The following is a 143,811-nucleotide window of genomic DNA, read 5'->3' on the forward strand; positions in this document are numbered from 1 at the left end:
GATACATGGATGGATGGGCGGGCGGGTGGATGGATGGATGGATGGATGGTACCGACGGATGGATAGATAGGTGGATTCCTTGCTCTGGGTCCTCATCCAGCTGGGCACACGGGAGCGATCCGTGGGCAGAGCCGGCCTTCCGCAAGGCCGGGATGTCCTGCCGCCCCGTTGGGGCAACTCGAGGGAAGGCTGAGTGGTCCCGCCTGCTGCTCCCGCGCTCCGGAAATCCGCCCACTCGGTGTTCCCGCCCCGGGCTGGTTCCCAAGCCCCGTCCACCGAAACGCCAGTCACCGCGGGGGAGTTCGGGCTGCGAGAGCCGCGCTGCGGGTAGCGGAGTTCGCGGCCGAGCCCCGGAGACCGGCCGTGGGAGGGGGCGGCGTGGGCAGGAGGCGGACCGTGCGCGAGGCCGGGGAGGGAAGGCCAGACGCCCACGGCGTCGTCAGCCGCACGGCTTCCCCGCTCTGACCCTCCTCCTTCCGCGCTTCCCGATCCAGCCGAAGCTCTTCGGCGTCCCCAAGGAGCGAGGACCCAAGAAGCAGCAGAGCCCAGGGGCAGCGTCCGAGCGGACCCCCCGGAAGGCCCGCGCGGTCGCCTGAGCCCCGCCGCTGACCGCCAGGCGTGTGCCCTCTACCCCACGGAGCAGCGGGGCGCCCACGCCCGCCCTGGAGGAGGAGACGCCCGGCCTGGGCCCGGCCAGGCTCCCGCGGCTCGTGGCACGTGCAGACTTGGGGCAAGCGGGGGACGATCTCGTGTTCTTGGGAGGCACAGAGCGCGTGGAAGGAGAAGAGACACAGTATTCTCCTTTCTCGGTGTTTTTTGTTAGTTTCTGGTGACAGGCCACGGGAAGACGAGGAGACAGAGGGTGTGAGCTCCGGGAAAGGTCACCGTGCTGGGAATCACTGCGAGGGGCTGATGCCAGCCCGCGGCTCGGAGCTTGGCTGCCAGCTGGGAAACAGAAGTCCGATCTGTGAGCGGCTGGGGACGCGCGAGCCAGAGCTGCAGCCCCTGACTTCGCTCCCTTCATCTCCTCCCGTCCCCGAGCCTAATCTCTGCCCTCCCGGCTCTGCGGGAGCTGGCACCCTCACGTTCCGGAGACCCACCCTTAATGAAATGCTTTCTGCGCCTCTTCTTACATTTATTACGCGTCTGCCCCCGCCCCCCACCCCAGGCCGCAGCTGTGTGGCTTCAGTAACAGCCAAGTAATCTCTTCCTGAAGCACTTGCTACTCGCTGCTTCAAAAAAAAATCAATATACCTGCGTTGGCAATTTTCTGCAGTGTGGTCAGTGTAACAAAGTCAAGTTTGAAAGATGACAATGTTGCAAGAAAATCGCCTCTTCAAATGTTCTCCTCAGCATCCTCCTGGTTGTCAGGTCCTGCCTCCTCCTCGGCTGAGGGAGAAAGCCGAGAGGAGCTGGCCTTGAACCCTTTAAGGAGAGAGTCAAACTGGGGTGCTCGGGGGTGCCAGCGGTGGAAACTCAGCTTGAGCTAGCCAAGGTGAAGGGGGCGGCAGGGAGGGGCAGGGCTGGCCAGGGGGGCGGGCGGGGGTCTGGGCAGAGGCAAGGGGGCCCTTCTTGCTCCCAGCCGCACCCCTCCCTTTAGGAGGGTGGTGGGGTGGAGCTGGAGGAAGAGGCTCTCGCTGTTTCGGAAAGGTGTCTGAGCTCGGGGTCGAGAAGGACGAGCTGGGACAAACGACCGCCTTCCGGTCCCGTGGCACCTGCTCGGCACGAAGGGACAGCTTGCAGAAGAGCCGCCTAAACAGTGTGTCCGGGTCCCCACCCCCCGCCCGAAGGGGCTTCCGGCCCTCACGTCGCTCCCTGGGGCCACGCGGTCACTCGTCCTCCCTGGAACACTTCCCCTCCCTCTAGGACGACCCGAGTCCTGTGCCACCCGCCGCACTGACCTCTCCCCTTGGCTGGCCGGCCCTCCTCCCCCGTCCCCGGGCGTGCGTGGCCCCCGTCGGCTTCACCGACGTTTGCACCGTGGTGGCTGCTGCGTCTCCAGCCTCGCACGTGAGCACGAGGCCAGCCAGCCGCCCGCACCCAGCCCCGGGCCCCTCGAGACCGGAGGAGCCACCGGGCGCCTCGCTGGCTCGTCTAACCCAGCCGCGGGGTCATCTGTCTACACCCGCGGGTACACCCGGCGGGAGCCTCTCCCTTTTTCTCGGCCACAGTCCCTCTGGGCCGAGGCTGCCGTCACGTGACCAAGAGGCCTCCTCGGAGTTTTTCCACGGAGCTTTTTTTTTTTTTGAGGCAGATTATGTCACTTCCCTCCTTAAAAATCCTTCAGCTAAGTCTCACTGCCGTGAAGACACAGGCCGGTGTCGTCTGCCAGCCGCACGGCGTCCTGCCCGGCCCGGCTCCGCGTAACTCTCGGACCGTCCACGCCGGGCCCTCCTGCTCTGCCCCGGCCGGGGCCGTGACGGGTCCTCGGATGCTCAGAGGTCCGTCCTGCGCCGGGGCCTGTGCGCTCATCCTCGGCTCTGCCCGGGCTGGTTTCCTCGACTGCTCGTCGGTGCTCTCTCGTCATGTCACTTAGGACTCAGCCAAATGTCACTTCCTCGGGAGGAGGAGTCTCCTTACGGTCTGCTCGGCCCTGGGTCACTCCCCCGCACGCACGTACAGGTCAGCACCTGCGGCCGTTTCTCCGTTAGCTGATGACGTCCCGCGTTGGACCAGAGGCGCCCCAAGACCCGGGCCCGACACCTGCCAGGCTCTGTGTGCATCCCTAACGCCCGGTGGAAGAGCTGGGGGTGACATGCGCTCAGGGCTTCCGGTGGGACGCGCCCCGACGGCACCAGCGGGACCTCACAGTCCACCACAGTCCATCACTCTGGCTTCTCATTTCGAGGGCTGAACTATAGGTAACTTTTGTTGGTGGAGCTTTTGCGGGGCGAATATTTAAACAATCTGGAACTGGGATTGTGTCCTAAGTAAGATGTACTCAGAGAATTCCACACCGCGTTAATTATCAAAAGGAACAAAGCGGCAATCCTTCAGGGTAGGGATCCCCGCCCTCCGGGCCTCGAAGCTTCACCTGCGTTCGCAGCCGCCCCCCAGCGCCGGCCTCACCGCCTCGGCTCCGCCTCAGGTCCTCAGGCGTCAGACTCGCGTGGGAGCCCCGGTCCCTGCTGCCACAAAGGTTGGGGACCGGCGCTGAGAGGACATTAGAGGGGGACAATTTCCGTGGCGAGACCATTTCTTACCGCGACTCAGAAACTGGCCCAGTAAGTCAGGTACATGAGGAATCGTCTTCTAAGACACTGCGTGGGAATCTCTATCTGTGCTAGAGCAAAAAGGCTGAAGATAAAGCTGAGACATCTTTTTTTTTTTTGAAACGAAACAACAACTTGCTATATATATATATATATATATATATATATATATATATATATATAAATAGTCACCCCCTGACCACCTGCTCCCCCCCAGATCTCTGAGGACAGCTGTGCAGGTTTCCTCGAGATCGAGCTTCTGGAAGGAGCAACAAGCCTGCAAAGTTTCCTTGGAGCCTCTCGGGTCAAGGGCTCCTCCTGTGCCTGGTGGGGCGGCCACTGGCCACCGTGCTGGTCAAGGGTTCCAGACACTTGCTCCGCTCGAGAACGGCCGGGGGGCGGGTCCAGCATCCGCGGAGAGCCTGGTGGGGCTTTGGAGGGTGGCGCGGGACGGCCAGCAACAACGTCGACTAAAAGCTCTCACTTTTTTTCATGCTCAGAATCAGACGGTTCGCCTTTTAACGGGCACCGTGAACATCTGAAAAAAATTACCTTTATCGCCGGATTTCGTTGACGCTGGATAGTCTTCTCACATCTAAAACCAACTTAACATCAGCCTGGTCAGTACGTTTTGTACACTCTTTGCCTCAAATCGATTTTTAAATAAAATCCATCGATTTAAAACAAAAAAAATCAGCACACATCCTTTCAGATTATGGCATTTGTTTTTGTTTTAGACTTCAGATAAAAGCTGTTTGCTGCTAAATCGAGTGGATAAAGCTCACATGCAATAATGGGCAAAGCATTCACGACTACAGTTAGAGTGAAAATCCTTTGGAAATAGGATAAAACAGTAGTGCGCACCCAAAGTAGTGTAAGGCGCAGTTAAATCTCTCAAAGGTAGGAGCGAGGTGGAGAGGCTGTCACCCCTGTGTGTCGCTAGATGCCCAGAATAAATGACTGCAGACTTTCAGAGCCTAGGGGTCGACTTTAACGCAGTGCGATTGGGACTCGCAGTGAGTGACGGTAAAAAGCACCGGGCCTCACACGTTCCCAGGATTTGCCGCTAAAGGCTAAAACGAACCACAGCCTCACCGACCTCATCGGCGACGTTCAAGCAACGGGCACTAAGCACCGGCAGAGCAGAGATCCGTACAGGTTTGCGCGTAAGTTGTGTTAAAGAAGGTTGGCATTGTTCTATTGCGGTTTTTGTTTCGTGTGTGTGTGTTTTTTTACTATTATTTTTTATTGTAATTGAAACTGTGAAATTAAGAAATGTGGTTTTGTCGAACGCTTAGGAAACAGGCTTGGGTTCGTTCCCAGTATCCGGAGGCGAGACCGTTTACGCAAGCCTGGCGTAACTACTTCTGCTCTTAAAACGAATTTCGAGAAAACGGACTATTTAAATTGCAAACTGGACCTACAGAGCTTTTTTTTTTTTTTTTTTCCCCAAATGGAGGCTTTCTTAGCAAACACTGGCAACAGTTTAAAAGTATATTATCAGCAAGGAAACCGTGGAATTCCAGAAAGATCTCAGAGCCATATAATTAAGTGAAAGAGAGAAGTTGCTGAGTAATATGGACACCACCCTAACATTTTTTTTTTACAAAAGAACCCTCTAGACGCATCCGCGCCCACACTCCAGACTGGAAGGGGGCTGTGTGGGAGACGAGGGGAGGTTTGCGTGGGAAAGGCATGTGTTCGTGCGTTATTCTGAAGTTAAACTTCAAGAAGCAAAACAGCACCAGATACAGACAGGAAACAGCAACCGGAACCCCGAGGATCCTACGGGAGCGACGGCGTCTTAGGCCACTCCGGCCGGCACGACAGGACACCGCAGACCCGGGGGCTCGGCCCGCAGAGCTCATGGCGCCCAGATCTGGAGGCCGCGGGGTCCGAGATCACAGTGTGGGCGGGGTGGTGTCTCCTGAGGCCGCCCCCGTGGCTTGCCTACTGCGCCTTCTCCCACGTCCTCGCGTGGCCTGTCCCCTGTGGATGCACCCCAGGGTGCGGGGGGGGGGGGGGCTCACCCTGTCCCCGCTCATCTCCTCTCATCAAAACACCGGTCAGCTGGACTAGCCCTCCCGCACCCTGACCCCCAAAGGCCATACTTTTAGCTCGAATCACCTCTTTAGCGACCCTGCCTCTTATCCGGTCACATTCTGGGGTCCTGGCGGGTAGGACTTCCGCGCACGCGTTGTCCCCAACTCAGCGGCCCATAACGTCGCAAGTGTCATTTCCCGTGGTTTTAAAATCTACATTATTAGACAGGAGTTTAACAGACCACGGCGGGAGAAGAGTTGTTCACGAACGTCTGAACAGTGACCACAGACCTCGCGCGGGAAATTTCCCGAAGGGTTGAAAGGAGAATCGTGTCTTATGCGCGATTCTCTGAGACGTCGAGCGCTTGCGTTTGAAATTCCGGGCCGATCCGCTCGAGCCGCAGGGCCGGCCGCTGGCGCTGATCCGCCCGCAGGGAGCTGAGGACGCGCTGCGGGGGGCTTGGCAAGTGCGTCCTGGTGAACGAGGCCTCGGATCTTTCTAGAGTCCCCGTCGGTGCCGGTTCAAGGCTGCAGTACCCTCAGGGCAGCACCCCGACGCCGCCGCCCCTCTGAGGCTCTTCCCCCCAGGCGGCCCGGCCGAGCCCGGGAGGTCCAGGCCCGCTCCTCCGCTGCACCCCGCATCGCGCCACCGGTGTGCACGGCCCCAGGTCACGGGGACAGCACCCGCGGGCGGCGCACCGCGCGCCACCCCTGGCCGCGGCCCTGGAGGGTGCCGGGGGTCCAACCGCGTCCCCGGCCCAGCGGCGTGCGCGCGCGTGACAGCCGCGGGGCCCCCCGCTGCTCCCCGTGCCCAGCGCCCCATCCTGCCTGCGCCTCGCGGGGAGCTCAGGGGAGGAGGGTGGGGAGAGCTCGACAGCTCCGTGCCCCGCGCTTCCCGCCCAGCCCGGGCCGGACCGCGCGTCGCCCCCCTCCCCGCCCCCCGGGCTGGGCGGCGGGGGCGCAGCGCCCCTCGGCCTGGGCGTGCGGCCCCCGCACGTGCCCTGGTCCCGGGCCCTGCGCTCCGCTCCTTGCAGCTGCGCGCCCGCCTCGGGAGCTGCTCTCGGGGATCCCCCGGCAGTTGCGGGAACTGGGACCACGTGGGGTCCACGCTCCTACCCCAGCCCGGGACGTATCAGGTTCGAAACCCAGGCGTCCCCGCGGTTACGGCTCGCGCCCCAAGGCGCCCGCGTTAACGTGCGTTTTGGTTTGGCCTGGGTGCCCGGCCCGCCTCCCACCCCCGCACAGCAGAGGCAGCTGGACGGGGCCTTTGGGGGGGCAGCGTCTCTGGAGCAGTGGGGGGCTGTGCGCAGACGCCCCTCGTCAGATCTCGGCCTGGCACAAGGCGCGTGGAGACGCGGGGTCCGGTCTCCCCACAGGGAGGTTCCGTTCCCCGCCCGCGTCCATTTGGCTGGTTCAGGGGTTCGGAACCGCGTCCGTCTGACTCGGAGCCTGCGCCTCTGCTCCGGGCGTCACGCAAAGGCCGGGAGGCTGCGCAGCGCCCTGAAATGCAGGCCACGCACGGAAGGCGGCTGCGCGGGGTGCCAGGCGGGGCGGGGCGTTTCCAGGCAACCAGGGGTAAACGGGTCACGGCATTCACCCGAACCACCGCCCAGGGAGAGCGGCGGGGAGATCACGGGGCCAGCGTAATTAGGTCTGAAGTCTCCCGCTGATCAGGAGCTTGGAAGGTGGGGGCCAAGATGGGGTGGGTTCAGCAGCGGGGGCGTCCGGGGGTATGGTCGCGGTGGGGACATGAGTGACAGGGCGCCAAGGAGATGCCGATCAGAGCGAGGCTGAATCGGCCCATGTCAGGTCTCCAAGCCCCATGAGTCTGGGCCTAGGGGTGGTGTGTGCGCGAGTGTGCATGTACATGAGTGTGTGTTTGCTCACCCAGCTTTTATATTTGGTTGAATCACAGGAGTGACACTCCCTCTTCCCAATTATTAATTCACTGTCTACTCTGTATTTCTTATAAGTTGTCATTTTTGAAAAAAAAAAAGGCTGAATATAAAAAATATTAGACACTTTGACATCATTGTCAAAGACGACAATATAACAAATGTTTCACATTCTAGTTTTATATTCTAGATATTCTAGCTATCTAAGAATTAATGTTTCTCACTTAGTTTCACCCAGGAACTCTTAGAACTCACCCCCTCCCACCTCATCTGCTAAAGAACTTCACATCTGGTACATTCTTCTGAAGGCCACCAAGTGTCCGGAGGGGACGCGTGGAGTCACAGCCAGTCACCTCCGACCCACATCCAGGAAGCCCCCTCCGGCTCGGCCAGGGAGAGTGGGTCTGGACGCGGGCCGCAGTCTGCAGTTGGATCCGACCTGAATTACTGGTTATAGTCTCTCCTCTCCAGCCCTCGTCCCACCCTGCTCACTGTACGGCTAACAAGCCACCACCTCATGGAAACAGTAATAGAAAAAGACTCTGAAAACACGCCGTGACAGTTACCGGTGACGGCGGCATAAAGGCGCGCTGGATCCTGGTTGATCGTGTCTCTCTGATTTTGGTAACATATAGAATAAAGACTGGACCAATACTGATTTTACTGGAGTGTAATAAAGTAAATTGAAAGGAAAAAAGGGAAAAATGGTCAAGAGATAAAAAATAGGAAAATACACCAAAATTATGAAGTCATTTAAAAGAAGGGAAGTATTCTACAACAGATGAAGAAAGTTTTAATTCCTTTTCACATTAAACATGTGCATAACAATCAGCTAACAGAAATTACTGTAGCACAGGTCGAGGTGACATTAAACTGAGGATAAGCGTTATGAGAAAACCCCATTTAATGAGCATGGTGATGTTAGATACTATTATTCTTCGTGACAGTAAGATACAACTTATCTTGAAGAGAAAGCGAACAGTGCAGATCAAGGAGACGCGCTGAGGCTTTGATGCGGAAGAGAAGCCTGCCCTGCCCAGACGCGTAGCAGAGTCCAGGGCGATGTCGGTGGAAGAGGCGCGTAAGACGCCCAGGGCCAGGCTGACCCACGGGCCGGCGACTCGGGCATCGTTTGATCGCTGGGGCTACGCAGCTTCCGCCTTTGGGTCAGTGGGCTGTCATTTTTGGCAGAGGGACCTTCGGTAGTAGTAGCCTTGGCTGTGTGTGATCAATCATTTTTCAACCATAAGGCTTCCAGGAAACCGTTTTAAAAGGGATAGTTGAGTATTTTCATGTTACACTGTTAAGGCATCTAAATTTTTGGTGTTTTCCGTATATAATTTTACTGCTTTTTGTTTTTTTTCATTTTGCACAACAATATTAAGTATTATGTAACATAATTCTCTACTAATAAACAAGGTTATCCATTTGCAAACTCTAAATTGAGGTCCTGTGAAAGGGAAATTTATAATGTGGGAACAGAAAAATATATTGAAAACCAGTGAGAATACTTTCAACCATCATAAAAATTCAGTCACAATTAGCTGATAGTCTTTAACTTTGGGAAAACAGAAGACTAATTAGAATTAAAGTAGGTATTAAAAATAATTACCAGTAGTTTGTTTTACAAAAGAAGAATAGAGCCATCAATGGCTTAATTGCCCAATTAAGCAACTACCACATTCTTCTTTTGTCAACACTCACGGAGTTCACATTTGAGCTAATCGACAAAGCACATAAATATCCAACATCCCTTGAATATGGCATTTCGTGATAACAGAGACACAATTCTATCCATTGTTGGGACTGCACACAAAATAACCAGGTTAAATGTCAAGGACACGTGTGACTAACGCGCCACACCATCAATAGAATGTTAATTAAACTTTTTAAAGATTCAGAAATAAGAGAAAACAATTTTGACAGGAATGAGACAGTGCTTAAATAATTATCGACCTAATCGAGGCCTTTAAAATCATCACTGAAATGCACTATATTTTTATTTAGTTTACAGAAAGAATCTCTAAGTCCAGGTTGCAGAAAAGAAAATGTTTACTGCTATTTACACTCATTTTAAAACTCTGCTCTATACAAATTTAATTCTGACCGGTATGAACAATATTTTCGTAGATCTGCAGTTCACGCCGCCTCATCGCTGCACTGGCCAGATCACCCGGTCACCTTCGCACAAAGCTGGCCGTCTGGCGCCGCCTCCACGCAGCGTCTGCGAGGACCGTGGCCACCAGTACACGCGTGTCGGCCCGCAGCTTTACTTTATAAAGGCTACAGTTATTTATGTGGAATATTGTTCTATACGCTACACGCCAATCTCTATTTAAGTTCTATAGTTAGGTATTTTATAAGTTTTTTATTAAATATATTCTACACATATTTGTAATTTCATCCAGGAAGAATTTCTTCCCAGTGAAAAAATATAAAATCTTTCATATTTTTACAGATTTAGATGAAACTAGCTCATGCTTTAGTGCTGTGCAAATTGTTTTTTTAGCATATCAATTTTTAAATTATTGGTACAAAACAGAAGAATGGCATCCTGAATTATGTACGCCTTAAAAATCAGCTTTTGGTTTTAATACAATTGCAAGCACTGATACCAAATGCAAACTACGTAAAGAAATACATTAGTTACTATGGAGGATTTTTTAATTTTAAGAATTCATCTGACGCTCTGATGGGTGTGACACTGGACACAGTTACAGATGAGCGTAATTATGAAAAAATTCCAACTGCCGATATTCGGTACGTAAAACTGAACAGTGATGAGGTGCTGATTTCTGCACGACGACGGCGGTCTACGGGCGACGGGGCCCCCCACGTTAAGGCTAGGAAACACACTCGGCCCTTCCGAGGAGGGCGCGGGACAGGAACAGCCGTCCGCCCGGCTCCGCGCCCGGCGCCCTGGCCGGGCACGTCTGCTTCTTCGCCGGCTGCAGCGCCGCCCGTCACCCCGCCTGGTGTCCGGCGCCAGCGCGGCCCCCACGGCTGACTTTGGTAGAATTCACCCAACGGTTTAGTTTCTTTTCCATTTTTTCCTTTCCAGTTGGCCCAGTAATTAACTTCATTAATTGCTGAGTGTTTTCCAGTGTGGAATTGTATATACGAGTATTTCTAGGTACCATAAACTATGCTAGAAATTCTGCTGATGAACAAAATAACGTCAAACTTTTTTAGTGCAAACTGTACTTGGAACGCTTGATTTGTTAGTCTGGTGATAATGTTTGTGGCGGCAAAATGATTTCTGCTATCAAAGGTGCAACTTGTTAACTTTCCCCACGGAGACTGACTGCACTCAAAACCCAACATTTTGAAACTGCTTAACATAAACAAAAATACTAGAAACGAAAAGTCATAGTGAAAAATGTTCTTGTTCTTTTTACTGTCGTGAGAAAAGACAGTGGTCACGGGGTGGCGATGCGGTCCGTGGCTCGGCGGTCCCCGACGCGGCGCTGTCCCCTCCGCCCTGGCGCACAGGACAGAGGCCACGGCACGGCACACTCGGCGGCGGCGTTCACAGGATCACACAGCAGTTACTCTCCCCCGTCTTCTCCCGATTTCTCTGACCTAGGGGAGACAGGACAGCCTTGTCTACGAGACGCCCCCCGGACGGGGAGGGGCCCCGAGCACATGACCACCGGGCTTCGGCAATGTTTCCGTTTTTAAGTTAAAAAGCTAAAACAAATGCTCTTTAAGTTTTAGTCTGTTTTCAAAATGTCTCGTCATTTGCTGAACGAGCTCTATTCATAAACGATGACAACTTCCCTTCCCCTAGAAAGTCCAAGGAAAACCGGCCGTTTCTGCCGGCCTGCGTCTGGGGCTCACGGCTCACCTTGAGAGTTTGGCTCCGGCAGCGTCTCCCTGGCCACCAAATGCATCACTGTTGTTTTACCAAAAGGAAGTTTTAATGCTGTGTAAAGAGTACAGGACAACTTGTTACATATACATCAACCTACAGAACTCACCAGCTGGGACCAAACCCATTTTAAAAATTGACTGCTTTTTATATGACTTCTTCAATAGCTTGAACTTATTATGATTAAGACATTCCGGCTATGGCCATTAGCTTGATACATACACCATATTGTTATAGGAAAGAGAAGGAGAAAATGCATGATTGATTAACATTGGAAATAACCTTTAGAGGACAAAATAAATTTATAAAATACTTTTTCTAGATACAGGGAAAAGTTTAGATTAAGAAACATTTGTTTCTAAATCTAACTGTATGTCAGTCACCTAATAAAATTACTGCACCGAATAGGCCACTACAATATAGAAATAGAAATGACAAACTTAGTTTTAAACATTTAATCTCAACTTTGCATTCCTCAGTTAGAAAATAATTTTCTTTATGAGGTGACTTTAAAAGAATCACTGTCTTGGCATGGGTAACAATCCTGTTTTCTAGTCAAGTCTTTAAAGGTTTTCTCATTCATAAGCAAGAAATATTTATGAATATGAACTATTTCGGACACACAGAACAATGCGACACACACCTACGTAGCCAAGAACCACTTAAGCAAACACAGATATCGGGTTTCGCGGTGAGCTCCTTTGCTAGTCTGCGTATGAAATCAGAGCAGCCAGTGCGTCTAACTTCTGGAGTTACTTCTGTCGTCGCGATGTTTGAGCCCTGACGCCCCAGACACGGGCCCTGCGCCGATCACAGCCTGCGGCCGGCTGCGGCCGCTGCTTGGCCCTCACGAGCCTCCCACCTCCTGCTTTTTAAACCTTGCTCTGCTGGATGCGGGGTTAACATGTGCATTAAAAAAAAAAAGGGACCTGATAATTGATATTTTTGGAGCATTTCAAATACACATATTTTTCAAGCACACATCAAACAATCTCCAAGATAGGCCACAAAACAAATCTCAGTAAATTTAAGACTGAAATCATATCAAGTGTCTTCTCTGATCACGACGGTATGAAACTAAAAATCAATTACAAGAATAAAACTGAAAAACATACAAATATATGGAGACTAAATAACATGCTATTTAAAAAAATGGGTTAACGGTGAGATCGAGGAAGAAGAAGATGCCTTGAAACAAACGAAAATGAAAACGCAAGGTCTCCGAGTCTATGGGGAAGAACAAAAGACCACCAGACAGAAACGCGGGGCACACGGGCCTCCTCGAGGGTAGGTGAAGCTCGAATAAGCGGTCTGACCTTACACTTAAATGCACTGAAAACGAACATCCAGCGAAACCCGGGCTGAGCAGAAGAAAGAAGATAATAAAGATCAAAGTGCAAATAAACAAAATAGCGTAAAGAAAACATACAAAAGATCGACGAAACCAAGAGCTGGTTCTTTACAAAGATAAAACTGATAAACCTTTAACCAGACTCATCAAGGAAAAAAACGAAACAGAACAGAGCCCAAAAAAGAAGTCAGAAATGAAAGAGAGGAGTGACGATGGTCACCACAGAAAGACGAAGGGTGATAAGAAAACACTATGAAGAATTATACGCACACGAACTGGACAATGTAGAAGAGATGAATAAATGCCTAGAAACATACGATCTTCTGAGACTGAATCAAGGAGAAACAGAATTTCTGAATATACCGATTACTACAAAAAAAAAAAAAAAACAGATCAGTAATAAAAAAACTCCCAACATCCTGGACTGGATGGCTTCACAGGCGAATTTTAGCAAATATTCAAAAATCAACACCTATTCTTCTCAAACTATTCTAAAAATTTCAAGAGGAGGGAGGGCTCCCAAGTTCATTTTACGAGCCCACATTACCCTGACACCAACGCCAAAGACATTACCAAAACAAAATCAGAGGCCAATATCCCTGATGAATACAGATGTCCAAACCGTCACCAAAACATTAGCAAACGGAATTCAGCAACACGTTGACATAATCATAGGCCATGATCAAGCTGGAGTTATTCTTGGGATGCAAGGTTGGTTTAATACCCACAAATCAATTAACGTGATGCACTACACTGACAAATGGAAAGATAAAAGTCATATGATATCAACAGATACAGAACAGGCGTTCAATAAAATGCAGCATCTCAGCAAAGCGGGAATACAAGGAGCATCCCTCAACACAATAAAGGCCATACGTGGCAGACCCAAGGCTACCATCACACTCAATGGGGAAAGGCTAACAGCGTTTTCCTTGAGATCGGGAATAAGACAGGATGTCCATTTTTACCACTTCTATTCAAAATAATATTAGAAGTCTTAGCCACGGCAATCAGACAAGAAAGAAAAGGCGTCCAAATTGGAAAGGAAGAAGTAAAACTATCATATTTGCAGATGACATGATACTACTATACATAGAGAACCCTAAAGATTCCACTAAAAACTATTAGAACTGACAAACTCAGTACAGTAGCAGGAAACAAAACTATCATCAGTTCCACTTTTATATATCAATAGTGAACTATCAGAGGAGTCGAAACAATCTGATTCACAACTGCATCAAAACAAAACAAAACACCCAGGAATAAATTTAACCAAGGAGGTAAAAGATCTGTACTTGGAAAACTGTTAAGACCCTGAAAACAGAAATCGAAGGACACACAGATAGACGAAAACACATTCTGTGCTCATCGGTAGGAAGAATCAACACAGTTAAAATGGCCATGCCGCCCAAAGCAATCTACAGATTCAATGCAATCACTATCAAAATACCAACAGCGTTTTTCACAGAACTAGAACAAATACTGCTAAAATTTATGTGGAACTAAAATAAAAGACTCCAAATAGCCATGGCTATTTCGAGAAAGAACAACGAAATTGGAGGTTTCACGCTACCTGATATCAAACTACACTATAAGGCTGTAGTAATCAAAACGGCATGGTACTGGCAAAAAACCAGACAGACAGATCAACGGAACAGAAAAGCCCAAAAAGAAACCCACACTCCCTGATCACTTTAGTCTACGACAGTGGAGGCGAGACTACACGGTGGGGTAAAGGCGTCTGTTCAGTAAATGGTGTTGGGAAAACTGGACAGATACATGCAAAACAAACAAGCAAAAACAACTAGACCACTTTCTTATACAAGAACAAACTCAAAATGTTTAGATTAAAGCCTCAGATGTCAGACCCCAACCCATAAAACTCCTAGGAGAAAAAACAGGCAGTAAACTCTGACACTGCTCTTAGTAATTTTTTTCCCCCTGATATATCTCCTTGGGCAAGGGTAACAAAAGAAAAACATGAACAAATGGGACCACATCAAACTAAAAAGACTCTGCGCAGCAAAAGACCATCAACGAAATGAAAAAGCAACCAGCAGTAGACTGAAATCCTATGTAACTAAAGGATTATACCTCAAAAAGAAGATCTGATTTAGGGCTATATTTTAAGAAACTGGATAACCCAAAAATTTAAATCTGAAACTCCCTGAACCGTAAGATCTCAAGAGCGGCAGGGGACGCCCAAGTCCCACGGGGTTAACATCCACACGGTGGCGGACCCCACCACGGCCGTACCCCTGCTTCGCACTCTCCCGCTGCCTGGATGTCACCAACGCCACTGACGCCACTGTCTCCCGGGGCCCGTTCTTCCTTCAGGCAGCTTCCCCTGCTCAGACAGGCTTCCACGTACCGACTAGAGCTCTGTCTGCCTCTGACTTCCAGCTGTTGGCCCTGAGTCTCATTCACAGGGCGACAGGGCCGGCCCCGTGCCAGGCAAAGCCGGCCCACGTCTTCCCTGCGCTGGCCATGTGGATAGCTGGAGACAGCTGTCACGACCTTGTGTGCGCGCTCCTTCACGAGCCACGTTCGAGAACAGAGGGAGACTAAAAAGGAAACTGTGACCAAAAAGCCAAAGCTGAATCCTCTATCTACCTTTGTCCAACACCCAGACATACGCGGGCTGTGCGCCTGTGCCGTCTGCCTGAATCGCCAAGGCTAGAGGTGGCTTTGCTTCCGAGAAGACTGACAGACAGCACCACGGAATGACAAAAACGAAGATCAGGCAATCTGGTAATTAAAAAACTGGCAAAAATGTGTACTTTAATGGGAATCAATCAATAGTTCGATTTGAACACGAATGCCACAGTATCCAATACAAAGGGGAACTCCGGGGCCACGACAGAAGGAAAAAAATTCAGTCGATGGGAAACTGCTCACTCGAGCAGTGCAGCCTCAGGACTCGTCACGCAGTCACCGGGTTAAATCCACCAGCCGCCGGCCGCCAACAGCGCGAGCGCTTCTGAGGGGCACCCGCGCTCACACACAGACTCAGACGCGGTCCCGGCCTTCGCGAGCGCGGCTGGGCCAGGGCTGGGCAGGGCCGGGCCAGGCGTGGGTCCTGCCCGCGTCGGCTCTGCGCGCTGCTCCCCGGCCTGCTGCGCCGGCCATCTGCGCACGGGGCTTCCACGGCGGACGCTGCCTCTACCGTGCCACCTGACCCTGCAGCACCTAGGAGGGCGGGGCCACCGGGTTCAACCCGACCTCCCACCACTCAGCACGGGGTTGGCACAGAAGGAGAACAAAGGAATGAAAGGGAGTACTCCACCGTCGAGGAAAAACAAATTAAACATTTCAATATTAGGTTTAGCAAAAAAAGTCAGACTTTACTTAAACAAAGATATATTAAAGCAGACTACAAATTTCGAACGATCAGAACAGTTTTGAAAGGCATGTACTGAAACAAACCTGCTGGCGCAGATGTGGCCACCGGGGGGCACCGCTGAGCTGCGTGTCTCCATCACTAAGGAGCAGAGTCAACTAAGAGCGTTCCTCTGCGCTGAAGGCCTTGTGTAAACAAAGGCATGTGACCTGCCCAACCTCTGCGGGAGGCGCTACTGCCGCCTCCTATTTTTTTTTTTTTTTTTGGATGAGGAAACCGGGACAACTTGCCCGAGGTCACACGCCCATGAGCAGTGAGCTAGGATGCAACTTAGCCAGCCCTGGTCTCAAACATGCTCCTTCAATCACCGCACGACCCTGTCTCTCTAGAGTCACCCAGCCACCTGAATTCCTGCACAAGTGCAATGGTATCAGTTAAGCCAAGCTGAAAACACTTCCTCATTATTATATTTGAAAACTCATTAGCATAAACGTTTCCTAGTTTGTGTGTCTGGCTTTAACTTTAAAACATGCCATCTAAATTACATTATCCAGAAGTAAATGAAATTACATCTATAAAATAATGGGTATGGACCTCTACCTGTATTCAAAGTTTATTTCACAAGGTAGTAAAGACTTATCGCGATTAAGTTAAACAGAATGCAAAATGTAAAATGGACATCGAAAAGCAGGCAGAATCCATACTGAGGTTGAAGTTATAAGTTTTTAGTAAAATCAGACATGAGCATGTAAATAGTGGATAATACGACCATGAGACAGACATTCAATCCCATTACAAAGGCGACTGTTACCTCCTAATGTGACATTTCCATGTAGAAACCGTCCTTGATAAATAAGGCGCAGGATTTTCGGACTGCTGACCTGCTCCTCTTCCCAGTCTGAAAAGAACCAGTGACCTCGTTACGTGTGCTTCAACACAAAATTAAGGCATCACCACACTGTTCTAAAAGTTCTGATCCAAGAAGGCCCTGGGGAGTTTCCCCGTAAGCGAGCCGGTCGCCACTCATGTGACCTCTGCTGCCCTGGCTCCTGCTGCTGCTTCTCATCGAATAGTGAGAGCTACAGAGAGACTAGTCTGTGCCTCTTAAGACTAAAATGTGCCACACTAAAGTATTATTAAAGTTTAAAACTTAAATGCACTGGGAGAAATCTAATCCTAGGTAAGGAGAAATGTCATTTGAAAATTAATTTCAATTATCAGTAATAAAGAATATAATACTCTAATATTTGTACCAGTTAAAAATATATTTGAGGCTAGAAACAAAATGTTTAATGATAATTTAAATAAAATTAATACGCTGATATAGAGAAAAAAATTATACTTCAATAAAACTGGAGAACAAAAATTTAAAAAATAGAATAACAAAAATTTACTTTTGGACAAAGTTGATTAATGTCATTACGAAGCCAAATGGTAAACATTAAAGACACAACTTTAATTCGCTTTACCCAAAATACTCAGAAAAACTTGAAAAACCACGTATATTAGAAGATGCTACACTATACAAACCCAGGAGCTAGGAAGGTGCCAGAGAAAGTCAGAGGACAGACCGGGGGGAGGATGGGAGACAGAAGAGGCCGCGCTGGGGTGTGACCTGCAGGAAATCAGGCACCGCTGCTCTGTCAGATAACGGGACAGGGACGCCGGGACCGTGACCGGGTGCCGGCCTGCAGATGGCGTGCCCCTGGCTTCTCTGAACCTCCTTCTCCCCTACGGCCTTTAGCTTCAGGCCGCCTGATTCGGACCAGCACTGACCTGGCCCTTGGCTATGAATGGGAAGAACAGTCTAGTAATTTGTAAGTATTTGTCTAAATCAGTGTTTCTTAAACTCAGGTCTACGAATCCACGAAGACATGTTCTTCGGGTCTAAATGCCCTGTTTTAGGAATTTTTAAATTGTGTTTTCATTTTCAGGATAATCTGGAAGAGATTATCTAGATAACTCCAGCAATCACTTAACAGCCCAGATCGGCCTCGGGATGTCCGCGCCCGCATGTGCGCTGGAGCTCATGACGGCACGGGCGCCGAGCGGGGCTTCTTCACTTGTCGAGAGGCTGACAAGGGAAGGACAGAGGGTGACTTAATACATAAATAAGCCATTCTCGCAGAGCACAGGAGGAATGACAGTTTGGGACACTGCGAATGAAGGTTTTGTGGCGAGTCTGCAGACGACGACGGGTCTGCAAACAGAGCCCAGGCAGCCAGCCCAGCGGCCCCACAGTCCCGTGCAAGCCGTGAGGTGTTTTCAGTGAAAACACATCACCTGGCTCATTAGTGTCGTTAATCTGAACAGTTTTGGTTTTAGAGTTAAGTTTATCTTTTCCTTGTAGATCTGTTTTTAGTTTTATGGTTGATTATGAGTTAATAAATATAGTTTTGTTTCCATCTTTAAAAATAAACATTATGATAAAAAAAATTTTAAGTCAGCACTAGAGAATCTGCAAGAATGTTATATTCTTCCTCTGAAAGAGTTCCACATGTTATTTAAGCTTGAGAAACACTGATCTGATTTATTTTGTATACACTGTGTTCTTTGTTGAAACAAGTCTCATCCCTTGAAGGTCCAAACTGCTTTGGCTAGCACGATTAAGTAAAAGTCATATCACTAGGGTACATGCCATAAAAAGGGACAAGATGATGTGGGGAAAGTTCGAAGAAGAACGTAAGCTAAAGACTCCCTTTAGGACGGCAAGACCCAGTCTTAACACATAGAAAAGAACCAGAGAAAAGGAGGAATAACTCCCCGCCCAAAATTTTGGTGTCATGGACACTGGCTGACAAATGCAAAGCAAAAATGGATTTTATGCCACCTCGACCTTTTAGTCGTACAGAGGACCACATGAAATGATGTGAATTAGAAGTTAACTTTGTGTCAAACTCAATTTTAAATAGGCTATCTATAAATAAGACCATAGAGAATGTATTACAATTTATTAAAGGTAGTTTTTCTTTCCTTTTACTTTGTGTCTTGGTATAAATAGGTTTACTGACATGAAAGTGTGTTAGCTTCACCATTTTTCTTTTAAAAAATGACTTTCATTTACATTAAGCAGTTCTAAGGCAAAAACTGGGACCGCGACCAGATCCGGGGAAGGGGACAGTGACCCCATCACCTCTGTGCCTCATGCCCTTGGTCAAGCGTTCTTTTATATCTTACGTATTTACCACCTTCACGAAATGTCTGTGAAACAACACGGGGCACAAAGGAGTCATGCTGTTCATTCTCAAGAGAGAAACGTCCCTCACCCATTGGCCAGTTGTCATACACGTGCTTTGCGATGTCTGAGGCAGAGTCATTAGGAGAAAACAGGAACTCCTTTGTCTTCCCGCTCACCAAGATGAGGCGCAAATTTATCTGAAAGGAGACAAAGATTCTTTTAATACAAAGCTTGACATTTTTAAAGTAAAAAATGACTCAGTTTTTCATTTCGATCATTCTAAATTACTAATACCATTTTCTCATTTTTATTTAAATTCCGTAAAGATTTTTTTTTAAAGTATGGGAATTTGATATACGATTTTAATTCTAAAATTTAACATATCTGAGGGGGAGCAGATATATTTGCCATCATAAATTAAAAAATGACCAAAATTCATTATTCTTTTAAATTTAACTACTCTACCAATGTTCAGAATTGGACTCTACTGGTCACCGCTGTTACTACAGGATACATATTTCCCCTTGAAAAACCTTTGCATGTGCTGACCCTGCAGATCATCGAACAGAAAAAAAGTTGCCTGATAATCTACTTCTTAGAAAAAATGAATACAATAAATTATATACAACTTTTTATCCTATAAAAATCATTCAACCTAAGCAAATTAACCAGAAACTATAATTTTAGGGAACTTTATTACAGTTAACGGAGGAATCAAATTGTAGCTGCTTTAACTAAGCATGATCACGAATTTTCCCAGGAAAGGGGGCGGAGCTATGTGTGACAAAGAATATGGCTTCACTCCCAGTAAAAAAACTAAAGTGAATAATAGAATTAAAATTTTGAGACAATGGATTTACATTCCCAAGTCAATATATATTTGCTTATATGCCATTCTTCACACATTTTCCAAAAATGTGCCTTTCAGTATTTATCTTTATCCATAATGAGCTTGATATTATTTTTTTAACCACCACATCCATCCATTTCCCTATAGGTTACGGATGTACAAGCAAAGTCTTCTATACTCTGGGTCTCTATTAAGAGAGCAAGTAAGACCTCCCGAAAAGTCGGGTCCCGTCCAGAGCTGAGGCCTGGGACTCTCCGGCTTCTTTACACGTGAAAACAGAGGGTGCCCCTGTGCCGGGATGCCCTGCACCAGGTCCCGAGTTGTCCAAGTGCTCACCTTCAGTTACCAATATTTTTCTTCTTATAAAAAATATTTAAGATGACAAAGTATACAATGGATAAATTGGTGCCTGCTGCAGCACCATCAACATACCCGGTCACCAAATTACTGTCTGCCACCACACGGCCACCAAACTGCCAAGTACCTCGCCACTTTGAAAAGGTGTTGAAAGTTAACAAACATCTCCTCTAGAAAAATGCTACACGCCATTCTGCATTCAATGGGATATGACTACATGCTGTGTTAGAAACTGTATTCTAACTGTACTGTACATTCTCTCCATTAAAAAGTTTTTTAGAAGTTAAAACTATAAAAATCCATCTTCCAGGTGAAGAGCTCTTTCAATATGTCCAGTAAGAACATCTCATTGCCTTTCCTAACAAGAATGAAATACGACCAAAGAGCTTCTTAGTCCCGGAAGCCAGCTGCTGAAACCGCGCCGCTGTGAAGAGCGGTACCACGCAGAAGCTCCGCGAGTCTAAGCAGCGGTTTGCCGGGATGACTAAACTGTACGAGAGCACCACCTTGCTTCCTTCCTGTAACACACGAGTCGTGAGCGATTCTTGAAGCAAGGAGCCCGGTGTCTGTATAACACAGCGGGAACTTCGGTTCTCACAGATGCAGCTCTACGCGGGCTGCATCTTTACATGTGACACACAGATATTACGCTCTGAACTCACACGACATCTTCTAATGGTTTCAAACTACTGATTAAGAGTCCTTTAGTCATTAATGCCCAAGAAATTATGACCCTTCTAACAGTTCAGCCACATGTCCGTTTAACCAGAAATAAATAAAACTAAATTCAAGCTAAGGGTTATGTAAATGACACGAACCTACTATTTCTTGAAATTACCTTTTGAGTTCAAAATTAACTTCTATCAGGCTTTTATTCAAATTATATTTAAAAATAACAAAGGGAAAAAGAGAATCTAATTCTTACAATCTGTAATGGCGACATCAAAGCATATTTTATATTTTCTCTAACACCAATATGGAAATGAAAAAATAAACGATTGTACATCATTACCATGGAAAAAATGGCACAGGTGTTTAACGACATGAGATATAGACCTACGTTATTTGACATGGAAAGATGTCCACAATACATTAAACGAAACAACATATATACTCCACCCCATAAATATGTAATGTCTACAGGGTTCATCTGGCAAAGTTCTCAGTACTCTCGATTTTAAAACTGATATACATCGCTGTCACCGATAAACTGTTATTTCACTTTCATATTTCAAAATCATGTCCTAAGGAATTTATCTTTATCTAGATGTTCAGAATGTCGGACACTTTTGGGCTCCAGATGTGTTTGACACGTTTTAAAATATTTTTTAAAATGTGTACTGGTGGACAACTGTTCAGTTTGACACGCCCCTGACCAATCTCTACGCACGCACGCTGGCCTTTTCACACATTCACGATAACCTCCCTGGCCCCAGAAAACACCTGAGTTCGCAACTCACAGTGGAGATCGAAGTGGTCTGGGCTCCAAAATGGGAACAGGAAGCAGGGTGAGATTTTAAAATCTACTCAGAGGGAACCTCATCACCCCTCTGGGTGGGGAAGGGAGACACAGGATAACTGTGAGAGTCCATGAGTACGTTAGTAAATCTAAGAACTTACCAAATCTTATAGCTGAAACTACCTAAGATCTACAATAACAGATACAGACTGCTGTAGGAAAGACGATTAGGCCTGAAATTTAAAACAACCAGCCAGAAACCCACGAAGTCAAGCTGCTGAGCAGCCACACACTGCCCGACACACGCCTAGAGCCTGGCGCAGAGCCTGGCGCACAGTAGGTGTTCGACTAATTAGTTCCTGACTAATATTTCATCTCTATGGTTCTGAGACGCTGGCGGAACCGCAGACGGGAACGGCCAGCACTAAGCCTGGCCTCCCGCTCTGGCGCTCCGTCCAGAGGCCAGTTCGCCGTGCAGCGTGGGGACAACGGTGCCTTCTGGTGGTGACGCTGAGATGCGGGTGGTCCCAATGTGTAAACGCCTCGATGCTGAGTTTGTCAGGCTCTGGATCCTCACTGACGACAGCGAGCCACTGCTTGGGAGTGCCGCTGCTTAGGAAGGTATTTTGAAAAGCAGAATCCTTCTGAGCGACCGCAGTAACACGTCTACCGTGCCTAGTTTTCACGTGAGGATGAAGACGGGTGCAGACGCCTGGACTTGCTCCCGTGCTGACGCCATCTGACGACCACTCTGCTCGACACCAGAAGCTGGAGCCCGCCGCAGCGAGCAGTCACGTGTGTCGTTACGCAAGGACTCCCACGCTGAAAGCTTTTCTGAAAGAAAGGGTTTGCCGAGCCACAGCCTCGCCAGAAGAACCGGCCCTAGGCGTGCGGTCTGGGCCCCCGGCAGCAGCTGGACAGAGAGAGACGTCGCGGTCTGACGGGGCCGCACACGCAGAGTCCGGGGAGAAAGCGAAGGCTGTTTTGAGCTGCGGACAAAGGCGGGGGGACGAGGCGAGGCGGCCCCGCTCTGGGACAGGTGCAGGCCCCCGAGGGAGCAGGGTCTGCCCCACTGAATGGCGGGGGCGAGGGCTGGGAGTGCTCACGCTTAAGCAGGACGTGGCCGGCTACTCCCTGGGGACTGCAGGACCGTCCCCTGGAGGGGAATGCGGGGCTCCGGCTCCATGCAGAGCCGGACGCGCTGTGCAGCCCTGGCCGGGCGGGCCTGCGCCGCCAGCGGCGAACTCAGGACCTGGCCTCTCCGTCCCACCGGCCCGCCACTGCGGCGTCATTCGGGGCGTCTCAGAATCGTCTGAGGGGCAGTATTGTGGGGCTGTGGCACCAACGGAGGAAGCACTGAAGTCCCGGCATTTCCTTTAGCAGAAATCCTGAACGCGCTCACCAAGTTAAACATCTGGGTGCACGAGCTGGCCAGCAGCTCACCGTTCCTGGAATGTAGTAAGACTCTCCTGGGGCCCATGCAGATAAATAATGTCAATTATAGGTCCGCTGGTAAGTGGATGGCAATCCTGACAAACGTGAGCTAGTTTTCTTTAAAAGATGATGTACCAATTATTTAAATGTTTATTAACGAAACACCCTTTTACTTCTCTGAGGCCAGGCTAAGTCAATCTATCAAACACCTTCCAAGCGTGGTAGTGGGGTTCTCGACAGAGCAATAGTAAGTCAAAAACAAGACTCCCGTTCACAGCTTAAAATACGCCATACCACGAGCACACACTTGCCTAAAGATTAAACTACCCATCTGGACCCTGGAGGACCCGATGAAGATGGAGCTCACATTAAGTAATAAAACTCTCAAGAGATGGAATCTAGATCAGCCAAATGAATTCCACATTTCATAATTCCTTCTGAGGCAAAACAAATCAAAACAAGACTGCGGGTTCGGCAGAACCATTGCGTCGCTTCCCGCGAGGCTGGCGGAAACAACAGGAGCGCCGCCGTGCGCGTCACGTTTAAAAACCAGTTTTCAGGCAAACAGACGCTTATATTTGTCAGACTGCATGAATTTGGAGAAATCCCATCTGGAACTTAATTTAATAACAATTTCCTTTCGATCAGTTGGGAAAGAAAAAATTACAGAGGAAGGAAAGGGGGAGAATGAAAGATGGACTTAGCTGGAACGGGCTTTGGACGTGAACTAGGCGCCCGTGGAGCTGGACCGTGCCCTTGAAAAGAAATACACTGTTTCCTACCAAGAGATCGGCATGTTGATCACAGAAGGAAATCCGACTTCTCGGGGTCTCTGAGGCAGAGAGAGAGCCCAGGGCTTGCTTCGCGGAGGAGGGAGGGGAAATGGGAGGCGGGGGGGGGGGGGGGTTGCTCCGCACCCAGTGCTCATTCCTGCCTTTCTGGCCAAAGCACGAGTGAGCAGCTGGCAGGAAAGGCATTGGACTCTGCAAATCGCTTTTAAAAAGCTCTCCATTTATCTCCAGGTAATTATACTGAGTAAAAAAAAAAAAAGCCAATCCCCAAAAGTTACACACTGTATGATTCCACTTATGTAATATTCCTACAATGACAAATTACGAAATGGAGAACAGCGCAGTGGTGGCCGGGTTTCAGGAAGGAGGGGGGCCGTGTCTGTACAAGGGGACCCACGGATCCTGGTGCCGGAACCACTGTGAACCTCGCTGGGGTGAGCAGTCACATGAATCTGCACGTGATAAAACCGCACAGAGCTAAACACACACACGCGCACAAACAGTGCAGGAGAACTCGAGAACCCCGAATAAAGGCTGTGGATGTTATCGGCGCCAACTTCCTGTTGTGATAGCGTCCTGCAGTTACGTAAGATGTGGCCATCGGGGAAATCTAGGTGAAGGGTATACAAGATCTCTCTGTACTATTTCTTACAATGGCTTGTGAATCTATAATTATCTCAAAATAAACAGAATTTTTTTAAAAAGCAGGCACTCAACTTGCTCAAGATTTATATAGTATTACATGTCTGTTTTTACTTATTTGCCTCATTTGCATTTGAAGATGAAGTGCTTTTAAAAAATATATTGTATTAAAGTAACTACTTAATCCAGGGAAAAGATATAAACCTATCAGTGACTTATTTTGAAACAATGTGTGAATCTGAAAATAAACATATTTTCTTTTTTTCTAGAATTAGGGATGTGTAGCTGGCATCTTTTAAAGTTTTGTTAAATGTTAAAGAAAAATGGAATGAGGGGGATGAGAAATGTGTTCTTTTTTCCACACAGGACTGATTGGAAACAAATTATTCAAACAACGGCAGTGCTAAATATGGTAATCGCCTGTTTCGTAAACTTTTAGTCATTCATTTATTCAAAACATTGTCTGAAGCAGACACTATGCTCAGTGCCTGGACTCACGAAAGATTTAATATGAATCTTAAGGCTTTCATAACCTCGAAGCCATGAGAGAGACGTAAACGTGATTATGACAGAGGTCGCTAGGATATAAAATCTTAAGTGCTCAATAAATAAATAGCTACTGAATGAATTTTTAGAATAAGAGAAAGCTGAGCCTGGGGGCCAGGGGGCCAGGGTTCTGGGGCGGCGCCCTGCACCCCAGTGCTGCACGCTCAGCAGCCCCGCGGCCCGGCCTGCCCCGAGGCCGGCACCCGGGTGCGCCTGGAACCCGGTGCCTGCTCTTCACGCCCAGTGAGTCGGGCGCCCAGCAAACTCCCCACGTGGTCTCCGCGTGGCTCCCCGTCGCCATCACGACCCCGCGCCCTCATGTGCTCCCAGCACAGGCACCCCCCTTCGGCCCCGCAAGGCTCCGCATGGGCTGTTCCTCCCTGGACTGCTCAGTGTCCTGCACTCCCACCCCAACGCGCACACGCTGGGACTCACAGCACCTCTGCGAGGGGGTGCCACAAAGAAAGCATCCCGAGCCCGATCATCCCGAATGAATGAAACTTTTTTTTTAATCATAGGGAAAGAATTTCAAAATAGAATGACAGAAGCAAGAAAGTTTCCATATTCCCCACTGGAAGGGGGAGCAGTTTTATTTGTGACGGAGTTAGTTACATGAGGCATCCATGAAAATGGATTGTAACCACTAAGAAGATACGCCTGAATTCTTGTCTATGATTTTGCTTGCAGTATGGAGTTGTAACCTAAGGTACAGTGAAATGTGCTAAATGAATTAAAACTATGGAATCTTTTTCTACAGTCTTTTTAGTATTTGGCATGGTGCCATTTCTAATATATAGAAAACACTGTCTTTTTAAGTAAAAACTCAGTGCGATTCCTAATTTTTAACTATAGAAACACTTACTCTGAAAGGCAGAGGTCAGAAGTCTCCAGCTCACGTTGCTAAGTAAAACTTTTACATCTCATTTTACTTGAAATGTGAGTTTCCAGAACATTTAATTCATTTTAAAAGTAAGTGAATAACTATATTCCAAAGCAACACTTATTGCTTTTTAAATTATATAAACTGTCAACTATTTATTCATTAAATTATTTTTCAAGCTCTGAACATGAACAAGAAACTGCTTGGCTATAAAAACAAATTAACAGTGATGCTCAATTGGCCTGCCTGCTTCCTAAGTAGACTGACCTCCGCCTCCACCAATGAAGAAAGGAAGAAAACACTGGAGTCTTACAAGTACAATTCAGAATCAAATAATGTATCTCAAAACTTATACAGCATTTAGTGCCCAGCACACAGCAAGCGCCTAATTAGCTATTATCACAAATTATTTATCATCATCATCATAACCATCATTAGTTTAGTCCATCACACAAAATTATACAATGTTCCTTCTTTAAATACTTTATAATGTACATTTACTTTAAAATAAGTTTGGGAAGTTTTGATAAAATTAAAATTCCATGAAAAGTGAACAATATAGTTTCTTGAAAATTTTTGAAATAATTCTTAAAATTATATATTTTTTTCATGCTCCAAATCCTATAAACCTAGAAAACACGCTGGTTCTGAAACTAAATTATGGTTCTGTATCACTTTAGAACCTGACTCTAAGATATCCCTTTAAAACTTGCGGAGAGGATACAAACTAGCAATGTTAACAAACTAGCAGCCTTAACCGGATTTCAACGTGCAACAGTAGCAGTCGAATTTCCTCTACACACTATCCCCTAAATAGCGAATTTGAAAGAAACCAAATCACTCTCTCTGGGACAGCGAATTTGTATCTAGGGAAACCTTTGTTTTGAGGAGGATTCTAGGTCTTATGACTCACTTAATTAAGAACAACAGTTCAGTACAATTGTTTCTGTCAACCAAGCACTGACGACATTAAATTACAGACAGGACAAGGAACTGGCAAAAACAAAGCAAAGAAAGAACCCTGGAGAAGGGAGAGAGTAGCTTTTTCTATATTCATAATATAGTTTTGTGTATTTCGAGAAGATGACAATTCTCTTCTCTATCTCCCATTAGTGGAAATATGATGATGCGAGTTTTTTGGCTAGGAGCCTGAAACCATGGGGAAGGGACTAATATTTACCGAATACCGACCGTACTGGAAGTTTTCCTTACAGACATTATCTCATTTGAGTAGCTCTAGCACACATCCTTATTTTGGCTTCTATCATATAGTACTTTCTCTTCTCTCCAATCACCTTGCTACTCCAATCAATCCAGGTAGGACACAGGATGAATCTTTCAGACGTCTGTACCTAAATCTGTCTGGGCTTGGCCATTATCTGAGGCTTCTGCCACTCTCCCTTAGAGCTGTCGGCCCTTTGGCTGTGGGTGTCGATTCTGAGTCTCTCCCTCCTACTTCTATTCCAAAGTCTCAGTACTACTTTAACTTCGTGCCTTTTACTGGAGTCCTCAAGCATTCAACTTTTTAAGATCCCAAGAAGTCTTGGAATCCAACCAGTTCCCGGGCAGACAGGGAACGGACAAGGAAAGAGGCTCTGGGGGGGCTGGCTGGGTGGCGAAGCAGAATACTCTTTCCTGGGTCAGCAAACCTCAGTGTCTCCCCCAAAACACACTCTCAATCTCCCCCTAAATCTGTCTACTGAAATCATGTCTTATTCAAATGGCCACTTCAGAAGGGCTTGCTTTTTTCTTAGGATTCATGCGACGTTTGAGAAAATACTCAATCTTAACCTAATCTGCTACATACTAACTAAAAAGTAATCCTGCCTTCCCTGAGTTATGGAACTTCTAGGGAATATCAGTAAATGTTAAGAGAAAAACAGTTCTTCTTTACTGTAAAATAAGTTTGGAAACGCCATGTTGAAGAATGCAAACAAGATGCCGGCCGGGGCTGGGCGCTGGGGGCTGGGCGCCGGGGGCCAGGTGCCAGGGGCCGGGGACCGGGCAGAGGGCTGAGGAGCAGCTCCAGCGCTGCAGGGTGCAGACGTCTGGCGGTGACGGTGGTAGCAGGCACAGCGGCATGGGTGTCTTTAATCCCACGAAACCATGCGCTTAGAAATGGCTAAGGTGGCAAATATGTCTCTTTACTACAATCTAAAAACCAAATGGTATTTACAAAAACATCCAGTTTCTTCACTGCAAACCTTCTCAGATTCCTCCACATGCCCGGATGAACTTGTGACTCTCCCAGGGAAACGGGGGCCCAGACCCAGTGTTCGGACTGGTCCCCTTTCAGCTGACACATCAAAAGACTGACCACGCAAATGTCTGTCACATAAGGTGCTAGGCTGGACGCTGCAGAGGACGCGAGGACGATTGAAACACAGCCCCCGACGCGACAGCACTCTGGGGGTGCTCTAAGGCATTCTATCACCTCAGGAAGCAGGAAGCAGCGGGGCCACCCCAGGGAGGTCACTGAAATTCAGGTTTGTCCACTGACTTTCCAACTTGTTGGGCACAGGGTATTGATGTGGAACCTGATAGGCACTTAATGGAAAACCAGCCGGCAGTCCTGTGGCACACTATTCCATCATAAAAATTGTTGAAGGAATTATAATTAAAATAATCCATTTAGGCCTGTTGTTAGAGGATTTCAAGGTAACTGATATTTGTACCACTGTGGCATGAAAGGGCAGGCAATAACCAGAGACGGTCTTTCATGGGACTAAATTCATGTAAGACGGACACCTTCAAAACACACCATTGAGAAGGCTTACTGTTCCCATATGCTTTTTTAAAGAACATGAAAAAATGGTTTAGACTTGCCGCTATGGCGGTGACTGGAAGATGATTTTAACGTGTGCCTCTGCCTCCTGCACAGGAAACCGATGGTTCTGTGAGGGGCTGCCCTGGACGCGGGTCACAGCCCTTTCCAGCGCCACGATCACATGCTCAGCAGTAAACAAAAAAGGGCCTGCTATTCAGAAATATAACAATTTTATCGTGTAATAAAACATACGCACAGGCTACACATTCGGTAATGGCCGACCTGTCCCCATCGATCACACTTCACCCTCGAGTTAACAGAAGCGGATGACGTAAGCCCCCCGTCTCCGTTTCTCAGCACTCGTATTTCTACCTCCTTCTAAACTGGCGCCCACTGAAGCCACACTACTGAGCCGTGCTCTTAAAGGCAGCTTATGACGGCTTAAGAACAAATCAAATAGCTTCTCACTTCACGTCTTGCTCAGCCTCTGGGCAACATGCGACACAGTTTAACTCCCTCCTTGAAGCTCTCTCCTCGTTAGGTTTCTGCAATTCCCCAAACGCGTTTTCTGGCGCACTGGGCTCTTCTCTGGGGAGAAGGGGGCTGGGCGAGCAGATCGGTCTGCAAACATTGCTTCACACAGTCCTCTGTGGGGGAGGGGACGAGCCAGGAGTAACACAGTCAAGGCCCGGAAAACTCCTGCAGTGAACGCGCTCACCTGGGCACAGCTGTGGCATGCCGCCAGGGCCCGTGTCCCCCCCAAGCCCGTCCCCGCACTGCCGACCTGGCGTTACCGTGTACCAGTGTCTGGGGGTACCCTTCCTGCGTCTTGGATCCTCTTTTCCTGGTTCTGTTTCCTCTCCCTCTAAACATGGGCTTTAAAGTCCCCTTGTCGACCTCTCTTTTCCCGGACACTCCACCTTTGAGCAATCCCGCCCATGCCCGAGGCGTCAGGGCCACCGATCTGGAACGTTCCCAGACTCCTTCTCCAGGGGGCACCGTTCTAATTTCTCCAGCTGCCAGCTGACCATTTCTAACCGCACACCCTGCTCTCCCCCCCAAATCGGTGTGCTCGAACTTGAACTTACTTCCTCCTCGGTAACAGGTGGCCCTCCTGCCTGCTGACCTCTGCTCGGTTCTCCTGCTTTCCCAGCCACTCAGGCCTGGGGGCTCAGTGGTCGTCCGCACGGCCCTTTTTCTCACCCTGCTCCCTCAGGTACTGGCCTCGTACGAACCCTGTCTGGCGCCGCTCCCACCTCCCACGGCTAGAAGTCCGCCGCAGCGACAGGCAGCCCGCTCGGTGCTGAGGGTGGCACAGCCCTCCGAGACGGGCGCCCAGGCTGAGCAACGTCTGAAGACCGCGGCGCCCGCGGCCCCGACTTCTCAGTCCGCCCCGACCACCAGCGTTCCCCTCCCCGGATCTGTGGCCCAGCCAAACCCTGTGTCTGGGGCCGCCCTGGCCCACGCTGCCCAGGCCTCCCCCAGCTTTCTACCCGGAACGGGCGCGTGGCCTGTGTGTCTAGACCACGAGTTATAAGGCGACCTACACCTATCACTCCACTACGGACGCAGGAGACAGTGTGTCTTAACTCCAACTAGATCACAGTCCTTGATGGCAGAATATCAATCTTCAAATTTCCTAACAGTTCTTATCTTTCAGAAACTGCTGACTTCCATCAACAAGCATGTGGCTATGGGACAATTGTGATGAGGTGCCTTTGGCTGTGTTCTGTTTTCCAATTAAATCCTGCTTTGGAGACCAAAAGAGGAAAAATGCATTTTAAATTAATTTATGTAGTTAACCTTGTACAGTTAACTGTGCCTAAAAAATAGTAGGTATGTATGATCAGATGAATGAATAATGTACCAGAACATTTCGGACTATAGCCAACATTCCTGGATTATTTCACTAGTGCACATGGAACAGGACACTACGCACAGCCGGGAAGCGCATCCACGATTACGGAGAAAGCCGTGCACTGGACACTGTGGACGAATGTGCTGGAGCACCGCACCCGGCTGTGCGCAGCTGGGGGACGGGCGCACTGGGCACTGCGCCCGGCTGGGGGACAGGCGCACCGGGCACTGCGCGCAGCCGCATGCAGCTGGGGGATGCGTGACAGAGTCACTGTTCTGCACACACGACTATCACGGAACACAGGCCCTGACACAGAGCACGGTGAGAATGAAAATCAGTCGCCCTGAAGGGAAGAAGGGACGAGAGGCATTTAAAGGGCGACCCCGTCCTGCACAGCGCGCCCGTCAGTCAGCTCAGGGCGGGCGAGCGCCGCGCGCTCCTGCTCGGGATGTCCTGGCGGCTGTGAAGGGGACGACTGTCCCTGCTGCCCGAGCTCTGCAGCCCCGTGCAGCTCGCGCGACTGCATCCACCTGTGCCTAGTGACGCTGTCCCTTCACGGAGCCCCAGGGAGCCATGACCTCATGCTCTTCGCAGTGACCTTCTGACTTACACGTGAATGTCAGTGAAATACTCATGAAGTCTTACTTGAATACAATTGTTGAATTATTGTTTATTAAATTTTAAAACCCGAATGATTTAGCGGCTTGCTTATGATCAGCACAACAGACCACTCGGCAGCAGAGCTGAGCAGGGGAGGAAACAGGCAAATGCGACAAATGCGCCGACGTCAGTAAATGATATCAAATACAATCGCCAGGAAAGCCCAGCAGGAGACGCGGCATCTCCGCAGGGCATATCGTCGACGCTGAAAGCTGACGTGACCACTGAGTGCCGGTCACTGGGGGTGAATGCGCCACGCCAGTTATTTCAAAAAAAGCCCCGAATGTTCGAAAATATTGCTACGGAATATAAATCCAGCAGCCTGAAAACGTCTGGTATCACAATACGGAAGCACGACAAATGGCAGCAGATGGCCTCGCCTGGCACAGAGAGAACCACGGAGTCGTCAAGCACGAACTGAAACTAAAAGGAAGTGTTTCATGGAGAAATAGTTGAGGAGGAAAACGTCTAAACTCCTGGGGGAAAGTAAATGACTAACGGACAGCAAAAGGAGGCATATTTACAAACAAGAAAGACTGGCATGAGCAGAGTGGATAATTATCTAAGGACGCAGACAGGAAGAGAGCAGAATGCGCTGTTGCCATAGAAACCATTCAAGAACCACAGGACCCCAGCACCGAGGAAGAAAAGATCACATCACGCTTTTTGCAAATTTAGACTCAGGCTTCGAGTTAAAGAAGAACTGTCTCCAGTTATCTAAAGATATCAAAGTTAGTCAGAAATCTGAATAAATCAGTGCGGGTCAGTTACCTGTGACCACCCTCCGACTTGAACCACATGCTGAGCGATGTTCTATTTTTTTAACCAACGAAATAGCCTCCGCTCACGTCTGTTAAACACAAGTGCAAGGCCATGCAAGGAAATTCAGAAATTGTTAGGTTATATCAGCAATAACTCAGAACAACATCATAAGACAGATGTGCCGGTCTGGTAAAGCTCTTTAATAAGCTTCTGGACCTCTCGTCATAAGAACTAATAACAGTGTTCCTATCACTTTCATTTCTTAGACTTTCATTTATTTTCAGAATATTCATGACATTAATGTTTGAACACTTACCAATCCCTAAGGTACGTCCTAACTCTCTTTTAAAGTTTTAGAAAGTATGACTATGACATAAAAGCTGCTTTCTTAGGGAATATAGTAAAATTATTTTTCCTAGTTTTCTTCAAAAGCAACTCAAGAATGCTAGGAGGAAGTCTGTAATACCGCCACGTACACAACCATATGCATGGCGCCCTTTTCCGGCCTACCTTAGTTACGTTTGTCGGCTGAACACTAAGTTCCCAGGTGAGGGATAATTGAATTTAGACAATACAATAACAGTTCTAGAAGTCAGAAGAAGATATGAAGAACATGGATCCTTCAATGAGAGGCAGCGAGTGGACAGGATTTTATTACTTTTTTTCCTTCTGCGGTGTCTGCTGCACGCCGACCCCCACCCCCATTCGTCTGTCAGCACCCTAGTTTAGAGCCTTATCGCTAGCTAAGGAATCCACTAACTGGTCTTCCTGGGCATTCCGTACCCTCGTCTCGCACCCTGCTCTGGCCCATCCTGTGGACTGTAACTCGCTCATGTCAGAAACATTCATTGGGCACTAATCATGGGCCTACTAAGCGAATGCTTAAATATTTACGATCTACAAAAGCAACAGAAACTAGCAGGTGACGTCTGTCTGTGCTTCTGAGATCCGGAAACTGGCTACGCGCTGGATGACGTTTCCATAGAAACTAGCAGGTGACGTCTGTCTGTGCTTCTGAGATCCGGAGACTGGCTACGCGCTGGACGGCGTTTCCCTGCAGCAGTTGTGGGGAGTAACTAATGGCGAATTCTACTCAACGCTGCGGTCACGGTTATGACCTGCTGGGGCCAGGCCTCCCCTGGCACGCCTCAACAAGACTGCGAACATCCACTTCACACTCGCGTTTTTGGACGATTTGCTCATGAGTAGAACCAGTGCCCCGATCACACACGATCACACACACCGAAGCTCTTCCGTGCATGGGACCTAACGCCTGCGAGGCGCAACTCCAGTAACCCGATGGGAAGTCACTATTATGATGCCAGTGCTTACAGAGGAGGAAACTCAAGCCGAGACTAAGTGGTCCAGGTCCCAGGGCTACGAAGGACCTGAGCTGAGTTTCCGCCCGACCCTGATCCAGGGTCAGTGCGTTTGAGCCACTGCGCTCAGCTTCCCCCCGTCATTAAGAAGTGTTAGATAATTTAGCCTGCAAAGCATCCAAATTTTTAAAAGGACCTCATGGCTTCATTTCAAATGACTCATCTGATACTTAAAGATTCTTTGGAAGACTAACATTTCATTCCTTCACTAAATCAGTTAAATCATTGCTATTTAATGAGCTGCCTGCATATGTGTATACAGAATGTACTTCGGGATCGGTCTACATGGTCAGAGCCCCTGGGTAAGCTGAAGCATCTGGACTGCCCCATATGTCTCCAAAATATGATCCCTGGAAAAATAAATCTGAGTTGTTCCGGCTTAAACAAAAGAAATACAAAAGAAAAATTCTGGTCAAGAAGTTAACTGTAAGGGCAAATATTGCCATGGCTTCTACTAACCATTCCAGAAACACAGTGAATTTATTTTGATCCCTTTTTGGTGTGGTCTTGCAGGTTGTACTCCTGGGAGCAGGGCGACAGACTGATATGTTCATCTGCTTATTTTCTGTAAACTTCCCTCCCCCTCTGCTCTTGGCAGTACCAATCCTGGTGGCACCATCTCCTCGCCCCAAGAAACAAAGATTCACAGAAACTACTAACACGGGCTCAAATCAGAAAGGTTTGTCGGTGTGTGTACGGGACTGGTTTGGGACTAGTTTTTCTGTGACGACAAGGGGAATGAGGCAGAGGTGAAGGGCTGGAGGATGGAGAGAAAGCTCAGTGACGAATCAAACTAGAGGGAAAGAAATGAAGGGACCGTCTCCAAGCAAGAGGAAAAGGAAAAAAGTCTTCGACTCAGAGACGAGGTGAGAAGTGTGAACTACCTGCGGGCCCCATAACTTGCAGACAATTGAGGCCGACTATCCTGGATACCTGGGCCACGTCGTGGGAGCGGGAGTGTGAAGTAAAGGCCTTGCCCTTGGCTGAGGGTGTGTGAGCAGACAGCGGGCACAGCAGTGGACTCGCGGCTGTGAGCCCTCGACTTAGGGTCAACATTTCCTTCGCCCTTGACTTGCAACTTGACTTCAGAGTGATCACATCTGTCTGAAAACAACAGAACTCCCCGTGAATCGCACTGGTATTCGTGAAACGGCACTTCTCATAAGTAAATAACATGTCCATTACTGCTCCAAGCCAACTGGTCCAAGCAGAAGTTACACTGAAACTCCAAGGTCTCTATCAAGTCAAAGCTCCCACTTAAATTTAAAATTAATACTGAGAACCGTTTTTTAAAAGTGTGAGCGGTGGTCAGTGTTTTCATTTTTTTAAAGAAATCATTTTAAAGTTTTTGTTTTCGATGGCATCAAAATTAATTTACTTTCATGTATCTGCTGTTCAACTCTTACGATAGAAACAGAAAAGTCAGCAGAGGGAACAGAAGGCAAGTAAAGACCACTGCGAAGGAGGAGGCGAGTCAGAGCTGGCCCACATGGACAACGCGGTGACAAGCGCCGATCCGCGTGCTGCAAGGCTGAGGACGCGAGCTGCTCTGGAGCCGCCGGAGGGAGCTTTTGTGGCTGGGGTAGATTCTGCACACAGAAAACGGAAAGTTCAATTCGATTTTGGCTTGTTCAATTAATATTTGATTTATGAAAGTTACAAATTCAAAAAAGTTAATCCAAGGTTTTAAAGTTAGCTTTAATTTCTATTCAATTTACAAATCTGTCAAAATATATCACTTATCAATAGCTTTCGATTAATTCCTTCTATTTTAAACTGCGACTACAAATTGAATAGATTCTTTTTCCTTTTTAGATATTTCTATTACCTGATGGCAAACCTTTCTAACTATTTAATAGTCTTATAAAACTAATAAACTTTTAAAAATGGTGAACCTTAAATTCTTATGTTATTACGGTAACTTAAATAAACTTATGTTTATCCTAAAAAATCACAAGCAAAATCAACTCAATTACATCTTTTAAATTGGAAGCACAGTGACCAGTAAGTACATGAAAAGATTCTCAGCATCGTTCAGTCAGTCATCAGAGAAATAAAAATCAAAACCACGAAGAGATGCCATTTCAAACCCACAAGAACTGCCGTATCAAACAGACGAGGAGTGTTGGCGACGATGCGGGGAAGCCGGAGTCCTCCAACACCGCTGGGAGGAATGTGCGGGGTGTGGCTCCTCTGGAAGACAGTTTAGCAGGTCCTGGAAATGTGACACACAGAGCTCCCCTGTGACCTAGCAACACCAATCCTAGGTACGGCTGATTCTCGCCCCCCCACAGTAGTTCTGGCCCGCAAAGTCCCGTGAAGACTAACTGAGACTGCCGAGCCACTGCGTTCTGCAGGGGAAACACGGGGTCGGGTTGTGAGCCTGCGGTCACAATGTTCTCATCAACTAATCAATACATAACCTTACACAGACGTTGGTACAACTCCACGAATATTCCAAAAAAATCCACTGAACTGTACACTTAAAAGGATAGATTTTATGGTATGTGAATTACATCTCAATTTTCAAGAACTGGAATTACACTGAACCTTTCTGAGTCTCTGGTTCATAGGACAAAGGAAACCAGAGGAAGAAAGGAAATGGCACCATGACAACGCAAACCTTGACCAAACCCGACACGCGGTGCATTTTACAGGACACTTGTCAGTTCTTCCAACAAGTGAGTGGCACAGGAGAGGGAAAGGGGGACAGAGAGCAGACCAGGAGAACAAAAGACGGATGTGCCACGATCGAATGGAATGCGCAAACTCATTTTCGATTTCGATATGAACAGACCAACTATTAGATAAAATCCAGGAAAGCTGAACATGGCCTGGGCGTAAATGTTACCACAGAATGACTGGGAAAGCGAAGTCATGATTTTACGCGCACACACACACGCACACACTCTTATCTGTCAGAGTTCATATCTAAGGATGTACGGGGAAATGACGAGACATTTGCACTTGTTTTTAAAGTACCCCGTTAAAAACAGCTGGCAGGGAGGATGGTAGGGAAGAGGCATAACGAGGACGGCCCACGTGGCTGATGGTCGAGGCGCCACGCTCAGTCCACGGGGCTCCTTCACACTGTCGCGAACGTCTCATTCCACCTCTATGGACATCTGAAACTTCCTACGATTATAAGTTCTTTAGAGAGTATTACTCTAAGAAGGCAAGTTCTCTTAACTTTGAAAACTACGTACACTGCCAAACGTGGCGAGGCTGCATATTGGTGCACTCTTTCTAAACTGAATTAAAAATCTGCCAGGAAGTAAAAGATGTGCGTACAATAAAGCAATTATATCATCACCAGTAACTTTGGGAAAACTTCTGCATGAAACTTTTAGGGTTACTTCGCAGCTGCGACGGTTTCTTCACCAGCAGCGAGTCCCTGGAGGGACAAGGACAGACCCTCCTGCCAACCACGTCCACCGGGCTGAACTGCTCGTTCACGGCTGCTGTGTCAATGATTCCATGACTTCAAGACGAGGACGGGTCCCTCGGGAGCCCGAGCCTAAACAATGTCTCACTGACCTACGAACAAGACACTGGACTGTCACCTCCCAGAAAGGTGTCAAAAGTATATACAAACCATCCATCTTTGGGGTCAGCAATTATAACAAAAATTTTAAAAAGCTTTGAAAATAAACAAAGATCCATTTGGTGCCTTCGCCTTGGGTGGGACATGCTGAATGACCCTATGCAGAAACTCTGACCCTTAGATTCAAGTTTATTATTAATGTATATATTATCTAATTTTTTTGCCTACTCAAAGAAACCTACAAGCCTCAATCAGGGGGTCACACCGATTAGGTTGGCATTTGCTTGACTGGAGATGTGTGAACGTCTCCCACGCAGCGATGCACACGCTTCGAGCTGGGAGAACGTGATTCTTGTCACATGCAGCCTGCCGTTTCGGGCCACAATTCTTTCAGCTGATAAAACAGTAAGTGAGTCCACTTTGGATCTTTCTCGTGCCTTGGTCTGAATTCCGATCGCAACTGGTAAGGCCAGCCCACTGAAGAGCGTTATTTGCACACTCTTTCAGCTTTTCCACTAGGTATTGGTCTAAATGCAGCTGCTGTTCTCCAAGGGATTCATAGTTTAGATTTTGGGAAATTACAGGAAGATTTCTGGAAAAAACTTGAGGGCAGGACTACCTGTCATGTAAGAGAACGCGGTTTTGTTAAGTGTCTCTTTAATCACTGACATTTCAAGTGTGGTGCCATGGAATAAACAGTTAATATATTTATAGGTTATTTATAAATCAGTAGAAATACCTTATGAAAACACGGTCTTGTCAAAAAGGCTCTAAAGAAAAAAATTCTTAATGTATTTTTCTTATTCTCCACATTATAAGCATCTCTTTTTTTTTTTTTAAGCACCTGTGTTCTCTCGGTTTGTTTCTGCGTCCCCATTAAACTACATTTCTTCAGGTCAGAAAAAGGAGAGAGAAATGTGCCACATGCTCTGCTGACTTGGGAAAGAAACGGAATGCTGACAGCAAAGCGAACGGGCTCAGCTGGTGAGCAGACGTCTGAGGAGCAGGCAGACCCTCAGCCCTGGAGGCGGGACTGTCCGCGCGGGCCATCCCCGTCACGGCCACACGCGATCGCCTCTAAGTCTCCTCGCATGCTCCTGTCCACCGGCCAGGACAGCGCTGGAGGCAGACCGCTGCCCTCCAAATCCACACGGACATCCCCTCAACTTTTTCAAATCTCTAATTTAATGTGCACTACATACAGTATGTGCATGCAACTGGGATGCATGTAATAACCCTTCGATAACTGTTACTTTACCTTTTCGGCTCCTGCAAAGATCAAACAAAATAAATATGGACATTTCCTGCAAATTCTAAGAACTTAAAGTGCTGTTAGTCTCATACATAAGTGGTAGTTGGCTTTAATTAAGGGAAGTGGCTGTCCTTGATTTGTCCTTCTCCTAACCTGGCTCAATCATTTCCTACCTTAGATATGAGGCTTAGAATACGTTTAGGCCTGTACATCCTTTGGGTATTAACTAAACATGACGGAGGGCAGACTCCTCGAGGGCAGGGACCACGATGCCGTCTATGCCTCTGAGCCGTCTTCCTCCTGCTTCCTGCGCCTTCGGCCAGCTTTCCACAGCGCGTAAGTGTGGGGGCCCCACGCCGCATGCTTAACGAAGGCACGGCAGTCCTGAACCAGCTGGCCGTGCTCCCTAACGTGCGTCAGTAAAGTCACCAGGGGGCCATTAGAGAGGAAAGAAAACACCCAGAGCACCGCGATCGACGACGCAGTCTCTCCCGAGCCACGGCAGCCACCGCGGGCGGGCCTGAAGGCAGCGGCCACAGCCCGCGCACGCCTGGGCGACCCCAGTCCAGAGACGCACGGTCCTCGAACGTCTGCCGTCTCGTTAAGAGGTGCCACTCTACGCTTGTTCTCCTCGTACACTCACTGCATGCAGCGCATTCATGCCCGTTTGGCACACTTAAAGCACGCTCTCACTCACGTAATTACAGAATTTCGATTGCTGTACATCTGCCTTTGTGACATATAGCTGGCCATATTTTTGTTTACTTTTATGGTGAGTCCTTAATTGGAGAGGCAACTCCAAATAGGACATCACAGGAAATAACTTCCAAAATAACTTCCAATCTATTGCATGGTTTCTAGAAAAGGACATGATGAAAAAAAAAGGGTAGGAAAAGCCTATCCAAAAAACCACATGCGCACACGCACACAGACACTCCAATATGCTACTACTCAAAATGCTAGAGTCTTCCAGTTTACAGCCTGGGCGTGGTTATCGGTCCAGCCACTAACAGCTGTGACGTCCTGGACGTGCTGCTTGACTGCTCTGGGGGCGAAGTTGCTCAGCTGTCATTCCGTTACTACCAACATCCGCTTCCCACTGCAGAGTTTGCAGACTGTTTCCATAAATGTTAATCCACGGGGTACTCACACCACCCTCAGTTTTTCATGCTGCAGACGACTACACTAAGTCACACGCCTGGTAGCAAGACCAAGGTTTACATACAGACAACACTACTTACTCAGAATCTGCTTTGAAGCTCAAATAAGACAAGTATGTGAATGCATTTTGTAAATGGTAAAACTTTTCATAAAAATGTAAAGCAGCACATTATTATCCACGTTCCCTTATTAGGAAGGTAGTAATTGTAGTCAATGTTCTCTAAAGTTATGTCTAAAAACTTCAGGTTTTTGAGTTTTCTCTTGCTATTAGAAAAGTTAAAAAATAGATTCCCACTATCTAAAGACTATTAACATTTTGAGCAGTGTGATCATGCTCGATGGTATATAAATTCTTTTCCTCATAATAATACAAGAATCTCTCTACTATGTTAATCATGCACTCGGCGATCAATCAATCAACACAATCGTAGCATCTGCTATGGACATACTGAGTATGTAAACAAGCAAACCAAAGACAACCTGTAGGAAAGTTCTATAAAGGATACCAACAACACACACCATTGTAGTTCACGTCGTTCCTTCCTAAGAGTATTTTTAAATGAAGCAACGTTTAAGACAAGAGGATGGATGTTAGAACCACAGCAGGTTCTGCTGTGACCCGGAGTGGCTGTGTGATTGAGTTCTGAACGATAAGGGACAAGACAGGCTGGTGGAGGCGTCTGGGAAACTTTTTCTTTGTTGATGAGCGAGCCGAAGGAAAATGGTTCTTGAGCTGTCCATGCCATGCCCTCCACTCCATCCTGGCCCGCTGCCCTGCCTGCCTTTGAATTGGTTGTGACGTCCAGTGCCACACGCTGTTCTGAAGCCACAGGGCAGCATGTCCAAGGATGAAAAGCCCATCTGCAATCATGGCAAAAACACCTGCTGCTCGATGACACCCAGCTGGCCCGCCGGACCCAGAGTGCCTTTCTCCGGAGTTGTTATAGATGGATAAATGTCTTCATTGATAGTCACTGCTGTTATGTTTTAAAAAGGGTTTTCCTTTTTTTTTTTTATCAGCTAAAAGCATTCCCACCTTCCTTCGAACATCCAAGTGTCTTCATGCTACCCTCTGAATAAACAAAACTTCCTCCCTTACTCTGAATTTGCATCTCCTTTCGAAATTCCTTCTGCAGTACCGGCTGAGGCTGAGATCATCCCCAGCCTGGAAGGCTGTCTGCCCGACCCTCGCTAGGCCTCGCAGGGCGGAGCCTCGTGCCTGTGACCCTCGGAACCCTTCCCGGGACGTAGGGCGCTCGCCTCCCGCACCCCACCGTCCTCTATGCATTTACCGACGGCCACTGACCATGCTCCACCTCCTGTATTTTATTCCCCACATAAACCTGGCCTTTCAAATCGACACAGTATTTTGCCAACTCGAAACTCAATTCTAAGGGTTTCCAGGCTGCAAACGTGAAATACCTGCCCGCAGGCTCTCGCGGCTGGACCCTCGGCGAAGGCCCCGCTGGAGGAGGCTCCTCTCCCGCTCCCCACTCTAAGTACACACTGCTCATTCTCTCTTCGGGGCCAGAGATTCTCATCCAAGGGTACAGATCAGGACACATCTGGGAAGCTCTTCCAAAACACGCATGCTCAGGGACCGCCCACACCGACGAGCGCGCGTCCAAGGGCACAGGCGGCGCTGGCGGGCACCCTGGGCGGGGCTTCCCTACCCCGGCGTTCCACGCTGCTGCAGCACTCAGTACGGGGGCTACTGGCCCGGAGGCGGCTACTGAGCACTCGTAATTAATTTAAATTTAAATCTGCCATCTGAGACTCAGTGACTGGAAAACTACCTTTGGAACTTGGGTGCATGAATTTACATTTCAATTGTAAATTTTATGAAATCTTTCATGCGTATTTCTGATGAAAACTTAACATCTGAATTGATATGGGCTGTAAGTCGATTTCAAATATCTGGTATGAAAAATATGTACAATACCATTAATAATTACACGTTGAGATGACAGTATTTTTGAAATATTGGGTTACACTATGGGCTGAGATGATCAGTTTTAAACTGTGTCTAAACTAAGAGAAACTAAGCTGTCAATGTTGAATTCAGGAAATCCTCCAGGAACAGAGATTAGCAACTTGCCTACAAGCACTGGTGTGATATTTTTGCTGATTGGAGACCTCTGTTACTTTCTTGGTCTAAGCTAAGCTTTACAGAGCAGAGATTGCGGTACAGATAGCCACCAGGTAAGTGAGGGTTCTCTATCCAAATTGCATCATATCTTGATTCGAGATACGGAATCAAGTTATCCTGGCCGCGGGTAACAACCCTCAAAATCAAGCCCGAGGCCGGCAGCGCGGCCATGCAGCTCCCTCGTACCTCCAGACATCCCGTGCTGAGGATTCTCAATTCCAAGCCACAGTGGTAAATGCTAAACCACTCCACTCTTTACAATTGCGAGGGTGAATACATGAATTTAATTTCTAGTCTGCCACATTTTACTCATTCTTAAATAAACAAAAGCATTTCTGAGTTTTTTGTTGTTGGTTTGTGCTAGGCGAGGCAACCCTTGGCTGACCTCACAGACTGCAAGGACCTTGTCAGCTTACAATCCCGTATTTTTTACACCTACAGCACCTGGTTTTCCTCGGTAGTCTCCCATCCAAGTACTTAACCAGGTTCGGGCCTGCTTAGCTTCTGAGGTCAGAGGGGATCGGGCTTGTTCAAGGTGGTGTGGCCACAGATGCATTTCCAAGTTTAGATTTTGAATTTCAACAGGGCAAGAGGCTACCGTGTTCAAAATGAAAATATCATAATTAAATTTCAGTTTCTCCATTTACTTTGCCTCCTGTCAGACAGATCTGCAAAGAAAGCAGAAACCTTGAATTTTTAAAAATATGATTTAAGCCATCTGGGCTTGCTCTTATCTTTTAATCACTGCTGTAGACCGCCCCCTCCCTTGGGGGTGGAAGTGGGTACAGATAAGGCTAGCTGCAGTGATAGGAATGAAAGAATGGGTTGGGAAGGAAGAGGAAAAGGCCATAAACAAAACAGCTTAAATGTATTAGGAAGGATAGTGTTGCTAGAGATTTTTGATTTTTTAAATGTCAATCTGTGATCCAATTCTAAAAGCAGAAAGTAATCACAGATTAAAAAATAAAACAAAAAATGAAAACCAAGAAAACTCCAGTCAAGAGAAATCATCAAGCTTGCTACAAGGGATACTCAAGTGCGAACTCGCACATGCATGTATGACTGACTACATGTATGAATGTGTGTGTGTGTGGCCAAGTCCTAACCCCAACTCCACTCCAGAACTGGACCAGGGTTTTGAGATACGGGAGAACGGGCAGCTGGGTAAATGTCAACCCAAAATTAAAAAATGTTTTCTGTGTAAGCCAAGAATTCCCAATGAAATCTGATTCAGAAAATTTTTTAAACCTTTGGTTTTATTCAGTTCGATAGCAATAGAAAACTTCTAGCTTGAACCATTCGCAAATATTTATTTTTAGCTTTCTATTTACCCTTCACTGCATCAAGGAGTAAAAAAAAAGAAATCGAAAAGTTAAAAAAAAAAAAAGCTAAAAAATACAAAAACAGCTATATTTTACCTCCAGTTCACATACACTCACAGCTTTCTAATTTATGATCACAAAGTCTAAATTTAGACTGACTAAGGAAAAAAAGATACTATCACACATCCTCTTCAGTCAGGAAGAGAAAGTTAATAGTATCTGCAAAGCCTTCAAACCACAGGAATTCAGAGACACTTAACATCAATTATTTAAGAACTCCTAATCTATTATAGAGCAAAGGCAAAAGAGAACAAACTAGGTCACTCGACCAGAGGTACAAACACTATTTATTTTCTTCCTTTTCCTTCTAATAAAAGGGAGGATGGCAACCTCATGATTTCCCAATTAAAGCCATGGATGGCCTGAAGGGTGTGCCTGTTCAAGAACTCTTTATAAATCTGATGCAATCTTTTTTAGCCTTTCAAAAAGTTTATTAAAGTTCTTATTTCATGTAATATGTCACAAGTGTGCTTGTGCTCAACATTAGCGGCCAGTGTATAATAGTTTGTATATACTGACAGCAAAGTTCGAATATTTTTTACATCTTTGAGAGGTGAGACAGAATAACCTAGAACTCTAGAACACTGTCCGAAGTCAAGTTTAAAAAGAACTTTCCTGTGCCTTCTCCACTTCTCAACGCTCACAAGACAAAACCGCTTTAATGCTAAACACATTTTGAAATGTTATTTTTTCAGTGCTTTCGGTTCATATTGCTAAGAGGTAAAATAAAAATGTCATCATATCCTTTATATCTGCATGTTTGATAATATTAGGTAATCGTTAACTTTGAAACTGTGAGGAGTATTGTGGTTGTTTTTAAAGAATCATTATCACATATCTCATACATACACATCAAAAACATGTATGATATTCAAAGTAATCCAGGAAGAGCAAGTACGGCAGGTGACAGATAAAATGCTACTGCCCACGAGCGGGTAACTGCTGAAGCTGGACGAAGGGTACATCGGTTTCATTCTACTGTTCTCTCCACTTCTGAACACGCCTGGAATTTTTCATAAGACTTAAAATAAGGGCTTACAAAACCCCACCTGCAAGTAACCCTCGGTGTTGTAATCTAAAGGAGTCCAACTATAAAGCTGGTCATTAGCTTTGGGACAGAAAATGAGAACTACACACTGAGGGTCGGCCAGAGAGGAAGGCCACGTGAGGTGGTTTCGCTGCAGTATGCATCCACAGCAGGGGGCCTGGAATAAAGAAACGCAGGTACCAAGTTTATGAGAAATTGAGCTGCCGGTGAGTAAGAGCCGGCCAAGTCCATACGCTAAGGAGGTGGTTATAATGGTACTGCCACTAATCTGGAAAAAGCTAACCTACCTATCATAGAATTAGAAGAGTTGACATGATAAAGAAGTTACCTTTTTTATAACCAATCCTGGATAATCACTGTTTACTTATAATAATAAATTAAAATACTAGGGCACTGCAAATTATGTGGATTTCTTAATGAGTTTTCTAAAATAAAATATCCTTTTTGGTGGAAAAAAGAGCACATCATTTAACAAGAGAGAGAGAGAGAATCATATTAGCAGCTTAGAGACAATTCTGAAAGAATCCAAGGATCCGCACACCCAAAGAATTAATGAGCAATATTCGTTAATGTCAAAGGGTGATTAAAAGACCTGAAACCTCTCTCACAGGGAATAACTCAAGGATAATAGTGCCTTTTCCCAACCCCCTACCCACAAAGTTTTCCTACAGACAACTGCAAGGATAAAATGTCAACCAGATCAGAAATGTAACAGATTCTACAAACAGGATTAATAAAATGATTTATGGTGTCTGGATGAGCCTAACCATGTTTCTTAACTTACAGTACTTCCAACACATGATACTTTGTTTCCTTTCTGGAAAGAAGGTTCAATAACGAGGGCCCTAGTGACAGTAGTATGTTAGTGACCCTGCAAAAAAGATGTGCCAGAGATGAGCAGACTCTCACTGAGAGGTCTTTAGACTTTTTATAGTAACACAGAATGGATTCTAGATTTAGACTACTCCCAGATTCCTTGCGGTCCTGGAGTTTATTTTATATTCATGGTTCCTATATCTGAAATGGAATTAAACATTTCAAAACATAATATTCAAGGGTTTCTACTTTTTTGTCCTTTCAAACTAAAGAATCAACTATGGACACTGCTCAAATCCACGTTAGGTTGTAACCGTGATATAAACTGCATAGTAAAGATATTAAAGTCACCCCCTCCTAGCTTGCTGGTATTTGTTAAATGAATGTTGACTTTTTGCTCTGTAATCTTATCACGTGGGTACATGAAATGAACTGCCTCATTTCCAAGGTATGTAGTATTTAATAATACAGTAGTATGTAGTATTTAATAATACAGTATACCTTCCCAAAATTCCAGAGACATTACATTGTCACATAATAGGCTCTGAAAATAGAATGCCCGGGTTTGAATCCTGTTTAAAATCTTGAAAGTAAAGTAAGAAATTGTACTACTATGGTTTTGCAAATAGTAAATTTCACCTGGAACTTGAAGACTCTACTCTGTCCTTTCCAAGAGAACATACTAACTTCTTTGGTTGAATTTTTTTACCATTTTCTATTGTGCATCCTTTATTCACTAAATATGTATTGCATAGATAGCAAAGTTTAGTATGCCAATAAAAACCTTTTACTGGCTTGATATTTCTCCAGGGCACAGCCGCATAAAAACTTAACTTTCTTCAAACTTACTTTTGGTTTATGGTATTGTACTGACTTTGTAAAGAAATACATAATCTGAGTTATCTGATTGCACATAAATTCCCAAACCACAAACAGTAGGCCTGGAGGAATTCAGATGAAATTAAGAAGTGTTTTATCAGTAGTTGCCAGGTGACTGTAACTGGTCTTTGAAAGCCCTTTGTTAAACTACTTAAATTACGAGATAAATAAATCTGCTCTCATTCAGGACTGCTGGGAAATAGTGTCGATGGTTTTAATTTTGATATAATTAACAATACCATCACTGGAAGATGCTGCGTTAGTCGAATATATCTGGTAGGCAAAAGGTTCTGCATTGTCAGAGACCATACTCGGTAAGTCAATGATCTTTAAACAAATGTGATTTCTGAAAAGTAAACAGAATGCATAAATTTTGCAATTCATACATCTAGAGATTTGTTTTCACTTTATTTTCTTTTGACAGGTGGATGAGGGAATAACTAAACTATAAACTTTAAAGTATAAGATTCTTTTTAAAAATCTTGTGTATAGAGATGTACACAGATGTCATTATCTACATGCCATATATGTATTTCCAAACCTATAAAGAGGACAAGGCAATGTACTAATTGGAGGGAGAAAAGCTTTAAAAAAAAAAAAAAAAAAAAAACCTTTTGTGAGATCACAAACACTTTAAAAAAGTCATTCCTGTAAATATCAAATATACACAAACTCAAACTCCTTTTGATTCTACTGAAATAAAGTACTCTGGTTTAAGATTAACCAAATGTTTCTAGTCACTGGCATATCCATATTAGACTCCACAGAATCCCCAGAAAGAAGGTACAGATATGATGTGTTAAAAAGAAGCCTAATTTACTATTTTGGAAAACTCAAAGATGTACAGGTTTCTTATGAATGAATGTAAACTGCCTACATATAGTTGAATTCGATATTTAAGTCTTCCCCAAACCAAGACATTTCAAAATGAATCGCTGTACACACACAGACAGACACACACAGACACACACCACACATCACACACAGACCAAGTCTAGCGGGTAAGCCACCAACAGCAATTATACTACATAACAGAATTTTATAAATGGCATTATTGGTTTTAATTCTATTTTACAAGGTTTACAATAATCTCATTGTTTTCCTAATCAGTTACACAATTAGAACCACGCAATAAAAAAAATAAGATTTAGGTTTTTACATATAAATGCAAAAAATAGACTAAGGCCAAAGAAGGGCAATGTAAGACAAGCCAGATAAACACTTCTCTTTAGAAAACGCTGGTCAAGTACATCAAGAGATCACAGAAGGAGAAACACCATTCATTTCACTATGAAAACGTCACATTTCATCATTGCTGAGGGGCAGTCATGTTAGTCTACTTGGTAATGCGTGATTAGGATTACCTTTCCTTCTACACAGTTCACTTTACAAAATGTCAGATGCCAAGGTTAACAAAACAAGAATGGCCACGTTTGGGAGGTGACCCTTCAGTGGAAATTAGTATGTGACCACACACGAGACTGTCTGCGGACAGAGGGGAGGTGGGTACGGCCGACCGTGCCCTGGTGCTCTCTGACGAGCCTGTCCTGGGACAGCTCCCTTGCCCTTGCGATCACCTCTGGGGCGCGTCTCTCATGACTGGTTCACACGGCGATCCGAGTCACTGGGAGCAAGAAAACGCCCGCGCAGGTGCGGGGCGGCCCACCCTCCCCTCCGTCCACCGCACACGCTGGAACGCTTCCAGGAAGACTTCGGCGCTGGAGCGAGACATTCTCGTTAAGACACGGAGTTCAGAAAAGAGCCATGTGCTGGCACAATTTGAAAATAAAAATAAAATAATAAGCTGACATGCGCACTGTCACCTAAGAGTAAGCCCATCTCTGCTTCAGAGTGAAGATGTTTAGGGGACACGTCCTCCCAGCTTTTTTTATTTTTCTTGGCTCCCTGTCCTAAGTCCCAAAGGAGTAAGGCAGACAGCCTCGGTGACATGAAAGGGCCGCTGCTGCTTCCTGTGCCAGCCGGGAGTCTGACGACACCGCCGAGACGCACGATGTCCCCATTTTTTCAGTAAAACGGTCTTTTCCTGGGCATGGAGAATTTAACAAGAAACAACTCTGAGTAAGCCCTGTGTCAAAGCGAGAACCGGACCGTAGCTGCGGAACCGACGGCCCCACTCCTGTGTGACCGAGACGTTCCCCCGCGCAGGGCTACGAAGGCCTGTCTCAGAGCCAAAAGCCAGGCCTGCCGATGCCCGTCCCGGTCACGCACGGCAGCAAAGCAAAACGTTCTGACAATCACAAAGGGCTCGGTACACTTAGATATGGACACAAAAACTAAAAAAAATAAAACCACCAGTAACGACTTTAAAAAGTGGACATACGTATTAACCTTTTCATGCCTGGCACGTCCACGCAGAAGAAACTGGGAAGCGTAACAAAAGCACCGTGCGACCACGTGTGCCGAGGTGAGAGCCCGCCGCCCCGCAGGGTGTGCACGCGGCCCGCCCCGCCCCCCGGCCCGCCCCGCGCCCGCCGCTCGTGCTCCTGGGCTGCTCCTTAAACGGCTTTCGAGATAATCTTCCTTCCTTTTTAAATTTCCTATAACTCTGTTCCTTTTCCCACTTTTTAAATCTTCGCTTTCTAAATAGGGGCATTGTATTTTTAGGCCGTGCCCCTCTCCTGGTGAGTCCGTGTAATCTCGTATTGGCATTATTTTTTCTTCAACTGAATGCCCACGCTGATTTGTATTTTTAGCCCTCTCTGCTTTCCTGAGGGCTAATTTCACATTCTCGCTGGGGTTCAACAGACATCAAAGATGACTCCCAGGTTCTTAGATTATTTGCTTTCTTTTTAAAAAAAGAATTCTACAAACCGGATTCTGTCTTTCTGCGTCATGGAGACCAATAGCTAAAAAAGTTGGAAGAAAGGCTGATGACGGTACGTGTGGCAGCAAAGAAGGGACGCTGAGGCTGAGCGAGCAGAAGGCGAAGCGCAGAGCAGCACCGGACGCTTTGTGACCGTGGACCGCGCCGCGCGCGGCTACTTACGCCGAAGTGCATCAAAACTAGGAAGTCCGAGCCTCGGCCACACCAGCCACGCTGTAAGTGAGGGCCGAGCGGCCGCGCTGAGCAGCACGGCAGAAGGCCCTCCGGTTACCACAGCGGGCCCCCCGCACCAAGCTGGGTGCCGACCTGACGTCCACGCGGGCGCCGTGGGCGGCAGGGGCCTGGACGCGCTCACAGCCGGCCAGCAGAGGGGACAGACGAAACCAGGGGACAGAGGAGACCGTCTGCGCGCGCTGGGGAGTGGGAACGAACGCGGCTGGACGGAGTTACTGGTGAAGGCGCCCCGCTCCGCCCTCCAGACCCGCGGGCCAGGACTTCCGCCTCTTCCCGGCTCCTCGGAGGACGTGGCCCCGCTCGGCCACGTGGACACGGCCACTACCAGGACTCTGCGCGGTCAGGACCAGAGACGCTGACACCTGCACAGGGTGTCCGCGAGCTCCGTCCCTCTGGACCTGACACCGTACCCTGTGGCGACCACTGAGGGGAAAGCCGTCCGTCCTGCCACTCCACTGTCCCTTCGTCCCCCCTAAGAGACAGCTCTGCCTCAACTGTCGCCTCTGGTCTGGAGCTCTCAGCAGGTGACTACGGGCCTGACCAAGTTCTAAGGCATTAATTACCAAGTGATTGCCACTGCAACTGAAAACGAGTCTCGGCAGCGAGATGGGGGAGGCGGGTACATGCTACAGGGGCACGGGGGGATGCGCGGGGTGAAAGGGAGAAGCGGGCGTTAGCGGAAGGCCGCGCGGGCGAGCAGAGGGCTCACTTCAACTCCAACACGGGGGACACACGAGGGGCGACAGCAGGAGGCGAGGCCAGACCGCAGCTGAGCTGCTGAGCCTTGGCGCCGCTCCCCGAACGGCCTGGCCCCGAGGGCCGGCCAGCCTGCGCCAGGAAGAGTCAAGTAACGAGGTCTGCGCTTTCCCAAGACAAACCTGGGGAAAGAGACAGCGGTGGAAAAATCGAGGTGAACGGCGCCGGGAGCAACGCAGTGAAGACGGGGGCGAGGAGACCGATCTGCGAGACAGGAGCGAACCCTGGCTCTGAGTGCTGACACGTGTGTCCGGGGCCCTGGCACCCGCTAAACGTTTGGTGCACAAATGAGAAAGCTGAGGCCACAGAGGCCACAGAGAAGGGCGGAAAACAAAAACCATGAGAAACACAAAAATGGAAGGGAAGGACTGGCGGAAGAAACAGTAAGAGGAATTGAAAAGGAACGAAGAAACCAAGTGAGGCAGCATTCTCTCTGCCTGCGATGCGAGTCCCCAGGATCATGTGATGGCCAGCTCCCTCACTCCTCCGGACCTCTGTGCAAATGCCAACGTCTTAGCGGGCTCTTCCCTGGTCACTATTTAAACGCTGAGCAGCACGGGCGGACTGGACTCTCTCATCGCTCTCAAAGTCTTTCCTACTTTATTTTCCTCTGTAGTACTTATCGACATCTAACATACTGCATGTTTTACTTATGTGTTTTGTTTAGCTCCACTGGGCAAGAAATTTTGTCTGTTTCATTCACTACTGTACCTCAGAGCCTAAAAAAGTGCCTGGCACATAGCATGTGTTCAACAAATGCCTCTTGATTTGACTGAATGATGTAAAGAGATAATAAAAAGAGCAGAATTATTACATTTAGACTAAGAAGTATGGATATAAAATAACATCTCACGTGGAAATTCCGATCGAGTGTTATAAATAAAAATCTGTAAAACTAAACAGTCCTTTAAGTATAAAAGGCTCAAAAAGTTTTCCAGTATCTATTTATATACAATATATTCAAATAGATATAACTAATTATTTATAGTCACAAAGTAATGAGAGGATTTCACAGCTTGAAAGAATCATTCGCTATCTTGATAGGCACAGCACAAACCCACCTCTTATGGCCTCAACCCTTTTTCAACTTCCGTTAGAGTTCTAATTTCTTTTCTGACATCTTGGCTATTACTAAGTGGTAAGCAAAGCCAAGAAGCGAAAATGACGGTGCCCATCACGGTCACTGACACTCCTCTAATCCACAAGGATTCACGAAGAACCTACTGTAGAAACGGCACCATGCCAGGTACTGGCTCTGGCGACAAATGAAAGACACGGACCCACTCTCAGAACCTACGGCCTCCTGGGAAAGACGAACGCAGGAATCGCAAAATGTGACAAGTATGGAGGAAGCCAACAGGGTGCTGAGACAGAAACCCAGGGAGCGAGGGGCTTCGATTTCGGAGGCGGGCGGGAACAGTGTTTCTGAGGACAGGGGAGCGAAGATGGCGAGACCCGCATCCGGAGCGCACAGAAGCACGGCGCCGAGCGTCTCGGGCAAGAGCGCCGATGCGCGCAAAGGCTCGCCCGGCCGTGCCCGGAGCCTGCAGCCTGTGACAGCTGAGAAGAGCAGGTGCGGGGGGCGCAGGGGGCCGGCGAGGTGCGCCCACGGGGACTGGCCGCAGCGGAATGCGCGGGGCTCGGCGGGGCTGCGGTCCGCTTCTGAGATCTGATCCGCTTCCACCCTCCAGTGGAAGCCTGCTGAAGTTTCCTGTTTTGCAGAGGGAAAGATGATCCGATTCGCATCTCCTTAACGATCACTCGAGCTATTCTGAGAACACGTACTGCAGGACCACGTGAAGGGAAGTGGGAGAATCCGTCCGGAGTCAAAGACGGTGCTTGTTGCGACAGGCTGGCAGCAGGGAAAGTGAGAAGCTGGCGGATAACTGGGAGAGGAACTGGATTTGGGGGACGAGGGAAGGGGAGGGATCGAGGACTCCTAGACGTCCGGCTTAGACGACTGCTCGGCTGACGGTGCCATGGTCGGTAAAACAGTTAAGTGCTGAATTAATCAGAGCTATTCAGAAAGAAAGGACAGGCGAGCTACGAGAGAACGGCACCATCAGACCAGATCCGCCACCGAAAACAACCATGAAAGCGAGACAAAATACAAAACACGCTAGCGAAGGGCAAAACCCCAGCTACCTGCAGGCGCCGAGCGCGACCAGGAGCCCGCGGAGAAGAGGGCCACGCTGGGAAGGTCCCCGCACCCCCCTGCGGCGCCTGCCTACGGCCAGCACAGGGCGTGGGGGCCAGTAGGGCCGCGGCCCGGCCCTCGCGCCAGGCTCCCTGGGCTGGGAAGACAGGAACTGCAGCTCTGGGCTACCAAGGCAGCCAGGAGTTGAGGCACCCGGATGAAAGGAACCTCAAAGAACGAGCGTGACGTGCCGTTCGATGCTGACCTCCCAGGGAGGGCTGAATCCTGGGCACCATGGACCAACACGCAGGGAAGCCCGGAGAGAAGACGCTGCAAAGAGGCTGCAAAACCAAGCAGAGCATCCCCAGCTCCGCACAACCCGGAAGTCAGGGCCGGCCAAGGGAGACACATCTTGGTAAACACTCCGGACTTTCAAGTGAAATTTTAGAAGCGCCATGCACTAGGAAAGGCTATGGGAATTTCATAATTGCCCTGAATTCAGCCTTGCGTCAAATCAATCAATGATGAATCAAAGTGATCAATGTTTTTTAACTGCCTGTCAGAGAATATTAATTCCTATTTGAAGACAGAAAACATTCTGGTCCTCTAATTTTTCATCACGATGCTAATAAAACATTACCAGGCATTCTACAAAAAAAAAGATCAAATGATCAAAAACCAGACAATAGGCCCACAGGTGACCTAGGTGTTAGTCATCAGACAGGTACATCAAAACAATGATTAATACAGTCAAGAAAATATACAAAAACATTGTGAGAACTTGAACCTGTGTAAATTTTAGGACTGAAACACAAAGACCAAAATTAAGAACTCAATAATTGGGTGTAACTGGATATTGGGCAAAAAAAGACATGATAAGTGAACCTGAAGACAGATCAGTGAAAAATATCCAACCTAATATACCAGAGGGAAAAAAACTGAAACTGTGAAATGACTAAACATACACATAACTGTAGTCCCAAAAGAAAAGAACTGGATAGAAACAATATTTAAAGAACACCAGCTAAAAAAATTCCCAAAGTCACAAAAGACAGCAAACCACAGACTCAAGACTCTCTACAAACTCCATGCAGAGTTACAATAAAAGCCATGCACAAGCACACAACACAGGCATGCCCCACTTAAGCACCGGATGCGTCCTGACGAATGCACCCTGCCGTGACCCGTGGCTGCATCGGCATCACAGAGTGCTCTGGGACAAAGCTGGCGGTCTGGGAGTGGCCTGCTGCTCCTGCCACGAGCCTGTAAAGCACGTTACTGCTGCACAGGATGACACGAGAGCAAATCAAGCCAAGAGAAAACAAGGTGACCGAGGGACACCGTACAACGATCGTAGATTTATCTGTAGCCACTAACTCAGCCTCAAAACATATAAGGCAAAAGCTGAGGGAACTAGTCCTCACATAGCTGGAGATTTTCACACACTTCTTTCAACTGAGTGATTGAAAAGGCAAAAAAGTCAGTAATGATATGGTGGCTACGAACACAATTACCCACAGTGGCAGCCATGGAAAGAGTGATGCCAGGCCACAGTGGCATGTAAACTGGACACCACCAACAAAAGCTACCGCCAGAAAATCCCCGGACGCTTAGATATGATACAACATATTTCTAAATACCCGCAGATCAAAGAAGAAACCACAATAAAATTTTTTAAATATTTTGAAATGAGTGATCAAAATATGATATATCTGACCCGTGAGATCCTGCTTAAGTTGCATCTACAGGGAAATATCAGATTTAAATGCATACATTAAAAAAAGAAGACTGATCACTAATGATTTGAGTATCCACCTTGAGAAACTCGAAAAATTGCAGCAAATTAATTTTTACAAAAAAATAGAAGGAAAGAAATAAAAGTAAAAGCAGAACGTAATAGAAAAAATTATTTTTAATCTGAAAGTTGGCTCTTTGAAAACTGACAGAGGAAGCACAAATTGCCAAAAATCAGATACCATTACAGATACTGCAAACATAAAAAAGGACTTTATAAAAAAAAAAAAAACATTAAGCCAAATTGGAAAATTTAGATAAAATGAACAAATCCCTTGAAAATCAAAACTTGTCAAGACTGACAATAGAAAATATAAATAGTCCTATATGTATTGAAAAAAATAGATTCAATAATTCCCACGACAAAATCCAGATGACTTCACCAGAGAATTCTTCCAAACATTTATGGATGAAATAATACTGATCTTCACAAACTCTTCCAGAGACTAAAAACAGTTCCCAGCTTATTTTATGACTTTGATCCATAACCCTGATGCCTAACTACATGTCAGACTTTACAAGAAATCAAAATTACTAGTCGATCTTGTTCATGAACAAAAATGCAAACATTGTAAATCAAATATAACCTAGCAATTAAGAGTATATACATAATGAAAAGTAAGGTTTAGCCACAAATTCGAGGTTATTTTAAAATTAGTAAATAGGTCCACCCAAACCCCCAAATTTTTAACACATCCAACACACAGCAAATATATATTCCTAAGAGTTTTACCCTAAGAAAATAATCAGACAAGGTGCAGAGAGATGTTTTAAAATATGCATTATTTCAATGTCTATCATAGCTTTTAAATGCCCGTGAATATGGAATCAGTTAAACAATTTAGGTACATCTATCAGAATCAGTTCAAAATTATAATATGGTTCTATACTTACTTGTATGGGTAGCTGTTTATGAGACATGACTAAATGAAAAAAGCAGAAACATTTCTAAGGCAAAAACAGTAATTACATATGAAAGTAAAGAAAATTAAACATATATCATAAGAGAACATTTTGTCTAGACACAATGAATTGCCATCTGAATTTAATTTCACAAACAGAAGATAAAATGCCTAACTTGGACCATTTTATTCAACAGAAAGAACATTTTATTCTCAAAATCTAGGCACAGAAAATTGCCCACATATGCATTTTATTTAAACCCAAAGAAATGCTACTAGATTTAATCAACAGAGAATCTGCATCCTACACCAGCAGTTACAGTAACACAACAAGCTGAAAGCACCAAGCCCACTACAAGTCCATCTGCATGTCTCACGTACGAAGCAGTAACAGTGTCTGCATCCAAAGCAGCTAAGTTATAGGAAAAAATCCTGCCGTGTACTTAGGATATACACAAGAGGACTCAGTTCCAATGACCTTAAAGAAAACTCTCTTTAATTTTAGCGATTAATAGGTCAATCGCCTTCATTAAGATCACTCCAATCCAGAGGTCACACAGTATTTTACAGGTACTTAAACAGGTGTCATGCCTGCCACAGAGCTCAGAGCAATCCACGGTGACAGCCTGGGGTAGGGCCCTGGGAAGGGCCGCGGGTTCTGCGTAGGGAGGGGAGCCTCAGGGAGTCGGCAAGCTCGCTCAGGTGTGGCGGGGGTTAGGGCTCAGCATGTTTATCACTACCACCATCGGGCCCAGATCCCCATCCTAGCTCTATTTTTTACTAGCTACATGACCTCAAACAAGCTCCTTATCATCTCTGAACTTAGGCTGTGAGAAAGCAAAAATGATAATTACGCTGTGATATCTCCGTAAGACACAGATAAGCCCAGGAGAAGACCAAGAGGTAACAATCTCCCCGGGCCATGCTGCAGCTCCAAAACGACCAAGGCTCCTTCCCCCCCCTTCGTCTCTCCCGCCTCCTAAACGCAGGCGGCTGGGACAGCCGACGGCTCACCTCCCTCCACCTCCTGTGTGGCGGCGCCCCCTCCAGGGCCGGGCTCCACTTCCCCGCCTCTCATGGGGGTCGTTCACTCCACACCTTGCACACGACCCCGGGCACTTCTCCACCCCCTCCTCTTCCCCAGACCCTCAGGGTTCCCTGCTGCGGCGGTCGGTCAACCTAACCTGTCTGCTACTGATGGCGTCCCCGGTGGCTGTCGCCAGGTGGGCGGTAGTAGTTTATCTATAAGCCGACTACATCCAGGGCCGCCTTGCGGCTTAACGGAGATGTCATCACGTAAAACGCCGAGCACGTGCCAGGTGAACAGCAAGTGCACGGCGCACATCAGCTTCTCCCCCCTACGAGCTCAAAACGAAGCTGGACGTGCAGGTGTGTTTTTAGTCACCTACCTCGCTCTTCACGATCAAGAATCCACAACGCTGCAAAACACAACTAGGAGCCAGAAAACAAGCCCCTCGAGTAAAAAGAGCTCTAAGCCACGAGACAGACAGGATTGGGTCTGTGACACCGACATCGCGCACTTCACCAGAGGGAAACTCCTGAAGTCCCTATTCAGGCACCGTTTGCGCATTTTCGTTTTAATAAACTTTGAAAATCTGGTTTCCACACCCAGAGCAAATGAGAACAAACAACTGTAAATACTGAGACAGGAACCGGGAGGCATACTGACCACAAAAAATACAACTGCTCGATAAGGCAGGAGACAGGAAACCTACAATCATCAAACACAAGAACTTAAAATGCTCAGAAATCTTAAGTTGTCTTGAGGAACGGATTCTCAATTTTTTTAACTGAACATGCCAACTATAAATTTGAGCATACACCTCCAATAAATGTATATTCACTTATAAATCACACATTTGATGCATGTTACAAAACTTATACTAAAACAGAAATTAAAAAATTAAAATATCGTTTTAACTATTTAAAATATTGTTTTAACGCTGTAATCACTAAAAATACTATTACTGTTAACATATTTCAGCAAGAAGTTATTCAACAGACTGGAAATATCTAATCATGTTTCCAAAATGTTCTCTCCATAACATTAGTGTCTTCTGGAAAGTAGGTACTTTCTCACTTATCGGTTAAAATGTCACTTATCAGTTAAAATGTCAATTTTGCCTTGAAGACACAACCTAGAATTTGTCTTCTCAAAAATATCTGTTAGGTAGCATACTATTGATAGCTTCCTGTCATCATGGAAAATATCAGCATCTAGTCCTCTGTGAAATAAAAAGGTGTAACTCAGCTTTGAGTTCTACAGCTTCTTTAGATACTTTGACAGTGAACTGCCGCTCCCCATCTCAATACAAAGTACTATAGATTCTTTTCAAATGCATTTTTAAAAGTAACTATGTTAAGACTAAAACAGAAAAACTGCAAAAGTTGGAGAAATTCATGGCACTGCTGTTGGCCTCTACATTATAGAACTTTCACGTCTTCCCCAGCAAAGAAAAGCCTCAGAGCCAAACCATATATTAATATAAAAAGTTCAATTCCCTCCCCTTTTTGGAGCACAAATTAAACAGACAGACATCCTAATATTCTTATTCTCACATCTCAGTTGACGCCTCATCGAACTCTGTAAATTACTGAAGCAGTGACGGGGCATCTACATTAGGCACTGGAGGATGACTGTAGCTTTTAGAATGATCCTTCATTGCACAGGGAAGTACTCAACGGGATGCTCACTTAACTGAAACAACAATATTTGAATGATGGCTCTAAGTCACCAAAAATAAATTATGCATAGCATATTGTGATTAATATGACAGTAATCCAACATTGTTGGATTGAGAAATTTCCAAAAACAACTTTCATGTATCCAGAAAATTTACTGCTTCAGAATGACTTAGCCCAGTTACAATGAATTCTACAGTCACTTTTAATTTTTCCCCAGAATGGGAGGAATTCTTAGCATATCTAGGAGACTCAAGTGTATATTTATTTTTCCATATTATGAAAACTACTAGAGCCATCAGTACTTTATCCACTGATCTGAACAACTTTAAGCTTTAAAAATATACTTTTCATAATCAAAGTAGTAATGGAAGCAGAAATCATAGACTTAAGATTTAATACCATTATTATCAGCAGTGGTGGGGAACAATATTTACTTTTCCCATACATAACAAAGAGAGTAATGCTTCTGAGTCAAGAAAATCATCCAAGTTTTAAACATCTATTCTGTTTTAGAAAGTACAAGAGATAGAATAAATATGACATACACAGCCATATAAATTGGACAATGTATAAGAATAATCTCGGGTATTTTGCCAAAGTAATTCACAGGGAGAAAAGATTACTGAGTTAGAATGAATTTAAAACCTGCTTTCACAGGAGAGGGGCCTGAGGAGGATTCAGAGCTAGGAAGGAAAAGGTATTCAAAGCTAAGGGAATTAATTTGTTATTTGCGTTAATAAAAAGGTTTAATTCAGAACACCCAACATGACACATTCAAGCAAAATAATTTAGAGAGACTTTCTGTTAGAGATACGTAATTTAAGCTGTTCATCAAGTCACACACTCATATATGGAAGTGGTACTTATCTCCCCTTTAGTTTCAAAAATTCTCCCAAATTATACTTGAAATAAGAGCTCTAGCAAGAGAAAAATTAAAAGGAGCTGTAAGAGAAATCTGAGGCACTAGATCTCCATCTACTCTCTTTCCAAAGTCTACAATTCCTACTATCTGGACCTTTCTCTAGCATGACCTAGTATACCCTACACCTGTCATTTTATTTTAACTTGGAAAAGTGATACAAGTTCACTTTAAAAAAAAATTCATTTTAGTAATTTCCTGTCCACCAGAGGGCTCCAATATTTCTTCCACAAATGGAAGAGAGAAAACATGATGATGAAACTATACATTAAGCACTGGAAAAAACTCAACTTATCATTACCTTATCTAACCCTAGATGAAAAAAATGTTACATCTGTTACAATTTCTACATTAATGGGTTTAAAAGACACAGATTTTAACTGTTCAATCACCTAAAATGTTTCAAATACCAAAACTGCTTTGCCATTACTCTCACACTAAATGGCGGTTTCTCTCTTAGGTAGAGTTTTCAGTTTTACAGTCTCATGAAGTACAGTTTTAGTCCAAAGCTCTAAGTAGTGGCTCAAATGTTTTATATAATTTTTTATAAATACAATTTATTTCTTGATAACTTTCCCAACTCAGAAAATAAAATTAGTCCCTTAAGTCCCCAGCCTTTGCCCTGATTACTAACAGAAAGAGTAAACATTATCCTTCAGAAAGTCTACAGTCATTAACACTATTTGTGTCACAGTTATTAACAGTGAACACTGCCCCATGTGAACTATGATTTGGGCTGAGAAAAATAAAAGGAAATGAATCATTTAAATACAATACATGATAATGATATTCTGCTTAGGTATTTTCAGATTTTTTTCACAAGCAAATTATCACACTGGAATGGTGGCAAATCTCTTTATTCGAACTCGATCACTCGGCAAAAGAGCATTTTTTAATGTAAATAGACTTACATTATTTATAGAACATTTTTACCTAATGTTAATTGGAAAAGTACCCACTGTAAGGCATTTTTTAATGAGTAGAGCAAATCCATTCACTAGGAGTGCCACGCCCTCTCCAAAAAGACGGACTTGCTAAATCTAAATTATTAAAAAAGTAGACTCCTTATGCTGAATACAATTTATTGGATGTTTAAAAGTAAATTTTAAATGCGAGTTAAATTTACAAAACAAAAAGATGCTAAAAAATCGATTTTAAAGTTAGTCACAAACCATTGCCATAAGACTTTACCAAAAACAATAAATGATTTGGTAGTGACCGTAGCTCGACAGTAAATTAGCTCTAATGAAAACATGACAGGGGTTTTAACTTCACTGCCCCACCTCATGTCCCAAATAGGATTTTTCGGCACCACTGACAAGCACCATTAACGGAGAAAAGAGAACATTTGTTTCTGAATAGCACATACTAGCTGCCACCATTTAGAAACTTGAAAATTTTACTGCACCTAGCAAAAAGGTATGTATTCATACCTACAAGAGCACGCATCCTTATCAGTTTGGAGAAATACTGCAAAGGAAATGCCAGTTTGTAGAAAGAGGTGGGGGTGGGGAGGCTGGGCTTGTCAACATGGAGAGTGGTGACATTGTTCTCACTTTAAATGACGAACATAAACGCAAACTAATATTACTGATAACGGAAATGCAAACTACTATTACTGATATTAAGAGTTTAACAACAGGAAGCACAGAAAGAGTTGAACAATAATCAACGACTTCTAACCAACATTTATCATGTTATAGCTCAAAAAGTTGAAGACTCTAGGAGCATGTCAAATGAAGGCACTTCTTAAGCGAAAATGTGATGGAAGTAATAGGAAATGAAGGTTTAAAAGGCTTCGACATAGGGGGAAAACCTCAAGACCTCCAACCAGTTGAACAGCTAGAAAATGAGACAGAAATAATCAGAACGGGGTCGTCCGAACTGTACTTTAGACACACTCTGAAAAAGCATCATCGGGCATTCTAAGTTTATTACATAATGCTGCTTTGCCCTTGTATATCACCTTTAATCGGGGGATCTCAAAGCACCACAGAATCATTAAGGCCTTAAAATACGGCTTAAAACAGAAATAGTTACGTTCTGTAACTGCGGCTATTCTCAAAACCTCGCCACTACTTCCCTGTCCCCTGCTCCGAACGCCAGCTTGCAAACCTCCTCTCTGACTTGGAAAGGATTCCCCAATTCACTTCAATCTGTGACCGACGCCACGCATACTCCAGCTTTTCTTCATTGCTGGGCCTAAAGCAAGCAGTAGCACTGTTTTTATGACACAAATCTGTTTCATTCTCGTTCTGTGACAGGATCCCTAGTGAACACATCTTGCAGTGTGCAGGACGATGTAAAATGGAGGCTTTACAGAGAGCAAAGCTTTGCCGGAGGTGATGAGCCGAGCACTTATCCCCATGGGAAGGAGCATTTTCCAGCTCGCTCCTGAGACCTCGCCAGGGGACCCCGGAGCTGGGGCAGAGGGAACCCCGGCCCTCTGTCCTTAGGTGGCCAGGAGACTAGTCTCCTGTGTGCAGACTAGGAGAGAAGGGGACAGTGAAAGGACAACGCGTGGGTTTTAAGCCTGGGAATGAGCGCGTACGGCGCCGTGTGGCCACCCAGGAGCCCAGGCGTTGGGGTTCCTTTGCATTTAAATAGCACGTTAAATGGGAAATCCGATACAGGCAAAGCGTCTTTAAACCAAGGTCAAAACACGCCACTTGAGAGTCATTTAATTTTTAAAGTCTGTAAACGAGGTCCGCTCCTACAGAAACACCTGACATTCCAAAATGTGATTAGCCAAGTTCAATTGTTTTTTCACTGAAATATAAGAACACGCAAATGTTAACGCGAAGTAGGTGAGCGTAACTACGTTAACACCGATTCTCCCCGAAACGAGACCGTTCATCTTGTTAGTGGCACTGTGTGTGTCCCTAGGACTGCAAAGTGTAATTTCACACTCACACGAACCCACCTCCCAGCACTGCAAGCCTACACGGTTTCCACTGCTAGTCAGCACACTCAGGACACAACCCCAGCCTTTGCAAACAGAAAGAAAAGCGTCAATAAAGAAGAGTACTTTTTGTTTCAATCTCTCAACACTCGGGGATCAAGGTTCAATACTGTATTTTCTTACTTTTAAAAGTCCAATGATATAATTCGTACTACCAATGCTGTGGACCAGAAGACCTGGAATAGTCACAAGAACTACCAATATACGATCAGCCTACACTTGTAAAAATTCTGAAACATCTTAGTATTTCTGTTTCCATACTAGATCACAGAGACATTTCAAAAACCTCACAGCAAATTCTCGTGGGCTTTCTCTTGAAGAGATTACAGGGCCTTGTTCTTGCAAAGGCATTTTTTTTTTTTTTTAATGAGTGTTGATGCTAAAGAATCTACAAGTTTGTACCAAGCGCATTAACGATCTCGCCGGCGTCAGGGCAGGATTCCCGTGTTCCTACCTATCTCCGCATGTGGCAGGGACACCTGTGCTCGGCTCTGCCCACTGTCGCCGACGATTTCCGAAGCTTTAACATACAAGCGGTCAGAGGCTTCTAGCAAAGATAGAGATCTTCTCCACTTGCTACATTTGCTACACTCGCTACACTTCTCCACTTGCTACATTTCTCCACTGTCTTTCATGATTTAAAAAACACGACCAAAAAACAAAAAACAAAACCCATACTAAAAACAGTACTTTCTATAAGGGGGAAAACAGAACCTCCAACTTCTCCAAATCTCCCAGCACCGAGGCTTTTAAACAGTCCGCCCCCTGCTCCCGCCCCGCGCCCCGTAAAACCTGGACCCTTTCTGATTAAATAAGATTGGAAACCACGATTAAATCAAAGCGGGGTTGGGGGGGGCGGTGCCGCAACTTATCCTTCACTCACCATATCCGCCGGGACATTACTGGACATCTTGCCGATGGAGACAGACCCAGATGTTCACGCCAAAAAAAAAAAAAAGGAAAAAGAAAAGAAAAAACAAACCAAACCAAAAAAAAAAAAAAAAAACCCAAGCTAACAAAAAGGAGCAGAAGCGCTCAAGCCACAGAAATCAAGGCGAACGAGCCCGACTCGCTCGCGACGTGCCCCGCAGACGCGCGGGGGCTCCGGGGCGCGAGGCTCGGCGCCGGGAGGGGCGATGCCCGCGGGCCGGGGCGGAGGGCAGTCCGGGCGCGCAGCGGCGGCAGCCGGGTCGCCGTCGTCGTCGTCGCCGCCGTCAGCAGCAGCAGCAGCAGCAGCGCCGGGTGGACCGAGCCGAGTGATACGCGGGCTCGGGGCGGTGCGGGCGGGTTAAATGCGCCTTCCCCCGGGCCGGCCTGCGGTGATTCACACCTGCGCCCGCGTCAGGTCCTCAGGAGGCGGCGGGAGAATGCCGCGGCGACGACGTGCGCAGATGACTCTGCGGCGGCACACGGGCGCGCGGGGACACGGGGACACGGCGCGGCTCGCGCGGCTGGGGCCGGGGCCGGGCCGCCCGGGGCCGCGCTCAAGGGCATCCAAGTGGGCGGGCGGCGGCCGGGCCCGGGGCGGCGCGGGGCGCGGGCGGACGGGCTCAGGCCGCGGGCGCCTGCGGGCCGCAGCGGCTCTCGGCGCGCCTCGTCTCCGGCGCCTCCGCGCTGCGCTCCGCCCCGGCCGCCGCCCCCGCCGCCCCGCCCCGCCCCGGCCGCGCGAGCCGCCCGCGACGCCGACCCGGCGGCCCCCGGAAGAGGCCGGGCCTCCCGCCCCTGCGCCCGGCGCGGCTTCCTCTCAGCGAGCTCTCCCCGCCTCCGCCGCCTCGCAGGCCCCGGCGCCGCAGCCGCGTCCCGTCATCGCCCCTCAGGCCAACATGGCGGCGGCCTGAGCGCGAGCCGGGGGCGCGGTGGGGGGACAGAGTGCCCTCCTCGCAGCCGCGGTGGGCCCCACGTTCCCACCCCCGCAGACTCCGAGTGCGTCACTACGGAGCCCACCCCGGAGCATCACGGGAACTGTAGTCTTCGCGCTCGACTCCGAAGCCACGCCCCTCCTAGCAACAGTTGCTAGGAAAGGAAAGCTCGCTTTGGCCAAGCGGCCGGCCAGGAAGGAGTTAGGTGTGATGCGGCGAATTATCTGGGGGAAATAATGGGGTGCAGAGAAATTCCCTCGTGCGCGATATACATGTAGAGTTAAAACACGTTTCGCTTCCAAGCAGAATCCTTCATTTTAGTGACCACGCGCTCTCCGCATCCTGCAATCTCAAAGCAGTTTGCACGGTGGTTTCATCTGCGCCTCCGCTACATTACATTTGGAAGATAAGAAGCGATCATTGATTTCCGATAAGGTCGTACAAGTTCAACAGGAACACGGATCTTATTAGGCAGGGAGAGTGTTTGAACACGTGTTTCCTGAAGGCCCAGGGCCACAAAGCTGCATTCTAGTTAATTGAAATTTCCAAAAACTGTGTTAGATACAATAGTGTATCGTGTCAAAACTACATCAGGAAATAGCTACTACAAACCCCTCCGTGATTTGCCAGTTTACCAGGCCAGCCATTAAATTCTATTTACCTCAAAGTGTAATTGAAAACCTCTACACCTGCAGTGATTTGCAAATAGCACAAAATAACACCATTAGTGACAGACAGATGAAGACTGTGTACCCCAGATGTAGGAACAAAATGCAGAAAACACGAATGTCTATCGCAATCCCTATTTATAGCTCTCTCAGTTCTTTGGCAGAGTATTTTAAGAAGGGCAGTCTCCATAACACACCTGTATAAAATGCCAGGGGATTTAGTCTGAAAGCCACCTCTTCAACCTATAGCTATGTGATTTCGTGTGGAAGACAGTCTTGCCTACCTTCCAGGGGTAAAGTAGGATGAGTTCATACATAGGACATGGATCACTTTGTTAACAGTAATGGAGCACTTGGTGTGAAATGTTGCTACTCATTCATTCAGCAAACAACTGTGCCAGGCACTAAGTAGTATCATCAGTTTAAAAATGAGTAATCCAGGCACTGTCTACAGGGTACTCGCTCTCTGGGAGCCTGTCATTGCCCACATCAGTCTGTCCACTCAGGTTTGTCTCATCAAGATGGAAACTCATACTATGTAGAGAATGCCTGCTTCCTGAATGGCCTGTTGGATTCCAAGCCCTCCTAGGGACCATGTCATCCTGCGGTGAGTTAGGGTGCTAACTGGGAGATGGAGGACAGATCGGATCCCCAGAGAAACCAATGGACAGAGGGGAAAAGGTCCAGATCTCACCACTAAGAGGCCTCAGGACTTCTGAGTCCATAGCTACATAATGTGCCATGGCCTTGGTACTTGGTTGCTCATTCTTCATGTTTAGCCACCAGGTATCCTCCTCCCCAGTCCTCCAGGAGACAAGGGCATTTGAAAATGCTTGAATTGACCAATGAGTTCACAAAGAATATTGGAACACATTTCGAAGGCTCTCGCTCACAAAATCAGTCCCTCATCCCAACTTTCATCCAACGACTTTCCTAGCAGGACTCATGGAAGAGTCAACTCACACCCCTTCTGCTGCGAGGGTGTAATGACCCCCATAGCCAAACCTGTGACCTTGGCTTTCTGACTCATGACCTTGCTGTTGGCTGCATGTTACCTTTACCTACAAAAGACTCCATATTTCAAAGGTAAAGTCACCATACCTAGCTGTGTTTCTGATCGCTCTTCTAAGATGAGCTGAGACATCATTGTCAACCAAACTCCTTGTAACTCTTAGTCACAGAGTTAAGACATGAGAAAAATTACAGAACGCAAATGTGGAAGCTCTTCTGCCCCTCTTTATTCTCTGCTTCCAGACTCAGTCAGATGACATGGGGGGCAGGACAAAGAGCCCGGTTGTCCACAGTGGGGGAAGGTAGCATCTTCTTGATCCTATTAATCTGTCGTCAGTATCAATTCGAAGGAAGCGAGTGACACAGCATTTTTGTATTAGGAAAAATAACTTCACGGGACATCAAAGGGACCGGCTCCGTCAAGAATCAGGGATGCGCCTTTGCCAAGAACACTGTCTCGCCAAGCCTCCATCCCCTTATCGAAGGTGGTTAAACTGAGTCTCTATGGTCTATGAGTGTCAAGTCCCAGAAGACTAGCACATGACACCCACGGCCTGTTAAAAATATCTTCCCCCCGAGTGACTGCTCATGTATAAGGGTTTTTTTTTTTTTAGGGGAAGGGCAATGAAAGTATCCTAAAATTAGATTATGGCAGTGGTTGCACAACTCTGTAAATATATTAAAAACCGTTGAATTGTACACATTAAAGAGGGGAATTTATTTATTTATTTTAAATTGTGGTAAAATACACGTAATATACAATTTACCGTTGTAAGCGTTTTTAGGTGCACGATTCAATGGTCTGGTCAGGAAGGAAGTATGTGGGTCCAGGCAGAGACTAGAGGCCGAGGGGTGCGGGGCAGGGAGGTGGCTGGAGCCCTGAGGGCTGCGTGGGGGCAGGGCAGGGGGAGGATAAGGGAAGGCAGGGGAGAAAAACTGGAAGCCATTCCCCAAAGGCTTTGCAATTTAGGCTAAGCGGTTTGCACTTAGCCAGACAATGAATGGGATCCGCTGAAAGATTTTCAACTGGGGAATGTCGTGATAAGATCGGTTTTTATAGAAAGGTGGAAAAAGTCCTCTGAACTCCAAAAGTATCTTTTGTCTGCATTAGAGGGGTTAGTTGTCCAATGTGCGTGACCTCTCGGGCTCAGATATTTTTAGAAATTCTTTAGAGGTCTTGAAGATGATCGAACCCCAACTCTTCTTCATTTTGCAGATCAGGAAGCTGACAGTTTCCGAGGCTTGTGCCGCTCCTCTTCCCTAGCAACCAAGTATGACAGAAACTGGAGGAGGACTTTTACTGCACAACATTTACGCAATCCAGCAGGTATTATTTTTTCTTCTATTTTTAAAGGAAAGAGTAATACCAATAGTAGAAAAATTCTGGAAACTAGAAAAACTATTTTTGTTGTGTATTTTCTTTCAGGTTTTCTATGCATATGATTATACACATATTCGTGGCATACCTGCATTTTTCTTTTAACTATTAAAATTTATTTTCTAAACATTAAAAATGTGCATATTTACCAAAGGCTACTTAATCTTCTAGTCCTCATTTTTAAAGGCTGCATACTATTCCACTGCGGCAATGTCCTACGATTCATGCCATCATTTTCATTTGAAGGACGTGAAGATTGTTTGCAATCGTCCACTCTTTGCACATATAAATCTTTCTGTTCTTTGAATTCCTTGTTTAGGCCAGAGTCTAGAAACTGTTGTCGCTGAGCTAGTCTGTGAGCATTCCTGTGGGCCTTGATCTCTACAGGCAATTTATTTTCCAAAAGGGCTTCTTGACTTAGAATGCTCCCTCTGAATGAGAGTACCAGCTTAACCACCCCATCCCCAGCCCTTATATGTATCTATAGCTGTATCTACATGTTTCTAATACGCTTAATACAGTAGCAGTGCACATCCCATGATCTCAAATCTTTTCTCTTCCAAGTAACAACACCATCCAAGTAAAAACAAGTGTTTGCTATGCAAATACAGCTTCAACAACGCACCCGCACCCATATCCAACACACACATGCGCACTCGCTCCAACCAGATAGGAAACCCCTCACGTGTAGAAATTTTGGAGCTCCTAACTGCCTGTGTAGACTCATTTTTTTTTAGGTTTAAAAAACCCTGCATTTTGCATTTTGATGATTTTTACCAGATTCAGTCTTTTTCTGTGCATAAGAAATACACATTTTTCAAGAGCTGGGTGTTTGTTCTAGACTCGCTGTTGTGACCTCGGAGTTGTAAGTGTCTTCACATCCCCAAGAGCTTAACATACTGAATAAATAACACCCAAGAAACCTTGTCAATCAAGTGCATTGAAATGATGAGCCTTTTAGATTCTCTCTCCAGGTCTGTGATTCTGTAAAATCAAGGATTACCTCTTACCGGTATCCTCAGACCTACAGGTGTGTCTCATGAGTACAGAAATGATACTCTAGGCTTAGCTCAGTTGCTCTCCCAGGACTCAGACAATATGCCAACAGGAAGGAAGATGATTTTTTTTTTTTGCATGAAGGCTGGAGATCACTTTTGGAAAAGCAGGGGTTATACGTTTTAATGGTAACACGATTCCAGCAATTTTTTGCAACGATTCAACCATGTTGGTTGTGTGGTTTAAATTCATGGGCCACCAGAGAAGTAAGACCTGTGTTTTGGTTTCTGGCTGATGTCTCAAATGCTTCGCTCCCTGACCCGACCTCGCGTCTGCCCACACTGTCGAATCAGCCAGTGCTCAAGGGGGAAGAGACCTTGGGGGTGACGTCATCGCTATCTTTTCGGACAAATGAGGAACTAGAAACATCTTGAGAAACAGCTACATTTTCTCTGTAATTTCTGAATGTCCTTGAGGATGAGTTTCCTCTAAGAGGTTCCGAGAAATCAAAAAACAGAATGGCTCCTACTGGCCAATACGTAAGTATTGAATTATTACATGATTTTATGTTACATCATGATAAATTCTCTAAACGAGTAGAAAATATGGTATCAAACTGGTATCCTAAAACACAATCAGTATGTTTGGTTTTCATCGTCATAGAAATTGGCCTGCCTTCATAAGGTTATGCAATAAAAAAATTTTTTTGAATGCCAGAAGTAATCGAATTCAATCAAATGAAATAAAATCCTATATAAGCATCGGGTTCGCATCAGCCAAGGCAAGAACATTCTCCTTAACACTGATCTTGTGGCGCAAACCGTAAGTTCTATTTCCTCTACCCCAATAGCCAATACCATAGTCATTATTTGACATTACTTTTTTGATTGATTGATTGATTGATTGATCGATCCATAATTATTCCACACTGCAAATTGTGCTTTTCTGTTTGCCACGGGAGATAGCAGCACTGTCTATCAATAAATGTGTTCCACATTATATTAACATTCAAGAGAGCAGAATAAAGAATCAGGAGAGATTTCTCCAAAGTCCGTGTTTGCTCTTGACGGCTTCCAATGTGTCACGTTGACAGGGAGGTCACCACAGCTGGAGAACGACCTATGTCCCTGTCGATTCAGTTCTTGAGGCAGGCCGTCCTGCGCAGCTGCCCATTTGGCTGAATTTCACCACCCTGTGCCCTAAGCTGAGCAATCCCGTTAGGGCATGACCCCTCCAGCACGCCCATTAGACACCTCGCGGGGGAGCCCACCTACCAGGCTCAGGGAAATGAACTTAAATCAATAGAGTATAGTGAGAGATGGGGGAGAATAACATATTGGTTATGAGTGTGGGCCCTGGATTTAAACCCTGGCTCTGCCATTTACTACATGTGTAATTAGGGAATTACTCAGGTTTTTCATTTACGAGAGAGAGAGAGAGAGAGAGAAAGAGAGAGAGAGAGAGAGAGAGAGAGAGAGGAGAGAGAGAAATAAAAGGTAAAAAGTGCAGCAAACCCTTAGAATATTATTAAAATATATAAATTTAGAACAACTCTTTCTAGCACGTCATAAGCTGTCAATAATAAGCTCCTACTACTATTGTCATAATGAGATGGGTGGGATACAGTGCCAGACACTCTGAGTGTTCGTGGTATAGGTTTGTCTCACCCTATTTTCCCGCTGTGATAACATTTTCACATGTGGCAGTGGAGGGACTCAACTGGTTGTCATAGGACACGTGTCTGAGCTATTCACACTCAGCTCGGACCTGTCCACACCATCTGCCTGTCGTTACAGAGACCAGCGAAACCACATTCGTGAGAAGCTGGTGAGCCCCGTAGCCTACAGGGTAAAAGCGAGTTGAGCATGGAATTTGACGCCCAAACTGCAACCTCGCGGCCTCTTATTAAACAGAGAAAGGAGTCCAGTACGAAATCTCACAAGCCAGTGTCGGCCCCGAGCTCATCAGCAACGACATGGGCTCTCACCTTGTCACCCCTACCTGCTTCTAAGGCTCGGCTCTCCACCTGCCCGGGAGGCGCCCCTGTCTCCAGAGCCTCGTCCCAACAAACAGCCGTCCTTCTCTCTATTGCGTCTTCGGCCTCTCCCTGTCCCAAAGTTCTTCGACTGAAGGCGACCATATGATAAGTCGTCCCAACCGGGTGAAGTTGGGCGCTATACATAGGTGAATTATTATAAATCCTTCTTGCTGTCCCTCACACTTTGCTCCAATCTCAAAAAGATTTTTTTTTTAAGGCTCCTGCTAGATGATAGTCGTCCTTTTCATTATCTTAGACATCAGCCAGTTCCAAAATAACCTCAATTCCTTTACCACTTAAATAGATCACGAGCCTCATTGGGTACCCGCTTTTATTTTTTAAGATTTTTATTAAAATACAGCTACCATGTAATATTGTATTAGTGGTGAGACATTTATGTAATTTCAAACATCCCCTTGACTAAGCTAGGATCCATCTGACACCACACACTGCGTTACTGACTGTATTCCCTATTATCCCTTATTATTGACTATATTTCCTATGCTTTGCTTTACATCACTGTGACAATTTTGCAACTATCAGTTTGTACTTGTTAATCCATCCCTTCCCCCTTTTTCACCCCGCCCCCAATACCTCTCCCATCTGGCAACCATCATCAAGCTAAGATTTTTAACTGCCAAATTCCACGGACACATTTCAGGCCTGGTCATCCATGACCCATTCATTCTCCAAGTCCTTGGAGCTACTGGCCACTCCTTTGAATTTGAACAAGTCGAGAGTCAGACCTCATGGGATTGGATTCCAACTCAACTGCTCACGGAATCGTGAACAAGTTCACTTAATCTGTATAAATTGGGAGCATCTCGACCATAACGTGTGGTTAATAATAGTATCTTCTTCATAGGGCTGTAATCAGGGCCAAATCAAATAGGCTTCGTAAAGCACTTAGCCCAATGCCTGGTAGATAAAAGTCACTCTAGAAACACTCGCTTATCATTACCTTTTAAAAAATGACACGGTCTTTTACAACGACACCTTTTCCAGGTCTTCCAACTTCCTTTTTGCTCCCTTTCCATCTTCTTCACTAAATTCTATACTATATCTGACCCTTAGATGTTGACGGTGGCCCGTGTGCTTACCTGGGTACGCTTCTTACCCTAGAGGACCACAGCAAACATTCGTTAGGAAAATACAGGCGAAAGAACTCTAAATCCTCTACAAACACGGAGGGAGGTATTCCTATCAAAGTTTAAGGTCTCACCTGTTCCCTCCTACAGTGCTCCTCTGCCCTCCTTAAAATTCCCCGGGGGGAGGGGGGAGCTTAAAAAATACCAATGTGCTTCTTCCCACCCTCCCCCTTCCCTCCCCTCTCTGCTCTGCAGTGGAATGCCTCCCCGAGCTGATGATGTTCCATTTCGGATCTCAAGTGTACGTTGCTCTCTGGAGCAGTGGGCTCCAGACCCATCCATCGCAGCTGCACCGCTGGACCTCCCTGCTGGGATGTCTCAGAGCAACTTCAAGTTCACACATGACTAGCGAAGCATCGCGTCTTCTCCGCCAAACCTCCCCCCGCTCCTGTGCCATGTCTCCTCCTCCCCACGGCCCTGCCTTGGCTTTTCCCATCACTCGCCCCCAGCAGCCAGGTCCTGCTGGCTCTCAGCGTTTCCTAAATCTATCACCCACACTTCTGTCCTCATCCCCACGACCTTAGTCCATCTCTTCGCAAGTTCTTCCTGGGACCAGCTGCCACCCAGATAGCCTTCCCACATCCAGGCTCATTCCCGCCAATAAGGCGAGAATCAGAGGTTCCAACGCACCAATGCACAAATTCGTCTGTGAAAAAAATGCGTTGCAAATAATGCGTGGAGCTTTTCATAAAGTAATCCTCCCTCCCCCTAGTTTAAACATTCTCCCTTTCTTTGGAGAGAATGTTCTTCCTACTTTTTTGATGTTAATAAGTCATCCTCCTCATCATCATTTTTTTTTTTTACAAATTAGCATTTCTATGTCGGTCTCCAAATATTCTTTAAAATGCTTTTACCAATCTGTACACTTAAAAACGTGTAGTTTATTATGCATCAACTCTATTTCAGTAAAGTTTAAACCATCTTTTCCAGGTCATGAGATCTGAAAGCTTATCACATCTATTCTAGAAAGCTCTTTTTAAAGTGTATAAATTAATCACACCATCCCCGGTAATCATCAACGCCGAACGCGGTTGCATGCACCATGTGACCAGCACGAGGCACAGTAACTTTGCGTCCCGACAAATTATGATGCCCGTTTTAGAGACGGCACGGGTGGCAGGTCCCACAGCTTGGAAGCAGCGGAACCGTGACTTGGACCTGGTTTGACTCACTCAGCAGCCACTGATCGGTCTTCACCACTACATTTTTGGCCTCCTTGCTTAAAAATCTCTCAATCACATTCCAAATACTTTAGTTTGTAAATGTATATATACATTTGTGAGTGTGTGTATGTATGTATGCATGTATGCATGCATGCATATATGTATGTATGTGTGTGTGTGTATATATATATAATATACACACACACACACGCACACACATATGCACACACACCTGTTTTCGCCCTTAAATGCCTGCTTCGGTTACACCACAAAACTTACGAACCTGAGAATTTAGGTTCTTTCCAGCATCCGTGCCTTCGCATGAGCTGTTCCTCCTGCCTGCTGCATCTTTGCCCTGAGTCATCACCTGGCTACGTCGTACTTATCCTCGGGAACCAGTGCCCTCCTGGAAGAAGTCTGGGGCCCCGCCCGAGCCCCGATCGCAGTTTCAGCCTCAGAGGGATGAGGGGGAGACACCGCGAACAGCCGTGGCCAGGAATGACGCCTCCTTGGGAGGCGAGCCCTCAGCTTGGCCCCCGTTTGCCCGCTGTGTGCCCCACCCCTGGCGACAGCACTAACAAGATGAGAAAAGCCTGGCTCTCACGCAGCTGCTGCTGGGGAGGCAGCTAGTACACTCGGCACATAAACAAGCGAATCTGCAAGATCCTTTTCCGTAGTCACAAATCTTTCTAGAAAGTGAAAATAAAAATAGCCCTATAAAAGGTGATAGTGGGCTGGAGGCAGCTCTAGGGGGACCGGTCGGAGAAGGTCGTGGAAAAGATGCCACTTGAGCTGAGACCTGAGTGGAAAGAGGGAGCCGGCCCAGGGGCGATTCTAGGTATTTCTCACGTACAGGAGGTGTCACGCGTGAACGTCTAAAAGCCCAGCTCACGTGGCATGTCGTCAGAAGCCAGCACGCCATCAGCGCTCCATAAATGCCCAGCTGAGAGTGAGGCTAATACAGCCAGGAAACCTCAGCAGAGGGGCTCTGCGTCTTTTAAGACTCCACCAGCATGTGTCTATTGGGAAAACATTGCCTTATGAGATTCCTGGGATTGTCTCGGGGAAGCAAGGAAAACAGAATCAGTGGGCAGGTCCCGCGTTTCTGACTTTGTAAACAGAGCTGCCTCTGGCTGCTGGGTAGGGCCGGTCTCAACGTTTTTTAAGTTCTCTGGGGATGCGGGGAGAAGCAGCCGATTTGTCTTGGTGCCCAGGGTTTTACGAAACTTTCCTCTGCATGTTTCTTACTGCTCTTTTCTCCTTTGTCCCTGTTCCATCCCAGATCTTATGCCCAAGTGACAGTAAAGCGGGAAAACAAGCCCTGCCGGGAGACCAAGTTCCCCCCCCCGAAGAGGCAGGGACACAGCAATCTCATGATGTCTGTTCGAGCCCCAGAAGCGCATTTCGCAATTCTGCTCGGTGGAGTTTGCGTCTTGCCATCTCTCTGTACACAGAACCGAAATCGCGAATGCTCAGAGCGAGCATAGAAATGGGACACACACACGGCTTCTGGACCAGCTTCGAAGCTGAGGGGAATAAAAGGGCATTTGATACAGAAAATCAACAGGGACGGATTCTCTAAAATAATCTGTTGTTTTTTTTTTTAAAGCACTTCAGAACACGGCAGCGGTTTGAATAAATATGTACTTGGCGATATTCTCGACCTACACGGTTATGGTCAGCAGGTCTGAAGGGTGGACGCCAGCAAGTTCTGTTATCCTTGAGAATCCCCATCCTTCACGATCTTTTTAGCAAAGTCGTCTGTCTTTTCTCGAAATCCTAAGGCGCTCGTAACACACTTCTTCCCTAATACATGGACGTGCAGCATAGAGTACAAGTCGAACATGAACAGAAGGGAAATGAAAGAGACGGAGGAGTCCACACCTCCAAACTCGGGGGGAGTTTGCCAGAGAGTACGTGAACGGCAACAGAGGAGCAGCAAATGTGGGCGCCACGCTCTGGACAGGAAGCGGACGATGGCGGCCACTCCAGCCCCTCGCTTGGGAGGCTCAGCGTCTCCCCAGGAACCCAGGGCAAGTCTCCCCGACCCTCTCATCTCCTCCTCCTAGTTCTCGCCGCTCCCATTTGTAAACCATCCCTGGGCTGTTTATTTAACATGCCCGGCGGGGAGGGGAGATACAGCAGTTCCGAGGCCATGGACAGGAATGAACTCCTGGAACTCTTTTGCTTGCAAGTTTTCGGACTGCCTGGGGGCATTACTCTGGTGGCAGAAGGGCCAAAGAACTCGTACTATTTCCCCCCGAAACTCTATGCCATATGTGCTTGTTTTAAGGGTGTAGAAGGTGAGGACAAGACAAAAGGATAGAAAGAAAGTGGGGGTGGCAGAAGGATGTCTGGATGGCACACGGGTGACCTCCGTGTGTGAGGTGCCGTACGTATTTATTTTATGCATTCTGCATGACAAATTTGGACATAGTTATGAGGTTACATCATCATGCCCTTTTTTTTTTTTTTTTTTGTCAGATAAAGAAAAGATAAAGAAGTTACACAACCCTCTCGAGGTTCCAGGAATTCCTACTCAGGTCTGTTGAGTTCTGAGAAGGGTAAAGGAGAAGGGTGAGAACAATTCGAAAAGGTACCAGGTGGCAAGGTACCCACCGCTACTGCAGAGTTGAAGATCTTAGACGGACTTAAGCTTCACTCTCCTTGGCTCATGCCTAAACGATTTTCTTCTATAAACAGCAAAAACAGGTAAGGAGATTTAGTGACCCAGAAATAAGTTATCGGCTTAATAAAATGCTGGACTTCGAGTTTACCTTCTTTTAAAGATATGATTTATCCATCAAATCCACTCCCGGGTTTGTCTTGTTCCTGGAAGGGGATCCCCTTTTTTTCTGTACAAAGATGATTTCAGGTAGCTCGACATCGTGACACAGAAAAAGAAATCAAAATCGAGTTTTACCGCTTGTTTAAAAGCGCATCACATCGCTAGTGGCATTTATCAGCATAAAAAGACGACAAGCTTAAACATACCTCCTGACGCTACGAGATGCTCAGCGACCTGAACAGCTCTCACGACTCTTTACCCTTCTTCTTCCTGCAAGCTCAATCTCATCAGTAGGCAAGCAAGTGGCCCAAAGCTCATTTTTTTTAAAGACGTGCTTGTCAAATTTCAAACTCAAGGTTTCTTCCAGGCGGCGCATTGAACGATGCAGAGGGCGACTCTGCCGGAAGCTTGAATGTGCTTCCCTTGGAATTTCTGGCGTTTCTTTGGGGCTTACACTGTAAGGGCATTAAATGAACAGGCCAGTTTACTGGGAATGAGAGGATCCCTGTGGAACACCCCGAGTGCCTACTGCGGGGGAGGGTTTTGTTGTTGCTGGAGGTGTTTCCTTTTTCCCTTCAGGACACTGCATTGTCCAATCGTGTTTGAGACCGTGTGTATTTTTTTTCCCACCTGGCCATGTGCTATGTTCTACTAGCTCCTGCAGTCAATCAAACATACGACGTCTCAAATTTACAAAATAATTGTTCGAGCAAATGATTCTTAGGAGGCTAAGTGTGAAATTAAAATTCCTAAGCACCATCCATCCATCCGTCGACACCTCCAAGGTCAGGGGCGTGCTGTGGATCTCGGGGTCCCCGTCCTGGGGCTTTGATGGGTTGGCTTTGAGTTGGACCCCTAGTCGTCCTCTAATGTAGAGGGGAGGCAAGAGAACGAACCTGTTACGTCGAGATATGTTCAGAGACCGCAATGCGCCGACCAGCCCTGCAGCCCACGGGGACACCTGCAGAATGAAGGAAGATTTCTGCTGGGGTGGCTGACAGCCCATTTCCCTGCCGCCCTGAAGGGAAAACGGGAAAAACAAAGTCTTCACATGGCCCCTACACAAAGAAAAATCAGCCATTCTCTGTGGCCGAACCATGGGGAGCGTGTGGATTAAAGACCGGGAGCTGCCCGCAGGCCTTTCACTGTGTACGTTCTTAGGTTTCCGTGCTACAGACTCTTCCCCTTCCTCACTCTGTGTCCTTGTCAAAGGAAAACGGGTAAACAAAGTCTTTGAAATGTGACCCACAGGGACTACAACATGCGGTTTAAACTGAATTCCCCGGACACTCGGTCCTTCCTGGGGCCTTTACTTGGTCCTTCTCAATGTGTGTCTCTCTCTCGGTCCCTCTCGGGGCCTCTACTCTGTCCCTCCCACTGTCTCTGTCCCTCTGCGTCTCTCTCGGGCTCTCTCACCCTCTGCCCCTGAGAGGAGACCACACTCTGTCTGTGGAGTGGTACCCCTTCTCCAATAAACTTTCCTTTTCACTCTGACTCGCGTGTGTTTGAATTCTTTCCGCACTCTCGCCAAGAACCCTCTTCTCTCTCAGCGCGGGGTTTGAGTCCCCGCACCCCACTTGGGGGCATCTGCTCTGTCCTGTGTCACCTTAATTTCTAGTGCCGTGGGCTGTCCATTTTCATTCTCGTAAAAACTTTTCCAGCTGTGAGCTATGACGAGGCTTTCATACCAAGAATAGGGAGCTACCATTTTGGGGCCGGATCATTTTTATGGGCCGTCTACCATGGATTTTTTTAGCTCAAATAGGCAGTTTCCTTCCAGCCTTCGCTTTTAGCTCAATCAATCTGTCTGGTGCTGGGCCTGGAATTCACTTGACCCACAGAGACGATTAAGGGAAAACACGGTCCTGGGCGGAGGGTGACATTTTGAGGTTTTGATCAACTGGCGTATTCCAGTGCCCCACGGAGTCAGAAAAACTTGAAGTGGGTTAATCCAGTAGGTTTCCAGCTTGGGGTTCTTCATGGCGGGGTCTGAAAAGATGACGATGGTGTAGACAGGAGGGAGGAATTCTTCAGACGCTTTCGACACTTTTAAAAGGTTAATAGAAATTGTTTATTTATGACTGACTAGCTGCTCAGGGAGGGGACTCAAGTGTCAGATTTCTTGGATTTAGACTCACAGGTGAGATAGCATTATCTCACGGGAGAATCTATTAATAAAGACTTAATAAATGCCGTTTGGGAGATAAAAATCTTTCAGAAAAGATCGAGTACACTGGGGAAAGGTAATAAATTGTGCCAAACCACGGACTGTTCGAGGCTTTAGTACAAACCCTGAGCGCTTCTCATGGAACGACATGATGGCGTTAGCTAGCGCCCGAGCTAAAACTGTGAACAAGACTCAAATTCCTGCTCTTGTGGAGACTCAGGTATGGGAAGACAATAAAAAAAAAAAAAAAAAAAAAAAAAAAAAAAAAAAAAAAAAAAAACCAGAGAAGCAAAAAAGCAAATAAATAATCGTCAAGAGCTGAATTCTGCTCCTCTCAAAATTTGTGTATCAAAGTCCTAATTCGCAGGACCTAAGAATGTGGCCATATACGGAGATAGGCCCTTTATGGAGGTCATTAGGCTAAAAATGGAGCCGTTAGACTGGAGCCCAGGGCCACGTGACTGGTGACCTTCTAAGAAGAGAAGTCAGGACACGCGGAGTGACCGCAGAGATGCGAGCCCAATGGGCCAGCCGCATCAGGAGGTGACAGCCATCCGCGCCCCAAGGAGAGAGGCCTCAGAGAAACCCGCCCCGCCCACACCCCGCGCTCCGACTTCCAGCCCCCGGGACTGTGAGAAAATCACTTGCCGTCGACGACGTACGCAGGTCGAACCATTACCCTGCACAGCTTCGGCTTACACTCTGCCGTCCGCCCGCTGCGCCTCGGTACACCCGGAGGGAACACTTTTGTCGTTTAAGTCACCCAGTCTGAAGTACTTTATTCGGGTAACCCCTGAGCACCAATACAGAAACCGAAGGTAAGAACGGCCACTTCAGATGGCATTAAGTGCCGTGAAAGAAATGACAGACGGGGCAGAGTGATGGGGAGGTGTTAACTCGGCCGAGAAGCCTGCTCTGCAGAGGGACATTTGCACCGAGCCCTGAAGGAGAGAAGAAAAAGCCACGTAAAGAGCAGAGGGAAGAGTGGAGCCAGGAGTTGGACTTTGGCAGAGTTGCTAAGGAGATGTCACCAGAGAGAGGCCCCCTGGGAGGTGGGGGCGGTCGCTTTTTTTTTTTCCCCCGGATACGATCCCAACCTCATCCTGCAGACTCTGCCACGGTCACAAAGCAGTGTGGTCCCTTTGCCTAGTAAAATACTACGATTTGACTTCATGTTTATGAGTGGCGATTGTATTAGAAAACTTAGAGTTGTTCAAAAGACCTGCGATGAAATCAAACTAAAAAAAGAATGAATGAAGAGTAGGGGTAAGAATTTTCTAAGCGGTGAGGCCAGCAAAGGCCGAGACAGGCTCAGGCTCAGTGAGCTCAAGAGAAGGGACGAAGGCTGGTAGGGCCCGAGCTTGGCACAGAGCACGAAGGCAGAGCGGTCAGGTGAGGGCCAGCAGGGGGGCCACCTGGCATTAATGCCGGGAGGAAATCCCTCCGGCTGCTCTGTGGAGAATGGCGGGAGCGGCGGGGTTGGTGAGGACCAGCAGGAGGCCCATCTGGAGATTTTACGCAATGTAGGTAAGATGAGGCAGGACCCGGGCCGTCTGGGGGGGAGGCAGCAGAGGTGGACACGCGGTTTAACTCTGGCTGTTTTAAGGTGGTGACGGCAAGTCGCCCCGTCCTGCGGCCACGGCAGGTGGTCACGTAAGGGGAAGGTTTACCGGTAGGACAGTGACACTATCACGGGGACAGACTTCGATGTCAACATGTTCCAGGAGGCTGCGGAGTGGCGACGAGGAATGTCGCTTCGATTAGCGCTGCTGCTCGTGGCCCGTACGGTGAGGCGCGCCCTTGCCTTCACCTCCTACAGAGCTTGGGAATCCTCTTTCTGCCCTTGGCCACGAGGCCACCATCTCGCCCTGGCCGGCCATCGTCATGCCGGCCCCTCGCACGCGGGCCCGTCTTCACGCGCGCGTGGCGACGGAAACAGTCTCCCACCAGGTGATAATCGACAAGGTCGCCGTTGTCACGGGCTGGCGGTTAGATGTATCCAGATAGAGTCTGGTTTGGGGCAGGCGATTCACGTCCCCGACGCGGCTGCTCTGCCCAGCCTCACGAGTCGGGTCTGTTTGCATCGGCCGGCACCCCGATTTCTGCCTGGTCCCCCCCACACGCTCCACCCTTCTTCGTCCACTCCTGTGCGAGGCCGAGCTGTCCTTCCTGAAAGCCAGAGCAATGCCTCTGCGGGGCCCTGGATTCTGACCCAACAGGAGGGCTCTTCCGAAGCTCGGCTTCTACCGAAATAAACACCAACCCTCCCCGTGGGAAGCGTCCTCTGTCTTCAGTCTGTTTTCCATTTAAGCTGCTCCTCACCAGACTCTAAGCCACCTGGGTTTTCCTGGGGGAATAAAAAGCGTTTACCTATTCAAAGGTGACCACTGAAAACCAGGAGAGCCATTTCAGAGACACACACACGGTGTCGTGTTCCATACCTGCCCGAGTCGGCCTTCGGAGCCACGCTCCGTGAAACTGGGTCGGGACCACATGGCCTTTTGGACTCTCTGTTTGTTTATACCGGAAGCTTCTTTAACTCTAAGTTTCACGAACATGACGACAGGGTTAATTAAGAACGACTGAGTGTGGAAAAGGCACAGAAATGAACCCGTCTTTGAAAGCTTGGTTTAAAATCATAGATGCGAGAGTAACAGCCTCAGTTAAAAAAAAAAAAACAAAAAAAAAAAACGGGCAGGAAAAGACATAAAACCAGGAGAACAAACTCCACCCGTGACCCTGATCCCGACGCCTGTCGCCGTCCCCATCAGTCAGCCCGGTTTTCTACATCTCTTTTCGCTATCTGGACCTACCTACACACGAGTTCGGAGTCTTGCCCTTTGATTTTCGCCGTCGCTAACCCTTCGCCGGCGTTGTGGTGCTGGGCTGGCGTCGCGGTGAATGGCGGCCTCGCGTTCCGTCGCACGCTGGGCCACTCCGCGTTTCTACGCTTTCTGTCATTTAACGTTCTCGCCTAAGCCAGAGCGGCTCCTTGGCCATGAATTTCGCATCCTTTCTCTCGCCGAAGCCAATACCTTGGACGAGCCGAGGAAACAGTCGCTCGAGCTCCATCAGGAAGAAAAAGAAAAAGGTCCATAAAGTGCGTTATTAACCCTTACGTAAAGGCGAATGTATTTTAAATGTTTACTCACTGTCTCGCTTTTTGACCTTTGACGCTCGGTCTAGGCATCTTTTACACCCCGGGCCTGTGTGCTCTTGGCAAAGGGCAAAGAACAAACGTATTTATGTAATCGGTGGCCAGCCCGCCCACCTCCAGAAATTCTTCATGTCGCCTGTCCACCTTCTCAGTTGAAGGGTATCAAACTTTATTGAAGCTTTTATTGGGGGGGTGGGGTGATTTCTTGATATCCATGAAGGAGTTAGACAAACATTCCACTCGTGTTTTGATGATGCAACAGTTTTGAGGAGCCAACAGAAAAAAAAAAGAAAGGCATTGTTTGTTTGCCTGGCCGATTTGAACGTCTCATTTTCATGGAATGAAATTCATTTAAATTTCATTTGAAGCCCGTTTTTTGGTTATTACATTCTAGGGATGGAGGAGTTTGTAACGTATTCGTAGAAATAATTAAATGTGCACAATAGAGCTTTTGTTCACTATTTCTGAAAACGGAGTTCTTTTAAACTATAAAACCTCAGATTCTTCTATTATATCTGATCCCCCGAAATGCCCTCATCTCCGTTTCAAGCGGTAATGTACCCCCTGAGCGTCGAGAGACCCCCGCAGGGAAGTTCAAAGGATTTGTTTGAGCTGAGCAGTCAGAATTGGAGGTTTTCTCTCAAAAATGCATCGCCTTGAAGAACATTCAACAAAAAAAAATCTCGAGAAAAATTTAGACGGCTAGCAGGGCAGAGCGTTTAGGTGGGCTAGATTCCCCTCCCAGCCCCTTCCCAATTCCTACATTGCGTGGCACTCAGGCCCAGAAAGGAACCCATACTTAAAGCACGCGGGCTCTAGGCCACCAACACGCCAGTCTTCGTCCCAGGGGAGGTGGCTTGAAACGTGTCCTGTCTTGGTTCCAGGAAGTGAAATGCTTTTTCTGCAAACCTGCTCCGCTCCCCGCCATCGGATCTCCTCTTGATTTGCAGAAAGCGTATCAGCATTTCGGGAAGGTGGCAGAGCTCGGAAACAAAGGGCCACCGTTCGCTCAGAAGGCTTGGCAGGGACCCAGTGAGATTCTTTCTCTCCTTGGAGGACGGGATGGCAGCCACAGCAGGCGGAAGCGTGTGAGGGAGGGGCACAGAGGAGAAATGTGGGGGACACGGGCCAGCCTTTCTCCATGGGAAGGCGGTTTTCATTTTAGTCTTCTGTTCTCCGGGATACAGATTTCTCCAACCCATTTTATCCTTTTCCATCTCCGTGGTTTTGTTTTACGACATCAACTCAGACATTTTCTCACTCTGCCTACATGGCGATCCGTGCTGGAGTCACACTCTCTTTTGTTGCCTCTACTCTGTGAACAAAGTCAGCGGAGGAGGAATATCGGGGTTTTCCTTTGTTTATTTTTGTAGGATACAATCTTGCAAAGGGCCTGGTGAATTTCAAAAGAAAATCAAAGGACTCAAACTTCAGCTGCCCCAGAGGACCTTGACCTTACCGCCCAGCCCAACCCCATACCTTCCATTCCATTCTATTTACACCAGATTACTCTTTATACATTAGCCGTCAAGGCTGCCCAAACCAAAACTCGATTGGACCAATCTGGTCTTGATTCTGTGGTTCTTTCAATTAAAATTAATCCAAAAGAGCAACCCTCAGAACAGCAAACAAAGAGGGGTTACGGGTTTTAAGCAAATCTGATTTGCAAAACCCACACATTAGAAAAGTGATTATTGGCTTTGCAAGAGAATCCTTCACTTTGCAAAGGGGCGACTAGGGGATCTGTTTGAAAGCTCTATTGCGTTGAAAAAAAATTTGGTTTATCTACATTTAATTTATACCAAGAGCCAGCAGAGCTCCTGCATGCGGAGTTAACCACTCACTAAAGAAAGTCTGAAGGATAACAGCTATTAAAACCATCACAGAAATCAACTGGGCCGTTTCTTCAAACGCGAATGGCACACAGAGGCCCACCGCACATGCGCAAAAACATCCTTCCGTTGGAGAAACAGGATGGTTTTGACAGCCCACGAAGACCTGTTTGACGTGGCGAGATAATTATGAATTGCAAACCTGAGATCTTGACTGAGACCATAAGATTGCTACAATCCACAGAGGAGAATTGCCTCGAATACAGAAATTTGAGATGAGCGTTTTAGGGAGGATCCAGTATAATTAAAAAACTAAACAGTTTCAGATAGTTCTCATTGTGCATGTTAAGCTCATCTAAGTGGAAAAACACGGGCCGAGTTAATGAAAAATTTGGAATGCTCAATAAATCTGTATTACTGCACATTATAGCTTAATTATAGTTTGGTTAACAATAATAAATTAACACTTATTGAGCATCAAACACCATGGCCAGCCAGCGTGCTGGACGTTTTTTTCTCTATCTCATTTGACATAGTCACAAATTTATGAACCCAAAAATTAAACCCATGTTTAAAGGGAATTAAATCTATAATTAGAAGCAAAATCTTCCTCGCTTTAGACTGGATTTTTCTTCCTAATAACAAGAATTTTGCATTTGCAAAGGGACAAATTATGTTGAACTCATGGATAATTAAATATTGACTATGCATCCAAATTATTGCTCATTTTACAAAAAAATAGATTAGACATCACATATGCATAATATGGCTTAGAAGTAAGATGAAAACCTCATTTCATTTTCACTTATTTCTCTCCAATAGCTACTTAGTGGAAAAGTTTCCAGTTCCTTCCTCTCCTTGTACCCAAAAGCATTTCGCTGAAGAAAACCCACACTCCCTTGCAGGTGGATACAGGAGAGAGTTAAGGGTCCTTTCTGTGCAGTAAACTCAGACGGGGCGGAGGAAGGGGGGCGTACACATGGATCCGGTTCCTTTTAAGTAGTGTGGAATACCTCAAAACTGAAAATTCATGAAGAACTTAACAAGATTAAGTTCTGGCCCAAACAATTGCCTTCAGCAGTTCTGAAAACTCTCTCCTAAGTGGGCCAGGCTCACTATGCTCTGACAGGACCTTTCCAGTTCTTAGCCTCTCCTCCACCTAGTTCCTTATTCACCTGAGCTCTATTTTTAGGCACTGGCTCATTGTTATTTCAAGGAAGGACTTACAGCATGAGGTCACCATTAATTACCCTCAATTGACATTGTTTTCGAGTTGTTCCAAGTCTTGCCTCCCCCGAGAAGGCCACCAGTTAGCTAATCGAGTTGGTGATTCCGCCAGACTCTTTATCCTCCCCCGCATTGCCTAGCAGAGAGGTCAGTCAGGAAACGTCCTTCTACCTCGAAACGCTGTGTCTGCGTCTTTTGATGTCTACCTGGGTGAGCTTAGGAGAGAAGGAACTTAAAAAAGATAACAACAATTACAGAGTAAGGGAGCGTCTTAAAGAAAATAAGAGAAAAGCGACTGAAGAATTTTTTTTTTTTTCCAATTCTGGGTAACAGGATATATCAATAGTTTTGTTTTTGTTTTTGTTTTTTTTTAAAACTCATTTCCTGCCAGGGGTCCTTGTTGTGAACAGTAGTGGGATGAAAGGGACGGGGAGAAGGGAGGAGATGGCCAGATAAGAGGCTATGAAAGGAGAGATAAGAGATTATCAGAGGCCCCTTGCTTCCCTCCATCCCAGGCTGGCCTTCCATTTCAGGCACTGCTGTGTTCAAGGAAGTCGGTTTACAATTACATGTCGGTCTTAGCTGTTCCCTTGGGGTCCGGGCCGCGGGCTCAGATGACTGTATTTCTCCTGGAAGCAGCACCAGTGGAAGCTGAGAAGAAGTGGTTGTTTGTTCAGGCACTATTCAATGATTCCGGTGGTCTCCTGAATTTCCTCATTATGTATTTCCCTGGCTGTCAGCCAGCTCTGAGTTATAAGGAGTTAGAGAAAAGTTTCTTAACATAAACTACTGACATAATAAAAAAAAATCATTACTGTTTCGTTAATAGAGTAGATTTGGCTTTTATGGTTTGAGGAAGCAAAAGTATATTGGGTCACTCTGTGGCAACCCCATAATTTCCAAATGAAACAGTGTTGGGGGGGGGTGATTTTGTTGGAAGGACTGGAGCCAGAAGACATGCCCAGAAGGGGTGTTTCCATAAGAACACTGTTTTTACTTAGACTGTATGCTTGTTTGCAAGACGGAAGGCCGGCTCATGGAGATTGGGGGGGTGGGGAGGGAGGCTAAAGCTTTCCCCACGTTAATGTGGAACGTGGGGGTCTTTTCCAACTTCCATGGTAGAGAAGTCAAAAGAATATCATTTCTGAAAGCTTGAAAAGTGTTTGAACTGTTCACTTCCACATTATTTCTCACTCAGCCTCTGTGTATCTTATTTCGAACACGGCTTTACACACATTAGTAATATATGGAGAGAGTTGAGATCAGTATCCGGGAATCGTAACTGCATTCTAGAAGTGCTGTGTCCGTGAACTCGGACCTGACTCACAGTTTGCGGAACGATATTTCTTATATCAAAGGTCAAAAACCTGCCTGCCTGAAAATACCAGTCATAATCACCTGCTGGAATATCCACGTTATTCGCTCCTTGGGTCCGGTCGCCTAAGCCCCTGTTAGAACGCTCTATTAGAATAGAAACATTCATCACATTCCGTGAATAACTTAATATAAATTTTGTTATTATCTTACCTGATCTGTCACCTGCCAGATCCCAAGGGGATGGGCTGTAGGATCGGTAAATCAGGAGAGAAGAGTGATTAGAAAAATGGGTGCTTCGACAGAGGGCATTAGGGTCAAAGCAGACAGAGGGCATCAGGGACGGTGGGCTCTGGGAGAAGAATCATAAAAGACAGCCCAGGAGGAAAAAAGACCAATTCACCTGGTCACCATCTGACTATGGCTACCTCTATATCCATAGCGTATAGTTAGGATTAAATTTGGCTGTGTAACTGTGACTTCAGTTAGAAAGGTTATTTTTCTCTTATGTTCTATAAGCCTAGAGACAATTACTTCTGAACGAGATTTTACTAGCTGGTGTCAGCAGGGTTCAAAGTCCTTTTTCTGTTTGTTTGGTTGTTTTTACATCTGCGGTTTCCTTCCTCTGGGTTGTCTCATGGCTCAAAACTGCTGCCGGAGCTCCAGCCATTGTCTCTCCCTTGTCACCAGCAGAAAGGAGGAAGGAGACAAGAACGGCATGGCCCCTCTCTTCCATTTTCACTTCTATCTCTTTGGCCAGAACTCAGGCAGGTGTTCTTACATTTAACTGCAGGAGTACCTAGTAAGTCCTGTTTTTATCTCGTACTACGAAAACCATGAGCTCTACGACTATGGGAAAAGGGGAGAAAGGACTCTGGGGGACTAGAGTCGCCATCATGGGGTTCCGGCTCCCATTGGTGATGGCTCCACTGTTGGGGATCAGTCACACCTCAGCATTTCCGTCGACTTCGTAGGGGGTGCTGGCCGGAAGCCTATGCTTCGTGTCAGCGAGGTGGGAGACCGGCAGAGCTGTCAGGGGACTGTGACATTCATGGGCGTGGCTGTGAGTCACTGTGGCCTGCAGATGTGGCACTCCGTGGGGACAGAGAGGGTGGGGACACTAGTGAGCCTGAAGAAGAGCTACGTCCCCATGGCAGCCTCTCAAAACTCAGCTGTGCTTTGCCACCAGGCCAGGGAGCACATGGAACCTCTAGAAACGTTCAGAGGCAGAGACGGGGCTTTGCCGTGGACCAGGATCTGACGGTCACCTCTGGGGCGAAAGCAAATAAAACGCTGGCTGCAAACGGGTAAAACTGCACGAAATCCCGCATTGAAAGAGACGTTCTTTCCACGTTTAGGGTACGATCAGTCCGAGCTCGGAGAAGCGTTTGACTTTGCATGAGAAAAATGTGTCTCTTCTCTGCTCCAAAAAACCCGATGCCGGTTTAATTGTCCCCAACTGAACATCAGCCGCGGGTGAGGTCTGAGCTGGTGCTTTTTAACTCTGTTAGACATCAAACATCAAAGCCTGCGCGGACTTTCTAACTGTGAGCATCACGCATGCCAGCGTTTTCCCTCTGTTCCGTTTCTTCCTTTTATGCATAAAAACTAAAGTCACAGACTTACTTCAAAGTTACGGCCTGAGACATTGGGGCTCTCATGGCGACATTCATTTATTTCCCACTCCCCATGTCCTCTGCTAAGATTTTGCAATTAGCAGGATGATTGGAACTTGAAAATACCATGGTCTCTGTAGGACCAGTTTCATGTTTTGTTTTTGTTTTTTGTTTTTTGTTTTCAATAAAAACTTAGACATTCTAATTGTATAGCTTTTAGTGTTTTATGGCGTCGTGGTTGTCTCCGCGAGGGTTTTGTCTTAAAACATAAGACAAGTTTTCATAGTCGTGTCTACTGACTCTTGTTTTATGGTAACGGGTGACATGCAGAAGGGGACATAAGAACTTTGCGACATACACAATTCGAAGCACTCGGAGATGGAAATAGTATCGTTCAAGCTTAACGGCTCTTCTTTCCATCACCGGAGGGCGTGGGTCATTCCCTTTGCACCTGCGGGCAGTGTCCTTAGAGTAGGACAGTGCCTTAGGCACACTCTGTGGCAGGTGACAGAGGTTGCTAGAGTTGCCCTATCATCCACAATAGACTTTTCCTTGTGGATCAGAAGCCTGATGAGAAGAAGATGAAATTTCCCGTTCTCCATTGGAGCGAGGGGCAGCCGCGGGACAAAATCTGTCGGGTGAGGTGAAGAGGAAGTGTGGACCAGAGTTGGGATGGAGTCCGCATGCATCCTGGAGACTAACTCTGGCTTTCTACCTGAAAGGGAAACTAGGTTCTATCTTGCGTAAGCTACTGTAATTTAAGGGTTCCTCAGTTAGGCATTCAAGATGAAATCTAACTAACTGACAGACTGGGATTCAGGAACTTGGGGTGGAGAATATAACTCGGACTTAGCAAGGCCCGGCATCTTCTATCCTGGAAGCTGTGGGTCCCGGTCTGGATCCGATGGTCTCCTTTCAAGCTTCCAATGTGAGGGCTATTATTCAACTTCGTAGCCTCTGCAGAGACGGCATTGCTCGGGTAGGCACACAAAAAACAGCCGTATAATGAATAAATAAACAAGCGAGTGAATAAAATGGAGTTTTGCGTGGGGTCGGGATGTGGGAAAGACGATTTCTGCTCACTAAGCCGAAAACGCAGGAGAACTTACATATTCATTTATTTTTAAATTCAAGATGGATGATATGCTTGGAGTGACTCTAATGCTGAAGTATCCTTAAAACTATCCTTACCATCGGATATCTGTAATTAACCCGTCTGAGCGCTGAGCAGCCCCGAAGGGGGCCAGCTCTATGCTGGGTACGCCTGGGCAACACTTAAAAACCGTTTCTCACTTAGGACCTCTGACCTGGGAAGAGAGCCTCGCGACCCTCGTTCTTGCCCTCTGCCCCCCACAGGGTGGTTTCGAGGCGGTGGTAGGTGCAGCGAGATTGTTGACGATCACCCTTATTCCCGTAGAGAGCTGACGCTTCCTCTCCCGCCCACCAGCGTGCCCCCCGTACCCTGTCCCAGCACGGAGACTAGAGAAGATACCCATGAATCCCAAAGGAGTAAGTCTCTAATGGTGGCATGGCAGGCACCTTGCCAACTAAAGGGATGGGTGGAGGACAAACTGATATAGTTTTGCTCTGCCCAAACACGTCGTGATGACGGCGGCAGTCTGCCGTTTCTAGAACCAGCATTTCCAGGCTGCTCTGAGGTCCTGCTCACCCTAACCCTCCATCACTGATGACCCTTCCGCCTGGCATCTGTGACCCATGGGGGATCGAGAAAGTGGCTCCCCAGGCATGCGACAGTCCCCTGAAGGAACCGTGAGCCACTCCTGGACCTATCTCGAGAGATGGCTAACGAGAATATCGGCGACGTCGGTCTCGTCTCACTTGGTTTGGGGAACTCGCGGGGAGATGCTGAAGTCAGCTGGTCAGCCCCTCAGAGCCGGGATGGGACGTCTCTAAGGCACTGTGCATGGATCTTTCTGCAAGGAAGGTGACGGGTCCATTGAGCTGAGGACTGGCATTTTGCATTTCATTTAAAAGCGCCGACATAGCCCCACGTGGCTGTGGCTACCACAATGGAGGGCGGAGCTCTAGAATTTTTTGTTCCTCGTCATCATAAATGTGTGCAAGCCAGCTGGTGGCAGAGGGCGATCTGGGAACGAAGGGCCAGACGAGGCCGGAGGAGACGAGGCCAGGCTGAGAGACTGACAGCGCGGTCCCCAGGGCACACACTGGCCCTTTCTTCTAGACAGGCTGGGGGGGGCCCCCTGCCTTAGGCTGAATTTTTAAAAGCTTTTAACGTGCATTTCACCACCTCTGCCTGTTTAGGAGGTCCAGGTCCGATGTCCGGAACAGAGTGAAGGAGTTTGGAAACACAGAGAGATTTTGGCTGATATTTAAGTACAAAAAAATAGGTTTTTAAATAAATATTTTTTTTTCTGGCTAATATGTTGCTTTGGGGTTTTCCATGGTGTCTTTTTTTTTCCCTCTCCTCACATAAGAAATTTTATTTTGCCTCCAATCAACAGAATACTAAAAAAAAAAAAAAAAAAAAGGAAAAAAGAGAAAAGAAAACTTGGGATTAAATCAAAGATATTCTTTTTGGTTCGAAGTATTTGTAATTTTATCTAAATGTTTATGAGTTAACCTTCCCATCTTTAAAATAATGAAATATGTGAAACTCTGTTTTTAAAAATTCATCGGAAAGTCCACCTGCCCGGGAGGGGCGTTTTCCGTTGTCCTGGAGACAGGCTCCAGACTCTGCCCCATTGTTTCAACTTAATGGGACAGTACAATAGCCCAGTGTCTCTGGGAAGCCGCTGTCTCATGTGTCTTTAAATTTATCACTATAGATACTGGGCACAATCAACAAAGGCTTTGGGAGGAGGAGCCCTGAGAGCACGTGACATTGCTGAATCCTGCCTTTCTAGTTTCCCTCAACGTGAGGCCCTCTGTGGACTTGGAGAGGACAGTCACGGGAAACTCGATCACGCAGGGGGGTGGGCTTTGCGCGGAGCCCTGATCTGGAAGAACTCTTCCCGAGGAGTTCTGATTTCTCAGCCAGGGCTCAGAACAGCTAGAAAATCGGTCTCAGGACACGTGGGGAGAAAGGAAACATCTCTGCTCCTTCGACCTTGCACTTGTTGGATCAGAGGTGATGTCCATCTTTCCCAGGAAGGCTCAGATCTATGCCTGTTGGCCAAGCTGACCAGTGGCCGCAGGGTGATGTCTCTGGTTTGGAAGTTGTGCCTCTGGGGGGCGGGGCGGAGGCAGGAGAACCAGTCCTGTGCAGGCACACGGTGTGATTGGCAGAGAAGTTGACCTATCCGGGTGTGGTGGGGAGGGACAAAGCATTCGGGAGATCTCTGATTTGCCAGCCGGTTTCCTGGGGCTTGTTCTGGAGATTCCGCGGGTAACGGATGAAGGATGAATCGAAGGGAGGAGGGAAGGGATGGGTCGATTTCCCCTGGGAAGGGCTAAGAACCTCCGTGCTAACCTCCGGCCCTCCTGAGGTTCTGATCAGACCGTGGAGGGTCGTTGTCCTCATCGAAGCGGCCGTAGACTGGGTCAGATTTGAAGAACCAGGTACATCGAGGAGTGGGGATGGCCGTGTGTGCGTGGGAGGGGCCACAGGTGGTGGCCGTCGGAGATGAATGAATGAATTTCGGGGATCAGATCGCACTGAAAAGCGGCCATGCACAGAAGGCCCTCGCTCACAGTGGGGTTGGCGGGCCATCAGCATCAATGTCATCTGAGAGCTTCTTGAAAAAGGCAGAACCTGCGGCCTGTGGGGTCAGAATCTGCGGTTGGACGCGCTCCCCAGTGAAGTGGCAAAGGTGGTCCAGGCCTGCGTCCCAGTTCTGCCGGCACCGGATGCTGCTTGCGGCAGAGACGCACCCCGGGGCGAGAGCCAGGGCTAGTCGCGCGGTCGGCGTGATCGATACCCACGTCCCACGAATGCCGGGCCCAGGGGCCAGACACGCGTGGGCTCTCTGTGCCTCAGCTTCTCCATCTGTGACCCGGGGACAAGGGGACCCCCGGGCCGTTGTGAGGATGAACTAAAGCCAAGTAAAGCACTCACCTGGGAGGTGGTGAGTGCTCTTGAAATGCTTGGTCCTGGGGACTTTTTCTTTGAGTGGCGTGTTGTTGGGCAAGCCCCTAACCTCTCAGGTTGCACGCTGAGGGAGTGAGGACGGGAATAACAGGTCACTGGGCTGCAGTGAGCATTAACAGGTACGTGTTCCGCAGTCTGTCAACGCCCCTCCAGATGTCAGGACGCTCTTGTCAACAGCCCGTCGGAGGGAGGAGGGCGGGGATGAAGGGCGGCTTTCTGCTGGTCCTGGGAAGAAGGCAAATCCTGCGAGCCGCAGGGGACCACCGAGGCTTTTCTGAAGCCCCGTGAGAACCAGACCACCCTCAAACGCGTGAGAAGGTGAAAGGTCAGGGGGTTCATGTCATCCTGCCCCTTGTCTCATTCCCTCCACCTCCGCCCCACAGGGTCAGACCACCCATGAAGGGACGTTGGCTGGAAGCCGGTGGGTAAACGGTATCTTCGTTCCGCTGGCTGGTGTGGAGCAGGGCACAGCCGGGGTCACCCCCCTCGACCTCCGCCCTCGAGCCCCCAGACTCCCGCTTGCCATTTCGTGCCGGGCGATCCTGGAGCAGGCTGGCGGCGCAGACCGCTCCTCTGCTCCTCCGGCACGTTCGGTCCGTTCTGTGTGATCTCGGCTTTCCTGGGAGGGTGTACCCAAGCATATCAGGGATTCATGTCATCATTTGCAGGGCCAAGGGACAGAAGAAACCTTTTGCATTCACTTCCCGTAGTTTGCTTGGTGCCTGGGGGGGGGGCAGCGAAGCTGACCTCGGACTTGCCGCCCCGCTGGGAGAATGCAAGGTCCGCAGCCCAGATCACGTTTTTCCTCCAACAAGGCTCTGCCTGACGGAGACCCCGTGAGCCTCAGCCCCCAGGGCTTTGGGACGCTGTCGGGGCTCGTGTGCTAATTCAGCCACTACTAGGGTCCCCAGAGGCTTCCGGAAAGGCCTGAGAATCTGCCCCCGTTTGGAAGGAAACGATCCACCCTGACTCACACCCCGCCGGCCGGCTCTCGCCTGGCGCTCTGCCCCGTGAGTCTCCACCGGCCTCCCGCGTGGAGGACCCAGGCTGCGGCTCCTCTGCCTTTGTCTTCCTGGTCCTCCAAGATGGCCTGCGTGAGTGTCCCACATCCCCATAAAACTACACATGCAGGATCTACAACCCAGGTCAACAGTCGAGGAATACAAGCTCAGGCCTCCTGCTAATGATCTGTTGTTGCGTCTGGAACCATCTGTAAAGCTCTGGCAGCAGCATGCCCCCTCCCAGAGGTGGGGTGACATTTGAGTTTAACCAGAGCGGAGAGGCCATCGTGACCCTCCTGCGTCCTCCGACCTCCCGAAGGAAACCCCTACGTTTGTCCTGCCCGAGCTGTCCCGCGTAGGACCCCTCCTGTCTCTGGGACAATGTCAGTTACTGTTCAGAATAATGCGCGCTTGAAGGGCATAAATAATAGTGCCCTGCCGCTCCTGACACTCTCGGGTAGGCCCCCCCCCCCGCCCCGAGGACCGGCTCGTCTGTGTGCAGCTCGGGGGAGGGGGTGTGGGTCACGCGGATGGAGAGGCAGCGCCTGCTGGTCTCGGCGACCGGGTGTCGGTGACTGGGTGTTGGTGACCAGGTGTTGGTGACCGGGTATGGGTGACCGGGTGTGGGTGACCAGGTGTCGGTGACCTCCTTCCTGCTGGGCAGCTGCAGAGCCTGCCACTCTTCAGAAAGCACGTGGCGCCGTTGGGAGGGTTGGTCCGCAGCGGGGTTCCCACTCGTGTGTGGGGGTCCATCTCTCTCTGGCATCTTCTCAGGGAATTCTGAGTTAGGAGGTGAGTTCTCAGGAGGCAGGAGGGGACCTGTGACATTGGGTCCAAGTTGAAGGCCCCCCGCTTCGAGATCCTTCCAGGGGTGTTGGTGACCCAGACTCTGGCTGGTGCCGGGGTCCAGCCGCCCTGAGACAGGGAAGCTGGGGGCCGAGGCTCCTTCCCCACGGAGCAGCCCAGGAGCGGCTCTGAGATAGTTTTTGTCCTTCAGAACAAAAGCGTCCCTTGATTTAAAGGAAAATGCTGGTCCCCACTGCTTAGTTCGCCGTTCGTGGGGAACAAACCCCCCATTCACTCTGCAGAGGGTCCCCTTCCTTCTCTGAGGCCATGGAGAAGGCGTCATTGTTAGGCCCAAAGACGGAGACGTGGGACAGCCAGGCCCTGCCGCGGCCTCTCAGGGCCCTTGGAGACTTGGAGACTCAGGAACGAGCCCGCCCCTCGCAGACGGCCCCGGCTCAGGCTCAGAAATCTTTCCCTGTGTGCTGCCAACTCTTTGAACTTCCAAAAGTGTCAGGAGCCTTTTCTCAGACCAGGTTAAAAAAAACAACACTACAGTGGAAACGAGGCTCCGAGGCTCCGTTCTCCTCACTCACGATGCACCCCGTGGCCTGGACACAAACAGTAAGACTTCGGCCCCTCAAGACACCGTTATGGGAAGAAGAGAGGAATCGTTTGAAGACGGGCGCTAAGTGCCTTTGAGCAGAGCGGGACTAAGCGAGTGAGACTTCGACTGGTCCTTTGGTACTGGGGGAATGAAAGGCCGGGGTGAAGGTCAGCTTGAATGACACACGCAGACAACCGGGAACATGGGCACAAATCAAGGAGCCAGTTTTCAAGAGGAATGAAAACTCTTAACTTTGAACTACGTTCTCCCAGGCCGTTCCTTCCAACGATCGTCCCCCTGTAGGCGACTCTCAGACCTGCGTCTAGATACTTCTCAAGAGCTCCAGGTTTCCCCCCGCCCCCAATGGCCTGTTGGATTCGTCCATCTGGGTATATCTTGCTGTCCCCCAAACTGAATGTGTCCCCGACTGGACTCCACCCTTGACTTCCCAATTCCTACCAATGGCATCGACTATCATTCCCGAATGTCGTCACTTCTATCTCCTTAGTGGTTCCAGAAACTTCTCTCTCGCTGTGTTCCCACCACAAGCTCTGTAGTGAAACGCCTCATTACTGCTTCCTCTGACAACTGCAGCAGGCACCTAGCTTGTCTTCTTCACGTCTGGCCTTTCTCCGCTCCCATCTTTCTACAACAAATCATGCTGGATTCGATTCCTAAAGCAAAGCTCCCGTCATCTCATTCCTGTAGTGGGCCTTTGTCATTAGCGGCCACCCCGTGTCACTAAAAAATGTGCTCCTATATTTTGGGTCAACACCTTCTTAAAGTAGAGCCCATCTTTCCCAGACTTCCTTGCAGCTAAGGCTCAGGTTTATCATTTTGGGTCTGTGAATCGCAGGTCCCCCTTGGGAGGTGGCCGTGGGGAGGGACCCCTTCTTCTGCCAAATGTGGTGTGGGAGGGCCCTGGAGCCCCAGGAGTGTTGGTGGACTGTGTTTTATTGTTATCTAGCTTCAGAGCCTGGCTGTTCGGCTCACCTGAAGATTCGATATGCTACCTAATAGCGTTTGATAAATTATCCTTCAGCTCGGACTAGGAGGAGTAGATTCTGTTGTTGGCCGCTAATAAACAAAAATGAAAAGGAAATATTAAATGGCTTCTCAGTGACTAGGGAAATAAGCACATGCCCTTGAGTCTGGCACTCCAATTTCTCTACGACAAGGTCCCAAACCAACAGACCTCTCGAGGCCGTCAGAGCTGTGCGTCTCTGTTTTCTTACTTCCGCCGACTTCGCTACACGCATTTCCTCTGACGTCATAATTTCTCTCCCTTAATCTCAGTGTTCCTGCATTCGCTTCTAGTTCGGTTTAACGGCTTGTTTTCTGAGCCAACCACCAGGAACAAGCATTTTTAGGATGAGAACATGTGAAAATTCAGACTGTGGCTGGCTCCTCTTAGACATTGAGATCGACAACTCCTAACATCCAAAAATGTGCAAAAAAAAATGTCCTATATGAATATAACACCCGTTAGATTTTGCTTGGAAGAAAACTCTCTAAACCATTAGAGGGGAACCTTATTATCATCAAAAAGCATTTTTGACGCTGTAGTTTTGCACGCCTCTCATTTTCTTCTCTGTCTGTGACTTTGTCTATACGACATCAAACACAGGAATGAAAGTGAAAAATTCAGTCGAAGAAGTTTTTCAAGTTACACAGATAAAACATCTGGAAGACTTCGTTTCACCATATGGTTGGTCTTGTAGAGACATAGTCCGCGTCCGTCACCGAGATGACAAGTACGTCCTCGACTCGGTCCATCCTTCACTTCCACGTGAATTTTTAAAAATCTTACCCTTTTTGAGACACTCTTTTCCATGCTCAAAAGACAGAGACTTCAACGAACCCCTGAGAATGCCAAGAAGAGTCGCAGAGAAGGATGTTTGGATCAGAGCCGGATACCCCTGACCTTGCTGAGCCCCACGAGTCTGGAAGCTGTTGTCCAAAACCCATCCTGGCCCCTCTGCCTAACATGTTTTTTGCGAAGCACAGGCACCATTGTTCGTTGTCCGCCCACGCGGCCCAGCGCTGCCTGTGACCATGGCCTTGGACTTGGCCCGTGGCGTACTGCTCACATTGACTCTGAACACACTGTTCTCGGCCGTAGCAGCCGCCTCGGTTTGCCAACAGATTGTAGCTGCACCACCCCGCCTGAGAGTGATTTCCCACACTCTGTATGAGGTCTAGTCACAGTTTAATAGCTTCCTTTTTTCTTGGCAAAGACGGCATTTTTCTAAGATCTACAGTTTTCGTCAATGCCAAGTTTGTTTAAACTCATAATTTTTCCTCTTCTCCCATCTTCTCTTCCCTTGTGTGCCACGAATATCACTGTGAACTGGCAGTGTCAAAAACACACTTGAAACCCTAGGTGTGCCAAAGGAGGTATGATGAAAACCAAGAATTTTTACACCCCCAGGTGACAGTTTGTTGGATTACAAATTTAAAGGATTTTTACTGTATCAGCTTCGATATATAAATGGCAAAAACCACGACATCCTACTGCCAATATTTTTTTTTGTGCGTGTGTTAAGTGTTTATTGATTGGACTTTAAAGAGAAAAGAAAAACCTTTTTGTTTGCTTAAACTAATTTGAGTTTTCTTTGTTCTGCATAGATTAATTATCATTGCCATAAATAGATCATTGGTTTTGTCTTCTTGAAGCTATTAGAAGTTTCCATGATTACTCACTTGAAGGGGCTGGCATTTTATATCCTCATATCATAATATATAATATATTACATACATGAGGGAGCATTTATGCATTTAAATATTTACAAATTTAATATCATAAGTTAAATTATATTAAATCAACACATTCGATTATAAATTATATATTTAAATAGAAAATCACTTATAGCTTACTCTCTGGTGGGCTGAATGTTTATCACCGAGCCTTCTGGAAAAATTACTTATTGGTTATGAGGGAGTAGCGTTTGCATTCATTCCAAACTTTGATAATCATTATGTCTCATGGTCGCCAATGAACCGACCATGATAACATAGGGCCTATCGGAGTCTGTGAAATTTTACAGAAGAGGCATTCACCGTCTTTCGACACATTTCAGAAACAGTCAGGCTTGACCACACAACCTGGATGACCGTGGTGCTGGAGCTGATTTAAATTTTTACCTGCTTAATAATCTACCTCAAACATACTTGAACGAAACTGGGAAATCTCGTAATCTGGTTGCCGGATGCTCTGGAGAAAGCTAAGTCAAAAACACTGAGGTTCAGTTAATACTTTAATAATCTGAGTTTTATTATTTTACAAAGCTTTCTCGGATAGGGATCGAGCACATATATTGGAGTCCCTTTTCAAAAATATATTAAAATACAACTTCTTTCAACTTAAGGGACTAGAATACTACTCAAGATGCTATCTCTTGGAACCCAATGACAATCGGCAGAAACAAAGTAATTCTAGGCATAACCCTTTAATGTTATAGATTCTATTGGGCTGACTTCAGAGATCTCAGAAGCATCAAATGGTTTAGGAGGAACCTGGGGTGAATCTTATATATATATAATCGTTTGCATCCTTACCATGAAGCTGAGCTATATCAGGGATGTACCGTTTGGACTGCAGACCACGTGCAGAAATGATACACTTAGACCACATTCCGATGCAATTATAAACTATCTTTATGCTTGAACTCTTAGCGAGGGAAATGCATTTTCTCCTTTCTTTATCAGGCTATCTTGAGCTTTCTAGTGCCTGGCGAGAAAGGACCGCGATGATGCAGGGAAGGTCCCTGCGTGGGGCTGGCTCAAAGGGTGACTCCAGTGACCCACTGGGTGCATCCAGGCTGTTATAAAACACCGACAGTTACCAGTATGGAACTCTCGCTACAAAGTCAATATCAATGGCATGTGAAATGTCAAATTAGCTTTGCTTGTGTTCAGACTCCGGTTGTGTGCCATTTGGTCACGTTTTCTGGGAGCAAGGTACATTGCAGATATGCCTTGAAAGCTCATTCAATATAAACGGTGTCCTTAATTATTTTGAATGTGCAAGATGTTCTCAATATGAAATCGTTGCTTCAATCAGTGAGCGATGACTCTGCATAGTTTTAACAGTGGAAGGTATTTAATAATGAGCAACGGAAAATGAAATGACTTTTCACAGTATCCTGAGCAAAGTCACACAAAACCCTTGTTAATTCCAGCATGCTTGTATAGATAGCATCAAACTCAGGGTCAAGGGGGTTCTGGGGGTCTTGGGAAAGCCTTCCGCCCTGGTTTCCCTTGGCACAAAGGCCGCCGAGATGCTGACTTGATTCCAGAGACAGGCTGGGCACACACATGCCATGCTACCTGGAGACGCCAGATTGTGCCGAGGACAAAGTGTCATCCTACGAGCACGTCAGTTGTGACGATCAGCGTAACCAGAGACTGTGAGGATTTAGTGAAGATCGTTCCTCGTCCGCTGACATTTTCCTTCTCTTCAAGAGTCTCGACAGCTGAGCCTTTCTGTGTGATAGATGTGTCCTTGAAAAGTCATGTTCGTTAGATTTCGAGACGGTGATTCGCAGCTCCTCTCGTCTACCCCCTTGCTTCGGTTTTATAAATGCTCATCTCTGCTCTTCAGAAAGACTTCTCGCCTCCTTCCTTCTCCTGTCACAGAGGAGATTTCTAAATCCCCCCCACCCCTGGCAAGTCTTGGGTGCCTGTGCGTGGCGGTGAGATGCTGTGACCTAGCATCCTTTTGCGAAATGGAGAACCTTATCATTTATAATTTCGTGAGTTCAGGTTTACTAAAAACGAGGCATGCCTGTCCCATTAATTCCAACCTGATCTCCCGTGGCGTTCCACTGACCCCCCCCCCCACGTCACACGGAACCGTGCACACAGCCACGTTCTACCGAGCCCGTCTTCAGCATTCTTGATTTTCTACAGTGATTACCGACTTTGTATAGAGTCTAAATTCAAGGTCTGAGCCTACATGGTCAGACACCCGACACCCACCGGGGCACCTCAAAGACAGAAAGCAAAGCACGCCGTGACACATTCGCAGGACTTGTCTCTCTTGAGACCAGCCCCCCCTCCCCCACATAGTTCTCAAATTTCAGAGCGTCCCTGGCCCCTGGCCTCGCATAGGGCCTGGGGCTCGCTCTTTGATACAGCAGTGCAGGCAGCCATTAGCATCCAGAATTGATGACATGAAACTTATTGGCCAGCCCTGGAATCTACCGTTTATTGGTGAATTCGCCTTCAACTAACCTCAGGCTGGTCAGAAACCTCAGTGAATTTTAACTGCTTTTCACACGAGCCCCGGCCCCAGAGATCGAAACACCTGTCCCTTCAGGCGAATGGACCGACACAGTTCTATCCCTTCGCTGTAGGCGGATCAGAGAGGCGTTGGTAGCGTGAGAGGGTCAGACACACCTGGATGCATCTCTGTCTCGCAGCTCACTTGCCATGTAACCTGAATAAGTCACTTAACCTTCCCTTACCACAGCTGCAAAATGGGCTAATAAAACCTCCCTCCGAGAGTTAAACGGTGGAAGTTATATCACCTTCAAGTGTTGGGACCAGTCGCTGGTATTAGGTCCTCCCTGGGTTGGATCTAAGATGCGCATCAGCAAACAGAACCTCCGTCCCCCAGCTGAACCCCACAAGGAGGACGTCCACCCTAGAAGCCAGACGGCGGCCTCCGTTGAATTGTTTTTTCGCTTTCTGTCCCAAACATAGCTGTTTGGACAGGATCTAAAAGTAAGCCCTGAGGAGGCAACAAGGTAAGCAGCCAGCTGTCGCTGCGTAGCGGCACGAGCCTCTCCGCCAGGCCCCTTTGGAGAGGTGCAAAACGTGGAGACACGACCCATTCCACAGGAGAGCCCGGAGGGCCTGGGGGCGGCGCGGGGGACCCCGAGACGGTACTTTGAGGTGGCACGGGGAACCCCGGGGGCAGCGTGGGGGACTCAGAGGCGGCGTGAGGTCCCTGGGGGCGGTGCGGGGGACTCAAAGGTGGCGTGGGGGACTCGGAGGTGTCGTGGGGTTCCTGGGGGTGGTGTGAGGTCCCCGGGGGCGGCGTGGGGGACCCTAAGGCGGCACGGGGGACTCCAAGGCGGCCTGGGGGTACTCCGAGGTGGCACGGAGGACCCCAGGGGCGGCGCAGGGAACCCCGAGGCGGCATGAGGTCCCCGGGGGTGGCAAGGGAGACTTGGAGGCGGGTGGGGGACTCAGAGGTGGCGTGGGGTTCCTGGGGGCGGCGTGAGATCCCCGGCGGCGGCGCAGGAGACCCCGAGGTGGCAGGAGGTACTCCGAGGCAGCATGGGGAACCCCGGGGGCGGCGTGGAGGATCCTGAGGCGGCGTGGGGTCCTTGGGGGACGGCGTGGGGGACCCCGAGGCGGCGTGAGGTCCCTGGCGGCGGCGCAGGAGACCCCGAGGTGGCACGCAGTACTCTGGGGCAGCACGGGGAACCCCGGGGGCGGCGTGGAGGATCCTGAGGCTGCGTGGGATCTCTGGGGAGCGGCGTGAGGTCCCCGGCGGCGGCGCGCGGAGGACCCCAGAGGTGGCTCCCGCCTCAGGCAGCCTCGCTCCCCACACAGCTGCGCGCAGGCCCTTTCAACCTGCTCGGAGGGCTGGTTTGCAGAATCACTGCTTTCTTGGCTAAGGACCGTGCAGTGAGGAAGGACGAAGTGGACACCATCCTAGGGAGGCAGGAGGGGTTTGTCCTGAGCGAGTCCTGCGGCTCTAGCTGCCTGTGGGATGACGTCTTTGATGGCCATTTGGGGTTCCCAGGGCACCTTTTGGCAAACGTCCGCGGGGCCATGAGGACTGGAGGATGGCCACGTCATAAGAGCACAGACAGACGTTCTGGTCACCGCACATCAGCCAGACCGAGCAGAGATCTCGTCTATTCGGGTCCTTTGACGCCAATCGAAAATAGATTTCGAACCCACACGATACTAGATTGAGAAGACGGCAAATGGTCCGGCGTGCGGAGAGTAAGCAAGATTGCTGAACCTCACGCTTACCTGAAGCAGTGAGCTCCTCCCACACGCGATGCCGTCTCTTCTGCTCCTGAGGCCTCCTCGCCCCAGCACGCGGGAGACCGGTGATTCTCAAGGTCAGCGGCCAAGGGCGTGGCGGAGGGAGTCTGTCAGGACACGGACTGCCGGGCTCCGTCCAGCGCAGGCTGCGGGTCCCAGGCTGAGAGGGCATTTGCATTCTTAACGAGCTCTCGGCTGTTGTTAATCCTGCTGGTCCCCAGGCCCGCACTTCGAGAGCGACTGCTTAAGGGTTGGTGCACGCAGCTGGAGTTAATGATTGGTTGCATGAATGAATGAGGGGAGGACGGATGAATGCATGGATGGATGGCAGTTCTCCTTGGCAGCCTCTTTGCTAGCGTCAGGGTTGCTGGTTTTGTCCTATAGGTGTGTCCTCTGCAAAACGCAGTAAAGGAAGGCTGTTATTATTATTATTTTTCTATTTGAAGACGATCTCTTTTTCATCTCGCCAGCCCAATACCCTACACGATGTACTTCAGTCTCTCTCGCGAATTCTAGGGCGCGTGAAGTTCTCCACTGCGAAGGTACCAGAAGCTCTCTGGATGCAAAGCATGTCTGTCCAGATGGACAGACTGGAGAGCTAGACTCTTCATCGCTTTCTCTGCTCTAAAAACTCTCAGGACTTCATCCGAACACATCAAAGCGGGCCGGGATTAGAGACAAAACGAGCCCGACGCTGCGGAAACGGTGCCAGCTTGGACACCAGGCCACTTCCGCCGCGCGATGGCTGGTCGTGGGCCATTGGCCAGCCGGGACTTCACCTGGAGCGCCTGCTGCTGCTGGCCCGTCTTTCGGCCTCGGTGTGGCCGCGTTCCAACCAAACTGGGCCACCCCCTCGCCCTTGACGACAGTGCGACAGCAGGTTCTCCCGCCCGGGGTTGTTCCCCAGCTGTCTGTGGACATGTTTCGTAGCATCGGCTTCGCTCTTAGATCATTTTAACAATTAATCGTATTGCCTCTTACCATCAGAACGGAATGGCCTATTTCTATTAGACGATACGGAAGAGTAGAAAAAAGGGACATGTCGCCCCCAGACCTACCCCCCTAAAAATAACTCTGGGGACATCGGCATTTGTATGTTTCTTTTCCCTTCAGTTTCTATGCTCAGGATTATTTGTGTTTAACGCATATGTGATGAGTATATATATATACACCTGTATCTCCCGCAAGGCTTTCACCAGAAAAAGACTATTTTTGTTTTTAAAGATTGTCTTTTACAGTCTGCCCGGCCAACTGAACTGTAACAGGTAGCTCCGTCTTACTTGTTAACTCCAGGGCACCTAAAGTGCCTAACTGTGAAGATGCCAGAAATTCTCTCTTTCTGGTTTTTTAAAAAAAAAAATTATTTTATAAAGTGGATCAGAAATTTTTCCCTTTTAAAAAGCTGATTAAAAAAAAAAACGTGATTACTTAGAATCATAAGCCAATTTTGTACTCTACTTTTTTCATTTAAAAAACATGACAGAGATTTCCCAGTGACAAAATAAACTTGTAGAATTGCTTCCGAACATCTCCCTTTGATTCTTCTTCTTTAGATCAGTTACAGGCAGAAAAAACCCAAACCCAAAACGGAACAATGGGAGGGCAGAAAGTGGGAACAGCGGCTTCGAACCCTCCTTGGAGCTCACCGCCAAGGCGGAGCCAGTGAAAATGACATGGTGACTGCGAAAATCAGACCGGTCCGTGAAAAAGCAATCCTGCACCCTGATAACAAGTCAAAAATAAAATCAACGTTGAGGCCCCAGTTACCAAGCCCGGTGCGTCTTCCTGGATGCAGATGGCCAGTCGTCAGCTGCCTTACTTGCTTTGGGGGTGGTGTAAACCAGGCGGGTGGGCGTAGCTTCCGGCTGGGGTATCGATGTGTCATTTCCAGCGGATCTGAACCAACGTCTGAACTCTCCCACACGGCGGACGACCACCGTTCCTCCAATCGCCTGTAAGTAGAGTCATGTGTCACCAGCCCTGTCGGAGGGGGGCAGTTCCGGTAGCACTGGGCACCCCGGCTGCGGGTTTGGTAGCGCTGTAGTAGAGGACGCAGTGACACCCACCACGCTGTCGCCGTTAAATGCGATGTTAGAAATGTAAAACGCAGGCCGCCGTTTGGTGGGAAAAGAGAAATTATTTAGGTCATTTCCTAATGCCAAGAATCCCCACAGATACAGATTTTCAAAAATGAAAACCGGCCTAGCGGATGACTATACCTGTGCGTGCACATGCAAGCTTGATATAGTTAAAAGCATCCCAAAAACACCCAGTAAAAAAAATTTCGAGGACACTAATCCGATTGAGGAAAAAGTTGCCATCACTGAGACCAAAAAATGTTCCCTCCCTCGCCACGTCAAGGAGCTAATAACGCCTGTTGCAGATACATGGGCCTGTGTGTGAGACGACCCAGCATCGGTCTGCAGGGCAGACTGACTACGGGCTACCGCCGCCCGGGTTGCTCAGACAACAGAAACCTGTTCTCTCACAGTTCTGGCGGCCAGAAGTCCAAGGACAAGGAGTTGTCCCTTTGGGGGTGACTAGGGTTCCCTTCGACGGGACGCCGGTTCGGTTCCTTCTGGAGGTTCCGAGGAAGAATCCGTCCCACCCCTTTCTCGGAGCTTCGAGCAGTTGCCAGTGACACTTGGTGTTCCTCGGCTCGTGGACCTATCGCCCCATGCTCTCTGTCTCCGCTGTCTCTGTTGTCACATGGCTTTCTCTCTCTGTGGGTGCAAATTTCCCTTTCGAGGTCAGGGTACCAGTCACTGGATTGGGGCCCACCGTAACGCACGATGGCCTCATCTTAACTTGCTCACACCTGCCAAGATCCTGGTGCAAATACAGTCACATTCCCAGGTGCCCGGAGTTAGGGTTTGAACACGTCCTTCTCAGGAGACCCAAGTCAACCCCGAACGACAACTTACCGAACTCCGCCAGCACGCAGGATGGGAAACAAGTCAGAGGGAGCTCATTTGCAAAGCCGACCTTTAAACACATGATGCTCACTTGGAATCAGAAGCCAACAGTCCCTCGTAGGGGGCCAGCTCAGCTGGAGGGGGCAGACGGGGACAAGCTCACGCACTGCCCGCTTCTCACCCAGCGCTCTCCCCCTAGGCCCCGCTGCCTTTCCCTCCTCGTAAGCCGACCCGAAGCCATGCTATTAGCACTATGAGAACGGAGAAGAAAATCAAAAATAGACCTATGGGAAACTTGATGCGAAGTATCCGACCAGACTCGGCCATCCGTCCTCTTTAACTAGACCTGTGTCCCCCATTGGACCGGTTACTGCTCCCAGACACGTTTCACACTTAGTCGGGCTCCCCTGGGCAGTGGCACGCCCCAAATCGAACCATGTGACAAGTACAGGGGACGTTCCCAGGGCCGTCCTAGTAGAACAGATTTACCTGAACAGCTAAGGGTCTCGAGAAGCTCATATTGGCTGAATTTGCTTTGCATCTGGGTTTCTCGATTTTTTTTTTTTTTTTGAATATTTTATGATACTTCGCCGATTCGTTCTTGCTGTGTAGAAGGATGGGCAGTTCTCTGGAGCATCTCGTCTCTCCAACGAGCTCCATGACATCTGCCTGGGAGGTGATAGTGGTTGCTTAGTTGTTAGCTTCTGACGGGGATTTATCTGAAGCATAGCTGTTGTTATCCTTTACAAATGGCCCCTGAAAAGAGAGGCCTTTCCGTGAGCTTTGCCCGATGACACTGACCAGCCTGCCTTTCGCCCTCAGCCCTGAAGAATCGCCTCGTACTCGTGCATCTGGGCTGTGGCCAGGCAGACCTGGGCTGCCATCTCTGGCCTCCAGATCAGTGCGGGCATCTCATCTGGTCTTATGACAAAATGAGGACGTAAGGGTAGAAAGTGGGGACAAATTTCGTCAAGCTAATGTAATAAACACTCGGAACTGTCAGAGTAAAACAAAACAAACAAACAAATAAAATAAAATAAGGCTGCAGGTGAATAAAATAAATTCTCAGAGTCTGCATGCGCCTGAAGGCTTCGAGCTCCGCGCAGAGCATCGGAAGGCAATTCCCCGAGAAATCAGCATCTTACTGGGACGACCTCTGAGCCAGTCAGGATTGTTAATGAGGGTAAAACTGGCATGCTTTGCAAATGCTCGCCTGACCCCGGGATGTGTGTGACCGGCGATGCAGAGACCCCATCTCTCGTCTGTTCGGCTTACCGCGATGGAGTCCGAGTTTGGGGTAAATCAAAGCGGCGCCAGGACCCCCAGTGCTGTCATGGAGATGACGGAACCACCTCCCTCCTTGGGGGTTTTCTGGTCCCGGCATGAGGCAGAATCTCTTCAGGGCAACAAGTGACCCCACAGAGCCACGGCAGGAGCACGCAGGGGTGATAGTTCAAGTTCAGCAGCCAAAAGCTCAGTGGGGAGGCAGGGGGAAGATGCCCGCTTGGCCCAGTCTTGAGAAGTGAGACCCCAGGGTGGGCAGCGGGAGCTGCAGCAGGTGGACGTGCAGCCGGCCCCCCACGCCACACACGCCTCCGGCCTTGTCACCTCCCGCGCCCCTCCAGCAGGGAGGAAGAGGTGTGCCCGGGAGCCCTCCTCTGCTCCCGCCCAGCACCCGCTTGGAAGGCTACGGCAGATGGCTTATTGAATGAGATGCCGAGGCCTGATGAACGACCATGGACTTCCGCTGGCCTGTTCGGATAGCTTCTTCTTTCAGCTTGTGCAGATTTCCTCCCAGTGACCTCTGGGGCACCTGGCTGGGAGCGTTTGGGCGCTAACAGTCTCGAAGAAGTCAAGCCCTGGGCCTGGCCAGCGGGGGGCTGACACAGAGGACGAGCTCTGTGCTGGCATGGGCGCCTCGGCCCGGTTCCAGCGTCAGGGGCCACGTGAGCCGGGGGGCTGCTGGAGACCCTGGCGGGAGCCCGGGGTGTTTGCTGAACTCCTTCTCTGCTTTAGTGAGCCCGGCGGACACAGCCGTCGCCCTTGGGCTGCTCCCTCCCGTCCCTGTGAAAACGTGCGTCCTCTGCCGCCGGACGGTGGCGCTCGGCGTTGTCCCTACCCTGCGGCACAGGCAAGCTTTGCGGGTGTCTTCGTTCTGTGGGGGCGGGCGGGGGGAGGAAGAAGAATCACGGCGTCTATATGCTTCGTGAGATCTTCGTGTGCAACACCCCGGTGAGGATGAGGGCCCTTGGAGGAAGGAGTACTGTACTAGTCCACGCTCTGGAAACAGCTCAGAGAGGTCAAGGTTGCTGAAACTCTCACAGCCCGCCACAGTGGGATGGGGATTCCTGTTTGGAAAACGCCTGTGCATGTTTCTTTCCTTGCCAGCCTCACGCTGGCTGCCTCTGATAGCGAGGGCCTCAGGCCGCTGGCGAGGTCACAGCTGGCTCCGAGGGCCCTTCGCAGGCCCCTGCTGCGGACAGGGGGTGCTGCGGACAGGGGGTGGTGGTTCCAGGGTCTGCAGGGCCAGCAAAGCCCTCGGCTCTGCGTAGTTGGCTGCTTCTTTCGGCTCCAGGCACTGCAGGAAGGTGCCCTCCCCCCCTGGGGAGCCTTCCAGAGTCGTGACTGTGGGGTTTATGTCCATGCACGTGGGATCGATCCTTTAAATGTGATGGGCGCATCGCAGCGCTGTGGCGTGGCTCCGACGAGCGCCTGGATCAGTGGACCGCTGATCCCTGCGGATGAGACGATGCTCAGAGCGTAAGGAGAAAACGGAGCACGTCCGGGGGGTCGATGGCGCGGGGGAGACGAGTCTCAACAGACATGTCGCCTCGGATGTGACAAGCCCCCAAAACAGTCCTAGTCTTCCTGCCCATGATAGGAATTTAAAAAATTTTTTTTTCTCAGTTCTACAGGAAAACAAACTAATAAAGTGATTTTTTAAAAGACAATTCTCGATCGTCGTGATAATAAGAACTAGATTTAGCATCCATGCCATAGTCTCCAAATGTCATTTTAACCATAAGTGTCCAACCTTATGCCCATTAATGATTTAACCCACGTGACTAGTATATTAAAGAGTGAATTTCTTCCTGTCTCTGTCCCAGAATGTGACAGAGAGGGGGTCGCCTTCCCAAACCGAGGGCTGAGAAAGATGCGGGGAGCTTCGACGATCCATACTTGCTGATCAGAAATTATCGAGTTTGTTTATTTAAAGGATAGATATTTACTTCCTGTCGACCCTAATTGTTAGTCTCTCCTTAATGAGAGAATGCTTGCAAAATGACCCGAGGACCTGGTTGTGGCCCCACCTGCAAGGAGCTGCCCTTAGGGGCTAGTGAAAGGTTTACTAATACGTGAAAAGAATGAGAAATATAAGAATGCAGGACTTTAGCGCCTGTCGAGGTCACAGGAACAGGACCGTAATGTGGGGGCGAGGGCCCCCCAGGCTCTTCCCGGAGGGCGGACTGCCGGTTGTCATGCCTCATCCACCGGGATTCAGGCTGGCCTTACGGGAAGCACAGGGCGCTCTGACTGTGTGTGACTGCGTGCTGGGGGTGGGGCGGGAGTGGGCCGCGTATAGCTGGTCCCGAGGACCCCACGGCCCCCAGTGTCCTAATGTCCTCTGCTCCCTGCCGGGCCGATGTTCGTCACCTGGACACGTGTCGTTTGGCTGCCTCTGGGCTGCTGCGAGGCTGGCCGCCCGGGGTCAGTCCCACAGGTGCGCCAGGAAGTGCCCTGGGTCGGGACCAGACTGCCCCGCCTGGAGCCTCCGCTTCCGGGCGCAGCCTCCTGGGGCCGGCGCACTGATTGCCTCGCCGCAGTCAGGGCCCCGCCAGTCACCTGGGAGGAGGAGCTGGGCCAGCTCCCCCTCCCGCCGAGGTTTCTGCCGTGACTGTCCTGCCACCCGCTGCCTCTGCTCCCGCCTGGAACTTCCCATAATTCCCGAGCCAAGGACACCGCACTCGGACCAGGACCGCCAGAAACAGGCCACGACATCTGCTTTTACACTTATTTCACCGACAGACACAGGGTGCCACCACAGGCCACATGCTGCGCCTGGATCCGGGCAGCCGGATGACGTTCGGAGCTTAAGCGTAGAACAAGGGACAGATACAGAGACAGAGACCAAGCACGGCAGATTGTGGCCCGTGCTGTACGGTTTCATTTATGCGACATTCTGGAAAAGGCCAAACTAGGGACACCGAGGCCAGAACGGCAGTTGTCGGGGGCTGGGGGGGAGGCGGTGTGGGGGGACTCGGGGGGGGGGGGCGACTGTGCCCGTGTTGGCAACGCTGCGCACTGTGTTTACCAGAACTCGCGGAAACGCACGCTAAACGGGGCGCATCTCAACGCGTGTGCTGTGACAACGTTTAAAAAAAAAAACATGGAGCAAGGACGGTCCTCTACGTGATGCTGAGGAGTGGGGGCAATGCCTTCGTTTTATGTGTATCTTTTGCCTTTCGTTATTATTATTATTATTATTTTTATTGCGCTAAAATACATGTAACGTAAAACTTGCCATTTTACCCGTTTCCAGGCGCGCGGCCAGCGGCGTCGATTACCTTCGGGATGTAGCGTTCCCATCAGCACTACCTACTGCTCGAACCCTTCCTCACAGCGCCCCGAACGGAAACTCCGCGCCCACAAAGCAGAAACTCCCCGCTGCCCCTTCCCCCCAGCCCCCGGTGACCCCGAATCCACTTTCTGTCCCTCCGACTTTGTCTAGTCTGGATGCTTCATACAAGCGGAATCGTATAATATGTGTCCCTTTGTGTCGGGCTTACTTTAGGTAGCGTATTTTTGTTTCGAACGAGGCTTTTGGATTAAAAAGTGGGGCCTGAGGAAATGCTCCCAGTTGAGACAGTTGGGGGACAGCGAGAGGAGAAGCAGAAGAACGGAGTCCTGGGCCACGCGACCCCGCGTGGGCGTCCTGCACGGACTTCGCGTCCCCTTTCAGTTCAAGGTCAGATGCGGCCAGGGACAGGCCTGCACCCTGCGCGCCTATGACACACCTGCTTCTCTGCCTCCGCAGGTCCGTCGGAGACCCCTCTCCCTGACCCACGGCGCTTGGCAATCTCGCCCGCTGCAAAACTTGCAAAAGACATTAAAAAAAAAAAAAAAGACTCAGGAAAATAAGTGACCGTGCATTGCAGATGAGGCAGCCCCAGAAGCTGGGTTTGGAGTTAATTAGCCCTTGAACTGTCAAGCCCAGCTGCCTCCGCCGAGCCCTGACATTTCCAGGAATAATTAAGGACTCGGCTGTCACGTCTCGCAGAGGCCCAATCGGGACACAGAACAAGTTCCGGCCGCTTTCACCACTCGACGTCCGGGAACATGGAGAGAAGATCGGCAGCCAGAGCTAATTGCAGGCTCTGGGGTAGCAGCGTCCTCTTTTTTGAAGAATTCTTCGTAGTTTTGCACAGAAACGTCATGATCTCTGTTTATGGGGTAGAGGTGACAGGAAGGAGGGGCGGGTGACATTGGAAACACTTCTGAAACCACTGGCGATAATCGTAGCTAACATGCACCGAGCACTTACTATGCACTAGGCACTAACTATTCCAAGGGTCAGGACAGCCTGTGAGGCGACACTTAGCACAGCTATTCCTCGTGGATGTGCAAATCGAGGCGCGGAGAGGTCAAGCGAGTTTTTCAAGGTCGCGGAGTCGGGGGCGGAGCCAGGCAGTCTAGCTCCGGAGCGAGGCTCCCCGGTGCCGCCCACATCTCTGGTCGCTGAGCTGTCCTGAGCGCCGCTGCCCTGGGGCCAGGCGGCGTTTCTGGCATGCGGCATTAGTCTTGCCGGAAGCATTTATCGATCACCAACGTGCACGTGACGCTTGTCCCTTGACCTCCGAGAGCCGTGTTTCAAGCAAGCCACCAATTCACCGATAATGTATTTATCTCGCCCACACCCAACTGACTACCTCATGCTTATCTTCCACCATGTTTGTTCATCCTTCGGAAATTCACGGAGGCACCCCGAGGAGCCGGGGTGAACGCAGCACCTGCTATGCTCAGGGCACTGCGTTGAGCCTCGTGCGACAGAGACGGAGCTCAGTCGGAAACAGGCTCTGTCCAGGAGGAGCTCACGTCTTGCCTCTCCGGTAAGGAATACCCGCGATCGGACGCAATGCGAGATGAATAAAGGTGGGCCTTCGACGTGGGCCGGGTCGCGCCCCCTAATTTCCTGTGTCTCAGTCCTCACCTCTGGCACCTTAGGAGGTGGCGGTGTTTGGAGACAGGGTCATGAAACAGGTGATTACGGTACAACGAGGCCAGACTTGTGGGCCCTCGTCCAGTATGACGGTGTCTTTTTCAGAGAAGTTGGGGACAAAGACGCACACGGGAGGGGACCACGTGAGAACAGGGCGAGGAGGCGGCGGTCCGCCAGCGAGAAGGGAGGCCGCAGAGGAAACCACCCCCGCCGGCCCCGTGCCCGCCGACTCCCAGCCTCCGGGGCCGCGAGAACACCCATTTCTGTGTTCCAAGGCTCCCAGTCTGGGGTCCTTAGTTGTGGCACCCCTGCCAAAGTGAGACCTGAGAAAGTTGGGGAGTTGGGGACCGAAGGACAGGAAATGAGAGGGAGGCACGTTTGAAACGAGTCGATCGTATTCAGTGGGGGACGGGGGCCTTGGCGGGTTTATGAGCAGGAATGACCTTAGGGGCCGTCACTCACCAGACGGCCACACGCGACCCGACAGCCAGGGCCGTGGGCGAGGCACCTCAGGCGGGTCCCCCACCCCCATGCCTGGAGGAAAAGGGCTGGATCGGGGGAGCAGTGGGGGTGGGGAGACCCAGCTCGCGGGCACAGATAACGGGCGCCACTCGGTCCCTCTACTCAGCTCTGCTGGCGAAGAAAAGGTGGGCGCACTCTTCCTTCCGTGGCAAATCCTTTCAAATATAAATACAAAATCGAGTCGCCTTTTCCAAACTCCGCGTCGCTCCGGGGGGTTTTGAAAGGCCCCTTCCCCTTCCCTGGGCTCCGCCTGGCACATCCCCGCACCACGGGCACAGAAAGCATCTCCTGGTACCAAACGGCATCTCCGAGGGATAACGTTCGGAAAAACAAAAGCAAAAAAAAAAAAACTCAAACCAGATAAACATACGGGCTGTGCAGGGTCCACATCTGTGCTCAGCCTGCGAGGTAGAACATGGAAGACGTCCGTGTCCTACGCCCTGGAGCCGGTGAACACCGGTACTCTACACCGTCGGCCTGATGACGTTCACGGCCTTGAGATGGTGGGAGGAGCCTGGCGCATCCGGGTGGACTTGAGCCCATCGCTTGGGCTCTTACGAACGGGGCACGCTTTCTCAGCCGAGGTCAGAAGGGGGACGCGGCTCTTGAAGAAGGTCGGACAGATGCAGCGTTGCTCCTTTGAAGTCGGGGGAAGGGGCCAGAGCCAAGGAATGTGGGCGGCCTCCCCGAGCCAGAAGGAGCAGGGAGCCGCAGCCTCTCCCGGAGCCTCCGAGGGAGGAGCCCGGGCTTGCCAACACCTCGATTCCTGCCCGCGAGGATCCGCGTCGGGATTCTACCCTAGACCGCCGTAAGAGAAGAACAGACAGATGGCGTCGTTCTGAGCCGCCGACTTTGGGGCGACGCGTTTTAATGCGAGAGGAAACTAACACGCTCCGTCTGCTCGCGCAAGCGGGATGCTCGTTGGAACGGTGCGTGCTCGCAGGGTGGCCTGCGGAGTGCCTCCCGGCTCACGAAGCCCGCACCCGTGTGGTGGACAAGTCGGTCTCGCTTTTCCCGCCCGATTCTCAGCTCCCCAGGGAGAGGAGAGGGGCTGAGGCATTCATTCTCGCTATCTCTGGTGCTCGCCCAGTGGCTGCCACATAGTCGATTTTAGTAAGTATGGATCAAGCGACTGCATGAAAACCCAAAGCAGCCGAGGGCTTCGGAACGCCCCGAAGGGACCCCCAGACAGAGTCGTTCACGCTTCTTTCCAGACGCGAAGGAGTCAACTCCGTTGTCACCGTCGATGCACACATATGCCATCGTGTTGAAAGGAATTACTGTCAATGGTAACCAAGACGACAAGACATCCCATTCACACGTAGAGAATGGTGAGTCATTCAGACAAGCGCCAGCGGAGGCCTGGCTTCCCGAGACAGTCTTGAGGCAAGGTCATGCCAGGCCCCTTTTCACGAAGGGCGTTTGGGACAGGCCTGCTCTAAACAGCTCTCCCAATGGGATTCATTTCCCTGGTCCACCCCCCCCCCCGCCCTGCCCCGCCCCCCAGGGCAGGCACAGAACTCAGAAACAAAGCTTCGTTGGTTTGGATGCATTCCTCATGAGATTGCATTTATTTTTGGAAAGAAACGGCCATTCACAATTTTTCATTGTTGGCTAGGAAGCTTGGAAGTTGCTTTCTAGAAAAGCCAATGGTGGGCAGTCGTGGTGTAGAAATGAGGCAGCCTCCTCCTGCCGTAACGTTGGGGACTATTTTCAACTGTCATTATCAGCAAGGACTCTGGGGGCTGGTGGCCGTGGCATCTGGAGAAAGGCTCCCGCCTCTCTGATGTCATCATGGGTGCTGGGCAAACTCCCCGCTGTTGTTTGAGCTCACAGCCTGGCCCGACGCCAAGACGCCCTGCTGGGATGGCCCCCGCCCTCCTGCAGGCGCGGGGAGGGCGGGGCCAGGGCACGGGGTCAGACCCAGCCACCCCAGGCTTTGGCCCTCACTCCGGAGAGTTTGTTTCTTCTGCCCTTCTCCCCCTACCATCCTCCTCGGTCACACCCTGACGCCAGCTAACAGGTCCACCTCCGGCTTCGGCGCTCCCAAAGGGCCCCCCCCCCCCAAAGCGTCCTCTCCAGGCCAGTTTATTGTGTCCGGGGAATTCCAGCAGGTGACAACTGCCCTCGGTGGCATTTCCTCTGCTGTGAGCGTGAGTGCCTGTGCTACCTCCCAGCTCCCCGGGGCAGGACGCAATCCTGGAAGGCGGGGGTCCTAACTTCCGTCCCCCAGGTTCTGAGGGAAGCAGTTCCTTCCCTTCCATCTCAAAGCAGTCACCCAGCAGGGGTTCCATGACTCGCACGTGCCAGGGCGATAGCGCGTACAGGTCCGTCAAGTCTTCGGCAGTGAACAGGAAGTGGACGGCAGGGTATCGGAGTCAGGCGGTTGCCACACTTTTTTTTTTTTTCCTCCTTGGCTCGCGTTTGGGTGTTTCTGGGACTACAGGCCTCTGAGGGAGTCATATCAAAATCGAGACATATCTAACAAGTGACCGATGCATCTCATCTGCTGTGACTTAGCTCGGCCAGGAGAGAAAATGCAGAATGAATCGTCACCATTCCATTTCCATTCCTGAAGCCATTCCACACTCTAAGCCAGCAGCGCCCGCGGTGGTGACCGCGTGACGCAGTCACCGGGAGAGCTGCTCAGGTGCCCGGGATCAGATCAGGTGCCCGGAGCAGGTCCTGGGGCAGGAACCCAGGCGTGGGGACCGGGAGGGGTGTCTGTGCCGAGGAGCCTCCATCTTCCTCAGCAGGTGAGGCTGGCCCCGCCACACACAGCCTTGCCACGGACAGGTGAGCCAGCTGCCGAGGACTGGCGAGGAGAAAGGCCCTCATTCGATCCACGTGGACAAAAGGGTCAGGACTGAGGGGGGAAAGCCCGGCATCAATACTCTCCGCGAAAGAGACGACGTCTCCGGGGAAAACCAGAATTGACAGGTGGGAGGAGGAGATGGGGGGGGGGGACTCTCTCAACACCTTCATCAAGATGCGATGAAGGGGAGGGAGCCATGGGAGGCCCAGGAGGAGCAAACTAATAGAAACGGTCGGCTGCAAAGACTGCTCGAGACTGGAAGCCAGGACCCACGGAAGGGGGGAAGTGACCGAGCTTGGGCCTGGCAGGGTCACAGGCCTTCGGAGCAAGAGGCGTTACTGTGGGTGAGGATGTAGCTCTGCAGACTGTACCCATACGTTACAAGGATCATCAATCAGGGGTGTTTTCTGGCCGTCAACCTGTGCAGGTCAGAAGACGGAAGTCCCCTCTCCTCTCCCAAACTGCCCTTCCCTCCCACACAGGAGCAGCTGGTGATTAAACGTTAACATCGATCTCTCTCTCCGCGGATCTTGTTCTAAACAAAAGCATCCTTAATTGAAGAGCATTTTCCCATCAAGTGCTTAGCATGACATCTGTCAATGGCTAACCTTATGCACTGAGAAAAAAAAAAAATCGAGGAAGATGTATAAGCTATTTTCTTTGATCACAGAGAGCCTAAAGCTATCTTTTGAGTGAGTCACCGAATCAATACTCCAGTCCTGTCCAGAACAATCATGATGGCTTGTCATTTAAGGCGTGAGTGAGCCATGCCAGCCGGAGACCCGTAAAGCCACAAGCCGAACCTGGAACACCAAAGCCGGACAGGATAGATGTATTATGGGAATGCGGGATTTACATGAGATTTCAAGAGAAGACTCAAGCCCGCACAGAAATGTGTGCTTTCGGCTGGCCGCAGCGGGCCACGTCACCAGACTTCCACACCAATGGAAGCCCTTCGGCGGGAAGTGCGAAAGGCTCTTCCAGAAGCAAGTCCCACCTAGCCCAGCATCCTGTGCTCTCCTTGAGTCTTGGGAGTCATCACAGACCCTGAGAAAACATGCGATACCTGAACAAATGCACGAGCAGCCGGAACCCCGGCTGCGCAGAGAGGATGGCCGTACTCTGCCGCCTTCCTGGGGGACCCGTGACAGCAACCACAGCTAACGGGGTACGCGACCCATCAGTAAGTACCCCGTGTGGTCCCACCCGGCCGAGGGTGTAGTCCTCGACACTGAGGCAGGCTTTGTGGAAGAGTGCGGAGCAGCTCAATGCCAGCGAGATGTTGAACACCTGCCCAGGTGTCGGCATTCTGTCCTCTTCCTGGATCCGCTGAGACCCCAGCGGCCTGGCTGGCTTCCCTTCCCTGTAGGGGGCCTCTGCCAGGCTCCCCGGGGCTCCCAGGCTGGCCCAGCCCCTCCTGAAATACAGGCCATCACATATCCGGTTCAGATACCTGCAGGGGTGTCCTGGGGCCTCCTGGGGCCCATTTAGGGACCTACGATTTAAGGCAGCTCACCTTCCTCGACTTACACTGTTACATTGTTTCTCCTTCTCCTTCTCCTTCTCCTTCTCCTTCTCCTTCTCCTTCTCCTTCTCCTTCTCCTTCTCCTTCTCCTTCTCCTCCTTCTCCTTCTCCTTCTTTTTTACCACGATCGGACGGGCCCAGCCGCCAGTGCTCAGCTAGCTGCGTTCCTGGATTTCCGTGCACCTGCTTTCTCCCCGACATCACCTCTTCCTGCCACAGTCCGCGAGTCAGCGCCGCCTGTAGCATCCGGTGCCCATTCTCCAAAGCTCGCCGCGAAGGCTTCGCGACTCCTCCCTCACGCGGCCCCGCCACCCCGCGGCTCCCCGACGGCTGGCACACGCTGCTCTGGACTCAGCCATTTGTGGAGGCGTCTTTGCCCTGCTACTCGGAGGTAAGATCTTAAGGGGCAGGTCGTCTTTCGTATCTTTGCATGTTGCCTGCTACCTGGGCGTGCGTGCGTTTTACACGACAGATCTCGGTGCGTTGGCCTTGCGTCTCCCCAAGGCTCGGTGCCCTTGGCTATAAAGCGGGGCAACGATGATGTCTAGGATGATGCCTAGTACCAGAACGACGTGAGCTTGTGCCGGTCAAGTGCTTCGTGCAGAGCTCGGCGTGTGGTCAGTCTCATGCCGTAGTACTGTATTCATTCAATATTAAAACGGTCTCTCTCCAGCGTTGGGGGCAGCTCCTAACTTCCTCAGTTAGTGAAAAAAATAAATAAGTAAAGCCTTTCTACACGTTGGTATTCTCAGCCCTCCCCGTGATATCGGCACTATCTGGGGAGCCTTTAAAAAATACCGATCCCCAGATCGCTACCTTCCCGAAATCCCGCTTCGCCCGCCGGGGCCCAGACAGCACTGATTTTCACCACCCACGTGTTTCCCACACAGAGCCAGGGTCCCGAACCGTTGGAGAGTCTCCCATTTCGGTCACACACCCTCCCGGCTCTCGTTTCTGGAGCCACGAGCTACAGTCTTGGGGGACTCCGTCCCCAGAATGCCCCACCGTTAATACCCAGCGTCGTGCCTTTCCCCTGGCGACCGGCCGGTCATCCCCTCCAAGCCCTTGCGGTGACTCGGCACTTTAATAACTCCCGGTGTCCCTTTTTATTTCCACGGTAGCAAAGCACTTGTTCGAGACAATTTACTGCAGACAAGGCCGAGTGGCGAAAGCACAAGGCAGTGTGTGTGCGTGTGTGTGTGTGTGTGAATCACAGGGGATGATGAGCACATAAAACCCTTCCACCCCTCCGACTCCCCTTCTCCGCTCCGGCCGGCCCTGAGAGGTGGGCTGGGCCCATCAGCGGAGGGCACGTGAAGGGACAGGCTACCCGTCCACCCCTGCGGAGGAGAGGAGGCACGGACGGCCAGGCCCTTACGGCAATGAGCGTGGGGCAGTTGCTGACACAGAGATATAGACTCCTATGTCTTGCCCTCCGGCCTTTTAAAAACCTTCGTTCGTAATCAATATGTATGAAGCTGTGGCTCTCACTGGGCATTGAATTTCAACGGGAATTAGGCCCAAATAAGGACCGGAGAGTTGGCCCCGCTGTGGCCAGCCCGTCCTGCTGGCTCGGTCCCCACTTCAAACTGCATGATTTATGTCACCTCAGCATAAGCGTTGGGCCTGGTGGCTCTACGGCGAAGACGAAGGGAGAAGGCCGCTTGGATTTGAGACGTGGCAGACAGTGCCAAAAGGCAGAGGAAACGTGATCTCTGAGCAGAGAGAGAGTATGCTCCAGAGGATTGGCTTTTAGAAAAAGGGAAGTCTGACAGTGACAAGGTGGCCGTGGAGCAGTCATCCCGAGGGGTCGCCCCCTTTCTCTGTCCCTTTAGGGTCTAGATCTGGGTGGTCCTTGGTGGTCACTGCACTTCTAACAGACCCGGGAGGGCGACTTAAAAACCTGCCCGAGGCGATGCTGAGTTAGGCAGAGGACGCAGAGCTCCGCCCTCAAGGGGACTCGTGCCCCGGATCAGACCGCCGGCTGCTCCCACAACCCCAAACGCCCTGGGCTTAGCCCAGACACATCTGCGCTTAAAGGTGTAGTCGCATGGGACCCTGGGCATCGTGTCACGGGTCAGGAGACGGAAGTCACCCAGATCACGTATCAGCCATGCCTGTGGTGGACACAAGGCTCACGCCCAAACCTCCCAACAGCCGTGTGCTTGCTCGGTCCCGTGTCCGAGCTCGCATCAGAACAATCTGTGTCGTAAGTGTTTCTGGGCCATGAAGGCCCTGGCCTTTCAACTGGGGGGGTTGGGGCGGACTCCAATTACACAAACGAAACAAATGGGCACGTGGAGACGGAGCAGGCCAGCCAGCGAGGACAGTCTTCCTGCAAGGGGTCCTGGCCCCCGCGCAAAGGACCTGTGGAAACGGGGCCCTTGTGTTGATCACTAGGGCTCTCCGAGGCTTCCAGGGGCAGTTGAGAAAATGTGAAGAATCTGCAAAACATTTGCAGCTTTACTCAGCTCTTCCAACTCAAATATTTGTTTTCTCTCAGGAAATGGCTCAGGGCGCAGGCACAGGCTCGTGAGTGTGTGATCACGGCCCCGCGTGGCCAGCTAAGCGCCAGGCGACTTTCGGGGTTTCTCTTCCTAGCCACGCCCCGGGTCGACACCTGGCAACAACAGCAGCTGAGTCAGAGCGAGTCTGCGGGCTTCCTGGGCTGGGCACGTGGCCTGGCCGCTCCCCGCCTCGCTGGAGCGGGGCAGGTCCCAGCGCCCCCTGCTGGTGACCACATCTCGCGCCTCTTGTGCCGGGACTGTGAGCCTGGACTGCAGCGTGTATGGGACAGTGAGTGATTCAGAGCCTCCTTCCTCTGCTTAAAACGCCCAGGGCCTGGCGACGGCCTGTCTCTCCGGCTCCCCTCCACCTTCCTCTCCAAGGAAATTCCTTCGGGAGTGGTTGGGGCTGGATTATGAAATACCTTCCCTTATTTCCTGGGTGCCACAGGGACACAGGAATTCCTGCCTGGCGGCAGGCGATGCTCCCGAGAGCTCCACGCCGCCACCTCTGAGCACATCGGAGCCTGTCGCCAGCAGGCTCGCTGCCCGGCTGAGCCGCTGGAGGGGTTCGCCAGCCGTCTCACCAGATGGAATGCAAGCAAACAGAGAGAGGAGAATGCAGCTCGCTCGTAACTCCAGGGCCTGCCCCGGGCTCACAGGGGGAGGGACGGCCACCCTCTATAGGTCGGGGCTCCCCGTGCCTGTCTTTAGGGGGCTTGCCAAGCCATCCTAGTCATCAGTGTAACTCAGCAAATGTGGCTGCAGACAATGTGGATGTGCTTTTGAGCATATCCTCAGCACAGAATAAGGAAATCAGATTGGAGACCCGTGGTATAACTTGCTATGTGCGTGCACACGCGCGCGCGCGCACACACACACACACACACACACCCCTCTCCCCTAGCCGCTCGCTCGAGCCTGCAATTCCTGCTACAGAGGACAAAAAAGCCTTTCACTCCACAATTGAAAACAAGGCTTAGATGCCCATACGCCTTTGATGATAAAACATGACCTCGAACCCATCAAACGTGGGAGTCAGATTGATAAGAAAAAAGATTATGCAGGAGGTGGACGTAAACTCTGGCTTCTCCAGAAGTGTGTCTAGGGTTTACCCTTCTCGCGTTAAAGCAATCGATTTACCCCACCGATGTGGGCGGGTCTCTCCTCTCCCCCATCCTCATCCTTAGCTGTGCCGTGAGGCATGCTTAGCACTAAGCCAGCATGTTGCCTATGAACCTGCCTTCCTACCAATACTGACCAAACACTCACATAGTCGGTGAGCCAGGGGGCCGTAGGACTCAAGCTCAACACCCTCATTTCACAGGCAAGGAAGTTAATGCTGCAGGTGTAAGGCTCAGACCTCCAAGGTCTTTTGCTCTGGGGTTTGGCCCGGGGCTTCCCAGCTCTTTCTCTGCTTCCTTCAACAACCAACAACAAAACCACACCTCTGCATTCTGCTCGCCCTCGGCTTCTGCCTTCTAATTCCACAAAGGCCCAAATACTTCCTTCCGAGCTTTCTGTGCGGTGGAAACTCAACCTGACGACTTAGGACCCACCTCCCTGGGATCCCCGGGTCTCTGGCCTTCATTGACTCCAGAGAAGCGTTTTCTCCCCGTAAAGCAGGAGCATAACACGGACGAGGTCCAGGCTGAAGGCTGCAGCGTGAAATTGAGCAGAAGGTGGGTGACCTTGTCTTGCTCTCAGAGAGCGAAGGCCTGGGAGGGCAGGTTTCAGTCAGACTTCATTCCTTTCCTGGGCTCCGACTGGGGAGAGACCTTGGTATGCGGCCTTGTTTACCCTCCGGTTCCTCATCCCGTCCCGTCCGGGGGTGGGGACGAGTGTCGTGATTTAGGGAGCATGTGTGGCTTTGGCAGAGGGCTCTGGAGGAGGAAACAGGTACGTGTCTGCGGTCGCCGTGAGCCCCGCCGTTGGCTCCTGCCGGCTGGCTCGGCAGAAAGTTTGGCTGAGTTGCAAGACTGTGTTTTGAGGGCAGGCGCCGTAAAGACCAAACGTCCTCTTCACATTCAGAAACACACCAGCAAAGGGTGAGCCAAGGGAGGAGGAGAGAAAAAAAATACACGTTTTTTTTCTTAATAATAAATTGAAAAGTCGCAGCTGGACTTCACCTATTCACCTGGATGACGTAGCTGGAGCCTGCCAGGTGCCCCAGGTAAGCCTGATCCCGGCCCTGCGGGGCACACCCTCGGCTGGCAGCTGTGAGCGAGCGTTTTGTTTACAGTGCAGGTTCTGAAGGCGCCACACCTGACCGAGCGTGACTGGGGAAAATCTCGAAAGTCATCGTACCATCAGGAGCCCTCGGGAGTGGTCCGCGACTTCTTGGAATAACCGAGCTCGGTTCCAGTGACGTGCGCTCAGGAGCCAGCCACTTCGGAGGGTGGGGATGACTCGAGGTCAGCACGGGTGTCCAGATCTGGGAGAGGGAAGAAATCAAGTGAGCGCTTTTGTCGAAGATTTCACACAGTGCGAACCTAGGTTTTAATGCAGCTTACGTCAAAAGCGGTGACCAGGGACGTAGCCACAGGGGATGGCTTGTTAGATTAATTCTTTGTTGGCCAATTTTTTAAAAAATGACAGAATGAATCCAAATACAACACGACAGATGGAATTGGGTTTGGTTACTCCGACTTACGGAAAGAAGTTTCGAAAGGAAAAGAATTTAGTTTATTGAGAAGTTAGAGTCCGATAAATCAATTCGGTAATAAAAGATTTAGATAGAGATGCCCCTTTTAAAAAGAGTTCTCTAATCCCCAATCGATATCTTACAAGCCCCAGGGTCGTTTCGATTCTGTCACTGTGTTTAAAGAAGCTGTTTCGAAAATTCTCAAAACAACGTTAAATTCTTTCAGCTCTTTTGGTGAGATGCCATACCGCCTTTGTAGAGAATAAAGAAGGATTGATCACAGCATCGACCGGTCATGAGATGTTGCAGGTCCCGGAAGTTCGGCCGTTGCTGAATCGGATTTCGAACTTCCCACTCGGAAGGGAGCTGGATTTGCCGTATCACGTTGGTGGCTCCAAATCCACAGGGCCATAGAGATTAGAGAGAGCTGGCCTCTCAAGTCCCACTAGGTCGGGCTAACCTTTAGAAAACAGGAGGTCACAGTAGTATAATCCCTATAGAATAACACCGTTTGGTTATCAAATTCACTTTCTTTCCACCAGATTTCTCCCCTCCTCCACTCCCGAACGCTTTAAAACCACAGGTAGGTCGGCGAATGAAACTTCAGAGAAGAAACTTGATATTTCTAAACTTGGATTTTTCTCCTGCGAGAAATAAGAATATTGTCTACCGTCCCGGGAACTGGAGTTGTGCTGAGAATTAGGCCACAGCGCAAAGGGCTAAGCGTCACCAAAACGGGGGCCGCGGCAGAGAAATCGGAGGGACGCCGCTTCCGGGGAGGCCGCCTGGATTTCACCCCTTTATCTCTTCCTCTGTTCCGTTCGGTCTGCGAAAACGGAGCCCTGCCAGCGCATTTTCCTCACAGAGACGCTGACGAGAGGCGAAGGGAAGGGCAGGGGGCGCGGGCGGCGGGGCGACGCCGGCCGGCACGCTGGCCTCGTCTCACGCGGCCTGGGGCCAAAGCGCGTGCCCGCTGCCCCGTCGGAAGCGCCATCCCGCGGAGAGCGCGGCGACGGGCTGGGAGGGCAGGGGCCCGGAAAGCCAGTAAGTGGGTGCCCCCGAGCTGGCCCCTGCTTGTCGTCACGGGCAACGAGTTGTTCGACCGTGCGGGGCCACTTTTTTCCTTGGTTTTATTTCATTTGAGTGGTTAGTTTAATGATTTAATCGATTTTTTTTATGGCAGGAGAGCTGGCGCACGACATCACCTTGGTTTCAGGCGCACGGCAGAGCGATTCGCCGTTTATACACATTGCGATGGAGTCGCCACACGAAAGCTGGCAGGCACCTGTCACCATTACTACAATGTGTCACCGCGACAGTTATTACACCACGGCCGACTGTGTCCCCTGTGCCGCGACTTATTTATTTTGTGACCGGAGGTTTGTACCGTTCGTCGCCCGCCACCTTTTCGCCCATCCCTCACCCGCCAAACGTCGGTTGGTTCTCTGTTTCCACGGATCTGGTTTCGTTGTGTTTGTCCTCGTGTAAATGAGATCACACGGTATTCACCCTTCTCTGTCTGACTTACTTCCCTCGGCATAATGTCCTCTAGGTCCGTCCGTGTTGTAGTATAAATGGTGAGAGTTCATCCTTTTTGATGGGTGGGTAATATTCCGTTGTCGATACGGTCCGCCTCTTCGTTATGCACTTGTCCTCTGATGGACACCCGGGTGGCTACTGTAAACAATGCTGCAATGAACATAGGGGAGCACACATCTTTCCGAATTAGTGTTTTCGATTTCTTCTGCCAAATGCCCAGAAGTGAGACTGCTGGGTCATAAGGTAGTTCTTTTATTTTTTTGAGGACTTGCCGCACTGTTGTCCACAATGACGGCACCGTTTTGCAATCCCGCCGACAGTGCGCGAGGGTTCCCTTTTCTCTGCAGCTTCACCGACACCTGCTTGTTGATTGATCGGTGACGACCATTCTGACAGGTGTGAGGTGATATCTCACTGTGGGTTCCGTTTGCATTTTTCTGATGATCGGTGACGTGGAGCACTCTTCATATGTCTACTGGCCATCTGTGCGTCTTTTTTGAAGAAACGGCTGCCCATTATGCAATTGGATTGTCTGTTTCTTTGATGCTGAGTATGATGTATGACTTCCTTACCTATTTTGGATAGTAACCATGTATTGAATATGTTATTGGCAAATACCTTCTCCCACTCAGTGGGCCCCAAGACAGAAGTGGCCCTGTCCTACCCTCCATGCCCTGACCTTGGAAGCGAAGCCTGTCCCATACACCCATACGCTACCGGCTGCAGAAGCCGCCAGTGCCTGCCTGGGTTCGACGGGAGGGAATGTAGATCCCACCTCTCCATGAAGTAGAGTCAATAGTGTCAATTATCAGTCGTGAACGGGGTACACAGTGGACCCTCGAACAACACAGGGGTTAGGGGTACCCACCCTGGTGCTGTTGAAAATCCACGTGTAACTTAGGACTCTTCACATTCACGGGTTCAACCAACTGCGGGTGGAGAACGGTATTTGCGGTCCACGGTTAGGAAGCAGAAATCCTGCTCTCCGCCCATGATTGGCTGAATCATGGATGCGAAGCCCAGGGGTGCGAACGAACGGCTGTGTTTACGGAGAAAATATCTGCGTGTTCGTGGACTCTCGCAGTCAGCCCTTGTGGTTCGAGCGTCAGCGGGGTGTCGGTGCGGTCATCTTTGGGAGACACGACGTGTCTTTAGCCGTGGAGCTCTGCCGCCCCCACTGGGACTCTCCCCCACCCCCCTGGGGCCGGTGCGGGTCAGCATCGCCGTCGGCCATCTCCGCCTTCGCTCGGCTGCACGCCTGGGTCTTCTGCGACCGAGTGTTGATTGCCGGTGACGCCGGCACGAATACGAAGCCACTGGTCCGGAGCTGCCGACGTGAGGCGTGGTTGGCTCGCCCGGGGGCCCCCTCGCACCCCAGCGCCCCCGTCTCGCAGGGTCCAGCCGCCTCCCTGTACCGGAGCACCCAAACGGCCACGCAGTGTCGTGAAGAGATGGACGGACTCCCGACCCCTCTGCACGAAGTTCCGCAGCACTTGCTCGGGGGCCCCCCAGCACCCCGAGCCGGCCAGGGCGTGGCTTCCACTGGAGACCTCTCTCTCCCTCCAGCGTGATGCGAATCCTGGCCGCGGGGCGGACGGCATCTCTGCGCTTCTGTCCACGCGGGTGAGTGGCCTTTCCGACCGCGTCGCCGGGGAGCCTAGGCTCGGGGCTCTCCGTGCGACACGGAGAATGTTTCCGGCCGGCTTCCGGAAGCCGCAGGCTCGAAAAGCTCAGGCAGCGGCAGGTCGGGTGAAAACCGAGGGGATAGCCATGGCCCTTCGCTGGGTGCTGACTCATTGGGAGACCTTGGCCGCCTCCCGGGCCTCGCTCTCTGCCGCCGGAAGCCTGAGGCCACGCCCCTTCCCCCCGGGAGCGCCTGCGAAGGGCGTGGGGCTTCTCTGATGGAGTGTGCACCCTGCGTACACAGTATTATCATCACGTGTTACACAATGTGACTAAGTGTAGGAGAGCTCCGTGCTGCGGGAGCACAGGACGTCTCGTTAGCACTTGCCTGGGAGGGACCAGCGGCCGGGAGGACGCAGCAGTAGAGGGCCGGTGTGCAGCAGCCGGCTTGAGAACGGGGCGTTGGCAGGGAGGGACCCTCGGATGCCCTCGGTCCAGGTGGCCGGGCGGCAGTGCGAGGCGTGAGCCAGCCACGCCGGGGCCCGTCTGCGAGGCCCGCGTGGCCACAAGTGCCGCCGCCCCAGCCAGGAATGCGGCAAGGAGGCCAAACAGAGCAGAACAGGCTGTTCGGCCGAGCTCAGCGGCGTGGAGAAGTGTGGGTGGTGGAGGGGACCCTGGGGGCCCCCCCAGCCTGCAGAGGCGCCGCCGAAGGGTCCTTCGGGGTTCCCCGTGACAGCCCAGGCCAGGCTGTGGGTCCTCGCACACTCGCCGCGCTGTGGCCGATCCTCCTCACGCCCAAGACAGAGCGGGTCTGAGAACCGAGCGTTCTCTCCGTTCTGGGCTTTGCTCTTCGCACTCCACATCCTTCCATGGAGTGTGAGCCCATGTCGCCCGCAGCCCGCGGCCCAGCTTGTCCCCCCTTCCGGCCGGCAGCTGATGAAGGAGGCATTTGGAGGTGTCGGCTCCGAAGCGCCAAAAATAGACCCAGGCTTCCCGCCGCGGGCTTCCTCACTTTTGTGCTTGCGAATGGGCGCGCCGGCCCCCGCCCGAGTGTCCCGTGGGGGCCTTGTGCAGTGAGACCAGACGCAGAGCGGAGGCCGTCTCGGCCCTGCCTGTTCGGGGAGCAGTCACATCGCCTCTCTGTCACAGCCTCTCGGAGCAGGGGAGCCCCAAGTAGGATGACCAAAGCTCAGCAGAGTGAGGAGAGCCTCCCGCCAGAGGGTCACCCGCCCCCGCAGCGGGCAGTGGGCACAGAGAGAGGTGGGGAGCCCGGCAGGTGTGAGGCGCCTCCCCGCCCAGGCCCAGAGCACGGACCCCAGTCCCACCCCCCGGCCTGCGCCCCCACCTCCCTGGGCTCCCTCGTCTGGAGCGGGCTCAGTGCTCAGGGCTCAGCCAGGGGACACTCAGGGACAGAGGCCCACGTGCCGAGCTGCCACGTTCACCTGCGAACCCTGCCCAGCACCCTGCCTTTCTCGGTTGCCGCTGCCCATGTTTTTGAGTGCTGCGCGCCAGGTGCGCTACCTGGGTTAACCGAGCAGGTGTGGGCAGGCGGGGCAGGTGGGTGCTGAGCCCTTCCGCTTCTGCTTCTCCCCGGCTCTGGGCCCTGAGATGCGCCCACCCATCCCTCTCCGCCCAAACCCCCCCACCAGGACACGGGGGGCTGCTCCTCCCTGGGGTACCTGGCTGCCGCGAGACCGGCACACGGAGAAGCCCTCTAAGCGTTTGATCTGCTGTTAGAATGTGCTCGCTAGTGAACGAAGTTTTCCTCGGGACAAACAAGTCTTTTAGTTTTCCCTGTAACCAACCCTCTTCCTCCTTGCTAAGCCATTTTTTTTTTTTTAATGGGAGAAAAAAAAAATCTTGTATGCTATTTCCTCCTCCACCTTCTCTAGTTAAGATTTAAGAACAACAAAAAAAGCAGCATTATTTTCTGAGTTTCTTAGCAACTGAACATTTCAAGGTAGGGAAGTCCCAATTTGGAGTTACGATTCACATGTGAACTACGCTTGCACATTCAAAACAGCTCCGTATTTTTGTGTGTACATCACAGCTCACTATCTGCCTCCCTGAGCTTGCTCACCGGTCTCTCAGAAACTCAGCAGCCCCCGTCCCCACAGGAAGCACCCCCAGAACAGTCTGAAACCCTTAATTTAATTAACACCCTCACAGCTTCCCAACATGTGTGGGTCAATGCGATCGACTAAATTTACACCAGGACGGAAGGAAATCGGTTTTTCTCAGTTGATGAAAAGGAGAAAGTCTTTTAAACAGGGCCATTTAGCGTCCATCCTAGTGGGGAGCATGGGATTCCCGAGTCAAGAGGTCAGGAGGTCACTATTCTCGGAAGGTTCCAGATAAGTCCAGAAACCCCGAGGAACCCCGACGCGGCATTTCGGAAGAGACCCGAGAGGCGGCCATTCCTTCAGAAACAGTGCCGGAAGCCTGGACGGAGCGAATGACATCACGATCGGAGATTAGACTTGGCCCTGGAGACTCACGTGCAAATAAGGGTCCCCCAGGGCCCGTCTTGAGGTCATTTCAAAGACTTTTCATCCACGTGTTGTTCAAAGCATGACGGACGACGCCCGGCGCCTTATTTTTTAGAATCAGGTGTTTTGGGGGGTAGAAGGGAAGGGAAGCAGGATGCGTGACTCACAGCGGGGTTTAAGGAGATCGCACGTGACAGACCTCGGTTAGCGGTGATGCGGGGTGAGGGCGAATGGTGCACCGTGGGCCTCCGTTACCGCACTTTTCGAAAGGTGGGGACGGACCGGAGACCATCGGAGAGAGTGGCGCCGATGACGGGGCGGGCCGCCCGACGGGAACGCGGCCCCGTGGCGAGGGCTGGCGCGTCAGGGCCCTTTAACCGAGCGGGGCACGATCGATGGGGGGAAACGTCCTCGTTTCCGAGCACGCGACAGGTTTGGGGCAGGAGGATGCCGATTGCGTGTTTCTTCAGTAAACGGAGGCCAAGGGGGGAAAAAAAAAGCGGATGGAAATAAAAACGGTAAATAAATCCTCCGATGGCTTTTGGTTCCACACAGGCCCAGGCGAAGGTCCTGCGCAGGGCTGGCGAGGTCCCACCTCCCGTCACTCCTGGGGGCCTGGTGCAGGGCCACGCCGGGGGCCACCTTTGCCTCTGCGGCGCACGCCTTCCACACACGTACACACGTCCTCGTCCTCGCGAGCCTGGCCGGCGACTTCGGATCTGCTCTGGGTCGTGGCCACTCACAGCGCCAGGAGCTCGGCCCAGGGCTGAAGTGGAATGTGAACCCATTCAAGGTGGACAAATCAAAGAGCAAGTTAAGGAACAAATACTGACCGCCGAGCGCAAAGAGAGGAGAGAGGGAAGTCGAATTTTATAAATTCTTCATAAAAAGTCTTTAGTCAAAGACTCATCGTATTCTCTGTTTCAGGATGGACAGGGCGTGGACGCCTGTGGCCATCCAGCCCCTGGCCAGCACTGGAGCGTCCACTGTGCCTTCTCCGAAGAAATCCTGATGTTTATACCTAGATCCTAATTCCCTCATAGGAATGTCCTTGATCTACTTTTCCTGCTGACCCAGAGAAGGGTCCTGCACCTGGCCTGCACCTGGCGTAGCTCTCTTCACGTTGTAGATTTATAATAACGTTGTGGGATCTCGTGGTAATTATACAATACACCTGTTCTGGGGTAGAAGCCCTTCAGTTGTTCTGTTGCGTTGACCATCCAGGTGTTAGCCCACCTGTGGCCACCTGTCTCGAAGTTTCATTTAGAACATTCTGTCCTGGGAGCCACATGGCTTCCCGGGAGGGAGGGGGCGGAGCGTCTCAGACGTCACCGGCATCCCCACTCGACCTTGGCAGGCTGCCCGGGTGAGCTTCACAGGGACCCACGGAGAGGACAGTGCCGGCGACTGGCCCCTCTGCCGCCGAATGCCGCCATCGCACGCGCCAGTTCCTCGGCGCCACACGCCATCGGCGAGGCGGGGAGGGAGCGTGGGAACTCACGTGGTCCCCGCTTCTCTCCAGCAGACGGGGCTGGCCCGTGGCGTGGCGGAGAGACAGACAGATACGCTCTCTCCTTCTCTGTTAAACGCCCCGTGTCTTGCCTCTTTGTTTCTTTGCAAACCGCGGCGCTCTCTGCAGCCAGGGCTTGGCCGTGCTCACGTTAGGGTCCACCGCGGCTCCCCACTGCGCCTCTTACCCTTTTGCCCAAAATCGTGCAATCTGGCCGGGGTGGCTTGTGATTGAAAAGTAATCCGGTTGTAATATGCTAATGCTATGCTAATATTTGTCCCTGGAGATAGAGACCTGGAAATGCCACCAGAGAGCCCTCCTGCTAAGAGAGGCTGGGGAGCCCCTTGCACCCCGCCTGCAGTGTCGGGGTTGGTGTTTCTCCACAGCCACCTTGGCCAGGCCCCTCGGGCCGTCAGGTCTGAGGCCGCGTCCTTGACTGTGTGCCCAGTCCAGCTCGGGCTTCCCCTGGCAGCGCGTGGCAAGTGACCGGCCAGCACACACACACAGCCACGTGCCTGTGTTAAAACCACGTCCTATCGGGGTGGCACTGGACTTGCTTTAAAGAGCTCGTGACAAGCATCCGCTGCGCGCGAGGGACGGCCCGGGGTTCCGTGTCGCGTGTCACGGAGCGTGTCGTGAAGGGGGAGGCTCCGCGGCGTGCTGGGTGGGTCGCCCCAGCGAGAGGACCAAGGACCCAGGAGGAGCCGCCGTGCGCCCGCCCGAGGGCCCGGGATGGCGCTGAGGGGAGAGGACGGATCCATGAGACGCCCCCCGGGGGCCTCCGCTCCTGCGGCTGGCGGGGCCCTGCCCCTCAAGTGCTGCGGCCCAGGACCCTGCAGCGTGCTCAGTGACCCCCTTTCTCGTCCTGCCTGTGCCCGTTCCCGGCAGCGTCCAGCTTTGAGTGGGGAGCAGGCGCTCGGAGCACTGGGCTCTCTGGAGACGTCCTGCTCTGGCCTGTGGGTGACCTCAGGCTGACCTGCCAGGGGGCACCCCGGCACGCCTCTCTCCCTCCGCGGCTTCCACTCCCTCTGCCCAGCTCCGCCACTGTGGAGGGAGAGCCAACACCCCTAAATCCAGAGGGGGCACGGCAGGAGAGGGGTGTTCCTCTGCTTTTAGTCCCGATGGGACCCATAGCAGCTGCAGAGAACCAGGTCCCGGAGGCGGCATTGAGGGAAAACGGGGTTTGATGTTTGTTCTTCCCGTGGGCGAGGGGCTCGGAGGGCGGACCCGCCAGCAGGGAGGGGTGAGCCCTGCGTCGGGGGGTGCAGAACCGCCGCCCCCGAAGGCTCCAGTAGCGGTTTTGAGACCTGAGAAAGCCCCGGAAGCTGGGAGGAAATGACGGGCGTTCATTTGTCGCTGGGTTCAGCCACCAGCGTGGTCCCGTTGGCGGTCATCCTGGGGCGGACGCTACAGCCTCGCTCACGCAACGGACCGGGTCCCTGTCCTTGCCTGACCGACCAGGCCCAGAGGCTGGGGGTCTGCGCGCTCCGAGGGTGCCCGCCTTCGGGGCCAGGAGCAGCTGAGGTCACTGCGCTGACACCCGGGGGCCGGGCAGAGGCCGAGTGCCCGCCCCAGCCAGCCCGGCTGGCCTCGTGCCTGGAGGTCCATGAGCGCAGAAGACGGGCCTTGGCAACTCGGAATGAACCCGTTTCAGTGACTCCAACATCTGGAAAAGGGGCTTTAACTGCTGAAGAAAGTGAGACATTGGATCCCCTCCCCTCGCTCTCTGATGCCAATTTCAACCGTGTTGGCCTTATGCCCCAAAGGGATCGGATCTGGGCTCCTGGGAGGGGACCCCTCTGGCTCTGTCTCTGTCCCCTCTTGCCTCTCTTCCTCCTGGACACCCAGCTCAGGTCCACGCCACACCCTTCTCCCCACAATCCAGTCTCACACGTAATTCTCTTTTCGGTTCCTCTTACTCATTTACTCAGCAACTGAAAAAAAAATAATAATAATAAATAAAAAATCTGCAATTTGCTCCAAGCTCCCAGACTTCTTCGGGTCCCGAGCAGACACAGGAGCCTCCAGGAGTCCGAAGGCCACGTGCCTGCTGGTCCTCACGGCCTCCGCTCCCCACCGCCCACCGAGGCCAGCGTCTGGCGAGTGGACAGTTCAGGCGTCTGCTTCTCCTTACACTCGCTGCTGCCCCGCTGTACGGGCCACTGAGCATCTGTCCAGAGAGTGGACAAGGCCAGGGAGAGAGGAAACCCTCTCGGTCAGACACGTGTGGGGGCCGGAGGATTTCGACAGCAATAACGGCGGTGATGCTGCGGGCTCTTCGAGAGGGTCGCGCGGCCCCCCGCCGAGCGTCTGCTCTGAGGCGGGAGAAGGGGCGTCGGCTCCCTGCGAACATGGAGTGTCGTCGGTGCCCGATGCCCGCCTCCTCCGTGTATTGCACAGTGAGTGCACAGAGCGGGCCCGGGACGTAGTAGCGTCTCACTAAAAACGCACAGGTCTTGGGGAACAGCTTCGCGGTGTCCAGACGGGGTTCTCTCTCAGCTCCTACTCCGAAAATAATAGCTCCTGAAAAGCGTTTTACTGGTTTACTGCGCACCGGGCTCTTGTAATAAGCACTTCACATAAGGCATCGATTGCTTTATTCCTCACGACAGGCCTGGAAGATGTCACCGTTTTATTAAAGTCGGAAAAACCGAGGCCCTGAAGGCCCGAGTGTGCTGCTCACGATTTCATAACCAGCGAGCGGCGTGCCCGGGATGCGAACCCACATCTAGCTGACTCCAAGTGCGTGCTTTCGGCCGCCAGAAACGCTGCCTCGGGAGAACACTGGGTAGGTGCAGTTGGCAACAGCGCCCAGTGGGGCGGTTTGCTGTTTCGAAACACACGGGCGTTTAAACGCCCGCGCGCGGCTTCCCTTCCCAGCAGCTCACCTCGGCTCAACCCCGTCCCTTCCGGTCCAAGGGCTGGACGCCGGCTTACTTGCTTTGATTATTATTAAATTCATTGCTCTCTTTTTAATAGGGATATTGAGGCACACGCCTAGGGTAAGCCTGGCTCCAAGTCGGCGACTCAGTCTCTCTTGATGTTACAAATGTCTTCTTGACTCTAGGTGTTTGGGGAAATTTCACGGGAGAGGAAATTAAGCTCTCGTTGGCCATCGGCAGTGGCCGAGATATTGAAAAGTCCCACCCCAGGGTGTGGAAGGGCCCCAACAGCAAGAGAGTAAAACAAAAACTCATTTCCTGTTTGCCACTTGGATTTCCTCCGAGGGCGGAGCACTCGTATTTTTTCGCTCTCTGAAGCTTTATTCTCCTCTGTTTACTCAGGAGAGTAGCTCCCTGTCGCCTTTCCATCATGAGACAAGGCACCGCCGAGGCGATTTCTAGACAAGTGGCCTCACCACGTTAGCTTCTGGCAGCTAAAGAGCAGGCTTGGGCGGGCGGGGTCCAACCTGGGCAAAGATCATGGGAACACAAACTTTCCTCTGCCCAGTAATTACCAGCCTTTCCTTGAAAATTCTTTGGGGTTTGGAGTCACCAGTGGCTGGAGCAGACCCCAGGACTCAGTAAAATTTCCGTAATACCGGCTCACTCGATGGGGCCGCCACAGGGCAGTAGCGTTAGAAAAAGAAGTGCTTTGACGATTATGGGTATGAGGACGGATAATAAAATGTGCCCACCCTCCCGTCTCTTGGAGCAAATATTTGCTGGTGTAGGTAGCTTGCCCGTGTTTTCCCGAGGTCTGGTTGGCCTCAAGCGCGCTCGTTGAAACGGCCCTCACCGGACCTATGGATTGCTGGTGCCGCAGGCTGTCCTTACGCTCAGTGGGCTTTTCTCTCCATCTTTTTTTTTTTTTTTTTTACGTCGACATATTGGAAGAATAATATGCCTACCCTGCTGCTCAGAAACTAGCTCTAGAAACCAAATTATAATGATAAGCGTTGCTGGCCAGAGCTTTCTTTAAAGCGAGTAAATCCCTCCCCAGTCCTCTGGACCACATGGGGGCTTTCTACGCTTGGGATGAATTCATGGTCGTCTAGTGAAACAGAACATAAAACACGTGAGGAGTTTCCGCATCAAATGGAAGCCTTGAATTGTTCTGGAAAGAAACGGCTGTTGATGGCAAAGCCTCGTATAACAAATAAATGCATTGGGTCAGCCATCCGACAAGCACGTAGTAATCGAACTTCTCCCACAGTCTGTGCTTGGCACACAGTAGAATTCAGAAAGAAGCAGAGATGTGTTCCCAGTCCTAGCGGGACCACTGAGGCTGGAGACCTCGCATTCCAGTTAGGAGGAAGGGCTGGAGTTAGGGGAGCAAACCAGGAACCCCTGTGGGGGGGGGGGGGCGTTTGCAAAAAACAACCCTTGTCTCAATATAGCTTGTGTCGAGCCGACACACTCAGGTCCGGAAACTGATTGCGCAGCAGGAGGGACCCCGTTTAACCGCGCGCCCTCTTTTCAGAATATCCGGGGTTCTTCTCGGATCGAAAGCTTCTTGTGACACGATAGAGCGATGCGGCTTTCTAAAAGCCAACGGAATCGTAGGCTGCCCTGAACAGAAATCACACGTCCAGACCCTAAGGAATCGCGACCATCGATTTCGGTCAGATGACGCCTGGAAGACACGTTCGGTTCAGGGCGTTGCAGGTTAAGGCGCATCGTTACGCAGAACAACGTGCCCGGGCGTCGACGCCGAGGGCTCCGGAAACAACGCCGGGCATGAAACGGCGGGAGGCTCCGAGCGTTTGCCTTGGAGGGGAGGAAACTGAGGGGCGGTAGCTGTCTTCATACGCTGGAGGAGCCGTGAGGAAGAAGGAAGGGATCGGTTTTACGTGAGTGAAAGACGGGACAGGAGCCAAGTCCGAGGATGTGTGGCGGGGAGGGCAGGAGGGCGTTAGGAAGGAAGGAGGTGGCGAGGAGGTGACCCGTAGCTCAGCACGAGAAACCGACTTTCTAAAAAAAGCTTTGCTCACAACCCAAAGGGCCTGGTGTTGGAGACGGCACGTTGTCATCCACCAGGACGTCAACGGCACCGCCATCTGTGGGGACTCGGAGAGGAGAGTTCCAGCGTGAGGCAGGATGTCAGCGGTCCGAGGCCTTACTCGTTCACCAGAAACCCTCAAGGCCAAACGCTTTTCTGCCGGGAAGGGTTTATTGAGTCAAACGTTAAGCGGAAGAAGGACCGGGAGCCGGGGCGTGCTGTCCCGGCCACCAGCAGCCGCTTGAAGGGGGCGCGGCCGCCCACCCTCCTCCTCGGCTCTTACGTACGTTACATTTTGGGGGAGACAGTCCTAAGTTGCTTTGAAAGAATTTACACCGGCTGCAGGTAAGTGAGGCGGAGGCAGTCGTGGGAGGTGAGTCCCATGGGCTTGGCAGAAAGGAAGACGTCTCGGCTGCTTCTGAATCGGCCGCGCGGATGGTCCACGCGTAGGCAGGATGAGGTGGTGTCTGACGTTTGGCCGCCGTCTCTAGAGTCTAAGTTTCGGCGTCCGTTCAAGCACACGAGCGGCCTTTGTCTGCCCCCGCGGCCGTGAACGGGTCAGTCTTCCTTGCCTCTTGCCCCCATTCTCCCGCCTGCTGTAATTTAATTTCGGACACCCCAGAATTTTTTTTTTTTTTTAAATCACATTCGTCTCTAAGATTCCAGGTTTCTGTGGTGGCCAGACCCGAGATGCTAAGAGCCATTGGTACCCGGGATGAGAAATGGAGCAGAAGGTCATGAGCTCATCGATCAAAGTGCTTTTAAAGAGACGAGCCTGAGATGCATTAAAGCCCTGGCATGTGTCTCAGGGAGGGCGCTGAAGAAGGAACCTCTGCCTAGAGTAACGGCGGGGTCAGGAAATAAGGTCTTCCTGAGAGATGCGTGCTCCTTCGGTGACAAATGTGAATGAGAGGGGTTGCTAGGTTACTGGTGGCAGCTCCCATCACAGATTGAGGTGCAGCTACGGAGGAAGGATGCTGGCGTATGCAAAGGGCAAAGGGCGACCGGCGAAGGAAGGGAGCAGACTCTCTCCGAACAGAGCGCTTCGCCCAGGCGCTCTCTGTGACCAGGGTCCGCGTGCCGGTCCGGTGCGAAGATTTGGGAAATGCGCAGAGAATGGCGATTCAAACGGACTGGTTCGGCAGATTAAAAAACAATAATAAAGCATAGGTTCAGTTCAGCCAGTGCGAAATTTAATACGTGGGGAGAAAACATTTTGGCTCGAAATGTCGTCTCTTTGCAGTCCCGAGAACTCTCTGAAGGGAGAGGTAGTGGCCTGTTTGTTTCGTCATCTCAGGAGTTTAACACCGTGTCTGGCACAGGGTAGAAGTTGCCGCGAATGTTTAGTATGCGAAACAGAGACGTGTGTGTTTGGGTGGTAGGTAGGTTGAGGTATCCGGGCAAGACCACGATGACTTCCACTCTCTGTTCATCTCCCGTTGTCCCAGAAAATCTTCTCTCTGCTTTAGGTGACAGTCATGCCCTGAAGCTTTTCTTTCCAGCACGGGGTCCTCTAGCACCTTCCAAGGCAGCCGAGGTTGACTGGCTCACTCATTCACTCAACAAACGTTCAGTGCGCTGCAGAGAGAGACCAGGGAGAGAGATCCCCGCTTCCCGAAACACCCCTCCTCCTGCGTTGGGGGTTGCATTCCCAGTATCAGTTAAACGGAAAAAAAGATTTCTTTTCTAAATGACCAACTGAGGTACATTGATAGAGCGGGTAGAAACCGGTTTTGAAAGAACTCTATTCAAGAACGTCTGTGATTTGGTATTTCTTTGATCCCAAAATATGTCCGGGTGACAAGAATAAATACAAACTAACGCTATGCCCAGGAAGGCTGAGTAATCCTGAGAGGCTCTGATCCAAGATTTAACCACTTTTTTAAGCTTAAAAAAAAAAAAATTGAATGAAAACAATCAGACACACTCACACTCGACTGTGCTAAAAAGAACCAGCTCTGATGATCAGACGTCCAGGGACTGATTCTCTCCGTTTCTGCCGCCAGCTTGCTCATCAGAGCTTTCAGACAGCGCAGCAAAGAAGGAGAGATTTGAAAGGGTCATTGCAAACGCACGACCAAAAAAATCCGATTGGGATTCGAGTCATCTTCTTGCGAAAGGGTTTAGTTCTTCTCTTCCACCCTTGGACGAGACTGGCCAAAAGGCGACTAGAGAAAGGGAAAGATCTGGAAGGGAGCGCGTGAAGGAGGGCAGATCCGAGCGGACTCGAAGACCAAGTAAAATAAGAGAAGGCTGGAAGGAAGGGCGCAATGGATAAGAAAGGAAAGGAGGAAGCGAGGAACGGAAAAGAGGAACTGAAATGTTCCCTTCGCTCGGTTTTGGCCGGAACTTGACGGGGAAACAGGGGTTTCCTTGTTGATCTCCGGGATGGTGGTGGTGAGGCCTTCCCGGGGTAGCGTCCCCTGAAGCCGGAGGCCAGCGATGGATCGAATGTCACCAGCTGGGTCCTGTCAGCATACAGCACACATTGCTGCTGGGGTGACCTAAATACAGGAGCAGATGGCGGAGATGCTTTTAGTGTCTGTGACATAGTCATTCCCTCGGCGGCGCATTCCTGGGGACATTTCGTTTCCTCTTTCTTAATCAGCAAAGCCAGACATTTTAATATTGCTTAATTATCCCCGCCCACCTAGTCTGCTTTTTATAAAGGCAGCACGAAGGACGAACTGGGCACGGTCCAGCCCAAGCGCTGCAGAGACGGCGGGGAGGGGGGGCCGAGGAGCAGGGTGGGCTGCACCCCCTCTCTTCCTGAGGCGTCAGAGCCTCGTGCCCGCCTCGCACAAGCGTCGTCAGGGCTGGTATGACCGTGTGGGCAAAAGCTCTGGGCTCCTGAGAGAGTCGCCGACTCCCATTTCATTCTTCGTAACGTGGCACGTGCGTCTGTCGGAGAAGCCGAAAGCGAGCTGCCCACGGGCAGTGATTTCCCTTGGCTCCTTCTGCGTCAGGACACAGAGGCTTAGGTTTCTAGATCCGAAAAATAAATCGCTTCATCACCAGCTCTTCCAATGCATCCGAGGAGAACGAGGGAGCAGAGGACGTTCCATGACAGCGTCATACACTGCCCCGGCGGGATTTGCCCCGAAGGGACAGATTAGCCATTGGGCAGGAAATCCAGTGGCAGTGAACCTCACAGCCCCCCATCCCCTGCCACACTGAGCAGGGAGTCTCTCCAAGAGAGATATTGCTGCTAAGAAAAAAATAATCAATAGCAGGAGAATGGAGATCAAACCACGCCCGGAGGCCAATGCCTCGGGGAAATAACGGAAAGAGGGAAGCTTTATTAAGACTGCTGCATCGGCCCCACCCATCCCTCCGGGATGTCTGTGCTCCAAATGCTCCAGGCTCTTGGTGAGCAGGGGCCACCCTAGGGCAAGGCCGACCTTGCCATATCTGAGCACTCAGTCAGACGGATGCGTGAAGGGACATGGCGTTTCCTTAGGGAATGTTGGGGAGGGCGGCCCCCCGACCCCATCCAGGCCCAGCGCTCCCCGCGCTGCCCCCCAGACTGAGAAGGAACTGGGAGGGCGTCCACGGTGGACCCAGGGCCCATTCGAGGGAAGGAGGACCGGCCACGAGGGGCCAGGAGGAATGATGGGAGGCGGGAGTTTTTCATAGCCTCGTCCTTGAATAAAACACAAACCGCTGACATGGCAGCTACTCAGGGCTGAGCCCAGAACGAGCGAGGAAAAACATGCTTCCTGGTCTCCCTCCTGTCTGCCTCCCTCCTGGCGGGTCTCAGGCCGCCGGGAGCCCCTGTGACGTTTGACGGCGAGGCTCTAAAATCACTCAGAGGTGCGTCGTGATCCAGGCGGCGTGATGCGGCAAGGGCTTAACTCTGAGTAATTTTATTGAGCACCAGCTGTAGACTCACTGCCTTCCTGGTCACTGCGGGGTTCAGAGAAGACGACGGCTCCGTGGCCCTGTCCTGAAGGGGCTGGCAGGCCTCCCGGCGTGCACGAGGCTACTGGAGACTGTACCCGAAGGCAACAGCAATCCGGTCGGTGTCAAACGTACAGGACATAGAGAAAGTGCTTGCCCTCCAGTCTTGAGAGACGGTCCTGGGACCCGCATGCTTCCTCTGTGGCCTCCTTGCCTGTCCTCATGGTCCCAGGAATCCCGCTGGCCCCAGAGCCCACCCAGTCAAAGGGATGGTCCTACCTCCGTTCTCAACACCTGCGCTTGGGACAGGAAGTGCTCCCGGTGTGCAAACCGTTGCCTCGTTGCCCCCAGGGGAGCCCCAGCTCTGCCCGCCCCCCCGCCTCCCATGGGAGTAGAGGGGAGCGGGGGCAGGGGGGACTCTTCCCTCCCGCAGAGGGCTGACCTCTCGCAGCTTCTCTGCAGCTGGGGCCAGGCATTTGGGCTCACACGTTCATTCCCACAAACCAGACAGTCGGCCGCGGCAATGGGACAGGAACCACAGACCCCGTCGGATTGCCGCCCGCCGAGAAGCCCGAGCAACGGAAAGTGGGAGCCACGGACCCCGGGCCAGGAAGCAAGGGGCTGACACGTCCTGAGTCAGGAGGGTTTCAAACGCATCCCTAATGCAAAGAGAAGCCCCCCCAACCCCTTACACACACACACAGAGAGAGAGAGAGAGAGAGGAAAGCGAGGCCTCCGCAGGTTCGCTCTGGAAATGACCCGGCCTCCTGGCTTTGGGGCGATCCCCCTCGGAAGTGTCTGCTCTGAGGTGACACTTTGCAGCTGCAGATGGCTATAAAGAGCTGGGTACAGACGGCCTGGGTCCTCAGGTGCAGGTAAGGGTCCGTGGCCCGTTAGGAACCGGGCCGCACAGCAGGAAGTGAGCGGCAGGCCAGCGAGCAAGAGAAGCTCCTTCTGCATTTGCAGCCGCTCCCCGGCGCCAGCACCACCGCCTCAGCCCCGCCTCAGACCATCAGACCTCAGATTCTCACAGAGGCACCGATCCCCGGCGGCAGGAAGTTTGGGGACCGCTGAGTAGAACGGTCTTCCTCGTAACACTCCTTGAGGCACCCGAAGATAATCAGGAGGGATCACGGACTGATCCCTGGGCCAGAAGGGGGCTCCGAACCCTCTAAAGTGAGTTATATCTGCAAACGCACGTTTTTCTGGGAAACCCATCGGCTCGATCAGATCCTCAGAAAGGGGCAGACCTAAAAGCATTACGTGCCGTGGCGGCAGAGCGAAAAGCAGCCAACGGCCTGCTTTTCAGTCTACTGGCCCCGAGCTGGGCATTCATTCATTCACTCACTCATTCATTCATCCGACAAGCGCTTACCGAGGCCCTTCATACCGCAGGCCCTGCGGCTCTGAGCAGAATCTTCTGCACAGGGAGGGTCTGGCCTCCAGGCTCTGCTCCTCCACCTGGCTGCCAGACTATGCTTTTTAGCCCCAAGTCCCTTTCCATCTTAAGTCTCAAACGGCCGTCACCGCCGAGCACTCCTCCGAGCAGCCAGGCGAGGCCGGGTCCCTCCCAGGAAACTGAAATCTTCCGCTTCCTCTCCTCCTGGCTCCAGCTGCCCCTGATGGCACCCTGAGGCTTCTTCTCAGAGAACCCCCCGGGTGAGGCTTAGCAGAGTGTTCCTCCTTCCGGGCCCCTTTGCTGCTTTATTGGGATCGTGGCTGGGACATGCGCCTCTATCGGAGGCATCGTGGCCCAGCGAAATGCGGGCGGAGGAATCGGCTGGGGTGGGGTCCGGCCCCCTGGAGCCCCACGTCATGCCGCCGAGGCCTGTCCTCTTTAGCGAGGCCTGTCCTCCTCAGCGGGTTAACCCCATGTCTCCCTGTTCCCCACACCCCCTGCTCCGCCTGCCACGCCGCTGCCCACGCCGGCTGGGACCCCTTCTCGCCGCTCGCCACGCCCCTCCCACGGCCCCCTCATCCTTCAAATCTTCGCTCAAGTTCCACGTCCGCTGAGTCCCTTTGTAACCGCAAGGTCTCGGCCGCAGGGCGTGTGTCTGGCCTTTCCAGGCATCCCATACCTTCTCTCACTCTCGATGCCTGTATTTTGCACTTAATACTTAATCTTGAATTCTTTAACTGCTTCATTTTGTTTTGTTTTGTTTTGTTTCTATAATTGAAATTTCACTGTCTTTTTTGTTTTTTGTTTTTTTTTTTGTTTTTGGTTGACTGTCAGTACAAAGACACCGTAAACATATGCACGTAATTCGTGATGCAAATACTAAACCCCAAAGGGCCACGTCACGTAGCCGTGACACATTTCCAAACAGTTCTCCCAGTTGCTTTCCAGCCGAAACGTAGAGGAAAATTTTCCTTTAAAAGAGGCTATTCTGCACCGCTATTTTCAAACGTTGACAAACTGTTTGCTCTAAAGTCCCACTAATGTGTGATTCAATAACATGCATATCACATACCCATAACCCTGCAATTTGTCACAGCAGGCTGTTAAGGGTATCAGGGCAAAAATAAATAAATAAATAAATGAAGATTATGCCACCTCTAAAAAAGACAACATTCGATTCTGACCTGGAGAGCCGAAATCAGGGCGTGGTTTACTTCAAAAAGCAATTGTACTAAAAAAATAGCTTGGCTATAGAAGGGGGTAATTTAAAATGCTCCAGACATAACGAATGGGAGGTTGGGATTCCAAATTACTAGTCAGTTATGCTGCATGGCATAGGTTTGAACCGCCGCCCCCACCCCGCCGGTTTACGGGATGTTAGGTTGATGCCTGAGACCCGTCAAAGCCTCCCACGACTCGACAGCCTGCTCCTGTTTGAGACGAACATCCACACAACCAACCAGGGTGGAATTTCGCCTCTTAAAACGCTTCCGCACTTAGCTAAATAGACAACAAAAAATGGGGTGAAGTGCGTGACTGTTTTATGTGTCGACTTGGCGAGGCTGGGACCCGATCATTTAACCAAACACTAACCTAGGCGTCGCCGCGAAGGCACGGGTGGGCCCGGGAGACGCCGAGGGTTCAGTCACAGACCACGGCGATAAGGACAGTCACACGAATTATTTGTTTTCCTGGTGCATCAAAAAGGCACATTTGCACTATGCTGCAGTCTATTACACACGCAACTGCATTGTGGGTAAGAACATAACGTACGCACCTTAATTTAACAGTATCGTATCGCTAAAGAACGCTGCCTCTTACCTGACCCTTCGGTGAGTCGCGATCTTTCTGCGGGTGGAGGGTCTGAGCTTCAATTTGTAAAAAACACAGAGTCTGCGAAGTGCAGTAAAGTAAAGCACAATAACATGGGACATGTGGTTAATAGCTACCGTTACTTGTCTTTCAGGGAGATCGAGCAGCCTCGATGATGGGCGTGGGCCGCATCCAATCGGCTGAAGGCCTTCAGAGCAGACATGGATTTCCTGGAGAAGAAACTCTGTTTCGAGGCTGCAGCATCGACTCCTGCCCGGGACTCGAGGCTGCTGGCCGGCCCCGCACGCTTCAGACCTGCGAGCCCCATGATCACGTGAACCGATCCCTTAAAATAAATCACTCAGCCGCAAGAAACTCTCCTAGAACTCTGACCGATGCGGCTCGGCCATTTCTTCTTAGAACTACGAGTCAGTGAAAAACATCCCCTTAGATCACACAAGGAGAGATTCTACAAACGGCAGGTTTAAGTCTTAGCTCGTCAGCGACTGCATTAAATGTAAATGATCCAAATACATCGATTCGAAGACAGAACTCGACGGAGTAGATTGAAAAAACGTGAGCCAACCCTGCGCCATCTATAATAAGCTGACTTCAAATATAACCACGCGGGCAGGTTAAAAGTAAAAGCGTAGAAAAAGATATATTATGCGAATAAAAGAAAGCAGGAATGGCTATACTAATATGAGATAACATTTAATTCCTCCCTCCTCTTGCTTGCGTGAATTCCGATGAGCAATCCATATCATTCTTATCCTTGACTCTCTATAGACAAGATGTTTTACCCCTCACCCCCTGGCTTTTTTCGAGATGTCTTTTTTTATCTTTGGTTTTCCGCAGTTTGAATGGGACATGCCCGGGTGTAGTTTTTGGTACTGATCCTGCCTGATGCTCTTTGAGCTTCCTAGGTCTTCGGTTTGGTGCCTCTCCTTTGTTTTGGAAAATTCTCAGCCATATTTACTTCCGACTCGGTTTTAAATCCTGCTTCTGCCGCTGGCTAGAGACATGATCTTGACAAAGCTTTTTGAGGCTTAGTGTCCTCGACGCGAATGGTAGCTATGTGCTATAGGACACAGGGAGGCTCAACGAGGTTGTGCTTCGTACAGCATCCGGCAAACGGTGATGAGCGATGGTGGGGACTGGTGGCTAGGAGCATTTCTAGAAACTTCTGCTGGGACAGAGCAACCTTCGGGGAGAGAGGAAGTTAGGTGCGGCGATGGCCAAGCCCTTCCACGCACAGCGGGCGGGCGCGGGGCCGAGGGCTGACGCCACGGGCCGCCGGGCCAAGGCGCCTCCAGGGGCTGGTCCCTTCGGCCTCGCCCTGCTCTGTGAGAACAGGCGTCCTCTCCGGAAGGAAGTGAGGAATGAATGGCGGCCGTCGCGCGGCTCCACGTTCAAGTTCACCTCGGCTCCCCCTTCCTTCCTGCCTTCGCTCCGCGACGAGGCCGCCGGGGGAAGCACCCAGGAGCAGCGTCAGTGGGCCTCAGCCTCCCTCAGCAGCAGTGAGGGGCTTCGCCCTCACGAAACACTCAGACCCGGTGAGGGCGCCGTTTGGGGAGGGCCGGGGAGGGGCGGGAGCGGAGCAGTCTTTCCGGGCACCGGTCCCTTCATCGATTCCCGGCCCGCACGCCTGCCGGTCTCCCGGCGTTCTCATTCGGGACGATGCAGGAAGAGCTCGCGCACGGCCCGTCGAGAAACGGCCTCAGTGGGCTGCGAGGGGCCGGTTTCCGGGGCGAGCTTCGCTGTCTCACGCTGGGTCCCGAAAGCGTCACTCCGAGCAGAGGGACCGCCCTGGGGACAGAGAGATGCCACGTCCCCGAAGGCACCGAGCCATCCGATCCCGATCTCAGAAGGGAAGGAGTTGGCCCAGCATCCAAGCCATGTCTCCAAGTAGCCGCCAGTTGGTTTCCAGTATGAAACAGTCCTCGAGAGTCAAAGTACAGACGGAGTCTCTGCCCTCGAGAGACGTGGGTTACAGCCCGTGAAAGAACGCACCGCGAGGCGGCGGTCACGTCCTTGTCACCGGAAGGACAGGTGCAAGGACCCTGCCATCAGCCCTGAAAGCAGAAGCTCCGGCCTTCGGCGTTTAAGGGACGTTCTCGGGGTCACGGGGCAGCGTCTTCTTCCCCGGTGCTGCCTCTGCCCTGGTCGAGTCTCAGCATCGTTTCGCCCCAGGCATCTGCGTTTCAGAAGCCGCAGGTCCGGGTTTGCTGGCCGGAGGTCTTCTCGGGTGAGCAGAGGCCCCCGTCGGGTGACGTGTGCAGCCGCGAGCATTGCCGAGGCCTCCCGCCAGGCCGCAGCCGCGCCCATGGGCTTGTTAATTGGTTGTTTTCATGAGCAGACGTGGGCGCTGGGCAAAGGCTCCGGGAGCTCGCCCGCCCGTCTGGATGCTGGGGGTGGTTATTGAGTCTGGGCTCTCTGAAGGGCAAGTCCTGCCAGCCGAACCCGGCTTGGGGCTGGGGCGGCTCCTGTATGGAAGGCTTTGGAAGGGAACGTGCCCTCAGGGAGACAGCTGCCAGGCACTCTGCCTAATTACCCGTTTTGGAAGAGGAGGCAGTGGCTCCGTCTTGGAAGAGTTTTGCCGTGGAGGGAGCTCTCCCGGGCCGTCCCCAGGCCCTGCGGGCGCCGCCCAGAACCCAAGCTGCAGGGCAGAGGCCCAGCAGTCTGATACAAGGAGACTGAGCTGCCCCAAAGCCACGAGCTGGTGTCACAATCACAGGTCTCCATGGCAACCTTTTGCACTCCGAGCGGGATATTCGTGAATGCTCAACTCGTCAGCCCCCTTTTAAAATTCTAAATGTCGGCCTGTTGAGCCCATCTTGCTTGGCCAGCTCTGCCCCGCTGGACATGAGGACGTGGTGACTTCTCCCTGGCCCGCCCCTGTCCGTGGCCCTTCCCATCTTGGCTCATTGCAATCCACTGGCAAAGGCCCGCTGAGCTCCCTGGGTGGGCCCGGGGTCACTCGAGGGGCTTCTGGGGTAACGCGGCCATGCGCGGGGCTCTGTACACTGAGTGTCTCCGTCTGGACGGGCCCGAGCTCCAGGGTGTCTGAGCCGCAGAGCAGACGGGCTGGGCTGTTTCCTACCAAACCTCGCCAAGGTGGGCGCTGAACTCACCCGGGCAGGTTTCAAAATTATAGGTGTCTGATCCGGCAATCCCACCCCTGGGTATTTGTTTACCCAAACGCACCGGAAAGTTATGTCCACACAAAAACCTGCTCCTGAATGTTTATAGCTGCTTGTTTATAATGTATTCATAATTATACAGAATCTTGGAAGCAACCAAAATGTTCTCCGGTGGGCGAACGGGTAAATAAACTTCGGTGTAGGCAGACGGCGAAATATGCAGTCGTAAAAAGACACGGGCTGTCGAGCCACAAAAAAGACATCGAGGACACTTGCGTCCCTATTGCTAAGCCAGAGAAGCCAGCCTGAAGAGGCCGCGTGCCGCTCGGCTCCCACTCTGCGGCGTGCGGGACGAGGCGAGACTCGGAGCCGGGGAAAACATCAGCGGCCTCCAGGGGCCACGGGGGTGTGAGTCGGGGCAGGGGTGGCCGGACGGAGCGCAGAGGGCTTCACGGCGGTGGCTCTGCTCTGTGTGACACTACGATCATGGGGACATGCCACCACACGCTGGTCCGAACCCGCAGAATGTGCGACGCCGAGAGAGAGCCCCGACGTGAGCTGCGGACTTTGGGGGGTGTCCACGTAGGTTCACCACTGTAACGGACATGTGTCGCTCTGGTTGTGGGGGGGCGGGGTTGGTAGCGGGGGAGATGGCGGGGGGGAGGGTCATATGGGAAGTCTCAGCGCCTTCCTCTCCATATTTCCGTGAACCCAAAACTGCCCTAAAAAACAGTCTTAAAACAATTATAAGACCGCGTAGTGACTACTCGGTGAGCAGCTAGAAGCAGGACAGACACAGGCCGGCGGCGGGCAGACGGGCGTCGTTTCCTCTCGACTCTCTCGGAGATCCGGCCCCTGGGGGCGTACCCCGCGCTGTGCCGACCTGGATCTTCGCGGCTCTCGCACGTTAATTTGGTCGGAATTATTTCAGTTCACCCTGTCAGTAGCAATGAAGACAGAATTTAGACGCAAGTCAAGAAAAATCCTGTGCAAACTGCCGACGGCTTCGTCCCGTCCTCAGGTGAGCCTGGTCGGAGGTGGCCCCGGCCTCCGCACTGTGTAAGGGTCCTCAGGGGACCGTGACATTCACCCCCACTGGAAGGCGGTCAGCCAGGCCTCTCCCAGGACACCCACTTAGTGGCTTTAACAAAGGCGCCTGACATCGCAGAGGCCGAACCTCCTCTCCCTCCCACTTCACAGCCCAAAGGGAGGTGGGTGACCCCGGCGGGCGGGCGGCAGCTCCCCCGGTGGGACCCCGAAATGCGGGCTTGCCTTCATCACCGTGCCAGCCTGTGGGAGGGGACCAGCGGGAGGGAGGCGGCCAAGCCCCGAAAGAAGCATGGCCACTCCCAGGAACAAACCACTGCGCCACAGCTCCCGGCGAGGGGGCCGGGGACACAGTCCGGCTGGGGTCCACGAGCAGCCCGCTCTGCCGGACGCCGGGAGGCGAGGAGGGGCACCGGGGACACAGTCACATCTGCCATCCGCGGACAGCTCGGGGCGGCGGTCCTCAAACACGGCTGCACGTTCAGGTCACTTGGAGAACTTGGAGCAAATGTCGATGCCCAGGCCACAGCCCAGGCCGGATAATCAGAACCTCAGTGGGGTGGGGGACAGGTGTTAGCTCTTTCAAAATAATTTCTAAATTAGCATTTTCGAGACCTGGAGGTAACAGAAAAACGTCGTTCTCGGGAGAGCATAAGGAAGTTTCTGGAAAGCAGGCATAGACTGCTGGGGTCTGGACGCCCTGGCGAGCCCGGACACAGTGCCGGCCCTTGCCACTCTTCTGTCGGGGTGTCGGTGAGCGGAGGTGTCTGTCCGCAGCCCACAGCACGGAACCCCACGCAGACGAACCCCCCGTGGGTGGCCTGCGGTGACAAACTTCGCACACTCTGTGGAAGGGGCCAATCCTGAAGACAGCTCCGAGCAACGGCTCTGGGATGAGGCCGCCTGGTACTGTCGTGGTTTTTGGGCCCCGACTCAGGGCCCGGCCCCCTGCCACGGGGTCCGCCTCGCCCAGGAAAATGGGGACGGCGATGACAGTGGCCCACATTTAGATGGCGCTCGCTGCGGCTGGCCGCCTTCTCAGGTGCCGATCTGTATGAGCCGATTTAATCCGCGCAGGATCTCGTGAAGGAGACGGACTGTTTGATGGACGAAGAGACTGAACCACGGAGAGGTCGCATTCGAGGTCACCCAGCTGGTGAGTGGCCGAGGCGGGACTCGAACCCCGGCGGCCTGGCTTCGGCGTCCACGTCCCCAGGTCCACTGACCTGCCCGCTGCCCGGTGCGGCTTGGTTCACGGCCTTGCCGCGGGGAGTGAACGGGCGAGCTGTGTCCAGGAACACGCGGTCACAGGCCCGGTAGATGTCCATGGCGGTCGGGGGCTGTCGTTAAAGTGGGAAGTTGAGACTCGGCTGTCAAAAGGAGCGTGGCCGTCGTCCCAGCATGCAGCGGTCTCGGCACACGGGAGGCACTCGGCAAACACAGGTGACCCGTAGAATTGTGTTCAGACTCTGTCTGTCTCTGTCTCTGTCTCTGTCTCTGTCTCTCTGTCTCTCTGTCTCTGTCTGTTTCTTTCTGTCTCTGTCTCTGTCTCTGTCTCTCTGTCTCTCTGTCCCTCTCTCTCCCCTCCGTGTCCTTGGGTTTGGAGCCTGATACGTTCTATTTATGCTTCTGGTGACCGTCTGCACTCTGCTGGCTCGTCCCCTGGGCAGCCGCTCGGGCCTTCAGCGACAGGCCCCAGGGCGAACCGCCCCTCCGCTGGGCCGTGCCAACCCTTTCCGGCTCTCTGCTCGGATATAGTCATTTCTGTTGTCACTTTTGTCTGAAACGTCACAGAATTACTCCCTAAGAGTCACCCAGAATACTACTTCTTGTCCTGAAATAGCACCTTACACTCTCACCAGCATTTTTCTTTTCTTTCTTTTTCCTGGGTTGTAAATTCCAAAAAAAAGTCGCAGCGTCGTAAGCTGTGGGCGCATCTTCGATGTGGCGGAGGCCTCGCCCCGCGCTGGCTGGGGACCCGCTGCAGCCAGAAGCAGAGGACGTCCTTCGTGGCGGCACTGAGGTCTCGGGAGGGGTCACAGGGAGGGTCACGAGGATGCAGCAGCCTGGCCGCTGCTGCTCCACGACCCACGCCGGGAGCCAAGCGCAGGCCGGGCGGGAGGCCCAGGCCGGGGGAGGCGGGTCTGCCTCGTTGCCACGGCGCTGGCCCTCGTCCTCCACACGCCTCGCCTCTGTCCCACCCGACACAGCCGGGTCCTTTACGGACTCTTCTCCCTCTCAGAGTAAAGCGCGGTTGGTGCAGAGAAGCCACGGTCATCGTCTGCCGGCGACAGTGGCCCTGGAGGGCTGACCGGGTGGTGCTTTCTGTGTGAACATTTGTCCTGGGAGCCGCCGGGGGGTGGTGTGGAGAGGGGCATGGCCCACAACCTTCTCTGAGCTTGGCCTCTCCCTCGGGGTCCTCACTGCCCCGGAGCAGCCCAGGCCCAGCAGGGAGAGCTGTCCCCACGGCACTGAGCTCAGGGACGGCAGTGCGTCCCGGCCACACAGTCTCCGTGGGGTCAAGAGGGTCACGAGGGCCGGCCTCGGACCTTCGTCTCCCAGGCTTCACTCCCAGCACCGTTTCTCTGCGGGTTCAGAGGAGTGAGGCTGGACGGAAGGCAGGTGAGCAAAGCGGGGGGCAGAGGGGTTCTGCCCAAAGCCACCAGCCCAGCCCCC

The 143,811-nt window shown here is 50.5% G+C and overlaps 1 protein-coding gene and 1 long non-coding RNA gene across 2 annotated transcripts; both read right to left on the reverse strand.

Annotated features, from left to right (window-relative positions):
• Positions 1 to 7,917: 7,917 nt before the first annotated feature.
• On the reverse strand, positions 7,918 to 62,243 carry UBL3 (ubiquitin like 3). The gene is made up of 5 exons (XM_016151883.2): positions 61,644 to 62,243; positions 18,978 to 19,086; positions 16,523 to 16,609; positions 10,997 to 11,074; positions 7,918 to 10,731 (listed from the first exon to the last, which is right to left on the reverse strand). Exons 1-5 carry the CDS (start codon positions 61,668 to 61,670, stop codon positions 10,679 to 10,681), a joined length of 354 nt encoding a protein of 117 aa, XP_016007369.2. The 5' UTR covers positions 61,671 to 62,243; the 3' UTR covers positions 7,918 to 10,678.
• Positions 62,244 to 114,697: 52,454 nt separating this feature from the next.
• Positions 114,698 to 122,943, reverse strand: LOC118609333. The gene is made up of 3 exons (XR_004953288.1): positions 122,574 to 122,943; positions 117,981 to 118,192; positions 114,698 to 117,522 (listed from the first exon to the last, which is right to left on the reverse strand). It is a non-coding gene; the product is annotated as an uncharacterized LOC118609333 (long non-coding RNA).
• Between the last annotated feature and the right edge of the window lie 20,868 nt (positions 122,944 to 143,811).

The sequence above is a fragment of the Rousettus aegyptiacus genome, unplaced genomic scaffold (genome assembly GCF_014176215.1).
Source record: "Rousettus aegyptiacus isolate mRouAeg1 unplaced genomic scaffold, mRouAeg1.p scaffold_m13_p_11, whole genome shotgun sequence".
In the NCBI taxonomy this organism is placed as follows: domain Eukaryota; kingdom Metazoa; phylum Chordata; class Mammalia; order Chiroptera; family Pteropodidae; genus Rousettus; species Rousettus aegyptiacus.

Excerpts from the sequence above, each read along its gene's own strand:
- UBL3 (XM_016151883.2), bottom strand. The coding sequence starts at position 61,670 with ATGTCCAGTAATGTCCCGGCGGATATG. Across the intron at positions 11,075-16,522 it reads TGGAAATGTCACATTAGGAG|CATTAAAACTTCCTTTTGGT; the intron begins GTAACAGTCGCC and ends CTCTTTACACAG. Across the intron at positions 10,732-10,996 it reads GCCGGAGCCAAACTCTCAAG|GTCAGAGAAATCGGGAGAAG; the intron begins GTGAGCCGTGAG and ends TGTCTCCCCTAG.